Source organism: Aplidium turbinatum, chromosome 1, assembly GCF_918807975.1.
Source record: "Aplidium turbinatum chromosome 1, kaAplTurb1.1, whole genome shotgun sequence".
In the NCBI taxonomy this organism is placed as follows: domain Eukaryota; kingdom Metazoa; phylum Chordata; class Ascidiacea; order Aplousobranchia; family Polyclinidae; genus Aplidium; species Aplidium turbinatum.
The window spans coordinates 13236644-13380822 of NC_137472.1; the positions used below are offsets into that span (position 1 = coordinate 13236644).

Here is a 144179-nt window from a genome sequence, read left to right on the forward strand (position 1 = left end):
GAGTGAAGTTTTTCCGATTGTTTAAGTGTTGCTGCCGGGGAATTAATCCATTCACTAGGTGCCGCTGTATGGAGATCAGTCCTGAAATGCGCTGCTCAAGCACGCACCCCGAGAGTAAAACCAGCGTCGCATGATCTTGAGCCGGGCTCATAACCACTGAGCTAACGGGGCGGACACAACACAAACCTTGCATTGATATCTCAAGGTATCTCAATATATCTGATATCATTTACCATTTTGTCATTCCACAAAGATCTCAAAACAAAATGTGTTTGTTTCTTTTATGGAATCACACAGTGGCTAAAGGTCTCAAAGATATCAACTTCACTGTGACCAAAATTTGGAAGTTGATTCTAGTTGGAGGAAAATTACTCTTCGCATTAACTCCAATTTTGCTTTATGTTACTGTAAAAAACAACAAGAGATTATGAGGCAAAGTAATATAGCGGCAAAGCTAGCAAACATTGTTGGTGAAAAAGTCTTGTTTATTACTTTGTGGCAGCACACCAATTACAAAAGTCAGTTCATGTAAGTGCGCAAATAAAAAAACTAGAAGATATTTTATTGAAATTAAACTTTATTTGAAGATTAAAATTTATTAATTTTTTTTTAAACAGTAGGAGGTTGTTTCAAGATTACGAAGAAATCATGTGCTTAATGAACAAAACACAACAATTAAAATAGATGCTGCTTGGATACAGTTTTTCAACAATGCTTATGATCAAAGCTTCGATAGCTTAAAGTTACTGCAAGGAATGGAAATTAATTCGTTAGAATTTAGCCGAGATATTTTAGTTCTGACATGCGGTATGATATGCACGACAACAAACAATGTAGAATGTAGATCAAAGATGAGAGATAAAGCTTTGGTAGAGAGTTTGCTTTGCTGAACCATAGACAAACAAAACAAAGTAACCTTAGCGGGTTTAACATGATGTATTACACAAACACTACATTGTGTGCAATACAAAATGAGATTATCAAGAATTTGAAAAATCTACTATAGTCAACTGAAGAGTGGTGCATAAATGAAATTAAAAGTGTCTTGGTCTATATTTTAGGAAATTGTTTTAAACTTAGAGCGTATGAAGAATTATTAAAAAAAAGGGGCGATTACTTTAAACCCGTATCAACGTAAAATCAATCGGGGATCCGCGTAAAGCAGATACAAAAGAATCAAAAATTTAAGAAAAATGTGAACACTAGGCCTATAGGCTAATTATAAACGACGACGACATTATAGTGTTCACATTTTTCTTAAATTTTTGATGCTTTTGTATCTGCTTTACGCGGATACAAATTAAATGTATTAAGATTAAATGTATAAAGAATCGTTGTAATATAACAAGACAATGTTTATATAAAAAGTTTACAAAAAGTTTGTTTACAGTATACAACAATGCAATGGAAACGTATCTGACCATCTCAAAATCCCAAGCTTTTGGGATTCTCTTAATTTCCGAAAGGGAAAGACATAAAAAGCCTTGGATTGTTTTTAATCTGAGCTTGAATTCTGACAAGACTTAGATAATGCAAATAGCACAGAAAAGCTTTGACGTCTAAATGTACTTTATTGTTTTTTTTTTCACCAAAATGTAACACTTGTAAATTTATCATCATTGCTCTTGCAACATTGGAGCCAAATCGAAGGGTAGTTTTTCTTTAAGTAGGATAAACTTCCAAACTGTGGTCACAATGATGTTGATGACGTTTGGACGTTAGCTACTGTGTCATTCCACAAAGATCTCAAAACAAAATGAGTATGTTTCTTTTATGGAATAACACAGTGGCTAAAGGTCTCAAAGGTATAATTAACTTCACTGTGACCAAAATTTGGAAGTTGATTCTACTTGGAGGAAAATGACTCTTCGCATTAACTCCAATTTTGAAAGAGCAATGAAGATGAAATTACTAGTGTTACATTTTTGAATGATGTAACACACAGTATGACCAAACAAACATTCCAATACAGCATAAAAGGAACGTTTTGCAAACTGAAACAATTTCAAGTTAATCTAAAATTTTGAATTGTCTTCATTCAATTTTGTGTGATTGTTTTCAAGGATGGAGGAACCATTTTAAAAGTAGGTGGGCCCAGAGGCGTAGCAGTCAAAGTCAATCCAACTTCTGGGGGGCTTCTCCCCCCAGACCCCCCCATAACATTGATGCATTCCTAATATTTGAAATCGTTTATACCAGGAGTCGGGAACCTACGGCCCGCCAAGAAAAATCATCCAGCCCGCTGATCCCAAATTATAATATGTGGCCGGGCCAGTTGTTTATTACAGTACAATCGAATGGAGGAACAAGTACTTTTCATTAATCATTTTAGTAGGCCCACGTTTTTGATTTGCAGCGTTTCTGTTTGTATAAACAAAGAATTGAACATAAAGCGCTAATATGATACAAAACATATTATTTTTTTCCAAGTTAATGGGTCAAACAAGGAACGGCAAAGTTAATCTACTCAAAAATAGCTTTAACAGCAAATTTCTCTGTTACAAAGGAAAGCAAAACCAATGAATCAGAAAATTCTTTTGCTAGCTACAATTCTTTTGCTACCTAATTCTTTTGCAATAGATGAGAGCACAAACACGACAGGTAAGCCTATAGCTGAGCTGGCAGTATTTGTGCGTGCAGTAAAGAAAGATGTGGACGTTTAAGAATTTGTTCAGATGATTCCCGTCAAGGATATTACTAGCCGATATTTTGAAGGCATTAGGCTACGTCAACGCCTTGAAATCATGCCTCTGAATCTATCAAAACTGGAATTAATAGGCTACGGCCCGCCAAGACCATGTAAAGTTGGTGGCCGGTCGATTGGTCGAAAGACATTTGGTCGACAGTCAATTGGTCGACAGACATTTGGTCGACAGGACGTTTGGTCGACAGACAATTGGTCGACAGACATTTGGTCGACAGAACATTTGGTCGACAAGACATTTGGTCGACAGGACATTTGGTCGACAGACATTTGGTCGACAAGACATTTGGTCGGTCGACAAGACATTTGGTCGACAAGACATTTGATCGACAGGACATTTGGGTTAGAGTTAGGGTTAGGTTAGGGTTAAGGTTAGGGTTAGGGTTAGGATTAGGTTAGGGTTAGTTAACCCTAAAATGAATCGTTCTTTCGACCAAATGTCTTGTCGACCAAATGTCTTGTCGACCAAATGTCCTGTCGACCAAATGTCTGTCGACCAAACGTCCTGTCGACCAAATGTCTGTCGACCAAATGTCCTGTCGACCAAATGTCTGTCGACCAAATGTCCTGTCGACCAAATGTCTTGTCGACCAATTGTCTGTCGACCAAACGTCCTGTCGACCAAATGTCTGTCGACCAAATGACTGTCGACCAAATGTCTTTCGACCAATTGACCGGGTACCGTAAAGTTTGGCTTTGGCCCGCTGTTAGAAAAAGGTTGCCAACCCCTGGTTTACACATTGCGTTTTCATAATTGCCTTTCGTGCTAACAGGTAAAATTTTCCATTTTTGGGCCTAATTTGATCAAAAAAAATTTACAAAATTGTTGAATTGCTCTATGGCGCTGTACAAAATGTGGCGATGTACACACAAATAAAAAGGCAACAGTACACACACAGTTATAATACCACCTGAGAGTAGGGGAAGGTCTAGTTAGTTGAGCCAGAAATCAATTTTTCTGCAATAAAAATTTAACAAAAAACTTTACCAAAAATCCGAATCCATCATGATAAATTTCAGTCTTATGCGGTTCTTGTGAACATGTTTGTGTTTGCGACTGACCCCCGATTTATATCATTTATCGGCTTTTTAAAATTGAAATTTAGCCGGTTCAAGTGATACCCTAAATTTCACGGTTGAGCGACCCGTTGTTCACGGTTGATCCACCATTATTTCACTTCCAAAAGATATCCCAAAACAGAGCTCAATCTGCATCAAACACAATAAACTCTTCTCTTGAACATCTTGCAAATAAACAATCAAAAAAAGTTTAAACTGTGTATTGTGTCTAGTGTCTTAAAATGAAAGAACAGTGAACACAGAACGAACAGAAATTTATATTTCTGAAAACACTGAGAATCATTGAATAGGAAACTTTGCACGAAGGTGCTTTTACCTTTCTGAAACGATTTCGCGAGGTTTGTGAAGAAAACGAACATTAGCAACCAGTGGCGTTGCTATCGAGAAAAATATAAGGGGGGGAGTGCTAAAAAAATTACCCTCAAACTGGCGCATTACAGAAAAACTACTCTTATGGAAGTTTAAGGGGGGCAGTGGGCCGCCCCGGCTAGGACACCAGTTCTACGCATCAATTACAGTAGCCTACGGTACAACAAAATTAGGGCAGTACGTAAGGACCATCGGCTCATAAACTACAATCCTTATGATAAAGGCATGGCTCAACCGTGAACATTGCAAGTGGCTCAATTGTTAACATCGCCGCCATTTTCAAAATTCATGAAAAATTGCCAAGAACCAACTGGCTAATCAAGCAACGAGAACTACTAAAACAAAGAGTAAGTTACCCTCACCTATCCCAGTACTTCCACTAAGACAACGATGAAACATCGTAGGAAAAAATAACACATTTCTTACTTTTCTCAAAACTACTTTTACCTACCATTTTACATTTAACTGCTTCACAATTTTTCTGCTTGTAGAAAATCCCTAAAACTACATGTGCTGATGGACTTCAAGTTTTTCCATATTCTCGTTATGAAACGGTTGACTAATCATGCACGACGTTGCGATAAAACCGGATGGATCAACCGTTACCCGGCTCAACTAACCAAACCTTCCCCTAATAATATGCAGCATTATACAGTACATGCATATGTAATGATATCACTGTTCTAACCATAGAGAGCATAGAGAATAATTATATTGATTGATAGATTTCTCTACTAGTCACACGCAACCACACTCGTACGTGCTGCACATCAACAATGGACTCAACAGAAAGTTTGAAGATTGGATTTCATCATTGAGCTATGAAAGATAATCAAACTACTGTGTATCAAATGAGTGAAGACCTTTTTTTGGAACTTCCTCTCTGATTTGCCGTTTTCGCTACCTTTTCAGAGAAATTTGGCTTTCAAAAGTAGGTGGGCCAGGCCCACCCACAAAATAAAGTAGGTGGGCCCAGGCCCACGTGGTTCCTCCATACCTGATTGTTTTTCTTCATATATTCTTGCTTTTCAAATTTTCCATGTTGACACTTACGTCTCTAAATAGTTCGAGAGAAATGACGTATTCGAAAACAATGGACGTCGTGAATTCGTTGCATTTGACCGAATGTAACAAATTTGAAAGCTGTGAAAATATTTAATTATTCTCGGTTGATTGTAATGATTTTTAGAAGAAATTATGCCTTTGCTAAAGCCTTTGCAGTATGTTAAGCAACTTTTATGCATCCCATGTTGTTATATGTTATATTTGTTAAAATACTTAGCCTCAAACTTTTAGAGCTGAAACGTATCCAATGTTTCTTGTTGTATGCTTGTCTTCGTTTCCACCATCAGACATGCCTTTAAATGTTTTGATAGATTTATGCAAATGTTTTATCTATTTTAATAGCTTGAGTTCGTTTTCGAGAGAATTAGCATCAATATACCCATCTAGCCTGACTTAAGTGCCTTCTTTTAGAGACAAAGTTGCTGCATCCTCTACCCTTGCTGCAGCTAAAATTACTTTATATCACAAAAAACTGCAGGTGATCTTGGTCAGATCTTTCGCTGCCTTTTCAAAAATATTTGGCTTTCAAAAGTGGGTGAGCCAGGCCCACCCAGAAAATAAAGTAGGTGGGCCCACGTGGTTCCTCCATCCCTGCTCACAGGTCACAAGATCACTGATCTCGGTCAACTTCTTCCCGCAAATTGTGATGGCTGCAGGGATACCTAGACAAGCAAGACTCCGTAATATGCCTTGGATTCGCCCAGGAGAATGTCTAAAGCCTGGCAGATAGGCTTCATCACACGGAGATATTCGCCGAAGAAGTTGACGTCAGCTAGAAACGACCGAAACTTTGCAACCAAGCCGATTATATAGCTGCTTGACCACGCCAGTATTGCAAAAAAAACAAGCATTTTTTTCAATTTAAATTAAAAAGTAGCGGTAGCGGGAGTGCGACTGAAAAAAAGTAGCGCCTCTCCGCTACCGCTACTTTGGAAAAAAATAGCGCCGCTACTGAAGTCGCTACTCCAACTAAAAAGTAGCGCCGTTACCTCTACTTTTACCAAAAAAGTAGCGCCGCTAGTAGCGCCGCTAGTAGCGCCGCTACAAAAGTAGCGCGCTACTGCCCACCGCCCCACCTCTGAGGAGACTATAGCTATAGCATTATACTGCACAATACTATAAAAACCATTTTCGAAATTAAACTATTGAAATCCTTCTGCGTCATAAATAAAGGATCGAAACTTAATATCAGTTTGAAAACAATTTTTTGTAAGCTACCTCCCTCCATTGTTTATAGAAATCTAGTTTTAAGTGGATACATGTTGTTGTTGGTAAAAACCATAACGGGGTCACAAAAATGCACAAATACCGACAAAAACAAGGAAAAAGTTGTCAAAAAGTTCAAAATGTTACCTCAGCTGACAAACGAACCATGACCGCACAAGCGAAACAGTTCCTCTTTTGAGGTTTTTCAGCCAGGTGAGAACAATTAACGCTGCCAATATGCTTCCGTGGTGTCTAATCAAACGGAAACCGTGTTTAGAGGTTTAAGTTACAAAGCATATAGTACTTAACTGGGCTATTTTCAAAACAAGTAGTTTGGTCGTAAAAAAATGCTTTGGCCACTTTCTCAAATTTGTATCTATAGTTTTTAGCCAAACTCTAATGCTTCCTCTACAGTACATAACATTTTCGTGGATTTTTCTTTGTTTCTTTAACACAAAGCTTCTCTCGGCGACGCAGTTCAGTTTATTTTTTGTTTTGTTGGCGAAAATAAAAGACACAAAAAGTAAAAACACAATAAACACAAATAATTCGCACAACAAGGATGGCAGCGAAAGACCAAAAGGTCACCAAAGTCAGCTGCCACCCAAACATTTAAACAAAAGACCCAAAATTAAAAACATTAACAGTTAACACATACGGTATATAATATATAGCACAATACCAGCACTTTAATTTGTAAAAATAAACAATACATTAACAATGGAACAACACAGGGCAACATAAAAAGAAACATTGTGTAGAGAAATAAGCGGATGATACGTTTCAGGAGTGATCATCGTACAAATTCTTTAATAAATATTTATATTTAAATTTAAAAACATTGTAAGACTTTTCCTTTATTTCTTTTGGTACTTGATTCCATAGTTTCACTCCATTAAAACATAGCATCTTCTTACCAGAGTTTGACGTTGTAGAAGGCAAATATAAATCATTTTTTTGGTTCTGAAGAGAAGCTTTGTATACAACCGCTGTTGATTTTGATGTGACGTAACACACTTCTTGTTGGATCAAGACAACAGAAGCCTGTTGGCAGCATGAAAGGCGTTGAAATTATTTGCGTCTGGCTGAAACATTTCGAAAGAGGAACTGTTTTTCAGCTGAGGTCATGCGTCGCTCGTCAGCTGAGTTCGCTCTTCAGCGGCAGTTTTGATTGGTTGCTTGATACGTCACATTTGGCGGGTAATTCAGCATTTGAAAAAGAAAACAGGTTGAAGTGAAGGAGTTGATTGTCATGGAAGCTGGCACTTGTTCGATTGATTTTGTATCAAGTTCAGACAAGGTGTCATCTGTCATGCTTGCCGATTGCAGCATATCACAGCCAAAAAAAAATCAACACAAGTACCTATATGCTAACGTATAGTTTTAAAGCTGGCTTACCACAGTTTTTTTTGCCTTTTTCTGATCACTGTAGGTTTAGCTACCCCAAGACGTTTATAGTTTCTAGCTTCCTTTCCGTCATTTTGTCGGTTGACACGACTGAAGTCTACAAGAGATTATTGGCTAACAGGTATCAAGAAGGCTTTCAGGACTGGTTAGGCCTACCAGGCAAGGAGGTAGCAAAGATGCAATAAACTTGAGCTGCAAGGAGAGTTGATCAGTCGAAATTCAATGTTTGGGTCCCTCCATGTATAATATGTAACTTTATTGCCATTTTGATTCAATCAAATGTGTATTCATAATTCCTATAGCTTGATGAAGTAGAAAATTATGAAAATTAAAGCTAAAATTGATTGATGAGTCACAAGTATTACGTCTCACAGCCATTAAACTGTGGCAGGTAGTTTTTTTGTAATATGTATAATAAAACAATAAATGCTGTTAACATTACAAAAATTGCTCAATGCCAAGCAAAAAAGCTAAGCAGAGTGAATTACATCAATTTCAGTTACTACTTACAATAAACCTTAACAGCCTGTTCCACCTTATTAAAGATCATCAGAACAAACTGACTTCAAATAGAATTTAGCTGAGTTAAATATTAAATATGAGTTATTTTAATGATTTTAATATTAATTATTTTAATTCAACATTTAAATCCATTTGGATTAATTATTAATCATGAGATTTTTTTTGAATCAGTTTATTCTGATGATCCTAATTTGTTTTTTTTGGTTTGGTTTAAATCTTTATCTTCGGACTGACAAAGGTTGGTTGGTTATTCCTGGTAACAGTGGCGGCTCGTGAGGTGTGAAAGTGGTGGTGCTGCGGACGGGCGCAGCCCGGCCGCGTCTTCGCCGAAGGCGAATAAAGCGGGGAGGGGTCTGGGGGGCCTCCCCCAGAAAAATTTGAAAAATGACACTTAATTTGGTGCATTCTGTGCGCATCTTCAGCTCTAAATTGCAATGAAAAGTTAAGATAAAACTATTGCGGTTTTAACTTTTTCCTTTTGTTGGTTTCGTTGCTGTGTTTTATTTCTACTATATCGTTTCTTTTGTATTAAGACAAGGAAAAATAAATTGAATTGGTGTATTGGCTGCAGCCATTATTGTGACAGAAAGCGTTGCTGAACACTTTTGCAATGTATTGTTCTGCAAGTAAGTTAATATAGGTTGGGGAATCGCCAAACACAATTAATTAAACTAAATCGGTTCTAAAAAATAGCTAAAAAAGAACCAAATAACCAAACCCCAAATATGTAGACAAACACCTTTGAAAATGAGCAATTTTTTTGAATTTGGCGATAAAATCGCCAATATGGCAACCCTAGGCGCGCTGTTCCAGACAGCGCCAAAACGACGAACGTCAGCATTGCCAGACTGATAAACTACGTCATTGTCACGTGACTTCGATTTGGTTTGTTTGCTTTTATGATGCTTGTGCTTCGGTGCACGGAAAATCGCAGCGCCTCACAGAGCGAAATCATAGCGGTCAAGCTTGAGTGGAAGTCATGTGACAATGAGGTAGTTTCCCTCTATGAGAGAAACTTTTTTTCTTTCCCTCTCGCGTTTCCAGTCAACAAAGGGAAAGGTTGGAAAGGTCTGCAAACCTAAACAAATTTGATAAAAATAATGAAAAATCACGACGTGTTTTACGGGCAGAATGAGCCCAAAAAATTGGTGGAGCTGCAGCGCCACAGCACCATTACATGAGCACCATTACAGCACCATTACAGGCCCGGTCACCGAGATTGACAGAGTGAAGTTTTCCGATTGCTGAAGTCTTGTTGCTGGGAAATTATTTCATACATTAGGTGCCCCAAATGGATAGCACTTCGTAACATGGTTTGGTAAAGGTCCTTTGGTAAAGGTCCTTTTAGGTTGGCAAAGGCCAGATCTGGATTGGTTGTTGTTTTCCATCTTCCTGACAAAAAACTGTCTGGTTGTTTTGGGTTGAACATTAATTGGATACCAGTGACAGCTGCCCATGATTCAAGCGCTATGCCGTCTGCATTTGAATGGCGGTAGCCCCAGGTTGTGCTGTGGGAATTGAAGTCTCCGGCATATATGCATGGTGGAGCAAAGGCGGGAATGGAGTTAGCTTGCAGACGTGTATTTGGTGGGTTATACACGTTCATCACAGCTGTGCCTTCGATTTCAGTAGCTGTCCATTCAACTTTACAGTCAGGGTTGGATGAATACATATGTGGCTAATCCATAAATATTGCTATTGGTGCATGCTGCCAGGGTATATCCACTGATCTTTCACTTCGATACTTCGGTGGTGTGGGTTTCTTGCAGGAGTAATGCAGTCACGTTATGCTTTTGTGTGAGATGTTCCAACATGTCGCATTTGGCTTTGGTAAGGCCTTCAACGTTTAGCTGCAAGATTGTTACTCCGACAGGAGGATGAATTTCTCTCATTGGACACCGGGGCCGAGGGTTTATCCTTTTACCACCCCAGGTGCCCTGTGAGTTGCGGTCTCTGATTGTTGCCATTCGCTTCATTAATTTGAATTACCAGGACTCACCACGAGGAGGTTGGCAACATGAGTCCCAATTTATATTGCACTAATATTAACATACTGTACAGTATATATAACTAGCATTGCACGAAAACGTCTAACCACCTGAGACAAAATGCTTATTGTGAAGGACAGGAAGGTAGAAAAATGACCAGCGTCGGTTTAGAAAATTCGCCAAAAATAAAATCTAAAACTCAAGAAACTTTACATTTCTATCATATTTTATACTGTGAAATATTTCACTACTAGAGCGGGGCGTCCTTATAAAACCCTATGTCGCTACAGATAGGGTTAAGAAGCGAACTATCGTGGTTAGCGGCGCAAAAATTGAAACGGCATCAGTGGCGTAGCCAAGGGGGGGTTTTGGGGGTTACAACCCCCCCCCTTTGGCACGCGTGTGACGTCACGATATTGAGAATGATGCTTTCAGTCTAAAAAAAAATTGCCTAATTTTAAACAAAATTGCATTAAAAGAGCGAGTTTTGCCAATACCAAATATTCAAACATCTCAGCCAGGAATTAGCAACAAAAAAACACAGTGACTTAGCTTTTTTTCCAAAAAATGCCGAAGAAAACATGATCTTATCCTTTTGCTATGCTACCGGAAAACACCATTTTACAGGAATATTCGTACCCACATTTTTGTTGAAAATGCTCTCAGAATGCACCAAATTCAAAGTAATTTTTCAAAATTTTCTGGGGGAGGCCCCCTAGACCCCCCGCCGTTGAGTGGTCAAACCCCCCCCTTTCAAAATTCCTGGCTACGCTACTGAACGGCATTGTGATCGCTTTGGAATAGAGATTGATCCAATAGAAACTGCTCCAATCTTGAATGAAATGGGATTGTACTTTACAAGTATGTACCCGGATAAAATCAGAAGTGTTGCATTATTCAAATCAGCAAGAGTTAAACAAACAGAAAACGTTGAATTTCAAACAAAGTCAAATCTTGAATAGTGCATTTTGTAAATTATTATAAAAAGTAGATCCTCTAAGTTTTGTTTGTAATTAATATTTGCTTTGTTATTTGTTAAGCCATGGTAATTAAATTGGTTCGGCTTACTTGTAGTTTACCCTACGAGAAATCAGACTATTAGCATGGGTAAATACTAGAGTCACGTAACAGTATCGTGCATGGCTTGTTAGTAGGCTTACCACAAAAATAACTAACTTTGTATTATATTTTCAGGCAGATAATATGCAAACATGTGGATACATTAAATATAACTGTAGATAACTGCAGACAGTGGCACACCGTTTCAGCCTACTACTTGGATATATATAAAGTATACAACATTTGGATTATATCTATGCAAAATTTTATTTACTCAATGAAACGAAAATCCAATTCTTCTTTTGGACCAGCGAAAAAAATCGTGCGAAATGAGCAGCTGTCTGATTTAGCAAAAGAATTAAAGCTTTCTTGCAATGAAAAGGGAGAAGAAATCAAAAATATGAAAATTAAAACTGCTCCAATCTTAAATAAAATGGGATTGCATTTTCAAGCAAATTCATCTGACAAACTTAGCTTGATACGAAGCGCGGCTTTATTTAATTCTGCGATTGTGAGACAACCTAAAAAGCTGGAATTTAAAACAAACCTAAAACAACTTTGCAAAATGGTTTTAAAAATAGCACACGCACAAAATAAAGATGAAGATTTGGTTGCGTTTTCTCAAAAAGTCTCAAAAAAAGTGCAGAAAATGAGAAAAAATGTACAGAAGAAACTTCAAGCTTTAACTGGCATGAAAGAACAAACACGTTACAATGTTGCAAAACAACAAAAACAGAAAATCGTGAAAAAGATAAAAGAAGTTAACAATTTAGTTGCGAAGGAATACAGCAATATCATGAAAGAAATAGCACAAAAATGCGAATTTGTGTTAGGCCAACCGCCGTGTAAATATGCCCTTATTGGAATGGGATCTCTTGCTAGAATAGAGATCACTCCTTATTCGGATTTCGAAAGCGCCATTGTGTTGGAAGAAGGAGTGCAATGCAAAAAACATTATAAGTCAATTTTGGAATATTTCGGTTGGTTCTCAGTAGTTTTTGCTATTATTCTCGTTAACTTGCAAGAAACTGTTCTTAGGTGTTTAAATATTCCGCACTTGAATGATAAAGGCACTCCAGATGGAGATTGGTTCTATGATGGTTTTACAAAATGTGGAATTTGCCCTGATGGATTCGCTCCGCATGCATGTAAGAATCCTCTTGGAAGAACATTTAAAACTAAAATGAAGAACTTCATAACAGAGCTCATCAAGCCTGTAAGTAAAATGGTTTTATATTTGGACAGCGATGAGGACTTGAAAAATGGCTATCACCTTGCAGATGTTTTGAGTAAACCATGCTTTGTATCAGGAGATGAAGGTACTTATGCTGTATTGGTTAAGAAAATAAACTCAGTTGTATCAAAAAACTCCAAAAAAGAAGTGTACGTAAAACACCTAGTCGAAGAAATGGGAAGTTTCGATCCTCTTATGCATCTTCAAGTCATTCAAGAAATAAACCATTGCAACATAAAACAAGTTCTTTATCGAAGCATAACATTGTATGTTGTCGCTTTGGGAAAAATATATGATGTCAAAGCACCTTCGTGTTTTGAAATCATAGAAAGCCTTTACCGCCAAAAGATTTTGAACAAAATGTCTGCTGATAAGCTTTCTGTTGCTGTAGCCGTAGCATGTCGAATAAGGCTTCAAATTTATACCTTCTGGGATGAACAAAACGATATCATGAAGCAAGATAATATTGCTTTGATACTTGGGAATCTTGTTGGCGAAAGAAGCCTTGTTGAATGCTTTGTTACAATACAACAATTGCAAAGCTCAATAGAATTAGTCCATGATAGTGAAAATACGCTGGATCGTTTTTTTTATGAAGACGTCCGATTGAAGTTAGATGTTATGGAAAGGTTAGACTTTACAGATATATTTTTTAAAGAATGGAAACTTTATTCAAGCTCAAATCAAAAGAAATTCCAAGACGAAGAAAACGTAAGGATTGAACTTACTGTTGCTAGCGTTCACCGCAAACATGGAGAATATACAAAAGCTCTTAATATTCTACAATCTTTGCAAAAAATAATACATATTTCAGTAAAAACAAAGCTTTGTATTTTGGTCGATACCTGTTTTTGTTTACACGACATGAAACGATATAGAGCTGTTATTAAACTCATAGATAGAGAATATGGACGCTTGTGGTTTTCTATGAAAGATTGCTATGATATGAATGACACTTTTGCAGATTTGTTTTCTATTCGAGCTTCAAGTAATTTCCAACTTGGTATCTTTGAAGAGGCTTTGAAATGGTACGAAGCACAAAAATCCACTTGCTATCACTACCAAAGCGCACCAACTGGACATACGGTTCCTTCCAATATTTTAAATAGTAGTTATTACGCATCATGTCTTAACAACATTAGTCTTTGCTATATTCATCTTGACAATACCCAATTAGCAATAAAACATGCAAAGAAGGCTTCGTTATTATCAAAAAATGTTGGATTTCCTTTAGAACAAACTTGCGATTCATTCAAGTATTTAGGAATCTGCAATTTCCTGAGAGGAAAATACAAAGCAGCTTTAGAAAATTTTCAAGCAGGACTGAAAATACGACGTCAATGTCTCCCTCGCAAACAAATTAAAGAAGACGACAAGGATTCAATGACATCGAAACGGAACATTAAGTCTATAGAAAGGCTTATTAGTTTAAAACCATGTCCGTATCCAAAAAGGGGCATCAAGATTTTTGAATAGCTGATACAAATGAAGATGACAATCGTAAATTTACTCGTTTGGCTACAGTAAGATAGACTGACTTCTTGTTTTTCACCACAATCTCTTATAGAAAGAGGAAGGCTTGTATTGCCTAAAAGTTGAAAAAAATTACTGGGTTTGAATTTGAACTTTTTTTGCAATTTTCAATCATTTGCAGAGAATTTTTATTTTTTTGTGCAAAGTGAAGTTTATGCGCTTCTTTCTTCGCATAGCACATAAGCATTACTGTGACAAGGTTGCGTGGAAAGCTTGACACTTGCCTCACGTCTAGCGGTGACGTTTACCGCAGTTCGAAGTTGTTTTTTTTCAGATATCTAAACGGAAACTAAAAAAGTAAAAAAAAAACACAAAATGTTTGTAGTTGTCAGAAAGTTTAGTCATTTAAGGCATTTAAAAAAAATACACAAAACTTGTAAACATGTTACAAAAGACTATTGAAAATGCAACAACTTTCATGTTTTAATTTTTTTTCTGGCAGTTAGCCTACCGTTCTCAAAATAGCCTACAGCAGTTCAAAATCAAACCCTTGCCCAAGCTAAATTCTGAAAAATGAATAAAAAAAAAAGCGTGGCAGTTAAAGGGTTGTGCATTTGGTTTTCCTGTGTGGTGGTTTTCATATTTAATCTTGACTAAAAAGTTCATGGTTATGGCTACAACAACATGCGTTTAAGTTTTTCTTTGTTCCTTGCAGCTGACCTTTACAAATTGTTATGGAATTTACATTATTATTCTTGTTATTATTAGTATTGTTAACACACTTTTCAATCTTTCTAATGTCTGGTCATAAAAAACAAATAAACTTTTGCATTTTAGTTTCACAATGCAACGTACCGCATACAACAGGCCTATATGCTTCATTACATTTCCACCCAAGTGTTCATATGGAAATTTTAATACTATGTGTTGTCTGTTGTCGCTAAAGAAATGTTTATTACAAAAATAAATGGAAAATCAGCAGAGCTCTATTGGCATATGCATTTCGCTCTACAACTGTAGAGCATCATTAGTGTCTTATTCAAATAGAATCGAGGTAATTCGGGTAATCGAGGTAATCGAGATTCTATTTGAATAAGGCGCTAATGATGCTCTACAGTTGTAGAGCGAAATGCACATGTCAATAGGGCTCTGCTGATTTTCCATTTATTTTTGTAATAAACAATGATTAATTGATACTTGATGGAGAATCGCTTGCCTGCTGCTTCTTAGTCAGGAGATCCCCTATCCTTTATGGTAATCAATATATGTACTAAAGAAATGTTACTTGTCCTAAAGTTTATCTTAATTTTATAGAATTTCTCTTTCTTTTCTGTTTTTGCTTTTTATCCATTGTTATATACTTCTGATTGTAGCCTAGTTTTGTCTATTGATTTCACCGTTTTACATCATGTCATTAAAATCATAACGATAAAACAGAAAAACAGACAATTTAGAAAATAAATACAAACATAAAAACATCGTATAAAGTGTTGTGGTACAGCCATAAGGTGGACTAAATCTGTGCGTAGGCCAAACCATGAATTGACATGAAAAAATCTAAGACTAGATGCTTTAGAAATGTTTGCCTGACGTAAACTGTGACGGTGCGAAAAGATCAATCAGTGTGCACTGTGCAGTAGGTAAACAAATATAAATCAAAACCATTTTGATACATACAGGGCCGGATTTAGCTGATGGAGGGCCCAGGGCACTTTTAGATCGGGAGGCCCCCGTCCAAAAACCGCCTCTACGTCTACAGTAGCATTAATCCAGCACTGCACAGCATTTTGCAGAAGCTTCGAAGGCTGAAAAAAAAATAGCACAAAATCACATGTTTTCCACGTAGGGGGGCCCTTCAAATGTCAGGGGGCCCGGGCACCCTCTGCCTCCCCCCTAAATCCGGCCCTGGATACATAAATGGCGATTAAAGAGATGTAGTCTACAGTTTCGCATACACATTCACATGATACGGAATACATTTGAACAAAGGAAATGTTTTTGTAGGAAGATCAGTCGGCAGAAACGTTTTTCCAGTGAATAATATAAAAACTCAAACAAAGAAAAGCGCTTATCTGCTTAATACCAATCGAAAGTTGTATGTCAGGTACGTCAATGATTCACATAGAAAGTTTTCAAAAGTCAATTAGTGCGTAAGGAAGCTACACTGTGTCATGAAGATTAAGGAGTTTCAAACAATGCTAACAAAATGAAAAAAACTATAACAACCTGCACAATAACCTGATATCTGAAAATGCTGCTGTCAATGCAGTGTAAGGAATTTCATCTCTCTTAAATTTTGTACAAATTTATGTTGAACTCAGTAATTGAACAATTCGATACAAAATAGATAAAGTAATGCAAAAACGCTGTTTTATAACGTCATAGCTTTATTTTGTGCAAAAAAAAGTTATATTAAATTCAATTGAATTTTTCTGAAACCAAAAGTTTTCAAGTTCAAAGGTTAACCAAGTAGTTTCTGGAGAGAGTTTGCTTTTTTGCACCAAAGACAGGCAAGACACAAGAATACCACAGGGTTGAGCATTACAAGAGTATATTTTACATATTTACAAATATAGTTTAACAGTCAAACGTTGCTTAACTTAAGCTGGTATTGCACTTTATCAATCAAGCTGAACGGCTAAAACAAACATGTGATGAAAAACATCCTCTATATGGAAAAACTGCTGCACAAACCCGGTTGAAATCAAGAAAAAGCTTCCTAACACACGTTTAGCCACTAACCTCAACAAAAGAAGAAACAATACTTAAGCAATGGAAACAACAATTCGAAAATGACCCATCATACACTGAAATGAAGATCCCACCATCAGAGTCCCTCCCCCCAGGAGCAAACGCTCCTTGGGCAAAGTGGAAAACATTAAATCGACTCCGAACCGGTGTTGGACGCACTAAGTCTGCAATGGTGGAGTGGGGCTACGACACAGGCCCTGTTGCATGTATCTGTGGCACCGAGCCCCAAATAACGGACCACCTTCTTGTTTGCCCTCGGCTTGCCACCCGGTGCAGTAGGTGGGACCTGTCAGTGTATAACTCTGTTGCGGAAGAATGTGTCAATCTGTGGTGTATCAACGAACTTTAGAAGACTCGATAGAAGAAGAAGTCAAACGTTTTCGGCTTAACTTAAGCCCTCATCAGGAATCTGTTAATATTTAAATTGTAATATGTAATATGTAACTGCAAGCAGTGCACACCGTTTCGACCTTCCGGCCTCCTCAGTGCAGTAGGTACACTGGAATGGCCATGGAGATATATACCTCCGTCTTCCATGTGACATTTTCCCATTTGTGGTACCTAAACACCAAAAATGGTACTACTGCCAACCTTGCCAAAGTGCTCAAACTGCAAGCAGTGAGCTTTGCGCAATGCATAGCAAGGTGCCTCCAGTAAAGTGCTCAATCGGTGTGAGCCAAGAGCGTCCATAACTGCAGACAGTGCACACCGGTTCGACCTTCTGGTCTCCTCAGTTACGTAAAAGTGTTTCATGAAACATACTTGCTGACAACTAAATAAAAAATATAAGAACAAAAAACCAAAGAAATATAAAACGACTCAAACTAACCAGTAATTGGCATTCATTAAAGAATTGTAAACATTGTGAATGCAGACTGCCTTTTTTTGTAGCAATGGTTTGATGTGTGAGCTACTATCAATTTGATACCAACGGTTAAATTTCATCAATATCGATTAATAAGTTTATAAATTGGCTTGATTGCATTGTTTTTACAGATGTTAAAAATTGAAGTGGACGAAGGCTATCCAGATTTTGTTTATCTCACCTACAAGCAGGGCTGGATTTCAGCCGGAACGGTCCGGAACGCCGCTCCGGAAGCTCGATCAAAAAGTTGACTCGTCCGGAACGGCGTTCCGGAAGCTCAAATATTTTATGCCCTTATAATGCTTTGCCTTGTTCAGAGTAGCGTTAAGATGGTGTTTGTAATTTGTATTATTCATTTGATCCGTTATTGTGCAACCTTGAGGCAGCTTGACTGTCCTAGCGCCACACCTTGACGTTTACACTCCACTATTTTATTGAGCCACCTTATTACTTCCCAATTAGTTTTTCCTGTATTTTTCCATTTTTATTACTGATTGTTTCCCGCTGTTTAGCACCAGTCTTAGTATGTCTTGCTCTATTCAGAGTAGCCATGTATGTCTGTGCAGTCGTGGTACCAACTGGAAAGAGTAGCAATAAGAACAGTCCTATTCCGCGACCTATTGGTCAAGATCCCCACAGAAGTAACCTACACCGTGGAAGTTCAGTGCCGTCAAAGTACTGAACCTTTGAACAAAGTCTTTGAGCAATGTCCAGTGTCGAAAATTTTACGACTCGGCTTCGGCTTATAAAATTTTCAATGCTGGACGGCTAAGTGTTGTCTATAAAAAAGTAGCAGAGAATTGGGTGAATGTGCAGCGTCTGCTGAAGTGCAGTTGTTGAAAATCGGAAAGGTACTGGACACACGTTGGGTAGCCTAGAGTTTCCGCACAGTTAATGCCGTCTGGAATGATTTCCCAGCACTTGTCGAAAAGATAGTAGCGATAAAGAGAGCTAGTAGCGACACAAGATATTCTCGGGAACGTGCGAAATATCAAGGACTCTTGTCGAAGATAGCATCCACGGATTTCTTGTTGGACTTATAGCTTTGATGTACGATTCCTTGCAAGAGTTATCCGAAGTAGGCTAGGCCTCGAACTGCAAAACAGAGCATGTACTATTTGGGATGCAGATAACAAAATTAATAATCTTGCAAAATTATTTGACATACGTAAGAACAAACTCGGGCGACATTATCGCATTGGCAAGGATGCTGAAGAAAACTTAGAGTCTAAAGGTGTGAAATTGCATTTATGCAATTGCAGAAATAGCCCGCCAATCAATCCCCGCATCTCCTATCATCACCTAGGAAATTCCATCCAAGATCGCTTGTTGAATTCAACAGACTCGTCATTTATTAACACCTGCAAAATGCTTGATCCAACTACTTGGCTAAAGGACTCAGTAATGACACACGGAGAAAACGAAATCATTGAAGTGGCAAAGAGGTTGCGCTTTTAGATGAACGTGAAGCTGTGAGGGGACTTTGTGAATAATTATGTACAGTAACTACGAAAAAAAAGATCTCCGAGTTTTCCAAATTTGATAACGTCACTAAAATCCATTCCAATTTCATCGAGCAAGTGTGAGCGCGGATTTTCATAAATGAACCACATACTGACATCTGCACACTGTAGCCTAATTGTTTCAAGTTTACTCTTTGTACGAATGGTCGGTCCTCCAGTGAGAAAGTTTTCACCAGCGAAGTATGTTGGATCCTGGTTCCGCCAGGAACGTAATTCGGCAATTGAGACCCGAAGTCGCCAAAAGTCTTATGGTTTTGAATACGATGAATGTCTTGAAGTATTATGAAACTTGTTATAATTTTTTGGTTATTGTTTCAATAAAATACGAATATTTGCATAGAACTACGTTATATCATCTATATGTCGATTATGATACTTACTTTAGCAACGTTTTAAACACGTAGGCTACATTAAGTGTGTTGTTTCAAAGTCTTATAAAGGCATATTTCTGAATCTCTTCTACGGCACCTAGCGCATTTGGAAAGTAAAAAATTAACGTTCCCGAAGCTAATCTTCTGGAAATCCACCACTGCCTACAAGAACCAAGATTTTTCAACAAGGCAACTTAGGCCCATGTTTAGATTAAGTGAGGGTCAAGGGCCTTAGCAACATTCATTTTGAGAGCCCCCAATTTCCACCCCATCAGCAATAGAGATGGATATATCGAAAAAACAAACACCCACTGATATCATAGGAAATTAATGATGGAGAAATATACATAGGCTACAAGTGTTGAAATAGCCAGAGATAACCATAGCTTGTAATTTAATTGTAAAAATTTTGTGAAATATTAATACAGGAAATGATGCTAGCCAAATCAAACAATTGTACTTCATTGTTGATGATACATTTTTTTTAAAAGAAATATTGAACTTACATATTTTGCATTGTCTGTATCTTAACATGGCATTTCTGTGTTTCACCGGATTTTATTGTGTCGGGATAAGACAACGGTTATGCTAGTCATTAAAGCCTTTAAAAGTTAAGGCTAAAGCAATAAGTGCAATCTCTGGAAAGAGTTTGCCGACAAAGCCATAAATCCGTCCTTTTGATGGCAAGTACGCCAGCTACTCTCGGCAGGCCCTTTCACCATTTGCTTTGTGGCATAAAAAAGCGCTTTATTTTAAAATATGGAATGATTTTCGTGCACTCGCATTGAATTTAAAAATAGTTCATAATATTTCTAAACTTTAGAAGAGCCCCTCTTTACCCAATAAGATACATCTTCGGGTGACAATTCTGTCCATTAACCAACGCCTGTTATAAACCTTTGTTCAACACAGTATGTTTCTTTGTCTGTGGTAGCTTGGATCTGGGCTGCATCAAGTAATACCAAAACCAAACCAACAAAAGCTTCTTTAAAAATAGTTATCGGATGGTGTTTATTAAAGAAGAGTAATTTATTTGATATTTTTGTGTATATTTTAAAAAGTGTACATCCTTTCTTCCAGTTTGCTTCTGCTTAATTTTAAATATATACACCACAGACTATTTTTATATTATAATATATAGGCTATGTTTGTATCATAGCCGACGTGGCCTTTGATAAACTAGAATAGATGTTCAGTTCGTGAATTTTTCCAGCCTTTCATATGCCTTGCCGTGTACCAAAGTGTTTGTTCTTAGTTAACTGATTTGCTTTGTTTGAAATTAGATAGACGTGTTATTCGCTGTCTGTCACGAACACGTCTCCCGAGAAGACGACCGCTTAGAGATCTTCGAATTTTTTTCTTCTGATGACGTGACCGGGAAATTGGAGTTGCCTTTGAGTTATGCTGTTAGATATTTTTTTATTTTGATGTACACTGTTTAAAACTTTTGAATAAATCAATATAGGTTCTGCGCAGTGGCGGATCAAGGGAAGGGATCCATTGGGGCAATCGGCGTCCCCCGTAAAACAGAGAAAAGTAGCTGTATTTACGATATTTTTGCAACGAGAAATTTATTTAGACCTACATCTCATTGCGTTTTGTTGAAATCGCCATCCTAAAGTTACTTACTGGATCCACCCCTGGTTTTGGGACTTAAAACACGCGACTGATTATAATTGCTTTTTAATGCGGTAGCTTAGGATTTTATGAAATGCGAATACCTTACAATTGCTTGGCTTAAGTTAGATGAGGATAAGATTCGGGTTTTGAAGATTGAATCTATATCTTTTGTTCTGGTTTACACTTGTATACCATCATAAAATAATTGCGCAATCTAGTTGAAAATGATGCTAATCCTTGGTAGTAAGTTTTTAAGCTGTTTCAGTAAAACATTTTTGCAGCCTATCCATTACAAATAGCAACGAGCAGCCACTGTGCAACAATAAATAAAGCCACATTCTTCAAAATCTTGAAGGCTAAAAAACTGTTATGTAAGTTATGAAAATTTACGGGAAGGGAACTATCTGTAACTTGGGCTCAACCTTTTGTAGCTGGAGGTTTTGAAGGTTATTGACGCGTGAAAAACAAAACACAACTCTCTCTTGTACTTCACTTTTTGTGGTAGTGGAATATTTACTTGTGGTTCCTGTTTTTGTTACATTCAATCATGAAACAAATCCACATTCATCATTCATCCAGTTGGATTCCACTTTAATACAGGCTAGCAAATCAAAAAGATATTTGATTTACTATAAATTGTAGTTGGAAAAAGGGAAGCTTATCCAATTTCATGCAAAGCTTGTAAAGGGTAGATTACATTGAAATAATGAAAAGACATAAAACTGTTTTCACATTTTATAGCTTAACATCATTCAGATTTTTAATGTAAAATAGTTTCAGCCTTGAACGGGCAATAGGAAGTTTGTTTTGTGAAGTTATCACCTTTGAAAGGATAAACAGTGCCGTGATGTGAACTAAGAAGAAAACACTGTTTTGTTTGTTTTATTATCTTTATCCTGCATTGCGGGAAAGCGGACTTGAGCGCTATGCATCGGTGTACGCCTTCCGACGTACACCTGACCCACGCTGCAGCCGACTGCAATGAGTGCAATGTCTGTTTCCGGTTGTCTATTCTACTTATGACTTAAATTTGGTACTACCCATTACTCGAAATCGATCACTGGGTAGAGGCAATTATCGTAAAGTTTCTTGCCCAGAGAAACAATCACCTAACGGATCATCAGAAGGCCTTATTCAAATAGAATATTCTTCTATAATAAAAATTTCAAATAGAAATCTTCTATAAGACCTTCTGATGATCCGTTAGGTGAAACAATTTGTAAAGGCTTCAGATAGTAATAACTATATTTGATTTAATTCGCTCTGCTTTGCCTTTTTGCTTGGCATTGAGCACTTTTTGTAGTATTAATAGTTTTCATTGTTTTAAAAATGCTATATATGTTCAGCTCTTTTATGATCTGGACAGGCGTGTAGTCAGAGACATAGCTCGACAATCGAAAAGGCTCTAGTTCAACTCCGCTCAAGAGCATATGGCTGTGTCTTTGGCAAGAAACTGAAAGGCATGCTTAATTATAGACACGAAGATAGGCTTCCTTGCCTATCTTCTGTAGTCAATATAAATAATTAATTTCGCCCTGTAAGCTTGGAGACAACAAAACAAAAACAAACTTTTATACAATTCTGAAACTTGGACAATGTCACAAAAGCACGGAGAAACGGATCGAAGCCTTCGATCTCTACACATTGGCATACAGGCAAATGTTAAAGATTTCCTGGAAACAATAGATGACCGACGATGAAATATTATCCACAATTCAAACAAGTCTGTTAGAAATAGCCAAAAGAAGAAAATTGTAATAATAGAGCTTCGGTAGAGAGTTTGTCTTGTTGAACCATAGGCAATAGGCATACGAAGCCGAGCAACGTGATCGTGAAGATGTTAAACTTGATCACGTTGCCCGGCTTCGTATGCCTATGGTTCAAATTGTAATAACTTGGACACACGATAGGCCTACATCAACAATTCCTAACAAAGACCATCAATACAAGGAAAAATAGACGGTAAAAGGAACCAAGGTAGACTGAGAATGATTTGGACAACAAACATCTGTGAATGGACGAAATTAAGTTACGATAGTGCGGTACAAAAAGCTCATGATCGTGAACAATGGCACATTGCCTCCAACCCTCAACACGAAGAAGGAACATGGTAGACTATTTTTATTAAATGGTTTGGGCAATAAGCATTGTAGCTTGTTGCATAGGTTACAAAATTTAGTTTGGTGAAAGTGGGCAGCGTTTGTTTTTAAATTCCCCGGCCGGTTCGGTTTCCTAATCCGCCCATGAATGTATAAAACACTGAAATTTTGTACAAAAGAAGCAGTTAGCTCAGATAGCTCAGTGGGTGCCCGACTCAAGATCAAGCCGCGCTGGTTTGACTCACGGGATAAGCAAGGCATTCAAAAGCTGCTCTCCATTCAGGGTATGGAATGACTTACACAGACAAAAACATTTCAACAACAATCAGAAGCTTTACTCTGCCAATCTCCTTAACCGCCCATGCCGTCAGTGTCTCAAAGCCTCTACAAGTATGCGAAACTGCCAGGAATAATCTATCAGAAGCTTTGTCAGTCCGAGGATACATATTCAAAACAAAACTAGCAGTAGTAGTGGCACAGTCGTACGATGGCAAATGTGTGTTTAGGAGGGCGTTGTGCCGACAAGGCGCCGATTTTGAACTTGGTAGTTGTGTGGCAGAAATGTAGGCTATAGATTTTAAAATCCAAATTCACATCCAGATTCCAAACTAAAATCCAAATCCAAGTTCAAACCGATTAAATCCGACAACAAACTAACATTATAAGTCTAAAATTAAGAAATTCACAGTACCTTGAAGACAGAGGCTTGTTCGAAAACAATCTATGCAATTAAAATGAAGAACAATCATTTTCTGATAGTTTTTAAAAAGAATTTGAAGTCTTATCCTAATAAGGAGAAGTCCATGCTTAAATCCAAATCCGGTCGCTGAAGTTACATCTTGCAGCATTTAAATCCAAGTCCGTATATCTCTGTTGTGTGGGACCAGGCACCACCACACAACGGACCTAGCACCACGACAAAATGCCAAGCTATAATATTACAAGGCTGCGCTTGCAAAGTTGTAAGTAAATCAAAAAGTTAGTGAACTGTTAGTATTAAAGTATTTAGTTATTAAAGTATCAAAGAGCATAAACAAATTTCAAACTTTCTAGATAGCAAATCAATATTTTTTTACGTTGATTTTACGTCTGCTGACGTTGAATCAATCTAAATAACAGTTGACTTATTGGGTTAGTTTAAACAGCTTTTCTTTGCTTTCGCACTTTGTTAGTAATCACACAGTTTTCATTTCACTGTCGTCATGCATTAATTATTATTTCTGATGTTTTAGTCAAGACAGGTGTGACCATCACTCAGTAGCGGATCTAGAAATATAAATTGGGGGTACCGAGCAAAAACTACAAATAAACTACACAAACAATTAACAAAAATTATTACAAAAAAATTGTATAAGCCTTGTTACTCAACGCAACAAACAGTTTACCGGCCTCATTTTTTTAACCATAGATCGATTTCGCTATCCCAGCATCCTCAGTATGATCATGTCAAGAGCAAAAATAATAATAAAACTCTTCAAAGGTGTCAAGTTTAGGTATTATGGAGTTTCATGTTGCGCCACTATGGAAAGAATAGAACAAAGCTTTAGCCTACAATAGAAAAAAAAAGGCATGGAAACAATAGAACAATAAAACAAAGCATGAAACAAGATACGATACGCTTATAGTGATGATACGAGACAATCAACTGCCTCAGGTGGACAGTTTGCTGGGTTGGTTCACAAAAGCAAAAAAAAAGTTTTATTAGTCAAAAAAAATTGTAATAACGAATGAATAGTATAAAAGTTTAGGTGTGAAGAAATATAAAAATAGGCTGAAATATGAAAAAGTGTTGAACTGTTTTATTCGCATCTTGTACAAACAAACATAGCCAGGTCGAAGACTTTCAGAAACCGGCCTGCCACACCCCGCGGCGGCGGGGAGCGGCGTGATTTATGGGGTGACGATGCTAGTTGCATCATAAATGCCAGTCCGAGCATGTATGTTCTAACTTGCTTGTCTCAAAATGCATAATGCAATGTTTAGTATTTTAGATTTTTGAATCTTTGATAGCCTAAATCCACATCTGTTAGATTTATGAAATAACAAGTGACGCACCAACTTCAAGTCCAAGGACTCTGCCAGAGAACGACGCCGTACAGTTGCGTTTCAAAGAGGAATTCTAACAACCTAACAATGACTGAAAATCAACAACCGTGCTGAAAGGTAGGAATTGCCTATTTAGTTCTGTCGAGTTTTCGCTACCGAACATGTATCCTAAATCACAAAACTATTTAGATTGAACAAGATTTCTGTACGAAAGTGATACAAAAGCAGAACTTTAAAGTCGTTCTTTTGAAAAACGTGAAAAACTTTCATGACACACCATGATTTTCAATACATATCTTAGGGATGAAAAGAAGCTTTTTTGAACAAGTAACATCACGTATTTACGAAAGTCTTCTTACTGTTTAGTAGGGTGGCTCGTTTTTGAACTTTTTTTAAAATTCTCTCGGTGATAGTGGGGAAATGGTGTCAATGAGTGAGAAAAAACTCATCACAAAATTTGAGATTCGTAACAAATTGTCTTCAGCCTCCTCATGGGGCTCAAAAATCAAAAAATGGGGTCAAAAACGCAATTTTTTCCAAAAATATTTTTAGTTTGGATAGATACAATATTGTTTAGATATATCTAATTAACTCAAGAAAAAAAATTGGAGTCATTTAAACTATTTCTTCAGCTTCCTCACAGCTTTTGAAAATTTTCATTTTGCTGAAAATTTTGCATTTTTGTGGGTGATTACATAATACATAATTGCGTTAGACATTTTGCCAACTATAAAGCGTCATTGTATTTCTCTTTATAGACCTGCCCTGAGCTGTTGCGTCATTTTTTAATGAAATTGGGTTTATTTGGTAGGAAAAAGTGACGTCTTTTACTTGAATTTACGTCACTGACGAAGTTTGTAGTTGTGTAACTACCTACAAAACTACGAAATTTTCAGCAAAACATAAATTTTCAGAAGCTGTGAGGAAGCTGAAGGAATAGTTCAAATGACTTCAATTCTTTTTTTTTATGTTAATTAGATATATCTAAACAATATTGTATCTACCCAAACTAAAAATATTTTTGGAAAAATTGCGTTTTTGACCCCATTTTTCGATTTTTGAGCCCCATGAAGAGGCTGAAGACAGTTTGTTACGAATCTCAAATTTTGTCATGAGCGTTTTCTCACTCATTGACACCATTTTCCCAATACCCCGAGAGAATTTTAAAAAAAGTTCAAAAACGAGCTACCCTACTGTTTAGTCAATGAACTTTCAAGTTCTATTTTTGAATCAAAGAAAAAAAAAAGGATAATTATTGTATCTTGGATCATTCCACCTGTAACAGAGAATAGATCAAAAAGGGTATTTTGGTAACAGAATCTGCCGAGCATACCACCATGGAGAGCACAGATCAGGCTAATGAAGGTGTCAAGGCATCTAAATCGAGCAAGAACAGACCACATAGCTGGTCGAGGAACTTTATCAAATGCCTTCTTCCGGTCCCAGAAGATAAATGAAAGAGGTTGTTGTTGTTCTTGACACTTTTCTTGGAATTGTCGAGCACAAAAGATCGACAGTGTCGCGAGAAGGTCTAAAGCCACATTGAGACTTTGAGAATACATCATCAGTTAGCGTGATAAGACGACCAAGAAGAATTCGAGCAAATATCTTGCTGGCGATTCTGAGGAGTGAGATACCACGGTAGTTGTTGCAATCTTTTCTATTACCACAGCAAACCAAGCAGAATTAGGATAAAATAGATCGTTTTCATCTGCACTTGTGAAATAGGTTTGGTTTAGTTGGTTTTAAATGTTTATTCTTGAGCTGACAAAGCTTTGATAGGCTATTTGACATACTTGTAGAGGCTTTGGACCACTGATGCAGGGCCAGTTACCGAGATCGACAGAGTGAAATTTCCGATGGTTGTTGAAGTGTTGTTCAGGAAATTACTCCACCCACTAGTAAACTCTGAACGGAGAGCAATCCTTAAATGCGTTATTTAAGCGCACACTTCGAGAGTCAAGTCGCTTATTGTTGAGTCCGACGTTTAACTACCAAGCCAACGGGGCGGAAATGAATTTACGAAAAACGTAGCACAAATAACTATACAACCAAAAAATAATTGTGCTTGAGAGAATGAAGTCCTAAAATTACGTAACTTTTGTGGAAATGTTGTAAGATGTAGCCTGGAATTTAGATTTTGTAAGCACGAAATGAGTCAAGCATTGTAAAGGAATCTTAATCTTACAAAAACGAATGCAGAGTTGCTGCAGTCTAGATTGAAACAATGAAACTTGCTGGATTCGCTCGTTCGAGTGATTTTACAACGTAAAGGCTATACATTTTCCGGTTTTTTTGTTGTTGTCAGAATGGACTTTACTTCTATCATAATGTTAATGGTCTTTTGAGCCTATTGGAATTTCCTGTATTTTAACCCATTCACGGCCGGTGTCCTTTTAAAAGGGCATCATTTTGAATGACTCAGTATTGCATCATCCTATTTTGATTGAATCATTTTGGACTTGCTAGTAGTTGTTTAAGGTCTGTTTTGGAAGGTGCTGGTAAATATTTGAGAACAGCGTACTTTTTCTGGATTTTGTAAAAGTTTAAAGATTGTTGAAAAATGAGAAGAGCCGGAAGAGGTGAAGTGAGGAGGAACGAACAAGTTTTATTGCCTATTAGTAATAGATATGAATTATGTCTCTTCATAGTTTGACACTTTATAATATTGTGCTTCCTACTACACTCTAATTTGTGTAAGGTTTTTCTTCTTTTGTTTGTTTCTTTTGCTTTATATTTATGGTTGCCTTTTAAAAGGACACTGGCCACATAGCCAAATTTTTTTGGCTGTTTGTTACACTGTCAAAGGATATTGAACATCGTATCAAAGTAGCACATTGTGCTTATGGAAAACTTAACCATCGTGTTTTCAACAAGCACGCTATATCTATCCGCACAAAAATTATGGTCTTCCGGGCATTCGTTCTATCCACCCTTCTCTATGCTTGTGAAACCTGGACATTAGCCTATACCGCCGTGACATCAAACGTCTTGAAAATTTCCAGCAGAGGAAACTAAGGCAAATGCTAGGCACTCGTTGGGAAGACTGTCTCACCAACGATGCAATCCTTGATCGCGCTAGGTTATTCAGTTCAGAAGCCATCATATTGCAACACCGCCTTCGCTAGACAAGACCTGCATCCCCTTCAAGATCCTCGAGAGACTCATCTACGCCCGTGTCGAACCAATAATAGATCCGCAGCTCCCCCGTGAACAAGCTGGTTGCCGACACAGACGATCAACCGTAGATCAGGTCACACTTATGACCCAAGACATTGAAGACAGCTTCTCGGCTAAGAAGAAGGCTGGCGCCGTGTTTGTTGATCTCACGGCTGCCTATGATACCGTATGGCATAGCGGCCTTACCTGCAAGTTACTCCGTCTGCTCCCTGACAGACACATGGTCCATATGATGATGGAACTTGTGCAAAACCGCAGTTTTACCCTCACAACCGGTAGCGGTCGTCAAAGCAGACTACGTCGACTTAAAAACGGCGTCCCACAGGGCTCAGTCTTGGCTCCTCTCCTGTTCAACATATACACCTACGACTTGCTCCCCACCATCTCCAGGAAATATGCTTACGCAGACGACCTGGCACTCCTGCACTCAGCAGGAAACTGGCAGTCAGTGGAGAGGAACCTCAGCCAAGACATGCAAACACTATCAGCATACCTCCAGAAGTGGAAGCTACAGCTCAGCAAGTCAAAGACAGTGTCGGCGGCCTTCCACCTTAACAATCGGGAGGCACAGCGTGAGATAAACATCAACATTGATGGGGAACGCCTGCCCTACTGTGCCGAACCTACATACCTCGGCATAACCCTGGACAGGTCACTCACGTACCGCCGGCACTTGAAGTCACTGCGCAAAAAAACTATCTACACGCGTCGCACTTTTGAGGCGATTGGCGGGTTCCGGCTGGGGAGCTAGTGCTAAAACTCTTCGTACAGCTACCCTAGCCCTTGTTCATTCCACCGCTGAGTACTGCGCGCCGGTCTGGTGTCGTAGTTCTCACACCCACCAGATTGATACCGCCATCAACGACGCACTGCGTACTGTGACTGGATGCCTGCGTCCCACTCCAACGGACTGCCTACCCATCCTAGAAGGCATCCAACCCGCTGAGCTACGCCGTAAAGGAGCCACGATTTCTCTCGCTCGCCGCGCTTTGGACCCCGACCATCTCCTCCATGCAGCATTCAAGAGACCACCACCTATAAAGCAGCGGCTGAAATCAAGATACCCCTTTGTGCCTGCCGCACAACAACTACTTAAGCACGCAGAAGAACTTGGTTGAAGTGCGGCACACTGGACGAACCATATGTGGAACACGGAGTGGCAAAATCACACCTCCACGCTCCGTGACTTCATACCCGACGCCGATCCCCGTCCACCAGGGATGTCCCTCGCAAGGCTTGCGTGGGTCAGGCTTAACCGCCTGCGAACTGGCGTTGGCCGCTTTCGTTCGGACATGCACAAGTGGGGCCTGGCTCCTTCATCAGAATGCGAGTGTGGTGCCACTGAACAGATCGCAGACCATGTCATCCACCTCTGCCTAATCCACCGGCCTCCACACGGTGCGCATGGTCTGAGGGTCCTGGACGACGAGACTGCTGAGTGGCTGAAGATTTCCTGCCCTCCAATCTAGCCTGGAAAGATCGCTCATACGCCATCATCATCATCAGAGCCTTACTGTTTCATAATGAAAACTTGTATTCCTTTAGCACAGGGGTGGGGAACCTTTTTAGTATTGCGGGCCACATAAAATGAGAAATAACACAGGCGGGCCACCAAAAATTTCGAAATTTTATTTCCAGATAAAAAATGCAGCGAAGTAGACAATGATTTATTTCACTTTCACAGCTAGTGGGATGGCTGAAAGTTTTTATTTTTGGTGAGTCGTGTGATGTCTGCTGACACGGAAGATGTTGCAACTCTTAACTGCATCTCCACGTTTTTATCAGTCAGTCTGGAGCGAAGCCGACTTTTTGTTAGATTCAATTTGGAAAAAAAACTGCTCGCAACGGTAGGTGCTTCCAAACAGAGACACATATTTCAAACCATGTTTCCGCATGACTGGAAAATCATCAGCATTTATGTAGCGTTGATAAAAGTTGAGCAGTGGAATGTTTTGGTACATCGCTTTCAACGAACTGTACCGTCACTCTGGAGCTCTACTATTTCATGTTGGAAGTTACTAGGAACATCAGTTGCAACCACATTGAAAGGAGAGGCAAAAATATCTAACTCCATTTCTTTACTCTTTATGTCCAAAAATCTTGCATTAAATGTCTCCATAAGATTGACACATACATGGGCATATTTGGCTTAATTTTGACGCGGGCCACATGGAACAGTCACGCGGGCTGCATTCGGCCCGCGGGCCGCAGGTTCCCCACCCCTTCTTTAGCACATTCAGCATATTTTAAGAAAACTATGCAAATGTTAAAACTGTTTAATTGCTTCGAAGTATGATCAATTTAACTGGCCAAATAAGTAAAGATTTCAAAAAACTGGCATTCTTAATGGGTCTCCAGAGTGGATTATCCAAATTTTATGTTTTCTATCCCATTGGGATAGTAAAAATACTTCGGCGCAGTGCAATGGATAAAATGGCCAAAACGGGTCGAGTTCACTATTGGGAAAAGTGACGTCAAATGAAATCTTTTGATTAACTTAAGTAAAATATTGATCCCAACGTTGCACGTAAAATTGGACCTTATCAAACAGTTTGTAAAACATTAGACAAAGATTTGGATGCATTCAAACACCTAGGCATATAATTTTCTAAGGTTTTTAAAGCAAAGATAAAAGCTGGTGTTTTTACAGGACCCCAGATAAGAAAGATTCAGGAATGAAAAGAATTTTTTTAAATTTAGGGAAGCTTCAAAGAACTTCCGTGTTGTGGTTTACCAATATTTTAGTTCTCTCATTTAACAAAAACAAAGTTTAAGACATATCTCGTAAACTTGCTTTCACTTGTAGATCAAACCAACCAGAAATGACACATAGATAATAATAATATTCAGTGATTACATAATCAATCGTTTGCTGTAGTGTTTTGTTTTTAAATCGTCAACTCGCCACGTATGTTTACGTGTTTTTAATGGTATTTTTTACCATAGAATCTAGCAAGCAGGTCAATGAAAACTATTTACCTTAAAACAAGGATTTATCTTTATGTTTTGTTACACAAAGGCGCTAAACCGGATTGCATTTTGAGGCTACTGTAAAGCAAAATCAAAATAATAAATTTTTGCAGTTTATAAGAATTGCAGAAAATGATTTTAATTTAGGTTATGAGTTGAAATTAGTTTAACAGGGTTGAGTTGCAAACTTTCTACTTAAAAACAAATTTTCTTTCATTGAATTCTACATTATGTTTCATTTACCTCAAGTAGGTTAAATCGACAATCTCATGCATCGTAAATGACAATTCAATTTCTAGATAAAAAAAAGCTGTGTTGTATTTCAGGTATGCCAGATGGTTTGCAATGTAGATTATTTCACTTTGATCTGAAGACCTAAACAATTCATGTGAAGACCAGTTTTCCTTGACTATGAAACGAAAAGCTCTTCCTTCTTCTGAACAACCAAAAAAAAAATTGCGAATTAAAATAGAGCCCTTAGCACAGAAATTAAAACAACTTTGCAATGAACATGGAAAAGAGATTGACCCAATCCACACTGCACCTATCTTGAATGAAATGGGATTGCACTTTAAAGCAAAATCTCCTGATAAATTCAGCTTGATACAAAGCGCAGCTTTATTTAATTCTGCAATGGTCAGGGACCCGGACAATGTAGCATTTCAAAAAAATCTTCAATGTCTCTGTAAAATAGTTTTGCAAGAAGCAAATGCACAAAATAAAAATGAAGATTTAGTTGCATTTTCCAATGATATCTCAAACGAGATAAGATCAATGAGAAATCAGACATCAGATAAGCTGCGAGTACTAAGAGACATTGCCAAACTAACCAATGGAATTGCAGAAAACCAACATAAGAAGAAAATCGTCACTAAAGTAAAAGAAATTAACAACATGATTTCAAATCATTACAAAAGCATCATGTGCTCCATAGCACAAAAATGCGAATTCGTTCTTGGAAAATTACCTTGTAAATATGCTCTTATCGGAATGGGATCTCTGGCTAGGTATGAGATCACTCCTTATTCGGATTTCGAAAGCGCAATTGTGTTGGAAGAAGGAGTGCAATACAAAAAACGTTATAAGTCAATATTGGAATATTTCGGTTGGTTCTCAGTAGTTTTTGCTATTATTCTCGTTAACTTGCAAGAAACTGTTCTCAGATTTTTGAATATTCCTTACTTAAATGATAAAGACACCCCAGAAGGAGACTGGTTTTATGATAATTTCACAAAATGTGGAATTTGCCCAGATGGATTCGCTCCGCATGCATGTAAGAATCCTCTTGGAAGAACATTTAAAACTAAAATGAAGAACTTCACAACAGAGCTCATCAAGCCTGTAAGTGGAATGGTTTCATATTTGGACAGCGACGAGGACTTGAAAAATGGCTATCACCTTGCAGATGTTTTGAGTAACCCATGCTTTGTATCAGGCGATGAAACAATTTATAAAGCACTCGTCGAAAAAACTATATCAGTTGTGAAACATAAATTTCAAATAGAGAATTACTTGGACAAAGTTCGAAATGAAATGGGAAATTTTGATCCTTTTTTGCATATTGAACTTATACAAGAAACAAATCTTTGCAACATCAAACAAGGGCTTTATCGTAGTGCAACATTGTGTATAGGTGCTTTGGGAAAAATCCATTCTATTGATGCATCTTCTTGTTTTGAAATCATAGAAAGCCTTTATCGTAAGAAAATTTTAAAACGAACATATGCCGATAAGCTCTCTTACGCTGTAGCCCTGGCATGCCAAATCCGATTGGAAAGATACACAACTTCTGGGGAACAAAACGACGTTATCAGAGAAGATGATATTGCGTTAATATTGGCAAATATTGTTGGCAAAGAAGGTCTTGTTGATTACTTTGTGACAGCAAAGCAACTTCAAAGCTCAATAGACCTTGATCACAATAGTAAAACGTTAAACAAATATTTTTACCCAGACATTAAATTAAAGTTAGAGGTTATAAAAAGTTTAAACTTTATGGACATACTTTCAATTGAATCGCAACGAATTTCAAGATTGCGTCAAAGCAACCTTGATGGTGAAGAGAGGGTATGGATTGAACGCATTGTTGCTGATATACACAAGGACAAAAAAGAATATGATAAATGTCTAAACATATTAGAATCGTTGCTAAAACTTAAAGACATTAGTTTTCAAACAATGTTGACCATTTTATTAGATAAATGCTCCTGTTTATTCTATATGAAACAATACCAATCTGCGATTAAAGTCGTTGAAGATTTAGAAAATAAATTCCAGAGCGAGTTCTCGACTGTAGAAGATTCTTCTGAGATTTATCAAATTCTTGTAGATTTGTTTTCCATTGAGGCTCAAAGTAATTTTAATCTTGGCTTGTATAAGGAAGCCTTGTCTTGGCAAAAGACAGAACTAGACATGTATGTTTACGATCATGACTTACTAGGTGGACCAAAACATCCTTCTAATATCTTAAGCGATATTAATTACGCATCATGTCTCAACTGTGTTGCTTTTTGCTGCATTCAGCTTGCCAAAACAAAAAATGCTATAAAGTATTCACAGAAAGTATTGCTTTTATCAAAAAGCATGGAGCTTCCCATGGATGTAATTGGTGATTCGCACAAAGTTTTGGGATGTTGTTATGTACAACAACAAAAACGTCACAAAGCTTTGATTGCATTCAAAAATGAACTTCAAATTCAAAATCAGTGTATTTTTTTCGATCAAGCTGAGGATGAAGACAACGATTTAGATATAGTAAAACACAACATAAAATGTTTAGAAGCGAAGGGAACTGCTAGGCCTAACATTAAAATTTCGAAAGACGTCCCATTGAATCTTGTAAAACCGAGGTAACGGTTTCGAAACTTTACTGTTGTTTGCCAATGGATGCCACAAAGCATATCTTTGTTTTAAAATCTCATCGCACATGTTAGTGTGAAAAAATCAAGATGTTTATGTTAATTTTATAATCGCCTTGAATATCATGTCAAGTGTCAGCCTACCAAGCGATTCTTGTTGTTTCTAGAAAACCTCTAAAACGCCAACTGTGTCTTTGTGATAGATTATTACGTTACTTTTACATACATAAAGCTTGCGTTGACGCAGAATTCATATCTTTCTTTCCACGGAGTCGGTGGTCCATCTGATGGTACAAAATAATTACATTTTAGCAATCTCTTATTCTTTCCAAAAAACAAGTTTAAATAATGGATTGCTTTCAGTTTTTAGACAAGAAACTGGTTTTCCAAAGGAATGACTTTTCAAAGGGCGCCAGAATTGTATTTTTGTTGTTTCAGCAACGCTATTTTTAACTTTTACTCCTGTAAAAAACAATTTATGTCATACTGCGGCCGAAGAATTGATTGGCGTCCTTCATCACCCATTTAAACGTTGGCATAGCATGGCCAACGTTAATTCAACGTCTAAATGACATATGTCAGTCAGTGACTGGCGTAGCGCTTTATCTTTTTAAAGCCTTTGCCGCATCTTGGAAGATGCAATATCAACGTTAGCGAACGATTTTTCAAACAAGGCTTACTATTTAAAGTTATTTATTCTTCACTTTGTCTTTAAATGACAAGGCTTCTTTGTGTTTTTCTACATCAGCGCAATAATTCAGCGAAGTAAACTTTTATTTTATGAAAGTATAGACAAAATTCTCTTGAGTTTTTATTACTGCATTTTGTAAAGCGAGTTGTTCAATGTCAATCCTTAAGCATAAATTAAGAAAGGTTATGGTTAATATTTCTTGACCATTTGCTAATTGTAAAGTTTGTATTCTATTCTATTTGAATAAGATGCACTAGTAGAATTATTTGTTGTATGACTGTTACGACTTTTTTCATTTGGATTATTGTTTGTACGCATTTATCACTTCAAGCCTTGCTGACTCGGTGAGTCGACTAAACTATCTACACCAGCTCTACTTATGATTGAAGTATATCTACGCACTAAATTTGTTAAACAAACTTGTGACCTTATGACCTTCTGACCTTGTGATCTTGCAACATTTTTGCCACAATAAACTAACAGAACGCAAAATCGTATTCAGTTTAATCTACTTGGCTTGTGTCTCTGTCTTAATTGTTTGAGGTCTCAAAACCGTATAACCAAGCGACGCATCACAATAACCCAATCCACTGTTTGGCGCCAGTGAGAAAGATATTCTCTAACGTAGAATTTGCGCCAAAATTCTACATTATGTTCAATCAAGATGTTTATGTTATGTTGAATCAAGATGTTTATGTTATGACTGCTTCGAATGACGTACAAGAAAAACCTTGAAGAATAAAATTAAAACTGAGAGTACTATTCGAGAGATAGCACAAGTAAAAAAAGATCCGTGAGTTTCTTAGAAGCCACCGTTTGCGATGGTATGGGCGTGTGAAACATATGTCTGATGACAAGGATCCAAATAGCAAAAAAGATTTCTGTCTAAGGGAAAAGAATTGGGAGACCCAACATTAGATGGCTAGAGTTGGTGAAAGACATCAATGCAAGAAGTTTAAATAAGATTAACTTCAGTAACCAAAAAGCACTGCCAAAGGTTTTCAAAAACTGGCGGACCCCTGCTAGCTAGGAAAAAAGTAGATTCGATGCATTATAGAGACAAATAGATGATGCTGGTGATGATACGACATAGGCTAACTCTAAGCTGACCCTTGCATTCCATGTACTGCATGGTGTGCTGACGAATTCTGTACAGTTGATTGATCTTGACAGGCCTGCATTCAAGTTTATGTTATAAGCCTATAAACGTTTTCATTCGCAAAATACTACCCAGAAGTATATTTAAGCAGAGTGTTGCACAAGTGACAACAATTGGGCTACATATGAAAGTTTAAAGAAATGTTGTAAGGTTATTTTCCAACTAGCCTATCGTTAAAGCATTTCAGTGACAAAAAGAAAACACTTTTAGAATTGGAGATCTATAACCTAAACATATGCTTAGACAACATGGGCACTGAAAACACACTGCAACACACTGAAGCATGCACACTTTCAGCTTAATATGTGTGAAAAATTTGTGCATTCACTGCAGCTTAATACTTTAATTTGGCAATTGTTTTGATCATGTAAGAGCGTAGCTCAATAGAAGTTCAAACTTTTGTGCCCAAATTGTTAGCAAATCTATCCAAAATCTCAACAATTCAAAAGATTATTTGTAAAATGTCATAAATTAAACTTTTACATTCTCTGTCGAGCATGTTCATTTTGTAACATATGCGTTTAAAGCGTCACTTTCAACATCAGAGCCCATTTCGAATAGGATTACTTTTTATAGAGCTTGTAAGCATGTAAAACTTTTTAGGCAAATTTTATACAAATTGAACATCTCACAGCTTCAAATCATGTACATTTTAAGTTGATTTTGCTAATTAAAGGATAATTTTGGTTATTTAAACAAAAAATCAAACAAATGAATTTTTGTAAAACATGCAAGTACGGTAGCTTTTGCACAAATTTTTATCGAATTTGCCTAAAGTTTCATCAAAAAAAGCATGTGGCACGATTGCGCTCCCTACACTCCTATTGCCCCTAGTCCTTGAAAGTTGTTCAGCATGTGGGTGGAAAATGATCTTTATCCGTCCAACCAACGGGTCTCTAATGGTGTTCGCTTCATCCACTTTTAAAACTTTTTTGACAAAGTATGTCTTTTTTGTCCAATGATATTGCTTCGGTCAGCTGTTTCTCAAACCTTTTTGAGTAGGCAACTGTATTTTGAGTAGCCTATCCACTTTGCTGAGTGCCGACCAAGCAAAAAGCTAGTTATTTTCAGGTCAACACAAGTTAGCTACTGGTCCAAACGTAGCCTACTTGGTCTTTTGAAAAGCAGTTTGATATTGCTTTTGATTAGCACACACTTCAGGCTCTTTGTAAAGCTATCTACCAAATAAAAATTCTCCAATCTTCTGGACCATAGCCCAATACTTACGTTGTAATAAAAAGTCCACATATGTCATTGCAAAACATCAGGACTTCCTTTGACTAGTAAAAAAGAAGTTCTTCTACGATTCAGTAAACTGAAATTTTAGCTTCTTGATCAAGAAAACATTTTCTTATTAAGTTTCGATGCTCACAAATTTTATCTTTTAAACTAATAGGTCTCTTAGCAAGTTTAATTTGGAAATTTCGTATACTTTTCGAGGCTTTGGACTAGTAATGCAAGCGCGGTCGCCGAGATTAACAGAATAAACTTCCTGTGTGTTGTTAAAGTTTTGTTTTTGTAAATTCTTTCATCCAATGGCTGCCGCTGAATGCACAGCTCTGTTTGAGTGAGTTGCTGAATTGAACACCGCAAAAGCCGTACAAGAGCTTTGCTTGATTCTGCGACTTTTCCACAAAGTTCCCGGCTATCCAATTAGGCCATCGTGGCGGAAAAAGAAAACTTGTTGCAAAAATTTGCATTTTTGTTGGTTAAATTGAAGAAACTGAAAATTTTCTGAAATCATTAGGAATGAAAATTTCAATTTGGTATTGTTTTTCACTTTAATAAACGATCTGTTAAAAACTGTTTCGAAAAAACTTTCTTTTACAAAATTGCTTGTGCAGTATAGATGTAAACTTGAACGCACGTAAAGTGATTGGGATACGCTCCAAAAACGTTGGTTGAATCAAATGACTCATTTGCCGCTATCTACATTTATTGCTGATATAATTGGTTTCTTATTGTTAAGGGACTAAACTCTTTTACCAAACGTATTTCATGCTTGAGTTTTGCGCGATATCTTTTTCATTACTGTACTCAAGATTTGAAACAATTCAAATGGCCACCAACAATATTTGCACAGATGGTAGACAACCGGCATGAGTGGGTTCATTATTTGAACTTATTGTTTACGAAATTATTGCCAAGCTTAGGTTTGTAACATAGATTGTAACGTAATCGTGACGTCATCATATCGATGTCATCATTATTCGAACTTAGGGGACCTGTATAGTGTATAATAATCGACACGTAAGCACATCTCGACTTCTTCAAGTATTCGAATCTCAGTCTGAGAACTAGTTAGGTACTGAAAACTATGTCCTCTCTAGACTTGCCTCATCAAGACGTAACCGTTTGTTCACTGGTGTTGGTGGATATGGTCATTGCGTTTGGCTTGGCAGAGAGTGCTGCTTGTGTGTGGTAAAATGCAGACGACAGGTCATAATCAAGGATTGCACGCTGTACAGATCACCTCATTGTATGGAAGGACTAGTTTCCATTCACGATGACACCAGGTAGTGGCTAACCGAAGGATGCCCTGATATATAGCGACAACACGAGAGAAGAAGTAAACAACTGTTCGACAACATACACGCAACAATTATATAGTAGACATCTCAAATTGGTATAAGAGGCTAAGAAATAGTTTCATAAGGTCAACGGTCAGGTTTCACATCAAGTCCGGAAGCCAAACGCATTACTGCTGTTCCATTCTCCAAAGGATGCTGATCGAAACGTCCACTTTCAGATTGAAAACTAGCCATCTTTAAACTTACAAAACCCCTTAACTCAGCTGCTTGTAGTTGAAGTGTTTATGACAAAGAGCTTTACGTATATTGTCATGTCAACCATCGAATGTTTTACTTAGCAGACAAAGGTCACAATTTTTCATCAGTTTGTTTTGCACTTGAATAGATCAAACACCGAGTTGTTCGTCAACGCATGGAACGTCTGTGGAAAGTAAGTCATTATGGTAGCCTACCCAGGCTGGATGAAATAAAATTATTTCTTTTTTTTTTCAAACTCGAGTTAAACGTGCAAGGTTGAAAATTGAAAAGTTATAATTTTTGTTCCATATTTGGTGGGTTTAATTAAAATCCAAGACCTACGCATTCATCGGCTGCGTGGCCGCGGGGTGAGAACGTTTGTGAAAACTTGCAAAATAAAAGAACTTCTTCTTCTCTCTAAAGGTACAACGTAGGTTGGATGCCACTCTTTAGTACGAAGAGTGTCAAGACAGCCAATTACATTCAAAAATATTGGTAGCAGCTGGCTCAAAGACTTTATTTCCTTTCACTAATAGTAATTTTTTTCTCACTTTCCACGTGTACAAATTAGATAATTATTGCTGAAAAATGGAGATTATGAAAGTAGACAGGCATAAGCCACCACCCATCACTCACTCGGCAAACATTCGGTCATATTTGAAATAATCGTTGATAATTGCGCTGCAGCAAAGGAACTCAAGCCTGCTCTAAATCCTTCATGAAACGAAAACCATTGAGCCAAGTTGTTCACATCCGTCTGACGTATTTGGCAAAAATAAATTTAAGCTTGAAAATACAGTGGGAAAAAATACAATTCCTGTTGTGTGGCATCTGTAATCGCAGTGTACTGTATGTTGTCGCAATAAGCGTAAAGTAAAACCTTGTTACTACTTTTCTTTTACTCATCGGAATATAGCCTTTTTAACCATGACCAGCCATAACTCAGCAACAATACGACATTTAGCATTGTAACAAACTCTAAAATAAAGCGAACGTCTTCGGCTATACATGTAGCTTTTTTAAAGCCTTTAAAAGAAAAATAATTATACGTTGCATAAGAAAATACTAGAGAAACACAGTATAACATCAAAAATGTTGTCTAATCGCAGCATAGAAAAACTGCCTGATCTGCACACATACGAAATGACTACACAAAACAACGGGTCAAGTATTTGATAAAGAAAAATAATGTTCAGAGGAGAAGTATCTAAGCAGATTGTGCAAGATGGACTAAAGCACAAAACGAGATAATTGCACAAAGCAAAGCAAGAATAAGTGAAACACACAAATAACAATTTAATTAAAGACGTTATAGCTCTGTTTATGATTAAAAAAATAACCTCTCTACCCAAGTTATAAAATAGAGCTTAGTGAACAATACCAATTAGACATACAGTTGATTGAGGTGACTCGAATCTAAATGCTATTAAATAAGCACTATTAGTCTTTCAGGCGGCTTCATAGACCATTTTTTTATCGATAATATTTCCACTAAATTAATTAAAAAATGCGACTTGTAACCTAGTTTTTGCATTGTCAAAAAACTACAGATTATTTTCAATTTTCCACAGCGTTTATTTGCATTCATCCATCAAGCATGCAGAGTCATGATCAACTCATAAATCAGTTGTGAAATAATTTTACAGATCTTATAAATCAGTCACAACAGTCACTAACGTAACGCTTTCTCAAAAACAAACAAAACTGTGTGCCACCAACACTCGTGAGAAGCTATTTTAGGAGAGCAATACAACTGCAGGCGTTTGTAGAAATGCTACCGTCAGTCATGCTGAGTATGTGGAATTTTCATCTTGGAGGAAAAATTGCAGAAACTTAACTTTTGTGTTTTGACGTGAATTTGAAGGGTATCTTTTTTGATTTCTATTTTAAAAGTATATTTCAAACAATTATATGTTGAAAAGTGTAAAATAATATAATTTTGGTGAACAAAATGTTCAATACACCTAATGACAGCGAAATAACAGTGTCGAAACAATGCATGTTGAGGTGATGCAATACAGTGGAGTATGTACCCAGGAGTGAAAATCAACTTGGCGTTAATATTAAGCGTTTTACATAATTATTTTTTTATGATTTTTATTTGATCAATGCGAGAAAAAGGTTATTTTTACAACGATAAAATCAAAAGTTGTTCATAATATAACACAGTCGACTTTAACCATTGAAGCAAGGGTTTTTAACCGAATTGATCTATCAAGAGATCTTCTTCTTCGTTTGAACCTTCTTCGCCACTCCAGGGGTCGAGGGGCTCTGCCTTTTACCACCCTTGAGAAGTGGCGGCGGCGCGGTCTAGATGTTTGGGCAGGTGTCGAGCAGCCATTTAATTGATTTGTCATCCAGTTCACGCAGACCACGCACACCATTTGGCGCATGGTAGATGGCGCAGTTACAGATGGTGTGGTTTATGGTTTGTTCCTCTTTGCCACACTCACAAATCGCGGATGGAGCCATCCTCCATTTGTGCATGTTGGAGCGAAATAGTCCGACGCCAGTACGCAGGCGGTTGAGCCGCACCCAGGCCTTCCTTGGCAAATGCATTCCGGTTGGGTGATTGCTAGTGTCGGAGATGAAACTTTGGAGCCTTGAGGAGATCTTCTTCCACTCCGATCTCCATTGGTGGTCTGCCCAGGTAGCCGCACTGGTGGATTGGTCTTATCAAGAGATTAAACTCATAAACAACGAAAAAACAAACCACATGACAAATGTCCAAAATCGGATCTGAAAAAGTTATAATAATGAAGAAGATTTATTCATAGACAGTTGGCAAAAGGTAGAACCGAGTAAAATAGTTGGTTCTCTACGCTGAGATCTTTCAGCAGTAGAGGATCTAGAAGGAACTTGGGATGCTCTACCTCGGTTATATTGCTTTTATACAACTCTTTCAAGAAAGAACAAAGTAGGCAAAGCAGCCATTCTGAAAAAGGCGGTTTCGGAAAATATTTGACACTATAGCTCTATTCCGTCACATATGTATTGCTACCCGTTAATCGAAATCTACAACTCTACAAATCTACTTCAGATAAAACTAAACAAAGTAAGCAACGAACAGTCCGCTGTATAGATAGACTGATGTTTTGCCTTTCCATTTTGAAGGGATCGACAGGACGGTTGCATCAGATGGTTGTTGATGGTATGGTGCAAAGAAAGAGGTGTAGGGAAGACGCAAACGAACTTTGGGAGATGATGCAGAACAGTGGGATGACTTTTCAAGCATCGGAGAAGCAAAAAAAGTAGCAGAGGAACGTGACCTGTGGAAGCAAATTACAGCCAACTTTCGATTTGGAGACGGCACATGATGATGACTACCGAAACTCTATAAATGTAATTTAAGGGAACTCATGACCTGACTGGTGACTGCGTGTCAATATCAGGATTTATTCTATAAACAGGGTCGCAAACGATAAGATTTGAGTTTAAAAATATCATTACACCCTTCATTTGCAACTGGAAACTTTGCAGATATTCCGACATTTTCAACATTGCTATTGTACTTTCGTACAGTAATGAAAACTCAAGCAAATTCGAAAAAACACGCAGTTTTTCTAACAAATAGAAAATGTGGCTGCAATGTTATTTTTAATTTACAAGGAAACTTTGGTTTAAAAAGTAACTTGCTATGGTTGTACTTCACCGTTGTGCACCAATCGTTTGGCATAGTTGTTACTACGTCTGCTTACAAACACTTTGCCGTCGTTTTGTGGACCCAGACGAGTGGGCACACCCACAGTAAAATGATTTTATCTAAATCAAACATACCGTTAATTTATAACCGCAATTGAAACTAACTTACTTATGTTGGAATTTAGGACTGAAAGCTTTGACAATTCAAGTGCTAATTCAACACTGGCGTAGGACAGTGATTTGTACAAATGAATCGATGCAAATTACAAGGTTAAACAAACACAATGTATTTTCATAAGAAATTGGAGCTACTGACAGCAAATAACACTCAACTTATTGAGGACAATGAGAGATGGATTTCTGAGATATAGGCTTTGACACAATGCAACTTAATATGGCAATATAAATTTTTTGCGATTATTTTTGTAGAGTTTTCGAAAACGTTGTAAAAACATTTTGTAGCTGATTATAAAAGTAGTTTAGAAAAGTTTGCAACGTTAAAAAAATTTAATCAGAAGTATGCGAATTAATGAAAAACTACACTGCAGAAAAAGCAATATAAAGGTCTTCACTTCGATTTCTGATGACAAATTGTGTAATCCATTCATAAAAGGAGATCGTTTTTGTGCAGACAGAGTTGCAACTGTGTAGGCTACTGCCAGTTTTGTAATAATATTTTTTAAAGGAAGTTGAAAGTTTAGCCTACTATTTTTATAGCTTAGTATACATATTATATTTTTTTTCATGTGGAGGCATTATGCAAATAAAAGCATGCATGTGAAGATAGCCTACAAGACCTTAAAACTTTAAACCTAAAATTGAATCGATGCGGCCTAATTATCATCAGTGCATTAATCAAATATTTTCGACAGCTGGGGTTTTTCCTAATGCACTACACTTATTTCGATATTCTAAAATTGCTGCAATCATACTAACGATGAAGGCCTCCTTTTGACATTGACTCTGCTGCTCACAACTGAAATTTTCAATATTTTTTTTAAATTTGCCTTTTAAATTGACCTTAATTATGCTTACCGATACATCTTGAACTGCCTTAGGTATTCTTTATTTGTGAATTATTGTTTAGCATATAGCACTTGTATCTAGGCAAATTGTAAAAGGTCTTAAAAGATGCAAGTAGAAATGCAACCTCGTCCAAGTATACTAACTTGGGGAGCACTAACAGTGGAAGAATTAAAGCCTTTGTAAGTTAAGCTTATCTTATTCGTTCAATTTGCTTTGAATAAATCTTTCTTACCAGTACAATGGTTGAAGGACTCCGACTTTTACCATAGGCTACTTAAAACAGTGGCTCAAACTAAATTTAAGGGTAAGGCCGCGCAGCCATTGTGATGGTTCGTCGTTTAAGTAGGCCTAAACTTAAATACAAAAACTAGCCGTATTTAGTGTACGGTAGCCTACTGTCCAGTTATCTCATTCAGTGAGGAAAATATTTTTTTGTTCTTGCGTTAATGTGCGTCACTGTCCAGAGTGTTGGAAAATTCCCCAACCTACAAGCAAAAAGCTGTTGTTTAATTTTACTTTGCAGTTGTATAGCTTCATTTTGATTTGAAGAGTTGATTGATGGTACCGAACTTAAACATTGTCAGTAGAAGGTTGCACATAGCTCGAAGCTGCAGGTTTTCATGTCAGAATAATAACAATGATAATGGTAGCCTATGGTTTTATTTATTGTCACTTTATAACAGCTAAGGTCTTTTAGCGACATGGCTCATGTTTAATTTATATTGGGTTTACGATGTCATTACAATACACTATTACCCGACTTATTCTCACTGTGTTATGCAAGAAAGAACACAATTGGTACCGTTTTTAAAGTCTCCGGTTTGACCCGCCCTGGAATCGATCTCAGATATAAGTAAATCTGGCCAAAGCCAAAAGCGAAACCACTCGGCCACTGAGCTGGTAATGTGAGAATGAAATAAAACTAAATGTGGTGACTGGTGACATATTAATAGAAGAAAATCAAAATGTGAATTTGGCTAGTCAGAAGAATTCAAATTAACGAAGGCGCTTTAAGGCCTGATCAAACTCCTTTTGGTGGCATAAGACTGGATAGAGAGTTTTAATAAAAATTGTTAAAGGTAGTTATTGGTTTCACCTTGATGGGACGAAAAAGTTCTTCTTGCCGCCTTCTCTGATGATTGCTCAGATTCTTTTTTATTTTTATTTTTCGAGCAACGCTCAGAGTTCAAGGTAGATTGGTAATTCAGAACATTTCAGTGGATGATGTGCTTCCGTCAAAAACGAATGCCTAGATCAGTGTGGTTGCTGGCTTAGGATCGTTTATTGCAGTGGTATAAAGAATCTTGTGCATTTAGCTAAGCTTTGGCAGACATGGTTTTGAGTAAGAACTCCCAATAGTGTTGGTAAGTAAGTAACTCAACTCAAATTACAACTAAATTGCTCGGTTTGCGATACTATGATACCGTGTTTTGGCTGGTTTTGAGTGACGGTGTTGAATTAAAATGGAGTTTACAGATCTTTGAAATGGAGTTTACTTAAAACAAAGTTACCAGCACCCGTGGCTCAGTGGTTATCGTCTTCGGCTCTGGTGCTGGTAGCCCTGGGTTCGATTCCAAAGACTTTAAAAAGGTTACCGATTGTGTTCTTTCTTGCATAATGCAGTGAGGATAAATCGGGTAATAATCTGGTGACATATCACCCTCTTCTAATCTGCCTTGAGCGAGAATGGAAGCAGTACGGCTCATAAAATCACATGGAAGTTGGAACCCTGTCAAGTAACCCATGTTGATGCGCAATCTGCTGCAAGCGGAGATAGCGAATGATTATTATTATTACAGATCTTGTGGCGATCTTTTTCAAGTCGTATTTTATATACCCAATCTCGTGGCGTGAGTAGTTGCTATGCCATAAACCAGCTGGAGCGGCAAATGAAGCCCTTTTCGATGCCACCTCGATGCATTCGTTTATAACAGACATATTTTGTTAAACCTTTATTAGCACAGGATTTAGGTAACTCAGTCGACACAGATGTTGATAAATTGTCAACATGGCATTTACTTGTATTTTTCGATACAAATGCGCTGCTCTCAAAGAAGTTATCTTTTAAGATGGTTTGATGTCGATAAAACTTTATCAAAACAATCATAAACTCCAATCGGCTGGTCTACTTCCTACTCAGGGCTGTTTTAACTTACTCGCTTTCAAATAAACCACACAAAGTTTTTGTTTTTGTGATTCAAAGCACAAAAATATCGCATACACATCTCGCACAACAAGAAATAATTGTTCAGCATTCCAAGCAATATTGATTCTTTTGAAATTTTCTATGTTTTGTGCAAACCCATCAGCTGCAAGTGACGTATGCAGATCGAGTATGATTTGCACATCTGTAGCATCTTCTTAGTTTGATATCTTGAACTGTGTGATTCAAAGTGTTTGAAGTAGCAGCATCGATGAAACTCAACTTTTCGGCAATTGTAATAATCTATGATAACTGAAGGTTTCTTGTGACAGTTAGTTATCGAAACAGATGAGTGTGAAGAAGACATCATGAGGACATTCCTGTTTCGATTTTGTACATATGACAACCATAGAATGTTGTTCGAATGTTGATACAATGCTTCAGTACTTTTCACCTGCCTTTCCCTTGCTCATTTGAGCTGCGGTGGAACTTCACGTCGATTAGACTACCGTATCTCCTGTTGTTTCTGATTGTAGACGTATTGTCAACAGATGTGCAGATTAACGTAAAACGCAAATAACTGATTGTGAAAACAATTTAACGTTTTGAATTCGCTACAGTCGTAAGAGACTAAGAAGCTCGCTTTCACCAAATGTTACTGAGCTAGTGCATACGGGGAAGAGCAATCTCACACAAAATCGATGTTGACAAAATGTCAACGCATGTGCTGTTAAGGGTTAAGTGAATGTCTTTTATTTGTACAAAATATTTAACTGATCTTTATATTGCAGAGTGGGTGATTCTGACAAACCTGCTTGGGATGAAAAGTATACTTCGGAACCAAGAAAAGATAAACCTCGAAAGACAAGCGGATTTTTAAAATTTCTTCTCAAACTTTTTAAGCTTGTATCGTATGTTGTCTTTGGGGGAATGGTGTTAGGTTCAGCAATAATAAGCAAGGTAAAAGCAACTTTGAAGCTTCAAGTATGCAAATGATGTTGTATTTACGTTTCAACTTTTGCCTGGAAAACGCTATAATTGGAAGACATATCCATAAAAAATAGTGAGTTATGTGTAAATATTTACATACATTTTTTATTCAACTAAAATGCAATCTCTAAATAGACCAAAATAGATTATACAGTAAAAGTTCAGACAACAAAATCAAGATTGTGAGCAATAGCGCATGGTATTCAACCCGAAGACGAAAGAACATGAGGATGATGATAATGACATATAGGTTAATATTTAGTTTTTCTTTTACAGAGTTCATTGATGATACTGGTAAACAGTGCCAAGCCTTTTGTTTCATCGACAAGCAATAAGGGGAGTCAGAACATTATTCCACTTGACAATGACATAACGAGAGCTTGGTCTTACATAATTCTACTTGTAGCACTTTTGACTCCTGAGTTTTTGACTATCGCATACAGCTTATACAGAATTGTTATGAAACCAGAAAAACGCATCGATAAGATATCTCTATTATGGGTAAGCCGATTGATGCGATGTTTGTTTTGAGTTATCAAATGTAAAAAACCTGATAACTTACTAATATTCTTCAATAACACGAGACGCTCTGCTGGTGTAAAGTAAGTTAAACTATCACAAGGTGTTTCATGTGATAATCTGCGTTTATTTCGACGTTTCGTCAATCATACACGACCGACTTCTTCATGTTGCTGTAAATCAACCAAACATGCAAAATGAGAGCATAAAAAGTGTTTACCCTTGCCACTTCTACCTCGGAACAAGGTGCTGCAGGTGGTAATCTGCATTGTTTACACTTACACCTGGAGTGAGTTTCATATTATTGAACTAAATTCCTGGCAAACAACCTCATTACATTTCTTACTAATACTCTTTGTTAATTTTTTTTAGTAGTTTTGCATGTAGCATTTTCAATGTATTATCAGTATACTGCACAGTTTCTGATAGACGCTTAGTTTTTAAGTAATGTAGATTTTGAAGATTTATGGTGTAATAACAACAATAATAATGAAAGTGCTGATGAAATATTTAATATGAAAATTAGTGTTTTAATTTCTTAATCATATTAAAATAAACTCATTTTCAGGGAGGTGTTTGGGAAGTAATGCATGCAGTTGGAGAAGCCATACTGGTTTTCAAAGTTTTTCCGTATTTGGATGCAACAGTCGCTTTGATGGCCATGCCCCTCATTGGGATAATACCAACATGCTTACACATTTTCGCGTTAGCTTCAAATAAGGAAAACAAGTCAGATCCAAATGAAATCCAAACACTACACATGACAAACATGACGGAAAACAAAAATAAATCGAAACGTTACAAACAGTTGAAGCTGGTGTTTGGAATCCTTGCTCTAGTAATTTCTTTTCAATCCTTGTTATTATTTAGCTAGTATACCCATCTACACTCGACAGCAGTAGTTTTTAGGTTACGAGTCTTTATGGACAACCCAGCCCAAATTTTTTAAACCCTAAGAAGTTACAAAGCTGTCATTATTTATGTACAGAAAAAAAATTAAATTTTTTTTTTATCAATTTGAAAAGCGATATAGGCTGTAAATTTAATAGCTTATTTGTAGTTTAGTTCTAAAAAACGTAGTCTCTCGCAATGATTAAATGTTTTTTGCTTTTAGTTAACCTGTAAAAGTAGGTTAATAAATAGCAATAGGATTGTTACATCTATAAGCTAGTCAGATCATAAGCCTAATAATTTACATTGTTTATATGTTTACAGATCAATAACAATCGCTCTTTATGACGTAAAGACGGACACGTTTCTAATCTAAAATATAGACCAGAATAAACAAAATCAAGTTTACTTGAAAAAAAAAACATACAGTATGAGTATACTGTACTGAACGAAAAAAAATATAGATTTATACAAACTGCTTAAAAAAGTATTTTGATTTAGAGTTTATGTTTTGTTTTTAGATGTTGCAGCTGTGCGGATTTTCTACATTTTTTCTATGTTTCACACCAAATGATTTCTTTCAGTTTTTGAAGTCCGAGGCGACATACATTTGGGCTGTTTTTGGTGAGCTGCTTTTCTTAACAAAAATGGTTGCTTTTTTTCTTGCAAATTAATTTTGTGGCTTTTACAATTCGATGTGCAATTTGTTGGTAAATACAAATCTTACCGTTGTTAAGTGGCCAAGAGGTTTCCTTGTTTGCTAAATGGCGAGATTTCATTGGAAAAAGGAATGGTTTGTGGTTTTATAAGCAAAGTAATAACAGACTGACCTCCACTTGAAATTAGATTGAAAAATGTCCATAGTGTTTATAGACAAAGTTCTCTCATGATTATAAAACAAAAATGCTTTCGAATCAATACCTAAAGAAAAGTTTACAATATAAAATAATCTTTATAAAAATCACTTGCTTTGGCAAAAAGTAGGCTACTCTGGTATTGCGTATCTTGCTGCAACGTATGAGAACTAATGCAGCAATCAACATTAGTACAACAACGTACGGTTACAGCTAAGTTCGAATCCCATGCGTTCCATTATACAAATCATATTTTTATTTCCAGGGTTTGTTTTTACCTCTGTTCGCTATTGGGAAAACTTTGTGTCTGACGACTTCAACTTTAAATACTTCAAAGTCAAGGCTAAGAAACTGCAAACGAACTTTGATGCTGAGAGATTTACGTCATCGCTTATTTATTCCTCTGTGAAATGCATTGTTTTGGTTGGAATGGCTTTCATGGTATTTGTAGTATTCGAATGCGATACATATACAAGCAACTACGTTATTGGTGGTACCAATGCTTTCACACCTGAAAGATATAACAAGGTTATTGGTCTTCTTTATCATGAAGGAGTGCAAGACTCTACAAGGTAGGTTTTGCTTGGTTTCGTTTGTTTATAGACACAGCATTTTGTTTTAGGAATTTCTTTTTCTACCTTTTGTTTTATAAAAAGATAAAAACAGTTTTATTTGTTAAAACCATAATTGGTTCAATTCAATTCAGCTCAGTTTGTTTTTATTTCTGACAATCATAACGAAAATCAACATAATTATGCCACACATAGCAAACGTCTAAAAAAGGTAGAAGCGACAAAAGGCGAACGTTATAAAATAAGAATAATGCAATAGGGTATCGCTAGAATGTAAGATTTTTTATAATTATTTTTTATGTTGGTAAAAAATTTTCGTCAGAGACATTCTTCAAATTCTGTGGTATGTTTGTGCATTGCAAATTTGTGGGTCATTTGGAGCTTTCTACTTTGGGCGTGTTGCCTGCATGACGATGGTTCAACTCCAGTCTTTCACTATCCCGCTGGTACTGGTCACTCCTGTAGTCACTGCTTGCTCTGGGGCACTTAGTGTATATAAGCTAACTGGAGGCCTGAATGGATTACTTGGATTCCTTGGTGAGTTTTAGTTTCCAGACAATCAAGACAGTTATCTTGAGTCTTGACAATGTACAGTAGTTTTAGGAAATGTATGAAAACTTAAATTATCTTCAAATATTGAGTAATTATTTCATACAAGGAGTATCTGCTTTGCTTATGTGATGACGTAATACAGGAGAGCGCTTATTGATCTAACAAACTTTTCAAACAAACTATGTTTTTTGAGTTGTTTGTATACTAAGCGCTACTTGCTATTTTAGGTCTTGCCAAACAATACCAGCATATCAAGATCTTTGCTTACTACATTGACTGGAACAACCTGCTATTTTACACCGGTTCAACTGCTGAAGGGGCACACACAAAGCAATCAGTTGCAGAAACTACTGTTGCGCTTACAATCCTTGTTGGATTATGCCTTGGATGGTTGTCTTTGGTACTTATCAGCCTTTACGTTTGGAAAAATCCAACTCACCGGCTAGAAAAGTACGCTAATAATAGAGATGCTTTAGTATTGCTTTGCATTTTATGCATAGGCCTACTGTTGGCTGCGTAGTCAAGTGGTGTGAGGGCCGCCAGTCTAGTTGACAGTTGCCAGTCTAGTTGTAGATATGGCGCTGTGTCTTAATGAGACACTTAATAGCGTTCCAAAATAATGGGAGCAGCAAACTTGAAGACTATGTGTCAAGTAATTGCTTTCAACTTTGATGTGATGTTACATTTGTGATCTGCAATGTGCAAGGCAAAAGATGATCAATAATTTTTTTACCATTTGACTTACAAAATTCTATGTTATCGCAATAAATGTTAAATAAAAAAACAATGATGATGATTATATATAAGTTTTTTGTATCGTTAATTGTTCTACAATTTTTTAGAATGGAAGTTTTATTTGTGAAGCCGTTGTATGGAGGTCCACTGATTGATCAGGTCTTACTCTTGAATCGACGTCAGAATCCACGTCACTATTTCAACATTAAAAGGAACCAATTGAAAACAAACGAAAGCAAAAGGTTAGAGGGCAAAAGGTTAAAGGTTAAAGGTTAGGTTTAAAGGCAAAAGGTTAGAAAGCAAAAGGTTAGTATAAGGACCAGGTTCAAGGCCTGTTTTGGAAAAGTCAATTCAACCAAGGAATTTATGAAATTGAATTCTAAAGCTTTATCAATATTCGAAGCAATTAAATCATCCATACTCTTGTCTAGAAGTTTACTTTTTAAAATATTCCTTTGGTTAGTTTTAGTATTTTAACTTTACAATGACCATGTTTTCATAATTATTTAAATGAAAACGTTTTTGTAAAACGTTTCATCAAAATTTTCTTATGATTTCACTGATGATCCAATAGCATGCGCTAGCCTACTTTAGTTAACAGTTAATTAAAATTTTGTTGTTTAGTTAACAGTTAGTTGATTTGATTGCATTCTAAAACACATAAAATGTTCAACGTTTGGTCTTTGTCGGTTTTACTGTCTCTCATTTTTTAGCTTGCTTATTTTCATGTGCAAGCGTAACAATTATATGTGAGCTTTAAAAAGCGTGTGTTAGCTAAGCTCAATTCAAATGAATGTTACTCCATGTGAGCTGGCAATGTGAAGAATGACATGTAATCTTCTAATAATTTTACAACATCACAAAATGTGTTCAGCAAACACAGAATCTATAGCTTTTATCCTATTTCTATCTAAGCAGTAAAGCCACTTTGATAAGACATTCTTCGTTTTCAAAGTTGCTAATGTGAGACAATCCATTTTTCAACAGTCTTTATTTGTGTTCAACAACGCTATTATGTGTAGCCCATCATGTAGCCATCATAGTTACAAAGAAAATCAAACTCTCTTTCTTTGACAGATCGCATCACACGAAGCGCTCAACAAAACCGGAGCTCTTCTTATGCGCCACTATGTGGCATGAAACAGAAAAGGAAATGACCCAGATTTTAACTTCTTTTATGAGGTAACTTTAAAAACCATCTGGTTAGAAACATGGCTGTGTACGGCTAGTTATTAATTAATTATGAGAACATCGATTAAAGTCCAGACTAGTTGAAATACATCTAATGAAACTAAATCATGGTAGTTTTTCATGTTTAAACACAATACCCTCACATTTGCATATTAGTTTTTACCAGTTGGACTTTATTCCTTAGTATTGATGCATAAAGTTTGTGTCAAAACTGACAGCGGTGCAATTATTGTTCATATTATTATACGTCGTTCCTTCGTTTTCAAAGTCAGCTATTGTAACCGAAAAACGTTACAATTATATTATCAATATTCTCCAGCAAAAAGTTATTGATGTAAATTTTAGTTGCTCGTAAAACTGAATAGGAAGCGTTTTATTAAACGTAGACCCATAAACACGGATAAGTTATACCACTACACCAAATTCAACTCGACCATACCAATTTTCTATCATTTATATTTTTGTCTTTTTAAAAAATAAATGGGAAGTTTTAAAATTTACACTGAACAAAGTATGTACTTGCTCATCCAATGTTGTGCTCTACTAGATTATGGCGATGCACAATTACAAATAAACCTTTTGCAGAATAGTATCATGAACCTTTGTCAACAATTCGCATAGGAAAATCTTTATTCTTTATCGTCAGACCGGGAAAGCTTCTTTCAGAGCTTAATCCCGACAGTTTCCATTACTTGAGGAGGCTTTGAATTACTGAAGCAGGCCCGGTTAATGAGTTTCATTAAGTAAAGTTGCTGATTGTTGAAGTGCTGTTGTCTGTGAATTATTCCAGCCATTAGGTGCTGCTAAATAGAAAGCTGTCCTTGAAGGCTAAATGTAGAGCAGCCCTGAACGTGCGTTGTGCAATCACACATATCGATAAATAATCCAACCAGCGACCCGTGATCTTGCAATTTCTTTGTTCGTAGTGTCAGGCGCGTGATCAACTGATCGGAATATATTAGTAAAAAAATTGTTGATAGCCTACTTGATGCTGCAAATTCGCTATTATCACAGCGAACTCGCAGCATCAGGCTAAAACAGGTCGTTAGTATCTACATAGTGAAGTAAAATGATTTTGTTGGTACATTGCAGGCTTGATCAGCATCGCCCATCTAATTTCACAAAGAATGAATTTAAATCTTTATATGATGAAGTTTATTACAAGTTTCAAATCCATGTGTTTTTTGATGACGCTATGACAAATGTAGACGGAAAAAAGACGATTAATAAATATGTTGAACAACTTTTAAAGCTGATCCCAGTTGCAGCAGGGTAAGTGCAAATATATCGCAAAGGATGATTCGATAACTGGTAAAAAAACAAGGTTCCAGACAACAAACAGTCGCTTTTGCATTGATTTAACGTCTGCATATGTTAAATCAATCTAAGAAACGACAGATTTGCTATCTGGGTGGTTTCTAAAGTCGATATGGCATTTCGTTGAAGGCTAGTTCTGCAAAAATTATTCATATTAAATCTACAAGTTCGACAAAATTAATCATAAGATTAACAACTAAGTTACTGATGTAACTATAAATATTTTCAAGTTTTGTTATTCAGAAAAGTTGACTCAAACCCAATGAAGAAAAATCTTAAGTGCAAATGCAAATATACAACTCCTTACGGCGGAAGGATAAAGTATATTTTGCCATGTGGGAATGTTTTGGTAATCCATTTGAAAGACAAAGATAAAATTAGGTATCAAACCACTGTAGTAATCATGTTGGTAATTTTTTGAAAAGTATGTGTATCGGTAGGTTGTGCTCACAACCTAAAATTATATAACCATCGAGGTTCCTTTCTGGTTTCAACTTATTTGCTTTACTTTTTATGTAAGACACTTAAAGGCATGCCTGAAGGAGGTCACGAAGATTAGCTTCCTTGTCTTCCGCCCACTTAATCTAAAATCTTCAATCACTGGGCGTAAGCCTGGATATGACAAACAAAAATAGGCGTTTGCAAATGATATCAACATCACTTTCTTTTAATCACCTACAAACACTGACTAATCTTTTATAGATAGCCTATTGCAACTAGAATGCATCAAAACTTCATAATCTAATTGGTTAAGGTAGCATACCTTTGCTTACAGCGCCTAACGTTTACACCCCTATTGATACAGCAGAAGTCTATTCATAAACAACGTTCATATACCACTAGTGGACTGTACTTGATTGCTTTGTGCTTGAGCGCAATGGACTAATCATTGCTTGAATGGATCAATAGACTTAATTCATAATTATCTAGCATTTTAATGATATCAGTGTATACATTTGTAGTGATTTGCTTCGTCCGTTACTACTATACGTTAGCATAGCTTTTTGTTTTTCCAAATGTTTAATAAACTCGCATATGTTTACAGACACAAAAAACGTTGGTCTCAGTGTATGTACATGTATTATATCTTGGCATACATACAAGAATTGAAAAGGAAAAACTGCAAAGATCCCCTGAAGCCGGAAGATGTGTTCTTGCTGGCTCTTGATGGAGATGTTGATTTCCAACCAGAAGCAATTTCCTATCTGATGGACAGAATGAACAAAAATCCCCAAGTTGGAGCAGCATGCGGAAGAATTCATCCTATTGGTAGATTAATACTAACAATGAGCATATAACATTTCTTTTTGGTGATAACTATTGGTATGGCCATCGTTATTGCCTTAGAATACATTGGACGAGTTTTGAGCTTTGAAAATCATAAATTGTACCTAGATCTGGTCACATATAAAACCGACAAAATGATCAAAATTAAGAAAGTTTGCTATACAATAATGGAATTTTTAGATTACTCATGTTTGTTAAGATCTGCCATTTAATCCTCATACCGCAAGTAATCTCTACTTCTACATTATAGGCTACAATTATATTTCTTTTGTTTCAGGATCTGGTCCAGTTGTATGGTTCCAAAAATTCGAATACGCCGTTGGTCATTGGCTTCAAAAGACAGCAGAGCACGTTCTCGGATGTGTTTTTTGCAGTCCTGGATCTTTCAGTCTCTTCAGAGGAGAAGCTTTAGGAGAAGTCATGAAACAATACACAAAACGATCAACGAAAGCAAAAAACTATGTTCAATGGGATCAAGGTATAATTGTGTCTCTTGCTTTTCGTAATCACCATGGCAATGACATTTTTATGATGATTTTATTCCTTTGCTGGGTGCAAGAATAAGATTAACACCATTCATAAAAAATCTTTGTTCAGGGATGCAAACATTCTAACTGCTAAGCTACCAAGTCGGGTCAATTTATCAGAACAATTTTAATTAAGATACAGTTGTTGTTTATTACTGCTTATTAGCTACAAATGTGCACATCACTTTACAATTACTCTATGATCGACTTGTTCGTCTCTTTTTTATTCTAGTTAGTTAATAAAATCTATTGCTAGCATAGTGCTAACTAGTTCCTCAATGCATAGCAAGCAACAATTCCAGTATTAAAGTTTAAAAACATTTCAAGGTAAAGATTCGTATATTCATATGCCATGTTAGCCATTACTCATTAGGTCATTGTTAATAATTCTACTGATGCTTAATGAAAAAGTCTAGATCAATTTGCAAGTTGTGAACAGGTGAGGATAGGTGGCTGTGCACTCTATTGCTCAAAAGAGGTTCGAGGATAGAATACAGCGCAGCTTCGGACTCATACACATTCGCCCCTGAGACATTCAAAGAGTTTTACAACCAAAGACGAAGGTTAGATCACAATGACTGATTTTCACAAAATAAACCCATTTGTTGTTGGCCTACATGCGAGTTTTGCCTTGTTTTCAAGTCTAAAACGTTTATTTTCCCTTTTAAATTGGTACTTTTTGATTGCTTCAATAAATCCTTTTATGATTTGTATTAACTCCAACGTCTATCATCCTGTATTAGTTTGAATGCGCTTTGATCTTAATTTGTATTGTGCAAAAAATCTTCAAAACCTGATCTTGTACTTACAGCAAACAAACTACTGTAGCCTACCTCCTTGTTATAGGCTACTGTATAAGACTGCATTGATGTGTGATTTTCTGAGTTACTCATTACAATAAAATGTTTTGTAAATACAATGCATTTTGAATATAAATTGCATTAACCATATGTCCTCTTACAAGACTCTTTTCATTCATTGCAGCCAATGGTCAGACTTTAGATTAAAAACACTTAAATTTAACAAATTGTTAAAATTTTAGGATTAGATTTGTATGTTTTCATGATTATATTGTGCATTTCAGGTGGGGTCCATCTACAATGGCAAATGTTTTTGACATTTTGATTGATGCAAAATACGCTGTGAAACACAACACTTCTTTATCCTGGGGATATATAATGTATCAGGTAATTGCCAAGCCACTTTATTCAAAAAGTAACTACTGTATATGCACTATTGCACATGTATATTGTAAAACATTAAATGCTATTAATGCTACAAAAATTGCTTAATGCCTAGCAAAAAAACCCAAGAAGAGTAATTAAATTACATCAAATACAGTTTTTACTTTTTAAAATTTTTACAGCCTGTTTCACCCTAAAAGGGGTATCATCAGAATGTCCTGAAAAATATGCAAAACCATATAAAAACCATAAAAACCATAAAATGTCATTGTCCATCTTCAACTATGCTCGGCCTTACCATGGAGGTGGCTGCTATAATTGTGGCCATTGTCTTGCTGAAAAGCTGGCCATTCTAAAGGCCGATTGTAACCACTTTCTGAACAAGCATTCTGAACTTGTAGGTAAATGTCATCGCAACAAATTTAAACGCGAATACTTCAAAATAACATAAATTTAATTTAATTTCTACAGGTTACCTTTACGATTTTATCGCATTTTGCTTTTATTTGACATCACAAATGCTATTATTACATCTGGTTGGTTCCCGTTTGGACGTCTCAATTGAGGCTTTTGTGGCATCCCTGGTGTTGACCCTTTGTAATTCTGAGTTTTTTTGATGATTGAATTAAGGTTATAATGTTTAATATCTTATCAGGTATTACCGATTTATTGTTTTTGCATATTTTTTAGGACTTTCTGATCATTTCTCTATTTAGGATGAAACAGGCTGTAGAGGTTTTAGAAAATAATAATTATATTTCATGTATATTGTAAAACATACAGTATTGGACAAACCACTTAATATAAAACCACAAACCAACTTTATAAACAAAAAACAAACCACTTTATAAAATAATCTTTCTTTGAATTAAAAAAAAAACGTGTTTAAGCAACCACAACCTGTGTTATCTTAAAAGAAATAAACTATCTTCAAAAAGCTAACTGCTCTTGGCTGATGCTGAGCTTCGTCGGAGTCTGCCTCGTTTTCTGACCTAGTCTTATTCTGAAACGATCCCTGTTCCATATCTAGAAAGCTAAAACCTCAATTGCTAAGGTAACAGGGATCAGTTGTCAGTAGATGTTACAGAAAATATATTTCGCACTTATTCAGTGCATCGTCAGTTCTGATAAAGGGCAGTTAAAACCTACAAGTAATGTTTTAAACAACATTACAGTGACGCAATAATGCCAAAACATGAGCGTAAAAAATTGAAAAAGCAAAAGCGTAAATATTGAAAAAATGCTGAATGAAAACCAAACCAAGCCGGCAGTAAAGTAAATTACGTATCAAATATAAATTATAAACTAGAAATGATGAAAGAGCGATGAGCAAAGCCTGCAAATGTAGCGTTGTGACAAATTACGGCAAAGAAAATAAATTATATGCGGAACACGGCAGTCAAAGGCAGTGATAAACAAACTAAGTACAGCGATAAATAATTAAATGGAGCGTCTTGGAAAACACAAAATGTAGCGTTGTGGAAAAAAGAGTAGGCAAAGACGGCAGTGAATAATAAGGCAGTAAAATATTGAAAAAATACCAAAAATGTAGTGGTGCGTCAAAAAATTAAACTTGTGGCAGAATTAATTTTTGGATATTTATTTTGGCATGTATCCTATGTATCCACTTATCTTCACAAGCATCTAGATTATCAATATTGGGTTGTTCAACAAATGTGACATTGTAGCATTGGGAAAGTTGCGGTTCAGTACTTAGATCATGAAATACAGCAAAATGTTTTAATAACGCAGCCCTGTCATTATTAGAGGAAAAATCGAAAGTGTTCCAAGTTGCACGATGGCCTGACCAGCGAACCGAAAATTTATTAACCGTCTGTCCAACATATTGTTCATGGCAAAGTAAACATGTTGCTACATAAATCCCATAATTGCTGCAATTGAGTTCCTGTTTTAACTTAAAAAGTCTTTGCGGAGTGCTCAATGTCGTTTTACGTGAAACCATTGACAAACGATGATGACCATGGTTACCACACAACGCACAGCGACCACAAGGGGCAGAATAACCTCTTTGTAGAACAGAAGATTGGATTTTTTTTGATAGATCTTTGTAGTTTGTAACATAATTTCCAATTGTTTTTGGCCTTGTGTATGTGATCATGACATCAGGTTTAAGTTCCTTTTCTTTTTCACTCATTTTTAATAAAGCTGGGAAAGCAGTAGCCCACACAGTCTTGCTGTTTTTCTTTTGAGGTTTTGGTGGCCTAAGTCTGTCAGTCCAAGTTGAAGCAATTCCAATCATGTCATTTGTCATCGCGATAGGGAAATCTGACCTAGTAGCTTTTTCTTTGAGTCAAAGAATAAGTGCGAATAATATGCTTTGAGTCAAAGAATAAGTGCTGAATAAGTGCGAACTCCGCAAAGACTTTTTAAGTTAAAACAGGAACTCAATTGCAGCAATTATGGGATTTATGTAGCAACATGTTTACTTTGCCATGAACAATATGTTGGACAGACGGTTAATAAATTTTCGGTTCGCTGGTCAGGCCATCGTGCAACTTGGAACACTTTCGATTTTTCCTCTAATAATGACAGGGCTGCGTTATTAAAACATTTTGCTGTATTTCATGATCTAAGTACTGAACCGCAACTTTCCCAATGCTACAATGTCACATTTGTTGAACAACCCAATATTGATAATCTAGATGCTTGTGAAGATAAGTGGATACATAGGATACATGCCAAAATAAATATCCAAAAATTAATTCTGCCACAAGTTTAATTTTTTGACGCACCACTACATTTTTGGTATTTTTTCAATATTTTACTGCCTTATTATTCACTGCCGTCTTTGCCTACTCTTTTTTCCACAACGCAACATTTTGTGTTTTCCAAGACGCTCCATTTAATTATTTATCGCTGTACTTAGTTTGTTTATCACTGCCTTTGACTGCCGTGTTCCGCATATAATTTATTTTCTTTGCCGTAATTTGTCACAACGCTACATTTGCAGGCTTTGCTCATCGCTCTTTCATCATTTCTAGTTTATAATTTATATTTGATACGTAATTTACTTTACTGCCGGCTTGGTTTGGTTTTCATTCAGCATTTTTTCAATATTTACGCTTTTGCTTTTTCAATTTTTTACGCTCATGTTTTGGCATTATTGCGTCACTGTAATGTTGTTTAAAACATTACTTGTAGGTTTTAACTGCCCTTTATCAGAACTGACGATGCACTGAATAAGTGCGAAATATATTTTCTGTAACATCTACTGACAACTGATCCCTGTTACCTTAGCAATTGAGGTTTTAGCTATCTTCAAAAAGCAAAGAAAAGAAGTGTTTTCAGTATTGTTAACACAACTTAACTTTGTCTTACGTTTCTAACATACTAAAAACGTAAAATGGCTTTGCATTTTATAACATAGAAATATGTTATTTTGTTCAGTTTGTGATATATTTCAGATCGGTCTCATGACATCTTCTCTGTTGGGCCCAGCGACTGTAATCATGGTGATTCAAGGGGCATATCAATACGTTTTTAAATGGAGTTCAACAGCTTCCCTGATTGCTGCGTTGGCTCCTGTTATCATCTTTATCATCTTTTGTTTCACCACATCTGCGGATACCCAAGTATGGAACGATTCATGATAATATATGAGTTATGCTGAGTTCAAGCTTAATCCAATCGGTCACTTTGTTTTATTTTATTTTTATTTTGTTGAAATTTTAACTGACTGGAGTGCAATGAAAAAAAAAAATTGTGTGCTACAAATCGTGCGTTACGTAAACACGTCCTGTATCATATATGGCACATCGTGACTATATGAGTGCGAAAATGGCAACATCGAAAAAAGCTGTAAACTTTGAAAACTCTATGATATATAATTTAAGGTAAATGAAAGAGTTTAGCACCTACTGTACATTGCAATTAGTATGCAACTGGAGCCATAAGTCTTTGGTCATAATGACCTTTTTTCTTGGTCTATTTGGGCATAGCCAAGTTCATAAGTTTAGCCTACTACACATCAGTGAGAAACTTGTCAAGATAGTTATAAGATAAACATTCATATGTTTTCTAAAGATTGTGGCCGCTGGTGTTTTGACGTTTATCTACGCAATAGTCATGATGGCGGTGATTGTGGGAGTTGTTGGATCTTTAGCTTCAAACGGTAAACTTTGTTTCCCACTGGAAATTTTAGACAAGTGTTTCAAGAACTTGTCGATTGACTGTAGCACTCTTTCGTAAAACTGTTGTTCTTAAATAGAAAATCGTCTTTAAAAACTAATGTTAACCTTTTTACTGACACAAAACACTTAACTAAAGTAATATCACATTCACTCAAATTCGTTCATCACAGCATATAGAACAAAAAATACCATAAAAAAATTATACATAAATCAAACCAATGAATTTCTTGACAGACAGTTCTATTTTATTTGTAGTTTTGTTTATACAGTATAAATGTCTATTTGCAGATTGCAAAGTAGATCAGGAACAAATTTGTCCAATTGGACAACAAAAGGTTAATCACTCAAATAATAATCTGTCTTTATTTCTTTTAATTTCCAGCCATTGTCGATCCCAACAACTTATTCATGATCCTACTTGTTGGACTGTATGTATTCACTGGTGTAGTGCACCCTCAGGAAGTTACGTGTTTGGTTCATGGCTTACTCTACTACCTTTGCGTTCCTTCGGCATTTATTCTCTTAATGATTTATAGGTACATGAAGATAGCCGGTGTTTTGATAGATTAATTTCAAAACGTTTTTATTTCTGAGTACAATAATTCTGTAGCGATCCATTATTACCTCAAATAAGTTTCCCGTTCTTTAACTAGTGAACGAGTTTAATTTATATGTCATTTCCTAAAGCTTCCATCAATTTCCATGTAACCTGCTCCTGCAATAAATACAAAGAAGGAGCAGAAAATAAAAGATCTTATTCAGCTTTTAGAGGAGAAAAATGAACCTTAAATAAATCTTGTACTTTGTGTATTAATAATTGGACTTCTACTACCACAATACTATGAAACAAGTCCTACCTTAAACAAGTCATTTCAAAAACAGTAAAAGCAACAAGATGTAATAAGTACGTTAAACCAAATAAAGAAACAAAGTAAAAATGATTCAGAGCAATCAATACGAAAAGTGGTAGACCATAACTTTAAGAACGTGTCACATTATTCGGCTTAGACGCCCTTCAGATGGTGCTTTGAAATATCTTTCAACAAATGTTTTTTTATTTGTTCAATAGCTTAGCCAACATGAACAACGTGTCCTGGGGTACCAGAGACTCTTCTGCTGCATCTGATAAAACAGAAACTACTTCTGCAAAACACAAGGTGAGCAATTATCCACAGTGTTGTTGCCACTTTGAACAGAGATTCGAGTAACTTTCTGTTTTAATCTTTTATGTATTTCTTTTGGAAAACAAGCCAAGGTGGATTTTAGGATGATTTATGTTTTCCAATATACAGATTTTCATTTTGTCACTTTTACGCTCTTCATTTTTTTCTTGTTTATCTGCATATTTCGTCATGTCTTTTGACTTTTCTGATTTTTATCTATTAAATTAGCGCAAATCGAGCAATTTTTGTAAAAAGCATCACTACATGTTAGTGTCCCTTGTAGGAATATCAATTTCATGTTGGATCTAAAAATGTGAGCGATGTGCCTTCTTCTCTTGATGGATCTTATAGCTCCAGTCTCGGCACGTTGTGTCAGTGTGCACTCTGTGTGAAACCAAAGCGAACTGTTACAATGGTGGATCAAGAAACTCAAACAGGTTAATATCAATTAAAGTTCTACAGCAACACGTGACTTTGTAGTAAAAACAATGCTTTGCCATATGCAAGCACATTAGCGCAAACAGCAGTGGACTAATATTTTCACTTTTTAGGAAAACTCTACTGTAGCTCATGTGCAGTACAGTTTTCATGTACATTGTACAGTGTACATTTACATTCACAGTACTTTTACCTTTCAACGGAGCAAAGACATCCAATCGGTATACTGTCGTATGCTTCAATGTGTAGGCCTATGGTGTATTTGTTGTACACAAATTTCCTTGTTTTTGAAATCACAGCTTACCCCATTTCAACAAGCCATTGACATTAAAATATTGATTATTATTTGCAGCATCTCCTCTTGTTTCTCAACCAACAGCTCTCATTAGCACGAGCCGTAAGTACTGTAACTCTTTTCATAAGTTTTAAGAGGTTATCTAATGGTTTGATTCAAAAACAAAAATCCACCAACTTTTCTTCAACATGGAACTATGATTTACTGGCCTAAAAATATACGTTTTTAAGGAAATATATGTTTATTAATCAAACATAGCCCACTGCGTATCTCATTTCCAAGTGTACCATACATTGTTGAGATTACATACATATACATTTTCATTTATAGTACCATACATTTTTGAGAAATACTGCAATAAATAATGATAGTAATTTCTTTAGCTGGGCATACAGTAGTATCTACAGTAGGTAGCTGTAACACGTGAAATCACTTAAAGAATAACACCGCACTGCATTGCACATAGTTTACAATGATTGTCTTATGTTTTACAGCGGATAATTTGTATGAAATCAAAGACGAGGAAAAAGAAATATCTTGGGTTGAACAATTAACCGATCTAGAAGGAAAAACGTAAGATGAGACAAAAAAATGTTAATTTTTTTGTATTTTAAATGCATAATTCCAACGTAAATGATAAATTTTAAGGTTAGTTTGTTTGCTTAGGACAAACTAAACTTGCCATTTTTAAATTATCTTAAATTAGAAGTATAATTTATTTGCAACAATTTTGCACCTACCACTGATTTAACTGTAAGTATGTTAACAACTGCTTTCATTTCCCACACTACACATTTTTTATGGTCATTTGCTGGCATTTCTGAACTCATTTAAGTACAAAAAAATGAAAGAACAGTTTTTCTCAATTTTTTGTGTTAGTAATAAATTTAAGAAAAATTATATTTGCTTAGTTACTTTTTAAAATACAGTTATTGTCTATTTGTCTCTAAACAGACTGGTGCAAATTCAAGATTAAAAAACCTTGCTGACTCGTACATTCTTATTTTCCTGACATATAGGAAGAAGTTGAATGAAATGGAAGTTGATTTCTGGGACTATATGATAAAAAAGTATTTGATGCCATTGGAAGAAGACAAACACAAACGACTACAAACAAAAAGTAACAAAAACACCCTTCCATTATCGAATCATAATAGCTTACTTGTTGTATTGCAAGCTTATGCAAAACCACTCTTACTACTATAAAAAGCTACATTCACGTAAAAAAAACAACATGTTAGACGTTAGAGATATAATTTTTGCAATAGATTGAGTTTTGCTTTTAGGCCTAGCATCATGATCGCTGTTAACTTCACAAATGTAGATACAAAATTCGTCATAGCACATGACCACGGAACTGTGTTCCGAAAGCTAATGCAAACGACATTACTCCTACAGCAAACACGTTGCATCAGGCTAAAACAGGTCATTTGTATCTAAGATGATAATTGTTGTTTTGCAGAAGATCTTGCGGATCTTCGGAACCAAGTAATCGGAGCTTTTTTCCTCCTCAACGCTTTGTGGCTCATCCTCAATTTTGCACTTCAACTCACTATCACCGATGTTGCTATTACATTCTGGCTTGCTGGGTCTAAAGTTTCGGTGAGGGAAATTAATTGAAAGTTGAATGATTAAGAAAACTTAATTAAGGAAATCAATAAAGTTTTGATAAACTCACGTGCAATTGAAATAGTTTGCAAATTTGTCTTGGATATGGTTATTGTTTGCTGGAAAGTATCAGAGATTGTATAAATAATTTAACACAGAATGCAAAATCTACGCATTTTTTATTGCTCAATCAAACTCTAATTTAAAACCATTTGTGCATTTGCTTTCGATCTTTATTGGCCATTACAATGATTTACTTGTTTTCAGTTGTTTAGCAGTTCAATCTACGATCATTATATACTGTAGTCTACTAGATAACTAGACCTGCAACTTACAAGTACATTTTATGCCGCTTTTTTCAGATTCTTTTCTAAAACAGCAAATGTTTAGTGATTGATGTATAGCGCAAATAATTGCAAATTTCCAACAAACATTGAGGCATGATCAGACACGAGACAAGTGTACTTTAACCAGAGCACGCACAGTAGACACACTTTAGCTAGAAGTAAATACTCACTCAAAACTGTAACTTAATTAAGTACTCACCATACAATTATTGCACATTAAAAACGCATTTTTAAAGCAAAGTTACATCAGAATAAGACCATGTGAATTTGAAAGAAGAAATTAATCACAGTGGTAAACGGATGTTTATACCGTTAATATACTTTAGTAAGTCTAATATGCCAACTGTTGACTATAATTTATGAATGAAACGTTTCTCTATTATAATCACAGTCATGATGCAGGTTTTTATATAACACTGTATTCATAGCAGAATGCGTTGCTCCTCAGCGCTTTATAAACCAGACAGTGTCAATATGTAGCCATATAGAGGCGCAACTGCGTACATTATTCCTCAAATCTATTCCACTGCTTAGTGCTAAGCAGGAATAAGATTCAATAATAATAATAATTTATTTCACTATAATATTTTTATACTTTATTTATAGCATTTTATACATATTAAAATTTATTTATATTATTATATTTTATTTATTTCTCAAATATTTTGAAAAAGATTCAGTGCCACTTTTAACAGGGTATCGAAACTTATGCCTATCAATTCTGAGGCAGACGCACTAACCACTAAGCCACCAAGCCGCCAGTTTTATGAAGTAACATATTCATCTACCGTTGGGCGTCGTTTCATGTTAGAATTTATGTTTTACAGGTCAACCCCGTGTCGTTTGCTTTTCTCATCTTCTTCATCATTATCTTAATAATTCAATTTTTTTGTATGTTGAAACACAGGTAAAAGTAGGTCAATATTGAATTTCATTGAAAATAATGACTTTTACGTCTAAATAATATTTTTTCTATTTATCCTAAAATGCTATAGTTCAACTTTTTTTCTCAATACAGGAACTACTCGAATACATAAACAAGTGTTTTACATACTAAAAACAAGTGTTTTAAAATAAACCTATAAGATTTTGTCCCAAAACTGTCTCTGATTTCATTAATTCTTTCATTTTTTTTAAATGTTTAATTCTTTTATTTTGCTATCTTATCAGACACAACCACCTTTGAATTGTACAATGTACAATACACTTAAACGTTTTCTCTGCAGTCATGAACATACCTATTTTTATTTAACACTATTTTTTAACCTCAGGTGGTCCACAGCTTTACATTTTCTTGCAAAACAATCTCTGTTTGAATCAAAGAGGAAAATTGAGATAAAGGTAAACCGCAACAATAACGCAAATATATTCCATTGAAATTTAAATTCTGCTATGTTCGGTAGTGTAGTCATGCAAAAAGTTGATTAAATTGCCTCATTTTGTGCTAGTTTGTATATGGTTAAGCTCAAAAGAATAAATAATATAAAAAAGAGCATTCTATTTCCTTTGTGCTGGATATTGTTTGCTTCATATGAATTCAGTATTTTTTTCTAATCATTTAATTCCAATATCTTAGGCTTACTTTTTAGACTGATTTTACAAATCAATGGAATAAGTATGGTTTTAAAGTACAGCAGAGTAGCTTGCTATATGCAATCGTGTGATTGGTGGGTTTGCAACAGTTTCAACTGCAAACTTTGCAAGAAAATAATAAGCTATGCATTTTACAGTAAATGCTATGTTTTGTTTAGTAATGTTTCAAATCCGTTTTTTTTGTTTCATCTTCAGAAAGACGAGGAACAGTTTCAAAAAGGATACTTTCACAGGAGAAGAAATCGAATTGCCAGCATGTGGACAGCGTAAGGGGTTTAAACTTTTCTAAAGTTTTCACTTCAGTCAGCCTTCTTACAGCAAGTTTCGCGTTTTTACGTTTCATGGTTGCATGTAACATTTCTTGCAGTAGAAAATATAACAACATATCAAATAATGTGTTATTATTATTAACATTACCACTAACAATATTGTCAGTATTGTTATGAATACTAATATAATTGTTATTGTTGATTATTATTATTATTATCAGTGCTCATGTCATCATTGTTATTTTATTGCTCAGCGTGTATATTACGCTTGAGTGATTGTAAGGTTCTTATAATAGGTCCATATATTAGGACAGGGGTTCTTAAACTTTTTTTAACGCGGACCCCTTAGAAACAATTTTGGTTTGCGTGGACCCCCTTTGTGGTCTTGTCCGAAACTTTTTTGATCAGCATATGCGAGCCATGGCTCTCTTTACCAAAAGAGGATATTTGCTTGTGTCAACGAACTCCAATAATCGCCAATACTTTTCGAATTGAAGGACATTATTAACGATTCCATTGCCCTTAGTTCAATGAACTCATCTTTTGTAAGGTCCCCATCACTGATAGATTCCAGTTCTACGAGGAAAGGGTAACATATCCATGCTGTATATTTAATATCCTTTGCGTCTAAGCAGTAACCTCTGAAAGAGTTTTACAATGCTTCCAAATGTCTGCACATGTCTGTGTGCAGAGAAGATGGTAGAGCATTATAAACTGCAATTCCATTTTAAAGCATCAATTCTTACAACGTTGAGATATTAGAATAGTTATTAGTCTCCAATCTCCTTTTCCACAGAGATAACTTGTCCTGAAAAGCTTTAAGTTTTTCAGAAGCGTCCTTACTTGCAACAGCAGGGCCTTGAATAGAACCATCAACGATGTACCGGTACCTCATTCATATGAGTAAAAACATCAGCCAAGTAAGCTAACCCTCGAATAAACTCTTCAGTGTTAAACTGCTTTGAGAGTTCAATATTTTTGTCTCTTAGAAAAAAAGAAAAAGCGCTTCGCTCCAATTTCTTGACATAACCTCTTGAATATTCGATGGTTCAAAGCACAAGCTCTGATAAAATAAACGATTTTCACATTACCAGACAAAATTTGTTGGGAGAGTTTTCGATGCTATGCATGGCGATGCAAAAAGCAATGAGTAACGATGACCTAAGGAAAATCATCAGCGTTGTTTGAACTTAATCTCTTTTCTTTTGAAAGATTTATTCTATTTTTGGAATTATACACTAAGATTTCCATTGGTCCTTTATGGACCCCCTAAAACTAGTCCGTGGACCCCTTAGGGGTCCACGGACCCCAGTTTAAGAACCCCTGTATTAGGAGCAATGTAATCCTTAGGACTTGCGAAATCTTAGCGTTACTTTTATAGCGGAAGTTTTTTTTAGCGAATCTTAACATACTTGTTGCACAGTTTCAAACTCCTGTCCACTTAACGAATATCAAACGGCTCTAAAGTGAAAGTAAAATCTTATGCTATTTCCATGGGTGACATCATGTTACTTAAAATTGAATGTCGTGATATATTTTATGGAAACGTATAAACTAAGTATCTACTTTCAATTCAGCCAATCAACTACAAGCTTTGAAAATAAATCATGCAAAATGGAGGATATCGAAGAAGGAAGTGAAGAAGACAATAATTATACTTCCAGGTAGAATTTGTTTTCAAAGAAAAACCTAAGCAGATTTTAAATAGAGTATTGCAAACATCGCTATGTGCAGAAATTTCTAAATCGTGCGGAAGAAAGCTTGCCTCGTATGTTAATTACACATGACATAGTAGCATATAAAAATAATTAATTGGTGGTCTTAAAGCAAGATGTTTAGTCTCTGTTGACTGTAATATTATTCAACTAAGATCATCAAAATTTCTATTTGAATGAAACCAAGATACTATTTATGCCGCAAAATTGCGTTGTAGCCTACTTTGTCACGCTGTTATGTTAGATTTTTGTTTTAATGCCATTATCTACAACTGAAACTTTGCATGCAACGTAAGTATGAACATTGAACTGCCTCATTCGAGTTTGCAACACAGCTAATTTAACAATAATATATATTTCCTTTGCAGCATACCACACACTCCTCAAAGCACTTCATCTCTTTCATTCAAAACCAGCAATGAAATTGAGTTGCAAAGTGTCAGAACGGATGTACATATGAATGGAAACTCTTATTCAGACGTAGTGAATGATGCTCTTACTTTTTGAAACAAGTGATATTCAATTAAATTGTTGTTAGAAAATGATTTCAGAAAACAATAAAAAAATTTCAGGGTAATATTTTATTTAAAGTAAACAATATCACACCAAATCAGAAAAATCGGTTTATTTAATTTATTATAATAATTTAATATTTAATTTAATATTTTATTGTTGAAAAATCTTTGAAAGTAACTTACACATGGCGTACAGTAGAGTAGCCAATTGTTTAACTAAGTAGCACTATACCCATAGCATGTTGTAGTATTCTCTGCATTCCGTTAATTGGTGTCATCCTTGTGAAGAACCATGACCTCGTTTTGCCACATCCTTTTATTTTGTATCAATCTTTCATTCACTAAGAATAAAAAATATCTTTTTCGAGGTATAGGCTAGTTAATCTTTTATAAAAGATTTTTGTGATTATATTCGCCTATTTTGTTCATTTCGTCAGAAGCTGTAGTTTTGACATTTTTTAAAGTATGCAGTGGTCTCCATCTTTATAACTGTAGATTTTTTTCAGTAAGATGTAAGCTTCACTTGTTTTGTAGCCTGATGTAAAAAGTTAAGTTTAAGGTGTTAATGTAGCCTACATAGCAGGTGTTAAATGCTTTCGACATGCTTTCAAGTGCGCTGATGTACATCAATTGGCAAAATTCATTATTGTTTTACTGTTACATGTTTATTTCATGAATTACTTTGTTTGTTCTGTTGAGAATTTCTATTATTTTGCTATAACTTTTATAATTTTATGTCAAGGGCACTTACTTGAAAGTGCGCAATAATTATTTCTTTGTTTGGCACTTTTCTTCTGCGTAGTCGTAGAGTTTGCGTTCTTACTCATGCATTATTACTATTACATAGCTCTGTGATCGTGAGTACAGGCGTTAAATCACGAAAGCTGTAAGTTACTGTTATTGCTGTTGCTCAAAAAATATTTTTGGATAAATTCGCTGCATTCAAGCAAGCTTTGCATTTTGCTGAAAGATTTACTACGGTTATGATACACTTATACAGTGGCTTATAACAAATCTATTTTATTTTCTTTGCTCTAGTAGCTCAGTTGGTCAAGCACCCAACTTTGTGCTTGAAGAAACTGCAAGATCAAGCAGCGCTAGTTCGACTCTCAGTGTGTGCGCTTGAGCAACGCAGTTTCAGGGCTGTGGTGCAATCAGCGGCATATAGTGGATGCAATAATTCACAGACAGCAACACTTTGACAATCAGAAACTTTTCTCATTACTGTTACTTTCGGTAAACGTAAATATTTTCTGTTTTTGCAAACTTGAAAAAAAGTGACATCGGCTAATTCAGTTGGGTGGTGTACCAGTCACGTTAATTGCATTCACCTCATGTTGCCTTTGCTTTCGGTGAGATTTTTTATCGAGTTTTGTATGAACCATTGAGCACTCTGAGATTTCCATGTAGTAACCCAGCATGCTGTAACGCACTGTGGATGCGAACACTGTCACGCTTCTGGCAATATTTTAGAACCAGTGAACTTTATATTTTCTTTTAGCAGCTATTGCAGAGTAAGTATGGGATATTCCATCTAAGTCCAATCAACTGACAGCTAAAAGCGCTTTGCAAGATCAAGCAGCGCTAGTTCGACTCTTAGTGTTTGCGCTTGAGCAACGCACTTTCAGGGCTGTGGTGCAATCAGCGGCATCTAGTGGATGCAATAATTCACAGACAGCAACACTTTGACAAACAGAAACTTTTCGCATTCCTGTTACTTTCGGTAAACGTAGATATGTCAGTGGTTCAAATTCTCTACAAGTATGCGAAGTATTCTCTACTGTACAAGTATCCGCGTATAAAAACCAACAAACCAAATTCTTTAGTAGCCTACAATAGAAGCTAAAAGCAATGTAATCCATGCGACTATGAAGCTGGTATTAAAGCTATGCGTCTTAAATCTTACAATAGCTACAAGAAAAAATGTACATCTATTTTCTTTTAACTCCCACGAGGAAAAAAGTCAACGCCATAAAACAGGCTTATAAAAACTGTAAATCTATGTTATGAAATTTTCTGTTTCTCTTCTGTAAGTATTTTATGTTTTCCATGAAATATCACGATCTATTTTATTTGTATTTTCGTTCCTTCCGAGTATAATTTCAAAGCATAAAACTATTAGAAACAATTAATAATTTTTAATCGAGGTCCGATCTTTCGTACTGTAGCATTAGCACTCAGAAAAGTTTAAGAAATCTTCTCAAAAAAGTAGATCAGTGCTCTGAGCATCATTCAAACAATTCAAAGAGCAGGATTTATTCTACGCAAAAAATTATAACCAAAAAAAAGAACGTATAACATATCTTTGCATTTTTATACTGTCGGTTACATTTTATTGTAACGCATTTATAAACGTTTTATTCAGCCTACTCGTGAAATAGAACATGGGTATGGAGTTATTGAATGATTTTATAGTGCTTTATTACGTAATAACATAAATTCTACAATTACATGTATACAATACATATGATATGAACATAATTAAATAAAGGCTACAAAAAACGTGCTTAATAACATATAAAAATCGTTTTTGTTTGTCGCGTCAAAATATGCTACTTTAGCAGTTGCTGTGTTTTCTGATACGTTTTACGAAACAAATTAACAGTATTAATTTAGAGATAATTCAAAGGAATGAAAGTACAGTAGAAAAAAAATGAAGGCCAATTGTACTGCATATTCTCTAAAACGTGTGGTTCTAAAATTAGAATTGTATTTCAAAAAAATAAAATAAAACATGATAAAGTTTGATATACATGAACAACATAAAACATCTTTTCAATATTTGAAATTAATTTTTATTTTAATATTTATCACAAAAAACAGAGACAGATCTGATAATTAAAGTAACTTGCGTTCTTCTGGTGACAATTTACTAGGTTACCTCCTGATGTTAAAGATGATAACTAGTTTTTTGTATTTCCGACGTTTCGTCAGTCAGCTCCCTTGATAAAGTTAGTCGTGCTGACTGACGAAACGTCGGAAATACAAAAAACTAGTTATCATCTTTAACATCAGGAGGTAACCTAGTAAATAGTCACCAGAAGAACGCAAGTTACTTTAATTATTTATCACAAAACTTGGTAAAAACAAATTAATCAATATTTTCTCTTGTAAGAGTTGGCATGCACGTATCCACTTTAGCTGAAGAGTTCAACAGTAAACATTTTACAACCCAAACTTTATTTCTCCCATGACATTGCTTTTTGCGGCTTATCTTATGAGATTCAGTTTTTCAATCACTAGATATCATCCATTGCTGTAACTTGTGTTTTTAAAAACTTATTTTCGTTAAAGTGCTCCAAAGAGTGAACAAATTTCACATAGGTAGTTTGTTTTAAATATTACTTTATCCTTGGGAGGATAATATATTTAGCAAATGATAACATATTTGTTTACAGAAACAATTTGACGAGGATTTATACTACAATCTAACACAAAAATATTAGCAAGCGAAATATAATACTAAATCAGCAAACTTTGACGTCACGACAGTGTCATCAGCACTCTTCCACGTCACAATGACGTACTTCCTTCGCCTTGCTCATCAGGCACAGCAAAATGTACACCACCTCCATGGGATTTATGTTTACCTTCCGCATCATTCTGATGGTGGACGATGGCCTGGATCTGTTTTTCCATTAAATCATCCACATCAGGACTACTGAAAACCGACCTCTTGCCTGTTTTCTGCGGAAGAAGATCTTCTTTAGGAGATTCTACGCCTACTTGATCCATCTCGTATGAGTTGCTGGAAGATTGAGCAGACGATATGTCATCCAGAGCCCCGTATCTACAACATTTGTAATAATATTGATGATGAATAGAGTTTGTTACTTATTCATTGGGTATCGTAGCACTTTGCAATGCAGACACTACTTATCAAAGTGTCGTGAAACAATATACAATGAAAATAAAATATCTTCTGATTTGTTTGATTGTTTATGATTAAACCGACTAGTGTGAAAATAAATTCGTTTGTAAACAAAATGTACATTCATTGAAAGTAATGGAAACTATTTTGACATTGAATGTAACATTTAATGTTTCATTCACCGCTGGGTTGAAATGAACCAGGCTAACTATCTCTTCAAATCGCTCTAAATTTGAAGAAAACCAACAAATTGACGACCAACAAACCAACACATTGTTTTTCAAATAAGATCACCTGGGGGTGTCAACACAACCCAAAAAGCTATGTTTTACTGAACATGATGTAGGCACTTTTATCTAAAGACCACTGTAAAGTACTGTAAATCTGAGTATGAAATACTTTTGTCTGAAATACGGTAAATGAAAGTCTAATACCACAAGGCTGGTGTGACAATAAATGGAGAAAATTAAATTATGAAAGTGCAGTACGCACAGCTCATGGTCGAGAACAATGGCGCATTGTATCCAACCCTCAATACGAGGAAGGAATATAATGATGATGATGGTGTGACAAAACGTGATTTTTAAAGGGATATAAAATGATATTTTTAGAGTAGCTTTTACTGAGGTTTTCAAGTGAAAAAAAAAAAATCAGAATTTTAAGGGTTCATTTAAAGTAGCGACACAAACACGCTTACTTGCCTTCCCGTCCAATTAATCTAATTCTTCAACCACTTGGTGTAATATATGGATACGAGATGCGAGAAAAAAACAAACACGTGTTATTTCTGATAAACTGTTGTAATGAAATAAATGTGTTTTTTTATTGGAGTTGTTAAACCTAAGTGGAACAGACTAAAAAAAATCTTACTTTTTGGAAGGATATCCAGAGAAGCTAAGCTTGCCTGCCGCTTTACTGAATCCACTTGGAGATATTTGCTCGTAAGGATTCTCTCTTTCTTCAATATCGTCCGAGGATTCATTCTCTTCAAACTGAGATTCGACCACATCATACGCAGGGTTGGTGTGCCCTCCAGAACTGCAGACATATAAATAAACTGATGAAAGAACGTTGTTGCCTTGAACAAAGACACAAAAAAAATTTGCAAACCTGAGCTAGGATGCTATTTTAGCGAGTTTACAGACTTTTGTGGTTTAACAAGAAAGTATGGCGCCGGTAGCGTATTAAAGATGCAGTCGGAATGTGAGTGGACTTTTGTAAAATGTGCAAGTTTTCAGGTAAAAAAGGATTAAACCTTGAAGACAGTTTTAATAATTTTTAATCTAATATTTGTTTTAACAATAAAGAATTTTTATGTACTGTACCATAAAATCAAAATATTTCATTAAGAACCTATTGGAACACTTTTGAGCTAAAACTACAAATTAAGCTATGATTGAGAAATGGTTGCAAAAAATGGGCTACAAATTTTAGGTCGTAATTTAATTATATAGTTTACTGTGAACTCTTTCATTAATTTATACGTTTAAAGTTGCAGTTATAATTGACAAAAATAACTCACTGTTCAAATTTATCTCGACCCTTCATGGAAAAATTCGACACCGGAGGAACATCTTTATCCAACGGATCTTCTACGCTCTTTGCAACGACTCCGTTTTGCTTTGCTTTTTTCTTCTGTACTATATATTTTTGCTTTTCAAGAGCTTGTTCCAACTGAAAACAGTTGTAACATATTTGAAAAAAGAGTGAGATACATAATGATCTGCAGTTGTTCAAAAATAAACCAACGTCCAGAAAGAAGAGGACTAAAAATAAATATAACAATGATATAATAAGATTATTAAGCATTCGGTATTAATAACAATACTTTATTAATATTAGAAAATGCTACCATTAAGTAAGAATTTACGAGCTGTGTCAAAACTTTGAGTATTGAACAATCTAAAGCATATTATAAAAAGCGATGGATGCCTCAACTTGAGCGTCTTTTCTAATTTTCTATCACTTATTAGCATATTACTTTGACTTAGTATTTTTCTATTTGATAGATAAAAAGATATCATCAAATATAATTAAAATAATAATCTTATTAAGGCAACTAATTCTAAGCTTACATCTTTGTTTTTGACGTTCTTGATGCCTTCACGTCCATCTACCCATTTCAGTGATGTCACAGAAAGCAAATGCAATGCTGTTGACCATCTGTACGATAATAATGTGATGATATAGATTATTCTATTTGAATAAGAACCTTCTGATGATCTTCTTTTTGGAGTAAAACAGGCTGTAGAGGTGTTTAGAGAGTAATAACTATATTAGATGTAACTCGCTGCTTGGCATTGAGCACTTTTTGTAGTATTAATAATATTTATTGTTTAGATTATGCTTAATGTAATTCTAGATGTAGACCTCATTTGCAAATGGTTACTCACCTCCATTAAAATACTTTATTTACGAACACACGTAGCGTCTCACTAACTATCATTTCACATTGTATAGTCTGTATAAGTCGGCAGTTAAATATTTAAATATAGATATTCTTGCACATACATTAGAATGAACATTACAAACCTGTGCATCATCATGCATGTGAATTGTATGACCAGGATGACAAGGAAAAATATGAGGAAGGCAAACGATACAGGGTTGACCTAGAAGAATCAGGCAAATATGTATCATGAAATAATTGACTCAAGTTTCACTGCCTACAGATTTATACAACATTCTTTTGTATAATCAATACACCAATTGTCGTAATGTAAACTCAAAACAATTTGCTTTTGAAGTCAAAATTTTTCATCAATGTCCCTTGCTGAAGGTAGGCTATGCTTGAGTAATTCAATTTGATTTTTTTCTCATTTGATGGTGATTTAAACCTCTATCAATTTTTAAAGATACTGTAGATGCAGTAGTTAGACTAAAATTTCTGACTACAGTAACGATATTATAAAGACTAAATTTTGATTGCTGTAAGGAAGTTAAAGCTAATTGATCTCAAGTTTTACTCTTTCTAACGCTTCCCCACTAGAAAACAGCATGGATTGATAATTATTTTCATGCTACATAAACAAAACAAAAAATACCTTTACATTATTATATTTGAAGGTTTTTCATTGGTGCTAGCCTGTTTTCCACTAGTTGGGTTTTTGCAAGATTTAGGCTACCACTCCATAAACCTGCTACGTTTTTGCGAACTCTTACTAACATATTATTGTTAAAATGTATTTTATTCGTAACAAAAAGCAAACATTTTTTGCTATCTATCTCAGATGATTCTTTAAGTTGAATAGTAAAAAGCAGATGATTTTTTTATCAAAAAGCAAAGTTATTTTCCTACGGTAAACGTACCGTCACTTTTACTCCAGCAACCCAAAAGGAGATGGAGATATCGGTGATGGTAAGCTGGAGCGCAAAATTGAGGATCAGCCACAGAGCATTGAGGAGAAAATATGCTCCAGTCACTTGGTTTCTGAGGTCGATCAAATTACCTGCAAAGACGTAATCGTAAAGTAGTCATTGCAGTCAGTCAGTCATTGTGATGTAATTGACGTGATTGTGATGCAAATGTGACATAATTATAAGCAAACGAGGATTGCTTTGTTTAGTTAGCTATAAATATTGGCAGTTTTGCATGCTGTACTTGTAAAGACTTTGAACTGTTCACGCATGCCGAGTAGCCTACCCGAGATTAAAGAAGACACATTTCGGTTCGAGTATGTTATTGCCAATGAATTATTACATCTACAAAGTTTTGAGGTGAAAACTGTCACCGAAGTGCTTTCCAGAAGAACATACCTCAAGAATCGAACCAAAGTTATTCGAAAAGGTAGAGTTCAGCTCATTAATTTTCTTTTAAAAATAACGAATCCGACATGTGACAATCAAACAAATGTTTTTTACTATTTATGGGACATGCTCATTGTAGCATATAAACTAGAAACGTGAGTGGTTTTTTAATCATCAGTGGATAAGTTCAAAGATTTTTACTTTTGATTCGATCTTTTTCTTTCTTGTCTTCGTCGAGGGGATAGAGATATTTATCGATCAGGTATTTCCAAAAGTCGCGTTCTTCATTGTCCAAATATCTAAAGCATACGACATCATTGATATGAGAATACGCTGTCAATAAATATACAACAGGACCTTTAGCTTCCAAAAAAAAACCTAACTGTAAAAAAACTTTTAAGACCCTTAATCTCTAGGCCAGGGCTACTCAACTAGCGGACCGCAGTCCGCATCCGGACCTTCTGGATGTTGATGTGGAACCTAGGGCTTCTGGAATAATAACTTCATTGCAACGTTTCAAGGCCTCTTTAAATAAATTTCTACTGGGAGAAAGCAATTTTTTCTGTGTTATCCTAGTAGCTGGGGACCCCTCAAAGCTTTGTCAAAACTCCAAGTCGAGTTACATTTTACCTAAGAAAGTGGTTTGGTACAGATAGTTTAACTTTCGTGGTTGCGTGTGAAATAACTTGTTCACCGGACCGCTAAAAATATACAACTTGTCAAACTGGACCTTTGTTAACATTACTTGAGTAGCCGTGCTCTAGGCGTTTAATTAAGTGCATATTGTATCGTTCAGAAACGATACAATAAAGTAGTAATGGCAGAATGTTAAAATTATGTTAAATTTCATACTTGTAAACAGATTAGACAAAGAAAACATACTTGAATATAAAATTTCCAGACAGGCCTTTCAAATCTTTAAAAAAAATTATTTACTCAATTAAGCCGTCTTCCAAAGATCCATCAATCAACCAGTACAACATCTCTTCTTCTTCTTCCTGCATCCGTTCAACTCCAACAACATCATCATAATCATCTTCATCTAATTCTTGGTCAAACTGGAAGCATATGATATTTGAAATATACATTAAAAAAAACGCTCAGCAGCATGTTTAAGATTGTTGAGGCTGCAATGTGTTGTACAATGTTTAATCTTTTACACAAAATCGTGACTATCGTGCACGTCCGAAGATGGAAAAGTCATGTGTTCTTATCAAAATTTAAAAATAATCTCACCAAACGATAAAAAAGTAATTATCAGAGAACGGTTGTGATACCTGGGTGTAACAATAAACACTTCTATAAATAATGACCTCTCAAAAGTCCTGTGCTTATTACAAAGTGATGATTTGTACACTAAAGAGATAGAGAAGAGAAAATACATTTTATTCTACGGTAATTTAAATTTAAAGCAGTTGTGAGTAAGTTTCATGAATCATTTTACGTGTGTTCCATGCTAAAGAAATATGCAGCCTTCACTCATCTAACCTGACTATAAGTTGACTACGGAACATTATCATATTAAAACAATATTGATTATTTTAACCTTTATAAAATTGGTTTAATTTAAATATTTGTTATTGTCACAACGCACTTCATCATCTTCTAACAATTCGTGGGAAAGCATTTCGGCATCTTCAGACATTCTTGCATTATCTTCGCCAAGGTGGTGTTGGGCGCTGCGTTTGGACATACGGCGTTGGCGCCTGAAAACCAAATGAAAATCTACATCAAGTGAATAATTTTTCTTCTATTCTTCAATGCACATATTAAGAGCAGATCGAGAAAAAAGTGAAGCGGCAGATGTTGCTGTTGCCTCATCAGTACCGTGGTCTCATCAAATCATCAGATTTATCAGTGAAGTAGTCTCATCAGTAATACATAGGCCTCATCAGTACCTCATCAGTACAGTTGTATCATTTGTACCACAGTCTCACTAATATCGTGGACTCATCAGTATCACTGTTTCATCAGAACCACAGCCTCATCAGTACTTCATCAATTAAGTACTGAAACCTCATCAGTACCGCACTTTTTCCAAACGCGTGGTTTTTGATCACTTGTCCACTAGCGCTTATTTGTGCAAGCAATCACGCTTATTTGCTGCATTGCTTTGAAAATCTCGTTAATTTGATGACATTGCTGTTTTTTATTCTCAAATTCAGGCAATCCAAATCCCTCAAATAAGATTTTTAAAACATAAATTGCTTTCAAACAGAGGTTTTTGTTGTAAAATCTGCTACAAGCATAAGTCCCTTCTTAGGTGAGACGTATGCTTGTGGCACGTTTTACACGCAAGCATACGTAAATGAGATAACGTAATACAGACATTTTAATATATAAGGTCTTTTATTTTCTTTATTATGAAGTGTTGATACAGGAAAAATATTTAAAAAAATGTTTCTTAATCCAAAGATGAAAAGAACCAAAACTTTCATTCAACATTTTCAAATATACTTTCAAAGACTCACGTGGACATTTTTCTGACGCTTGAAGTAGTGATTGGCTCACTTCCCAACAAGTTACGCGTGCTCATACGCCGGAGCTGAGCTACAGACATTCGCTTTTGGAGACTTTGTTCAATTCTTTCGGGTTCCAAACCTGTTTTAGCAAAGGTCATTCGGAACCATCACATGATGTTGGCGCAATTAATGCAACCACAGTAATTACCACAAGTAGTACCAACATTAGTATTGCAAGCTTATTATGTGTAGATCTGTTTGTACCATCATTAGCTGTACCATGGCAGATATGCTTGAGTTGTATGATGAAGACAAATACTGTATTGATTGCTATGTGGCTGCCTTTAAAAAATGTTTTAGTCTGGACTACAAACTTTTCTTAGGAGTGGTAAAGATATTAATCTTTGTCTTGAGAACACAGTACATAAAGTTCAGATAAAATGAAACAATGACTTGTAATATGAGACAACAACAGGACTCTATTCTACATAAAACAGTTCTATTTTCACCTGTTATTTGTCTGGCTTTTGCTTGGCTGAATTTCTTGTAGTGCGATTGCCTGTGGGCCAAGGTCGGACGACGTTGCGCTTGAGTCATCCTTCGAGTTGGTTGAGTGTGTTTAACTTCAGTTGTTGGCACTGGGTGGTAGGTTGGCGGTTTAGGCGTGATGCACAAAGCACACTGACACAAGTTTCCGAGACCACAGCTGTAGTATCCATCAGAGGATGTAGGGCCGTCGTAAATAGATCCTTCAGGACCAAGTTGTAAACTCTTTCCTTTTGATTGAGAAGCAACTTCCTAAAATGAAAAATACATTAAAAGTTTTTCAATGCCTCAGTCATTCTTGTAGAAATGTGGAAGCTGCTTATCACGATAAAGAAGCAAACTACTCCAATTTTACCAGAGCAAAGTTTTTCAATAGTATTTCATAGCCTTGTGAAAGCATCGTTATTTTTCATTGCTTATGACGATTAGTCATCCATAGCTAAACATCTTCGACATTTAAGTCAACCACACAGTGTAAATTATCCGCTACTAAGTGATAACAATAATAATGAAAAAAATCAGAATAAATAAATGATAATGTATTAAGTTATTCACATCTTTTTATCTCTTTTGTAGCTACGTACTTGTAAGGATTTGTGATATGATGATAGCAATAATAATATGTATAATATAACAATCACTGGCCAACAAAAAAAAAAAAATTTCCGAGTGCCGAAGATATTTTAACGGTTTCTAGGCAATTTTTGGCCACTGAATTCGAAAATAACATCGGTTTCTTTGATGTGGCTCTAATTTTTGAGATATTTTATGGTTTTGCTCTAAAGTTAAAAAGTGGGTCATTTCATATCAAAACAGCCAATATGAAGATATCTTGTATATGGTACCTCTCAGATGCTGCTGAAAAGTTGTCATACTATGCCTTAGGCTACCAAACGCAAGAATCCTAAGTTTTAGATCAATATTACGGCTTTTCCATGGTAACCATTTGAATTTCGGGCGCTACCCTTGTTTTTGACTTGGGGGGGGGGGGGGTAGCGAATAGCAATTTCAGCCACTTTCAGAGCCTCATATAACTTCTATTGTAATTGTGGTAGAAGACTAAAAATTGCTGTGCTAGTTCATTACAAACTATACTACACAATTCAATAGTAAAAAACAACATTTCTTGATGCATAAGTGTTAGGTGGGTCATCAAAATCTTGTTTTTTTGGCCCGTATAAGTGTTTTTTTTTTCAATTTTCAAATGTTTCTACCACTCAAATCAATCAAAATATTTCTCTAAAACCTACGGATTCAGTGCTTGAAAATACAAGCTTAACCAAAAAGATTATGAAAATGTTCTGACACTACTTCCACTGTTTCTTAGTCAATAGATGATAGATAAGCTGAGTTGAGCTATGCGTTTTGCATAATGCAGAATTATAGTGCAAACTGAAAACAGTTTAATTTTTGAAAACTACTTGATCATTTTCCTACAATTTTATCTCCACTCTCATTGATTCGAGGTGGGTACTTTTTCATGGGTGAGTTCAGTTCAGTTTATTGTTTTGCTGGCGATAAACAAACAAAAAGTACATACAAATTCAATATCTATCAGCACAACAGGATGGCAACGAAAGACCTGTAAAGTCATCTGAGGTGAAAGCGTCATTTTGAAGATAAATTAACGGTCAACAGTGTCAGCATTCCAACGTTTATGATCACTAAGCATAGTACCTACTTATTTTCGCTGTTTTCATGATAAATCATTGTTGAATTTTCTCTGACCTACATTGCAGACTTGCGATTCTTTGCTAAAGATTACCAAAATCTTACATTTTAAAGACATTGAATTTAAAGGGAAGGAGTTTGATTTATAAAGATTTTATTTTATGAAATGAAAGAATAAACGTAGCCTATGTGTTTGTCTGGTATAAATTTCAGTATGACCATAAAATTCCCACGCTGTCATTTGGGGCTCTAAACATAGGAGTAAAAATGGGCCATTTCTGCCTGATATGGTTTTCAGACCCCCATAAGATCTCTGTTAATGTCAGCACAACTCCCAAATTCAAGTTGGCAGAAGAAAAGTTTCCAAATATTACAAATAATTCGGTATTAGAAAAATATTTTGATTGGTTTGGGTGGTGGAAGCATTTAAAAATTGAAAAAAACACTTATACGGCCAAAAAACAAGATTTTGATGACCCACCTAACACCTATGCATTACGAGATGTTGTTTTTTACTATTGAATTGTGTAGTATAGTTTATAATGAACTACCACAGCAATTTTTAGTCTTCTACCACAATTACAATAAAAGTTATGAGGCTCTGAAAATGGCTGAAATTGCTATTCGCTACCCCCCCAAGTCAAAAACGAGGGTAGCGCCCGAAATTCAAATGGCCACCATGAAAAAGCCGTTTAAGATATTGATCTAAAACTTAGGATTCTTTCGTTTGGTAGCCTAAGGCATAGTATGACAACTTTTCAGCAGCATCTGAGAGGTAGGCTACCATATTAGGCTATATTTGCTGCTTTGACATGAAATACCCCACTTTTTGGAGCAAAACAATGAAATATCTCAAAAATTAGAGCCAATTCGTAAAAACCAAGGTCATTTTCGGATTCAGCGGCATCAAAATATCCCAAAACCGTTAAAACTTTCTTGGCACCAAAATGTGTGTTGACCAGTGTAATGTATTAATTTATTGTAATTATGTACTTGTAAAGCTTGCTGATTGGCGTGTTCTACAGCGGGTGCTTCTGTTTTCACCTCTCTTGTTCCCCAGGACACGTTGTTCATGTTGACCAAGCTATAGTAATTCTTTGTTAGAAGAGATTTATGTCTTTATCTGGTTTATATCACATCTAAAAGGCTTGAAAATTAGACTGGTTAGAATAAAAAATGAGTGCATAGTTTACGTGACAACAGTCATACAAGTTTTGTATTGCATATTATAAATCAATAGTTTTTTTAAGTACCCTAAGCCTACCAAGTTTATGCCTACTTTTTTATTGTGTTATATGCACCTGTAAACCATCAAGAAAATGAAGGCAGAGGGTACGCAAAGATAATAAAGCAGTCCATGAGCCAAGCACATCAGTTCTTGTGGATGCACTATGCCAGTAAATGCGTACAGCCCGACCAACATTATCATGAATAGGTTGTTCGGATCGAAGATTGCTGAAAACAAGGGAAAAAGGCTCGTAATAACATTGAAGTTTACGTAATTTAAGATCTTCATTTGGCCGTTGAAAATTACTGAAGAAACAAAACAAATGCAATTTACCTGGTGTTGTATTTTTTGGTTTGTCGTATTGTGCTGCGAAACAAGACTTCCCAAACTATTGGCCAAGACCCCAAACGTGGTCACAAACCGTAATTTTAGGGTTGCCAAACAAATTAAAAGTAAACCTACAGCTTTACACTGCAAACTGCCCACTAAGAGGTTGTTAAGAAAATTATTTTCTGAAACGAGAGTTGCACGATAAAATGTCCTGCTTTAAAACATCCATGGCTTAGCAAATAGGCTATAGTCTACATTTGAAAGCCGCAATAATCTGAATTGATTATAACCCATATCATGCTCTATATCTCATGCATATAATTAATTACAAAAGATTTACACCTTTAGTCAGAAAGCAGATTTTCAAATACGTGCATTGTAGCTTTATCCGTTGGCCTTTATCTGTTGTTCGCTTATACCGTTTCGCTACTGTCAAATCTCCTGCCAGGTAGACAATGATGATGAAGCATTTGTTTCGTCATTGTTGCCTACGTGTTGTTTTCGCATTATATATACTGGTTCATTGTAGTGTTTATTCATTCGCTATTCAAGCTGTACTGAAGAGAGTTTAATACTCGAAATCTAGATATACAGCAATTCATATTGCGTATAGAATGGAATTAAAAGCGGATTTGGTGTTAGAAGTCTTGTCTCAGATTTCATAGAATTTAGACATACGAAGGCGCGAGTGCCAAATCCAGAAAGGGAGGCCATTGGCAGAAAAGCAACTTTATAGTTAACTTTAGTAACTTTTTAGTTAACTTTATTAACTTTTTAGTTAACTTTATTAACTTTTTAGTTAACTTTTTAGTTAACTTTATTAACTTTTTAGTTAACTTTATTAACTTTTTAGTTAACTTTATTCAGGGTGTTTTTGTTGGAAATCATGTATAGGCTACCATTCTGTCCAAAACCATAGTTTTTATTTCCTTAATATACACCCAACACGGGGAGGAAGACAAGCACCTTCACGTGGTCCCCCCCCGTCAGTAACATACGAAATTATACAAAGTACATATGCGAAACGAAGCTTGTCAAGCAAGAGAGCTAAAACGTCATTTACAAATACATTTGCAAACAAGACTTACAGTTTGTGGCTAACGATCCTATAACTCCAACAACCACTGCAGTCATCACCAAAGCATACAATATTGTCAGTATAGCCGCTACAGCAACCTGTAAATAATACGCAAAATTTCAAGCAATTATGTCATGAAGAAGCTTACCAGATAATACCCTGTGAGAACAGGATTAATTAACATGAAACCTGTTAACGAACAATATAAAAAACTGTTTTGATTGAGGGAACGTTTATCCTCGGACTAGGAAAACTTCTTTGAGAGCCTAATCCTGTCAGTTTCACATACGTGTAAAGGCTTTGAATCACTGACGCTGATGCAAGGCCGGTCACCAAGCTTGACAACAAAAACTTCCGATTGTGTTGAAGTGTTTTATGTGATTTATTTCATCCACCAGGTGCCGCTGACGAAGCTAAGTAAGTTGAACCTTCTTTTTTGTTGCGAATTAGTACTCCTTTAGTGGGCTACCAGTTCATGTTGATTACTACTAATTTACTGTAGTGCAATATTTATTTTATGATTTGAACATTTAAAAGTGCAGCCATTTGCAGCATAACCAACAAAAGCCTTATCAAAAATAAAAATGCTTCAGTTGTAATGTTTTCAAAAACCTTGAGTTTGCAGTAATTTAACGATCAACAGAAACCGATCTTATCATCAATAAGATCATACATCTCTTCAAACGTTATCTGGTCAGAAGTAGTACGCCAAAGCGAGGTTAGTTAATGTTGAATTTACGTCACGTTTGCAGTTACAAAATATTTTAACCAATTGAAGTTACTTTCGTTCAGTTGGACGATGTTTAGTTACACCTTAGTAAACATGCACTGCTTCTTTGTGAGATAATAAACCTCAGTTTGTGACCAACACACGTGATCTTGCAAAATTAATTATCAGTTTGGTCATTCTCTTTAAATTTATTGTTTCATCAATAAAATTTACAACTCCTATTTGAATGGAGCATGGCCATGAATGGAGACTATAACCTATTTGAAGCTTTTATGTCCACTACCAGTTTGCCAAGAACCACAGAACTGTTTTCGTATACTCGGTAGTTCGACTCCATCGGACCAGAGATGGTAAAAATTAACTTGTTTGATTGGTTGTAGGCCTACGACAATATAAGCTTTGCATCTGTTAATCAAATCTTTGCCATACTGTAAAGGTACGAAACCGACAATAGGCGTACAGGAAAGATAACAAATTGGTTTCAACATGACACTTTCATTTTACTGCGATTCAAATATTCTACACAACGCACAATTCAAGAAAATATCTCAAATCATTCTCGTTACAAGATTTTTTAACTATGGAGGCTTGTTTTTTTTTTTTTTGTTCTACTGTACAAAATAGCTCACAAGCGAAGAGCATCAAAGAGGTTTAGCATGGGGTAATTTTGCATTAACCAAGTTTAGCGTTTTAATTTTTAACAAGAAAGTTATGATGTTGACATGGTAGTCAATGGTGAAACAAAACAGATCAAAACTTCATTATAACCCATCGCTTTGTTTGTCTGGGATCCAAAATGTAGCCTACTTTCTGCAAAATGCATTGCAGCGATAGCAACTGGCAAAATAACTTCAATCTTAAAGTCGTTGTCGTGTTCAACTTTTCGCTCAGTGGTTAAAAATTTAGAAGTGGACGGGAAGGCAAGGAAGCCAATCTTTGTGTTCACTTTTGGGTATGCCTTTAAGTGTCTGCCATAAACACAGCTACATGCTTTTGAGCGGTGTCGAACCGGTACCCTTTCGAGTGTCGTTCCAAAACTCTCATCAGTCATCACTCTAAAGTACTGTATATGTCTCATGAAATCTCGGTCGCACAATCCGTCATTTGTCTGGGTAAGAGCTAAAAACCATTTGCAAGCCACAACATTGCAACTGTGAATAAATTTAGTAACAAAAGTTTAACTAAAAATTATATGAGACTGTTCACCAGGCATTTAGTTTAATAACATAACTTTTTAAAAGTATAACTTATCATGGGTAGGCTACTTTCCTTTTTCTGTATTCCCTAGCTAATGTTTGCATTACTCACAAAAGTAAATGTTCAGCAGTGCCGCCAGCAAAAACAACATGACTGTGTGACTTCGTGGAAAATCCAATAGCAGAATACAAAAAAGTTTAAGATTTAACAAAGCTTCCATACTAAAATCAGCAGTGCGTTACAATCGCCTATCCTTTAACCAAAACATTCTTAGCAAATTGAAGACTATTCTAAATTATTTTTCAAGTCAACTTAGTTAAATTAATTCCTTATCAATGAAATTAAACTTGAAAGCAGACTTGTGGTATCTGGTAGTAATTTATCTCTATTCTGTCAGCGGGATATAAAACCAATGTTTGCCTACAAGGACGTGTCGTTCTGACTAATGTTACATTAATTTAGATTCAGCAAAGTTCACAAAGGAAGTCTTGTTGTGCTCGGTCTTGTATGATAAATCATCATACGTTACGTTTAACGGGAATTTCTTTTGACGCATTTGAAAAGAAACTTAAATCTTTATTCTTGAGCAGTAATGATTTATATCACGACATTAGTTTATCAAAGAACTGAATCTTTCTCTTTTAATTAAATTGTTATGTCAAATTTAATGAGCTTTGTAGTTCAAGGCGGTAACTAATACCCATCTGCAGTTGCGTAAGGCAATTCCGCGTTCCCGACGGTTGCGACTTACGATAGGTCTCACCTAAATCAACAATAGCTAAAAATGTCTGTCTACAAGGTCAGAAAACAGATTTCCAACAACAAAAAAGAAGTTTTGAATGTTGTACAACTAAGCGTTTCGTGGCAATATGAGGCTGAAAATTTTGCAAAACGGTCGAAAGAAAGCGATTTAAAAATTGAAACGAAATGAGAACAACTTTGCATTAAATCTAAATCACAAGTTTATCTGAAAGAGTTTTACATCTTCAAGTTTGTATCACACTTCCCAGTTTCACCTGAGTGTCTGCGGATGTTGTGTAACATAAGATGATGAATATGATGACAGGAATCAAAGACACAAGAAGAGCAACCGGAGCGCTCCATCGGAAGACGTATTGATAAGCTCCTTGTACAATCATGATCACAGTTGCTGGTCCGAGTAAGGAGGATATCATAAGGCCGAGCTTAAAAAGAAGAACAAATGTATCTGTTTATCATTACTATACTATTTAAAAGCATAAAAATGCATCTTGGCAACAAATAACCCATGCTATCTTGTTAGTGCAGAACATTGTAAACATATCAATTGAAAACAAGGGTTTTTGAGAGAGTTTTGAGAGTTTTTCATCTTTTATAGAACCTAAATATGATATGGGTATAGTATCATTTAAAAAAAAATTATAATAAAAAAAACTTTAAAAAATACAAACAAAAACAAACTGTTTTCATTCAACCACCTCAGCAAAGAATTTCTTCGTGAGAACAAATGTACTGTCCATAGTAGAATATAGCTCAGTGGTATTGTAAAGAAAAGCATTTGTTTCAGTAAACGTAGGCTATCTTTGATACTAAGTTGAGTCATCTCTCAACAACTTACAAATTTTGCGTATCCCCTATGGTCTCTTTTACTGCTCAGAAGAAAGCACTTATGTTGGAGCTAACAAATAAATAGTGTTACCAGAATGGCAGTTCCTCGAACATATAATACATAGCGCTTGGAGCAGATAAGTGGCTAGCTGTCTAAACAACGTGACTAAAGGCACAATTAACCTGGTTAACCAGACAAAGGACCACTATTACGTTTTACGGCACAACCAAAACCACATTTGAGACATAACAATGCAAACAATAAGCAAAACGTGATATGGGAAGTAATTTCCTTGGGCTGCTAGTAACATAGATATATCCCGGGGTTCAGAGAGGTGTTGATTTTTGGTACAGATGACTACGTGGGGTTATGCAGGCTACAAAGTCTTGATAAAACCATAACCGGTATTATTCACAATACGTTGAACCATATAACTTTGACGTTAAGGCTAAAACATCATTATTTACCTGATAGGCAATGTATCCCCATGAAATGTACATGTTGTTTTTCACAGCCATTTTTGCATCCAATAAAATGTCAAAAATATTGGCCATCGTCGAAGGACCCCATCTGGAAGATAAAACATCATGAACATTCAATAGAGAAAATGTTTTAATATAATTGGCAAAAGTTTGACTGGAGTGATTTAAAACAAACAACCGCATGGACTAATGGTTCATTCCAAATAACTCTCAACAAGTTATAATTAGCTTGAGTTTGCATAATCATGCTAGAAAGCAAACATTTACATGTCAATACTATGAACTGAATAAGAAAAGTTTACGCAATAGCTTGTTATTAGCTTGAATTCAAGAACAGTTTGATGATAATGTCGAAATGTTTGCTTTCAACCGCCTATAAAATATTTAATTAAACTCTGTAAACCCAAAGTAAGAAAAAAAAGGAAAGAAATTGAAACTACCAACGTTTAATAAGAGCCCCAAAATTAAACTTTATCACTGAACCTTTCGTTTTAATTCTTCACTTACGCAATAAAAAGCTTAAAAGCTAAAGTCTTTTTACTTTTAGGGTGAATATAAATATTGTTTATCTTTCAAAAGTGCTATCTTTACAAAAAGCTAACTGAAAACGGCCATTTGGTACTAAGACACACGATCTACCTAACTATCAGAATCAACCTCAATAGTTTTTTTCTAAAGTTTAATCCTAGTCATTTTTTCCGGCTATCACTCACCCCAGTGATTCAACAAAACTTACATTTTAAAACCAGTTTTTATCCTCTAGGACTCATCAGTACAACTAGATCAAAACGAACAAATTTTTGTTTGTTCGATGAAATGATTTTAAGGTTTAGACTTTAGAAAAAAACAAATTAATTCGTTTTTTATGTTTATATTTTCATTTCGCATATTTTATTACTTTTGTCTTTCAAGTAGCTGCTATTTCAAAATCTAATGATAAGCGTGTATAGCGTATCGTGTAGTAAACCAATGTAAAGTTTACCGTCGTCGTTGATTGTAGAACTCCTTGAATTCTTCCGGTGCAAAGGTGAAGGAGTCCGATGCAGCACTGTACTCAATCCTCCAACCTCGTTTCAACAACAATGTACACAACCATCTGTCTTCGCCTGAAGAAAACAGATAGCAAAGAATTTTAAAAGCTTTAAGTGCGATACAAAACTAACTTTTTTAGCTCGGAATATTTGTGAAAATTGAGATGGTATGCAACACTGACAAAAAACAGGCTTCAACTTATTGTGAACAAGCATTTTTATTGAACTAAGTCGACAGTCAAACTGGACAAACACAGCCTTACCCATTCATCATTTTCAAGGTTTTGCAAGGCAATTTACAGTATTGCTACTTGTCTGCTGTTGTAACAATCGGTTTTGCTAAACCGACAGTACCGTATTTAAAGCTTTACCTAGTTTGCATTTTCCACCCAGCCTTATACAGTTTACAAATCATGTTCGTATTTTCTTCCACACATTACCCAAATTTCGTTCAAATTTCTGGAGCAGAAAGATGTATTGGTACCAGTTCTTTACAAAACAACGTCACAACAAGTTGTACCTTGATCCCATTGGACGTAGTGTCTGGCTTCAGTTGCTTTGGCTGTGTATTGATTCATAACATTGACATCCACCAGAGCTGCCCCTCTGAAGAGACTAAAACATCCGGGACTGCACAACACACATCCTAGAACGTGCTCAGCTGTCTTTTGGAGCCAATGACCGACTGCGTATTCGAATTTTTGAAACCATACAACTGGACCAGAACCTTAATTGAAAACGACCAACTTGTGTACATATAATAATTATATGCATTACATGTATAAGTGAAACATTCCATCGTTTATATTAAGTGTTAGGCTACTAAGAACGTTGAACAGTACGAATTTTTTTATTTAAGTTTCATGAGCATGCAGACTGCATGCTTAGAAACAGCATCGATCCGTTTCTTGTGTTGGCTAGCTTAAATAGGAAAATAATTTGTTTGGTATTACTGTATGTAAGACCATTTTTGGACCGGAAATCATTAGAAAACACATAAAATTGATCCAACTGTGTACACCACAATTGCTATTTCTTTGGTTCATACTATCAGTTTTCAACATGTATTTAAGACTGAAATAATATGAAAATAAACATAAACCCGTATTTGCAATTGCCTACCAGTTGGATGAATTCTTCCACAAGCAGCCCCAACATCCGGATTTCTTTTCATTCTGTCCAATAGGAGCAAAACAGCTGCGGGTTGAAAATCTACGTCACCGTCAAGAGCAAGCAGAAAGACATCTTCCAGCTTGTAGGCTTTTTTGGTGGCTTGAAGGTAGCCAAGAATATAGTACATGTACATGCACTGTGACCATCTCTTGCGATGTCTAAATACAACATAAAAATTAAGATACTTAATAATTTTAAGTAAATGTTAAAATTTTAAACCAGCTCATTCAAAAGGTAACTACAAAAATAGAACTTTGCATGCCTCAATACAGAAACTTGCATTATGAACAATTGTAAAGGTTATGTTTTAGTGATGTATCTTATGCTGGTTACTTTTTTCACGGTGTTGAGCTTACATAAGTCTAGCTTACATACAATTTCGCATATGCACATGAAAATATGCGATCTGAAAGCTACAATTTTTCTCGGTAGTCACGTTTTATTTAGTTTGTCATATAAAGGTGTTGTGACTGTGCCATTTTTTAAATTGATTATCCTAATTTGGTACCATGCACGTTTAACGTCCGCGTTTTGTCACTTTTATCTTTTTCTAGACTTCTGCTATGTTTGGCATATATTGTTTTTTGTTGTGACGGTCAAAAATAAAAACAAACTGAACTGAACTGATATATCTAATGAACTCAACAAGCTGTAACTAGTGGTCGAACGATAAAGGAAAATAGTCGTTTTAAATATAACATTTCAACCCGAATATTCCTCATTAAGCTCGTGCTGTTGGCTCTTTTTTGTGTCTGTTCAATTTTCATGGAAATAGCGATGCATCAGAATAATAGAAACGTTTTGTAGTACGCTTTTCGACAACAAATATTGTGCAATTACGTAACTTAATCGCAAAATAAACTGTTCAATTATGACTGTTCATCGCAATGTTTGTGTTTGAAAAGATGAAAGCAGAAAATACATAAACTTTGTCCTAACGAGAGGTTAAAAGCATGCCGCTTGCTTACACAAACTTTTAGGGTGCTTTTTTAGAAACATCTGATTAAATATCATCATAATAATTTCTATCACTTACTTCAGTCACAAAATCAATTGTCTTGTAAAAGTGTTTTTGTGTAGAACACGCAATTGAAATTCTCTTGGATATAAATCATGACATTATGAAATATTCTATGAACTATGTGTTTTATCATCCAAACGTAGGCTAACCTACATTTTGTAATTTTGTAACTGAAAGTGAAGTATAAAACAACGTTTGCAAGGTGAGTTTATAATTTTTATGAGCTCAAACGTGTTTGTAAACACGCTGTGAAAAAGTTGTAAATACCTTTCAAACTATTTGGAATAACAATACCGCGGGTTGTAGCAGAAGAAATAAATTTTTTATGAATTCTCGTGCGTACATAAAATATGCGCTGATTTGGTTTGCACAAGGCAGACCGTCGTATTTTATCAATAAGTACACCACAAGGTCAGCACAAGTTTTGTTGACTTTTGATCACAACACAAACATGACTGATGACGTCACATACCTGAGGTCATATGTGCAACAAAAAAGTTAGAAAATTGGTCATTGCAAAACAACAAACTTTTTATCTTACGAATATACACGCAAGGATTAGTTATATACAGTATCTAAAAGAAAATTTAAACTACAACATAGGCTACATAACCATTCATCAAGATAATATTCTAAGCAATTACAGGTCTTCAGAGCAAAAACACTGAGGTAGTGTAGTCTTAATACCACCAGTGTGATTTAGGCTGTGGGGATATTCAAAGTATTTTTTCCAAATATATCAAAAGTACGTAATGAATTTATTTAATTTGATTATAGATAAAAGAGTAGTGAAACAATTTAACTGAAAGTATTGCAGTTTACAGGTTTATGAGTTCCGAAGACACTAATTAGGTCATGTAGGTTACTGATGTACTGTTTTTATATGAATCAAAGAATATACTGATATGGGCATTATCACGTTTCACACAATGCAGCAGCTAAAGCTCTAATTAAAATACAAAATGTTTTCGTAACATTCAAACATTGATGATCAAAAAAATCTCTTGCCTAATCTTTTGCTTGTCTTTCAAGTGCACCACCAGCAGGTTTCCGTGAGGCATAATGAATTCCAGTCTTCCTCCATACGGTGTGGGATATATGACAGGGGGCGGCAAATCATAACCTTTTCCTAGTTCTACTTTGCTGCAATACAGATCATTGTTAAGAACTCGAATTAAAAATGTTCCGCTATTTTAAACAATTTTAAGCAGTTTAGTTTTCCAAACATTTGCTGAACTCGAATTTACTATCTCTATTTTTTTATTTTTTATGTTTTGATTAGATTGACCAAGGATTTTAACCAACTTGCTCTTTAGATTTATCTTTTGCTGGCTCCAGTGAATCAGTTATACATACTTAGCTGACAATGGGATCAGCTCAACCAGCTGATGAACCCATTTGTTGGTTTTGATTTCTTTTCCGTCGCTTGTTTTTTCCATTGCGTCATCAAAGAGAACGTGAACTTGGAAGTTGTAATAGTCTTCGTCGGTCTGGGAATTTTCTCTTCTTCCCCCCTGATCTCTGTCAAGCCTGGAAAACAATTTATCAAAGTGTTGTTTACTATCCAAACAGCAAATCAGGCATTGAATCAATGTAAAAGACGGAGAAAAGCTATCAAAGAACGTTTCAATTTAAAGAAACGCAACGCGGGATCTAAAATCTCTCAAAGACCAACTACTACATGTCATCTTGAGCACTTTTCAACTATCAAAAATATTTTACACTAGTGACACATGAAACCATGCTGTGTTTCCTTTTAGAAAACTTTGGAATTGGATAGATTGCCCATAATATTTAAAATTAATTGGATTAGATGAAGTTAAACAACTTATGTATCTTTGACCTAATTGATTCAATTAATTTTGAATACTTGCTTTATGACAAAGAATATGTTTAAATGACTTTGTACCTCATCAGTGACGTCAATATCTGCGTCATCTCATCTTTAGTTTCGTGCCACATGGTAGCGCAGAGGAACAACTGAGGAACAAATTTGTGATCCCTGGAGACTGTGATCCGTCGTGAGTTCCTCCGTCGCAGAGAACCTCGTGTAGAACTGTTGGAAAATGAAAACGATAATTGACAGTTCGGTAATACCTCAGTGAGTGTAGTATTTAATTTCAAAGGAGTATATGAGAGAGACAATGGCATCTTTAGTTGTTAAACTAGTATGTGTTGCTGAATCTAAAGCCAATAAACAAATGTAAACAAATAGTCAAAACTAGCTAGCTTTGTTTTTTACAGGCTCTTTTATAAATCATATTTTTAGTTGTTTTCGTACTTTATAGTATAGCTTCTTGAATGATTACGCACATGACTGCGATGTACAGTATAATAAACACTTGTTTGAAAAAAGATACTTGTTTGGGTCTTCTGACGATATGTAACTATACCCATATACAGAAAATTCGAATGTAATTTGGCTTGATAAACTAAAAATAATGATAGCCTACATTTAAATTAAATTTTATAACATAGATTTTAATGCATTCTATTCATACAACAAAATGTATGTATATATAGCTTATTTGTTGGCAATTTAATAGTTTTCCAATTTATTTTAAAGCATTAGATAAAACTATGTTTTGTATTGTTTAGATCAATCAATAGTTAAAAAGTATTTTAGTCTTAAAAATTTTCCTGAAAAGTTGATCTGAAAGTTTTTTTCAACAAATATTCTACCATATGAAGCGTTTAGAACGAAAAGTGACTAAGTCACAAAATACTAGTAAGGAGATATTGACATGTACAGCTTTCAATTGCATTGTAAAATCAAGATTTAAAAGATTTTTTTGTTTTTACCATATGTCAGTGTCTACAACCCCAACCTAGTTCTGATTGCACTATTAATTGATTTTTTAGTTGAACTTATTAAAAAATATTGATAATATTCTTTTTTGGACTTATGCACTTTTCTTCAAAATTGGTGGACTTAGGCACTTTTAGACACAAATGATGGACTTAAGCACTTTTAAGTGTTCTATAGGCCTAACAGAATTTGCCATCTCTTACTCCAGATACTACTGTAAAGTAAGCTATTTAAGTATATTTCTTCAAACCTCGTACTAATATGACATTGGAATAATCTGCAAAGAATTATTTTGAGTTGGAAATATCTTGAAAAAATTAGGCTGGTAGCACATAATAACTGTTACTGGTAATTAATGGGGTGAAAAACAGGTAAAGTACAGAGACTTCCCCACCTTCATTGGCAATGTAGGCTACAGTAGAATAATAATTGGGTTAGGCCTACTAGACTACATAATAATAATTGGGTACACTCTCAAAACCTTCTTCTCTTCATTAGTAGTGTAGTATAGAAGTAAAGAAGACTGGTAGATAGGCTAGGACCTTTACAGAATAAGTTATAAAAATAATAGTCCAATCTAATAGGCTACTTAATCTTAGGTTAAGTGTAGGCTACTTCATTTCGTTATCTGCTGGCACCAACACTCCATCGAATAGCCTAATCATGTCCAATGAATATTGAAGTCTGCACTGCTAAACTTCTTGCAAACTGGACCTGTGGACTGCTGAATTTGATTTGAAAGCAGTAGGCCTATAAATACTACTGGTATTTGATCTTTACTTGCAAAATATCTACAATTAAAAGCTGATAAAAACACTGCCGTTTTTAACACTACCAATGATCCTAATCCTTCACCTACCCTACCTAAACCAGAGGCAGTGTCCCAGTCTAAATAACCGGTAACCAGCTAATGACTTTATATCCTCTAAAATGGAACCCGATCAAAAAGCAAAATAAAACTCATGTCACGTGGTTAAATGACTCGACGCTATTGGTCAGAACGGACTTAGCTACTTTTAGAAAAAAAAATTACCTTTCCGCTCAAAACCTGTATTCGAAAATGATGGCTTAGCAACCTTTATACCAAAATATTTTTGTGTCTGGTGACAAAGGACAATGAAAGCAATACGTTTTTGTACTTAACTCAATTCGAGTGAAAATGTGACTTAGTCACTTTTCGTTCTAAACGCTTCATATAGTCTACCTGTTTCTTTCTTTTTCGCTTTTTCTTTTCTCAGCTTCCTCTACTTTCTTCTGCCTATTCTTTGAATAAGCCGTTTCGAATTGCCTACGATTGAGAAGTAAAACCTGGTCAACAAGTGGGCCACCATACAATGGTTTCACGAACAAGACTTCCATCCTAAAAATAAAATGTATATTTTAACATACATAGATTCCAATTTATTGCCACGCGAAATACAGGTTTTGAGGATTTGAGGCATCACAGTACAATTTGAATAGTGACAGATAATTTATACCACAAGGTCCTACAAAAGCATGAAGTAATTTTTATTCAAAATTGAAATTTTAACTTTCTAATAGTAATGACTTAAGACTTTATCAAGCGAACATTAAATACAAGCTGTTTCAAGTTGTAAATTGCAAGGAACAAACATTGCAGAGAGGGATGCAAAAGATTTATGTCACATTAATTCAAATTGAACTACGTCATTGATTTACGTCACATTAATTCAAGTCACTTCTATATAATTATAAATAATTCTTCACTTGCTACAATATAATAGGTTATCTTTCTTTAACAATTTTGATGTTGTTTAGAACAAACATACTTTTCTGTACCACGAATTTTATCCGTCAAAACTATTAAAAGCTTTTTAAAAGAAGCAGCATAATATTCTACATCATTTCCAAGATCACAACGATAAAATCCGCATCACACCAAAAATCACATCAATGAAGTCCACATCACACTAGTTTTATTGAATGTTTGTTTCTCATCGTAGTTACTTTACCTTTCCAGTCGATTTCCGGGGTTTCTCCATGTAAACGTAGTGATTAACAAAAATGCCACCCAGCCCAAGGTTAAGCCAACAATCACCAACACGGCTGCAGATATCTGGGCATCGGCTAAGACCTTCCACGTGGGGACGACGCTACTCACACTTGTGAAAAATTCTTTGTTGTTCCAATCTACATAGTCCGTTAAGGTTTTGATTCCTCTGTAATACTTGTAGAACCCTGATAGAAAGAATACAAAACTATGAAAATAAAATGTTGATTGAAATATTGAAGGAATGCAAAAATATGAAAATAAAACGTTCATTGAAATATTGAAGGAATGCAAACATGTGAAAATAAAATGTTGATTAAAATATTAAAGGAATGCAAAAATATGAAAATAAAACGTTCATTGAAATATCGAAGGAATGCAAAAATATGAAAATAAAATGTTGATTGAAATATTGAAGGAATGCAAAAATGTGAAAATAAAATGCTGATTGAAATATAAAAGGAATACAAAAATATGAAACAAAAATGTTGATTGAAATTTTGTCATAAGTGTAAAGTGTAACTTCTCAGTTCTGATAAAATTAGAATCACTTGAACTTTTCAAATTGTTGCTGCTGTAACTTTTCCTTTCAGTAATAAATCGTCCTAATCCTGATATTTTCATATGTATGGCCAAGGGTGGTAAGACGCTTGCAAGACACACCAAAGAACATCGTTTCGTTTCAACGCCTATCGAATGTCGCTTGTGTATGTTAGCAAGTCTTAGGTAGCTATTGCAGTTGATCTAATGACGTGACTGAAGTCAGGCATGAAGTTTTTTGTATTTCCTTCTATTTAACTCAAACTATTGCACACTAGACTTTAGGTATCAAATTTGTAGATGAAAATTTAACCCTCGCAATAACTCTTCAAATTTAATATTTTTTGCGCTTTAATATTATCTATACCAATAAAATAAAAATAAAGAAACCATTAACTTTTCATGACGCGTAACCTAATGGAATTAATCCTATAAGTGATTGTAGGTGCAACTTTATGTTTCCACCACTTATACTCAAACACCTTGATAAGATAGGCTACGTCTTACCGAAGAATCCGAGGAGTCCATGTTTCCCTCCGGTTTCTTTGTAGACTGCAACTGCTGCAGAGCATGCACTGAGGACTGGAGTAACAAGAACAAGAGGAAGAGTAAACGATATAGGTTGTATCTTGGTCATGCAGGCCACTCTTCCGAAGAAGAACGCAGCAAATGATCCGCACGTTTGGACGGCAAAAACGTACCATAGCTGCTGAATAACTTCCCCTCTAAAAGAAGTAGAAAATGACCACTATACTATGTATTTTCAGCACCAGAAGAAATCACAGTGTCTATCAATGATCACAAAATTAACCTTCAAGATCATAAAAGTTTACCACACGGCCAATTATGAGCATTGCTTCGTCCTTCTAGAGAACTGCTATTCATTTTTATAAAAGTTAGAAAATATACTTATATGCAATAAATTGAGTTTGGCTTTTAGCAGCATGATTGTCAGTTGTTTACAGATGTAGATTAAACGTTCTTTTTTAATCTAAAATTGCTTTGCTTTTTTAGCTAGCATTCTGTTAAAAAACATCGTCAAATCTACACTTGTGAAATATATTTTTATGTTGCAAATGATGTGGAAGGTAGAATATTAGTACAGAATATGAAAAATTACAGCAGGCTATGGTATGACAATTTATGTTGAAAAAAAATCTAAGATTCTATTGCTCATGTATTCATAATAATAATTTGCTATTGCAACTATCAGTATTTTCAGTCTTATTATTATATTATTATTGCAAATGTTAATACTACATGGCTAAGCTGAATAAAACATTTTTCTAATACGGGTATAAAATGCAAAGATACATAATTATAAATAATATCGCCTAATGCATACAACTTTGGTGTATTTACCTGACAGCTTCCTGGCCTCCCTTGTAGGTGTATAAGCTGAGAATTTGCTGGTACCGTACGATAGTGTAGGGCTTATTGATTGCACCTTTTGTCGTTGTATAGGTCTTGACGTAATCGCTTGCGTACGATTCGTTTTCCAAAACCACGGATATTAGGAATGTCATTCCCGTCACAACCAAGCATTTCACAAAGGAATGCACAAATGAAGCTGAAAATCTTCCATTGTCCAAACTATCGTGAAGAGTTCTGGCTTTGATTGTGAAAAGCTTTCCAAATTCAAACTCACTGGTAACAAAATTCTCCCAATATCGTAAAGATGTCAATACCACTCCTGCAATAGTTACAAGTTTGTCTGAAGCTTAAACAAAGCAAAAGTAAACAAGAACTGTGTACTTTTTAAAATTAGGGAAAGGTCCCTTACTCAGTTGTTGAGCTTTGAAAAATGAGAAGAAAAGGTTCTCTTTGTGCTTAGACTTCGGCACTAACGAAAGTAAGGTGCCAGTTCCTTTCTCTCAGCCGACTTTCCTTCTCAAACAATGCCCACCCAATTTATTACACCCTGGGTAGAAATGAATGGTATTTTTCAACAACTAGCTTGAGCCGGGAGTCGAAACAGGTTTGCATAATTGGAAAGCCAACGCCTTATCTTTTGCGCCACCTCACAACTATACCCTACACACTTTAAAAATTAGGAAATTTACTGGAATTTATACAGGCTTTACCAGTTGACTTTCACTTGAACGCACAAGACACAAATATATGATTTTAAAGCTTTCTAAATGTCATTTGAACCTGTTCATCAATTCTTACCCACAAGGCACCAAATATACGTGCTGTTATCTTTGAAGAAGTCGAACCAATTATCAGAGAAGAAGCACAGAAAGAACGTTAACAATCCAAGAACTTGCAGCACCTAAAGAGCAGTCATACTTTTGGGTACAATGCATAACAGCAGCCTAGCTTTTTAAGCTCGTAGTTACAAAATATAGTTATAGAAAAAAATTATTCTTGTACAGTATCAATCACATCGAACAGAGAGGTTTGATGTTGAAATAACACTTAATGTAATCAAAAAATAAAGTGCTTAAAATGTAGGTACCAAACTTACATTCAGCAAACAAACGTTTCGAAAACTATACTGTCTTCATCTTCAGTGGTATAAAAACACTTTTTATACCACTGAAGATGAAGACACACTGTAAATGAAAAAGGTTCGTTTAAGGTTCTTTTAGGGTTCTTTTTTCGAGAAAAACCCTAGGCTTAGGGTTCTTTTAACAAAAAAGGTTCTTTATTGCAAAAAGAACCCTTTGCTTGTCAAAAGAACCCTAAGCCTAGGGTTCTTTTTCGGAACTTGTTTCGAAAAGAACCCTGCAGAAAGGTTCTTTTCGAAAAGGTTTTTTTTGGAACCTTTCTGTGAGATTATTTTAACAACAACGCAACTACCCTGTAAACGAAAAAAACCTCGAAAAATAACCAATAAGGGAGCTACTGCGATTGGGGTTCTTTTTAAGAAAAAAACCCTTTGGGGTTCTTGAAAGAACCAATACAGGGTTCTTTCAATAACCCCCAAAGGGTTTTTTTCTTAAAAAGAACCTTTTTGAGGTACTATAAGGAACCTTCTGAAGGTTCGATAAAATACCTTTTAAATTTTTTTTTAATTAGTACCTTTTTGAGTTACTATTACGAACCTTCGATAAAACACCTTTCAGGGTTTTTTTTCTTATTTAGTACCTTTTTGAGGTACTATTACGAACCTTCGATAAAACACCTTTCAGGGTTTTTTTCTTATTTAGTACCTTTTTGAGGTACTATTATGAACCTTCGATAAAATACCTTTCAGGTTTTTTTTCTTATTTAGTACCTTTTTGAGTTACTATTACGAACGTTCGATAGAATACCTTTCAGGTTTTTTTTCTTATTTAGTACCTTTTTGAGGTACTATTATGAACCTTCGATAAAACACCTTTTAGGGTTTTTTTCTATTAGTACCTTTTTGAGGTACTATAAGGAACCTTCTGAAGGTTCGATAAAATACCTTTCAGGGTTTTTTTCTTATTTAGTACCTTTTTGAGTTACTATTATGAACCTTCGATAAAATACCTTTCAGGTTTTTTTTCTTATTTAGTACCTTTTTGAGGTACTATTATGAACCTTCGATAAAACACCTTTTAGGGTTTTTTTCTATTAGTACCTTTTTGAGGTACTATAAGGAACCTTCTGAAGGTTCGATAAAATACCTTTTAAATTTTTTTTAATTAGTACCTTTTTGAGGTACTATAAGGAACTTTCTGAACCTTCGATAAAATACCTTTCAGGTTTTTTTTTCTTATTTAGTACCTTTTTGAGGAACTATTGTGAACCTTCGATAAAATACCTTTCAGGTTTTTTTTCTTATTTAGTACCTTTTTGAGGAACTATTATGAACCTTCGATAAAACACCTTTCAGGGTTTTTTTCTTATTTAGTACCTTTTTGAGGTACTATTACGAACGTTCGATAGAATACCTTTTAGGTTTTTTTTCTATTAGTACCTTTTTGAGGTACTATAAGGAACCTTCTGAAGGTTCGATAAAATACCTTTTAAATTTTTTTTAATTAGTACCTTTTTGAGGTACTATAAGGAACCTTCTGAACCTTCGATAAAATACCTTTCAGAGTTTTTTTCTTATTTAGTACCTTTTTGAGGTACTATTGTGAACCTTCTGAAAGTTCGATAAATTACTTTTCAGGGTTTTTTCGTATTTAGTACCTTTTTGGGGTACCAACCTTCGTATGGTTCCAATAGACACCTTTAGATAAACTTACAGTACTATAACTGCTTAAGGTTTTATTGAAAAAGACGGTACAAAGCAAATACCTTCACAAAACACGATTATCAAGTAATAGTGTTTTGTAGAAATGAACAAGTGTAAAGAAAACGAAAAACGATAAAGCATCTTTATTCTTTACATAATACAGAAAAGTATAACTTATACAACTTGCACTTGATTTTCTTTGCAAAAAATGTGCCCATTTTGTAGAAAAAAGCTTAGTGGTGGGGGTGAGGATCCCGGGGATGAAAGGTGAGATATGCCTTAGTCTACCTTATTTAGGTCGCCAATCGTCCCATTATACCCAGTAAACATCACATTATTGGGCCGATACTGTTTTTGTATCGGCGCGTATGGGGTTGGGTAACGTTTGCACCGTATCGGGCCGATACCGGACAGTACGTAGGCTACCGTATTGTATCAAGAAATGGTACAGTTTGTCCGATACAAACCCAGTATCGGCCCAATACAATGTTGTAAAGTTTGTAGGCTACTGTACAGTGTGTGTAAGGTCACACCGATATCGGCACAGTAGAGTTTTGTAAAGGCAAAACTATATAGTTTGTGTGAGGGCAATCCGGTATTGGCACAGTAGGCTACAGTTTAGTAAAGGCAAAACTGTACCGTTTGTGTATGGGCAATCCGATATTGGCACAGTAGGCTACAGTTTAGTAAAGGCAAAACTGTACAGTTTGTGTAAGGGCCATGTGTGGGCCACAGTAGCCTATGTAAGGCCATGTAAGGGCCACAGTAGCCTACAGTCTACAGATGGTGAGGCACTCACTTTTTCAAGTCACGTTTACAATAATTTTTCTTTAACAACAACAAAAACGATATCATACTAATCAAAAAAACAACAATTAGCAGCATAATTTCACATTTATTTAAAAATAAAATTCATGCGCGATATATCCTTTTGAACAAAAACATCTGTTTCCTTTATTTATGACTTCAACTTTAGATTGGAAGTTTAGTTTTGAAAAATCTCTCAGCTTAGATACTAAGTCTTCGGTGATTTTAGTTAAATTTTGTATGAAACAGTCCTTTACATTTACACTGCAAGAAATCACATAGGCTACACGTACTTTGCGGGCGTTCCAGCTTGACGAAAAAGGTTTCATACTAGCTGTGACGTCACATTTTAGACATGCCTCAAATCATAGCTAAATCGCTCATCATGATTTCTGGGCGACTTTGCGAAAGAAAAAGGCACGCATAATGCAGTCTATGGAAGTTTTCTGATCTGAAGTGAGGCACAGCTTGGAGCTGCCTTTCCTCGCGTATTTCAACAATTTTGACCACGTGAACGCTCGATATGAATATCGCCACGGAAACAGAAAAAATTAAAGCACAGTTTGGGTGTAGAAACGTAAAATTTGCGGGAAAGGGGGCACGACTACAGCAATTCACACAAATTAAAGCACCTAAAAACGTGCAATACTTACTACTTTTTAACAAATAATATTAATTCTGTGATAACTAATTCTTTGATATAACTTTTGCTTGACCAGGGACGTGTAGTCAGATGAGGCACTGCCTCACCTGCCTCCCCTGACTACACGTCCCTGGTCTACACTCTACAACATTTGTAAAATGAGATGAAACGACACACGAATTTTGATTTGGTTTTTGTTTGTGCTTTTAATATGCTTGATGTGCATTAATTTATGCTACTTTAATGTGCGTATTAGACAATTTCACTTGCGCTGTAACTTTTGAGCTTTCGATTTGTGGACTGTCGTTGAAAAATTGAAATGAGCAATTTTAGAATGAATACAAATCGACTTATCAGTTACGAATCCTTTTTTTCTTTTGGCCATCAGTGCAAGAGAGTGCAAAACAATAAAGAACGCATGACGAAATATAGGAACACAAGTAGGCTAAACAAAAAACTAACGTAAATTTATCAAAACAACTTGTTGCTGGTTTAAATTATGCCGTTCACATTACACAAGACGTGCGGAACGAGGCCAAGACTTAGAAAAACAAATGGCGTGGCTGGGACTATAGGCCTACTGGACAACAACAACAAAAATTCCGAGTTAATTTCAGTTTGAATATGGTCTAGGGGTAATTTGAATGCGCTGAATCAAAAAATGAAATTATTTTTTCTCTGTCACATCAAGTTTTCTTGCAATTTTGGAATTTATTTTTCCGTAAGCTTTTTTACGCTTATGACAACATCATGTTACTTGCAATTAACCTTCCAGAAACAAAGTGAAATTTCAATCTGTCACTGCATATATTTTTTTTTTGTAACTGATCAGAAAACTGCTTAATTGTGCTACTGTAGAATGATAGATTGATATGCGACAGAATTCCACTTTAGGTTTTATTTAACCGGTTACAGAAGGCAGCTGTTACTTCTTACACCCTTAACTAAAAAGTAGTTAACTTGATCGCTGATGAAATGACAGCGCAGAACACTGTATCTGTGCTGTTCATCTTATATTATCACCAGAGCTGTCATAAAGAGCCTATACTTGGTCAGTTGCAGACTTTGATTCCCGTACAAAGCAATTGTTGGGCTACCCAAGTCTGGATTCTGCTACATAGACCTGTGGCTCATTGCAGTGCAATTCCTAAGCCAGTATATGTACCAAATTCCCTGATCTTGGAGACAATGATTTGGTCTATAGTTGAAATCATCAGACCAGGAACATATGTCGATTTTTAGCGATGAGTTTACCCATCCTAATGGAGTCTCCTACAAGTCAGCAGTTGTGAAATGAGCAATCAGTGACAACTGAGCTAGCAACATTTCAGCAAGTGCCTGAAGTTGGTAAAGGATGAAACTGAGCAAGCAACAACTGAGCAAGCCGAAAATTGGAATGTCACAATTATGTCACCAAAATAAGTTTGACAAGCGATGACCAAGCAAGTTCGACGTGAGCACGTAAATCTCATTTGTGGACTTGACAGTAGCTAAAATGTTCTTGCTGAGGTGAAGCACTTGCTGAAATGTCGCATGCCGAGTGGTCCGACGATCTTCTAATGTGTCATTGAAGCCTTCGTTATTTAACAGAACAGATTCAAAATGATTACACATTTTATACCGATTTTTAGGGGGCACATGACCTAGTGCTCCCCTGAATCCGTTCCTGTCTACTAGGGTCAAGTCAACTGCATCATCTGTGTTACTTTATTGCAAAAACTTGTTATGTTGGCAGTTATCTGGATCTATAACTGTATTTCATTTTGAGGTATCTGTGATTACGTGTTCTTCTTCATGTCAAAATCGAAAATATTTTGTCCATCTTGTTTCATTTTACACGTGTGCATTTCGAAAAATTCGTATAATTTCGTATACGGTCCCTTTCCAAAATTTGTCCTTGTTTCAAAGGGCAGCGTTTTATAGCAACTCCATTGTGTTTACTTCTAAAAAAATGTAGGCCTACTTATTTTGGACACACGTCTTTATTTTCTCTCCATGCGCTGAAACAGGAGCGACTGATGTAAAGTGTGACACCTTCGGAGCTGGAGCGACTGATGTAAAGTCTGACACCTCCGGAGCTGGAGTCACTGGAGTAAAGCCTGACAGCGCAGGATCTATAGAGCCATGTACCGGTACCTCTTTTATAGCGGCACTGCAGCCCTGAGTCAAGTTGCAAATTAAATTTCAATAAAGCTTAAGCTCCTTGCAAAATAGCAGCACCAAGTGATAGAAGAGAGAGTACATAATAATAGGCTTAAGCTTGTTCTGCTACAAATTCCAAACAGAGAAGACAGAAATTACCGCACAAACGAAACACTCAAAAGCAGTGGCGCAGCCAGAAAAAAAATTGGGGGGGGGGGGCAAATATTTGATCAATTAAAGAGAACGACAAAGTGTTTGATTTAAGACATCGCCACCTGATGTGCAATGGCGTATCCTGGTGGGTTAAGCAAAGGAAGCAATAAAGCTGGCGGGGGGTTAGAGCGTGCCGAAGGCACGCGTATTCTAGGGGGGTCCGGGGGCATGCTTCCACGGAAAATGTTTGCAAAATTACACTCAAATAATGGATTATAGCGCTTTCTGGAAACACTTTTAGGGTAATATTTGTATGAAATTTATAGGCAGATAAACAGCTAGGCTATTAACTTATTAAAGATAGCTGTTACACACAAACGGGCAAAAACTGCGGCTAAAATTAGAGAACACAAAAAACTCAGCTACACAAAAACCCAACAGAGTAAGCGATTCTGAAATTGCTTCCACAGATTAGTTAAAAGAAGCGTAAATCGCGTAAACTTTGCGCGATTTACGATTTGCAAAATTTATTGGTGTCTTTCTGTGTGTCTAAAACAAGTTCTTATGGGGGGTGTTAATAGCCAGATGTCTTGGAAAACGATATAAATCTATACAAATTATATTATATTTTCAACAAATGGTTCAACTTCGGAATCCAAACTTTGAAAAACTGGGGGGGGGGGGGGGGCATGGCCCCTTTCGCCCCCCCTGGCTACGCCTATGCTCAAAAGCAGCCGCTCCCACGCTCCATCAACCCACAAAAACTTGTTGATGATACACGGGAGGCAGTGGGTGCATCGAAAAAAAAACAGCCATTTACGTAAGTTAGATGCCCCTGTAATGTTTCACATGAATTGACCGAAAACGCAAAAATTAGTCACCAACGCATTTTTATTGATTTCGTTGCGCTCCCTATGCGATTGTTGAAATTGCACCGAAACAAGACCACAGACATATAGCCTAGATCTATGAATCCCTGATATAGGTCTTCTAGTTTTTATTAAGCAACAGACGGTACGTAATGCAGGTGCATCATTGATCTGTGATCTTGCATCTTCAATATCTGTCATAGTAGGATTCCTTTAGACTGATGAGAGAGGAGCTTCATCGTATCTCTCTACAAAGATAAAGGGGGTGCATTCAAGAAGATCGTAGATCTCTAAAAGCTTTTTGATCGTGTTCCCTGTAAAGTTATCTGGTGGACACTGAGAAATATTTAATGGAAATGGTGGATTGTGCGACTTATACAAGGTTATGTACACTAATGCCAGGAGCTGGTGTTCATGTTGGTGACCACTTGACGTAGGAGTAGGAGTACAGTAGGAGTACACACTAAAGTTTAGTATTAAGCTCTCTACTCTTCATTGTCGTTCTCAGAGGCTTTGTCAAGAGAGTTTCGAGCCGGTGTTCCTTGGGAAGATCTTTATGCAGATGACTTAATTATTTTAGCCGACGGCCTGGAACAATGAGTGTGTACAGAGAGGCTCCTGCCTTGGAAAGAAGCATTGGAAAAGAATGGCTTGAGAATAAACACTGATAAAACCAAGGTCGATCTGTGGTATAGGCCTTGAAGAACTACACGATTCAAGCAGATTTCCTTGTGCTGTCTATCGCAAAGGTGTAGGTCGCAACAGCATTCACTGCAACGGATGCCACAGTACTGGGTATAAAGAGATGCAGTCGATCTGATCACTTTGTCCGAAGACTCTGACTTTAGATGCTCTCGATACCTAGGCACAGCCCATTCGATCGACGGAAGAACGCAAACAGATGTTCAAGTGGTCGGGAAAACTGCAAGTTGTAAGCTCTTTTCGTTTTCTTAGAGACTTACTTTCCGCAGCAGGAGGATGCGATTACACAATAACGCCGCGTGGAAAAGCAGCTTAAAAAGCATTCAGAGAACTGTTGCCAGTCTTAAGATCACTCCACCTGTCTTACAAAACGTGTGGGAGAGTGTATAATAGGCTACTTGTGTGCGACATCGACAAATATGTTATGTGAAGTCCAACAATGCAACAACAAAAATGGTCTGACCACAAATGCGGTCATCCGTGTTGCAAGATCGACTGCTGGTTCTTGCTGACAAGGCTCCGCTGGTATGCACATGTAGAAAGATCTAACAGTGCATTGAATTTGGCCCGCAATTTCCAAATTCCAAGAAGACGTGGGGTTGGTATAGGCCAGTTAAATTGGGAAGCGATAATAATAAAAGATCTTCGAGAGTGGAGTTTATTGAGATCTGACCCCTGTGACCCTGAGAAGTGGAGTGAGATGTGCAATTTGCCACGTGTGCAGCTAGCCAGTTATCTGGAGTGGGGACTACAAAAGAACTGCCTCTCAAAACCTAAACGTTAAAAAACAAAACTCGGCTACAATGAATGGAAGATGGAATGGAAGATTTCTATGGTGGAATGGAAATGGGATGGAAGAAAACTTCAGGATGGAAGATGAAAAAAACGTCCAATAAGAAAATTTTGACAGCCTTTTTAAAGGAACAATGGTTTGGACGAGTCTCTCCACACGATGATGGTTGAAGTGGAATCAAAATATAATAAACTCCAAACCTATCGTTCCGATACCGGTAACTTTTGACCCTCGCGATAATGAACCTCTAACACCAAATAATCTTCTACTGATGGTATGCCCTTTACCAAATTTCCCCCTAGGTTGTTTGAAAAGAAGGACTGATTTGACGTTCGACGTCGGTGGGAGCAAATCCAATAAATAACACATCAATTTTGGCAAAATTAGAACAGGCAATATTTGCCTCAAATTATCCAGCCACAAAAATGTTACCAGAAGAAAATAAATCTTCTTGTTCATTGATCGACCATTCTCAGCGGCGCTCTAAACGATCTATGGGTAAGGTTGTAGAAACCTATCCTAACAAGTGCGGAACTGTTCGAACTGTACTTGTAGACCCAACATAATGCGGTAAAATGGCCGATATCCAGATTATTCGTCATCTAGATGGTATTGGTTAATAAGTGAACCTTTAAACAGGTCAAAAAACTGTGCACTCGATGTAGCCTAACTTATATTGAAGTTTTAAAGTAAATTCATACATTTGTAGGGGTAGGCTATGTTACAATTCGTTTATATTATACTACGTCTTGTATATCCATTATGCAACCATGTGTTTTTATCATTTTGTGTCGCTGTTCAGTCAAGCTTGAAATCATTGTTCAGAAAACTTTTTTTTCTTCTTGTCGTCCTAAGCTAAGGAATCGTTTGTGCGAATGTGCGTCTCTTGACGTAATTTCTACTAGTTATCGTAATTTTGCGGGTCAGACCAGTTTACGGGTCAAACTAGTCCATTCTCTGTGTCTCTGTGTGAATCTAAATATGTCCATCAAAACAAAACAGATATTGAGTGGTGGCTACAACGCATTTCACAGTTTACGATAATTAGATTAGTGTATCATAGAGTCAAGACATCTGCTGCTGCATAAGATAGTATCATTTTATGCCAACTATCGAAGTGCAGAAATGAACTCGTGAAGATCTGTATGCTACAACTATTTGGTCCAAAAATACGGCAAGCAGAAAGGTCAGTCGACTTCTGCTATTGATGATGGTGATGATAGTATTGATATGGATATGAGGTGCAAAATATCAAGAATCAGTGAAAATCTGCAGGTATTAATTTACTAGTTGATTAGTCTGAAATGTAATAGCCTATATATCGGTTTTATTTGACTTTTCATAGGCATATTGGCCCATTTTAACAAGAAACAGTACAGAAACCGACTACTATACACTTTTCTGACTGCTGGCTCTGACTCAATCTGTCAGGAGCTTGTACTCCACACTGCACATGCTTTGAAGTCGTGGTTGAGAGCTTTACTATCTTCCTGTTAGGCGTAGAAGATCAAGTGTAGAGCAAGTTCAGTCGTATGATCAAGGACTGCCTTTTGGCTAAAAAGAAGGCCGATGCTGTCTTTGTTGATATTGAATGGTTGTGTACGCGCTAATTGTTGTGTTTTACAGTTGGTTGGCGAGGTAGAAGATGCTTTCAGCATTGAGCGTCATTTGAAGCAATTGAAAGGGGAGATGGCGAAGGGGGAAAGCCGTCGCAACAACCGGTCGGTTCGCGACCGAATGTTGCGCACTCGATCCACGCGTTTGCACGATGTGAACGAAATGTCGGTTGCGGATCTGCAAGCGAAATATCCGCCGTTAGGAACCGCTATTTGGGTATGTTGAACATTACGTTCATTTTTATATACATATGGCACTGTTTCAAGACTAAAGCCAGTATAACGTACTGGTTAGTAAGGTGACTAGGATCTAGCTGACATCAGATATATCAGGCGATAACTATCAGGCGATCGCTGCTGGAACTTGCTAGCTTAGTGTAGTAAACTCACAGTATAAACACAGAAGCATGATTAATTGACAAATAGATTTCGCTTTTAAGGATTATTATCCGACTGACCCTGTGTTTATACTATATGAGTTTTAATATATCCTATATAATGATAGAAATAGTGGATGTATGTGAGGGTTAATTTGAGGTTTTTGTCTGTGCAGATGATCGAAGAAATGAACAGTTTGGTGCAAAAGGATTGTGTTGAACTGCTCTCAGAAACTAGCTACCACCGTTTTTATCAGAACGTTAAAAAGCAGAAATTGCCGGCGGACATCCTGAACTTAACAGGTAGCATGACTAAACGTGCATTTTCATTATATCAAGTTAAGTTTAAACTATTTTTTCTTGCTTGAAGAGAAGGATTCACAATTGACGTCACCCAGTTTTTTACCCCCTCCTCCAATATCAACTTTTAGGTACCCTCCCCAGTTACCGGTTGACGTTGAACGCCCCCTTATTTGTAGTTCGTACAGTATGCATAGTAACTATTAATTAATAGATAATAGTTCATTTTTTAGACAAGGACGAGTTTACTCCAAGCTGGCTACTCACGGTACCGTCACTCTTTCATGATAGTTATAATGGCTACATCACAACCAATGCAGTAAGCATCAATTTTCAATGCATGCTTTGTTACAGCAATTGGTGATTATAATTAAGCTAATTAAGAATGTAAAAGTTGATTAAGAACATTACTGATGTCCTGCATAGCGAGCCATCGCACTTGATTGATAATCGCTAAATGTGATACCAAGAAAAAGGCCCTTGATGGTTGTGTGTCTCCCTCCCATTATATTGTTTAGTGAAGCGAATGTTGCTCAATGCCCGCACTTGTGCTGGCCATCGAGTTGATCTATATGCTTATTGTTTGTTGTAGAATCCAGAATCAACATATCCGGTTGTACGGTTTAAAGAAGATGGCTTCACTGTCATGGTCGCCGGATGTCAAGTAATTGGCATGGATAATTTAGTGGATGCAGTCGCCGTGCTGTTGAGTACTTACTGGGTGTTTAACATCCAGTAGCCTACCCCAAATCCACTAAGCATACCTTGTCTTTTTTGTCTACCCACATTTTACATTTAGATGTGGAGGTAACAAGCAAGGTATTGCGTTTTGTGAATAAATTGTAATGGGCAGTGATTATGCAGGATGCTCGGAAGGTTTTTAGGAGATCAGAAAACGTGCACCGGTATCTCGTTGTTGCAAGCATGTTTTCTTAGCTCTTTAAAAGCTATCCATCATCCTATGTAATTTTTGTAGTTGTTGTGGTCTGTATTTTTTATCGTCCTATATGTAAAGAATGAAGATGCTTCATCGTTTTTCGTTTTCTTTCCACTTGTTCATTTCTACAAAACACGATTTCTTGATAATCTTGATTTGTGAAGGTAAATTTGCTGTGTATACTGTCTTTTTCAATAAAACCTTAAGCAGTTATTGCACTGTAAGTTTATCTAAAAGTTTCTATTGGAACCATAGGAAGGTTAATTGGTACCTCAAAAAATTTCTAAATAAGAAAAAAAATTGAAAGGTATTTTATCGAACCTTCAGAAGGTTCATAATAGTACCTCAAAAAATTTCTAAATAAGAAAAAAACCCTGAAAGGTATTTTATCGAACCTTCAGAAGGTTCATAATAGTACCTCAAAAAGGTACTAAATAAGAAAACAAACCTGAAAGGTATTTTATCGAACGTTCAGAAGGCTTATAATAGTACCTCAAAAAGGTACTAAATAAGAAAAAAACCCTGAAAGGTATTTTATCAAAGGTTCATAATAGTACCTCAAAAAGGTACTAAATAAGAAAAAAACCTGAAAGGTATTTTATCGAACGTTCAGAAGGTTCATGATAGTACCTCAAAAAGGTTCTTTTTAAGAAAAAAAAACCTTTGGGGGTTATTGAAACAACCCTGTATTGGTTCTTTCAAGAACCCCCTAAAGGGTTCTTTTCTTAAAAAGAACCCCATTCGCAGTAGCTCCCTTATAGGTTCTTTCAAGAACCCCCTAAAGGGTTCTTTTCTTAAAAAGAACCCCATTCGCAGTAGCTCCCTTATAGGTTCTTTCAAGAACCTCCTAAAGGGTTCTTTTCTTAAAAAGAACCCCATTCGCAGTAGCTCCCTTATAGGTTCTTTCAAGAACCCCCTAAAGGGTTCTTTTCTTAAAAAGAACCCCATTCGCAGTAGCTCCCTTATAGGTTCTTTCAAGAACCCCATAAAGGGTTCTTTTCTTAAAAAGAACCCCATTCGCAGTAGCTCCCTTATAGGTTCTTTCAAGAACCTCCTAAAGGGTTCTTTTCTTAAAAAGAACCCCATTCGCAGTACCTCCCTTATAGGTTCTTTCAAGAACCCCCTAAAGGGTTCTTTTCTTAAAAAGAACCCCATTCGCAGTAGCTCCCTTATAGGTTCTTTCAAGAACCCCATAAACGGTTCTTTTTTTAAAAAGAACCCCATTCGCAGTAGCTCCCTTATAGGTTCTTTTTCGAGCCTTTTTCGTTTACAGTGCAGTATAGTGTCTCAAAACGTTTGTTTGCTGAACATGAGTTTGGTATCTACATTTTGGGCTCTTTATTTTTTGATTAGATTAATCAGGCGTTTCAATCATTTTGCTCCTAACACTTAAAGTGTTGTTTAATTTCTGAAAACACCAACTTTCAAAACACAAGTTACACACAGGCGCGTTTTTTACTTTTGCTGAAAAAAAAATCGACATCATTGAACTCTGTTTATTTGCAACTGCCAAATTTTCTTTCATTGATAGATCATAAAACTTTTGTTTCACACACCTATACAGTATTATTCTATTTGAGTAAAAGATTTCTGATGCTCCGAACAAAGGTTACACAGCCCATCTTTAGTGAATAATAACTGTATTTGATTTATACATTATACACTTATTGATATATTAGACCAAACAATAAACAACTACTTACAAACGCCACGATTGTGAGAATCAAATTCTTAATTCGTTCATATTGTAGCGACTGTTGGTATCGGCTCCTGTTGTGAGTGACTGAAAGAACCCGGGCATGAATGTGCAAACAGATAGGAATAATCGCGATCAGAGGCATAACCAATATTGCCATTGTCGCATCCAAATATGGCAGCACTTTTAGAAACAATATTGATTCGCCAATTGCATGTAATGCCTCCCACAATCCTCCCTGTAATAGACAATGCAAAATTGACAGTTTAGTTAGTTTTTAATTCAGACATTCACAACGAAAAACAATTATGCCAAACATAACAGAGGTGTAGAAAAAGGTAGAAGCGACAAAACGTGGACGTTATATGCTACCTATAGATCTTACTGCAATTAATATACTGCGGCATGCCATGACCTGCGATTAAAAGCTAAGTTACTTTTGAAATCACATCTTTTTAAACTTTGAGTTAATAGTAGTTAATTTTTTTCTTAAACGGTTTGATTTTATTAACGTGTAATATCGTTCGATACTTGGTTTGACATCCCTTTACAAACCAAAAACTTACGTTTTTTTAAAAGCTTTGTTCAGTGACGTAAGTATTGTTAGCCTAACTTTTCAAAGGTAAAGTTTTTATCGTTACACATTGAATTTAAACGTGTTGGTGCAACGTTTGTAAGCAAGAAGATATTTTTAATGGCTGATGAATCTTGAGTTCTTGAGTCTTTTTTTTATTGACAAATTCTTGTTCTTTAACTTTTATGCCGGCTACAGTGGAGCATTAATTAAAAAGAACTTTAGTGTAACACTTTGCATCTAAATTAGGCTTAAGCATTTAAAACTTAAAAGTCCAACGATAACCCCTTAACTTAAACAGAAAAGATTTCTTGTCATAAATATCATCAGGGCCGTTGAAAGGATAATTTGGGCCCAGTACCAATGCGATTTTCGATTGCCAAGTATCGCTATTGAGTATCATTGCATCACCATTAGAAGTTGGAAATGTCTCTGGTTAAAAGGAGTAACTAAAAATTTCATATATCAAACATTTCCATACCCAAAGCAGTGCATCTATGCTGATCCAGTCTTCTGGCTTCATGATAATTCTGTACAAGCTGTACATCATGGTCAGCACTTCTGGTACAAGCAGCATCACAAGTAATATGATGTAACTCCATGACCGAACAACATCGTGCTCCAAAAGGATAAGTTGCTGACTCCCAGCGCTTGTTGCTACAGGCTCATAAGGCTTTGCACTGTTAACAAGCACCATCAATGCAGCCTGTAAGATAACTAAATAGTTATGAACTTTCCAGAAAATTAGGCATTCAAGCTGAAATAGTGATGCAAATACGCGAGTGCATAAAGCAGAAATAGTAAGATTGTCCGTCAGAAAATTTAAAATAAAACGATCCGTTTAAAATCTTATCCGATGATTGTCAAAAATGTAAAATTTGTTCGTTTATTACTGTATGTTTAAATGCAAATTGTTATTTAGTTCTTTAATGTTTTATCTCACTACAATATTTTAAACTGCAAGAAAATGTCACTGAAAAAGAAACACACTTTAATAAGCAGGAAAATGTCACTAAAAAACAAACAATATTGCAAAATGATTTTTAGACCAATTGGTCAACATTGAGTTTTTACGTTAGTATGACTTAAATAATGATATAAAAGTGAGACATATCATTTGGAACCAAACTAGTCATGACATGCTTATGAGCTCAGACGGGCGTGTCATGCGCAGGTGTTATGCGTCACAAGTCTAAGTCAGAATGTGGATATGGTGACACCACGTTGACATTTCTTGGAATAAAACCGTCGCAGATTATTGTGGATGTTTATTGCACGAAAAAGCAAGAAAAAAACAAATTTTAACAGCTGTTAAATACCTAGTTCTTCCAATTCACGCAGTTGTGACTTAATCATAAAACTTTTTAAAAATCAACAGTCTGTTGATTGTAGTAGCCTAATATTAGAAAAATCTAAAAATGATCTTAAATATCGACACCAGGGCCGGATAACATTCTGGAACTGCCGTAAAAAGCTTGAGACCACGTTGCCACTAGATGTACACCCCGTTGGCCTATATATGAAAACAAAACATGAAAAAATAACATTTTTGTAAGTGGTACCCTCCCTTTCGTGCCCCAAGAACGTGCTTACAAGTGTTTAATTTGTTTTTTGATCGCAAACACAGTGAAATATAGCAAACGTTTAACTATAACCTTGCTGAAAAGAGCCGCTACGAAGACAGCCCCTCCAAACAAGATGAAGGAGATGAGCTTGAAGAGCTTGGTGAAAAATTTGATGGCATTGGTAGTTGTTCTCGAATCATCTTCCGCCGGCTCACAGATAAATTGATCAAACGGAGGAACCTCAACTCTATGCAAAAAGAAAAAGGTAGTTTACATAGTTAGCTAACCGATTTGTGCTTTGCTTGCAATGCACTCCAAACGTAACTGTGAATGTTGAAGAGCTGAAAAACTGTAGGCTTACATGTATGCTAGATTGTACGCTGTGACCATTCCACACACGCAATATGCTCAACAATAATCATAAAGCATTTTTGCTGAGATGGCAAGGAACATATAGCCTACTGTCTTCGTCCTCTTTGAAACGTTGCTTGTGGATTGATATTGTGTAGGTTTATACAGCAGTTATTATTGAATGCTAATTCGGTATTGGGTTTAAAGCAACAATTTTTTCTTTGTGCTAAATGTTCCAAACAAAAAATTAAAATTCGATAATTTGGTGACAGAAAACTATAAGGCGTAAAAAGATTTCCAATAGTAAAATAATTAATGACATGTTTAGGGCTTCTAAACCATTTTCGAAAAAGATGACTAATTTTTTTTAATTTACAAGTTCGAATTGTGATTGACAACTAATAAAGAGAAGGTTGTAACTACAGCTGCTGTGTGCTTGTTCCTACGTCTCTCATTGTTTGAGTAATTGACAAGTAAATAGAATTTGAAATGATTAATTTTGTTGAAAGTTCAATTAATTTGAAAGTTTCAAATATATTGTAGCAAGTGTTATCATGAAAAAAAATTCTATTTGAATAAGAACCTTCTGATGATCCCCTTTTAGGGTGAAACAGGCTGTAGAGGTGTAGAGAATAGTAACCATATTTGATATAACACAATGCATATGACAGAATTATAATTTGATCAGCATTATCTAACTGTGACAAATATAGGTTTACTTAAAAAACATGGCCTGAAAACAAAATCAGTACTTTTACATTAGATAGCGTTGAATAACCATCTTTTGAACGATGGATCTATTGACAGCATCCACGCCAAATCTAATAAACATAAAGAAGCTTTCCAAAAACCCCAAAAATATTCTTAAAGAACGTAAAGGTTCTTTCTGTACTTTTGAAAGCGAAGATTTACCTTTTTCACCAACAAATGACATGGCAGACATAGATTTGAATTCGACTACAACATTTTGTTTTGTGCTCCATTAACTTCAATTTGTTCATGTTTTGTTTAGCTATAGTCTTGAAAAAACTTATTAATTATTTCAAAATTATGAGACGTTTTTAATTTGTTTCAATAAAAAGTTGGAAATCTTTGAGTGGGTTGCAACGTGTATGACGTTAGTAAGATGTTTGCAACGTTGCTTGAAGTTAAAAAAATATATTTCGAACCAATCAAAAACATTAGGTTTAGAAAATGTAGGTTCAAGCTTATTTAAGCGTTTAAATGATAATTTAAAATGCAATTCCTAGTACAGGTAGATTCAGGAAAATCAAGTTAAACTTTAATGCTTGTTGAAACTCTATTTGCAAACACTTGAACTAGAAACAGGGTTAGGTTCTTCAAACCTGATAAACACGTCATGATTTCAAGTGCTTTATGACGCGGTACATGAGGTCGAAAGATTCTATATTAATCTCGCGATATTTTTACTTTATCTTTGAATAGACTGATACAATGTAGTAGTTTTCAATCCATAAGCATTAGGTCATTAATTGATATTTTTTGCTTTGAGTATTTGTCAAAATTTTGATTGAGCTTCATTGAACATGTACAGAAAACAAAATCTCTCATTTTTGCATTGATTTAACGTTTGCAGCTATTGAATCAATGTAAAAATGACAGGTTTTGCTGTCTGGGTAATTAAGCCTACAGCAGTTTCGATTCTAAAATATGAAAGTTATTGGTTTTTCATTTTCCGTTGGATTGTGTTTCATTGTGATGCAACACAAATATTGCAAATAGCAAATGTAAATTTCTTTTCTTTTTGTTCTTCTAAGGTTTACTGAGCAAATAAAATAAGCAAAGCAAATAACCAAAACGTTAACAAATGAATTTTGTGCCAAAACCATTTTTTAAGTTTTTTTTTTATAGAAGTGGTGCACTTCTGAAAATCTTAAGCTATTTGAAAGAATTTTGGGAATGCAAATTATCTTCGATCTTTGCCACGAATTATGAAATCGTGAAAATCAGATAGCTGTGCTTTCATGGACACTGAATAAATTTTGTAATATTTACCAAAAGCGGGTAAACTGAGATAACTTGCAAGGTATGGACCCCATATGCCTGTGATCCAGATTTAGATAAAACATAGATAAACCAGATAAACCAAATTATATTATTTCCGTTTATCGTAAAAAGATTTTCGGGAAAAAAATCACGTTTATTTCCTTTGTGATACAACCTAACTAAACTCTTATGAACGGCAAAAATCGGAAAATTAAAAAATATTGAATGTTTCTATATGGTTGTTAGGCACTGTCTGCAACTAGCCAGGTCAAGAAAATAAAACAAAGAATCGCAACAAATGTAATAGAAAATCTTGTGATTTGAAACCAAGCGAAAAGCATGCTTGGGATGTATTTGCTCTAGTTTTGACGTAACAAAAGAAAAAAGCAATTTACTTGAGATTTTTGCTCAATTTAAACCAGCAAATATTTTTGCTCTACTCGATTGTTTGAAAATTGCTATTAAATTTTAAATGCTATATAAATGCTTCTCTGTTTTATGTCAGCTTTGAAAATTTTTCAAATTGCGATCTCCCATTCCTATGAAAGCTTTACTGTTGCTTTATGACATCGTATTAAACACATTCCCATTTTGTAATTAGGCTACATAGTTTTGAATACATTGAACCCAATTGCTTTTGTAACTCAATTCACGTCATAATAGCTTCCACAAGGACCGCATATAGTTTTGTTTGTTTTTTTTAATATCAAAAAGGGCTCAATAAATTTTTATTCTGCAGTGTAGCAATATTATCACAAGCGTGTACATCTCGTTTGAAGAAGACTTTACTCGAAAAAGCAAAAGGAAATTTTGTATGGATGTTATGATTTTAATGATGTCATGATTTGGAGTAAGATATTTAACACTTTTATTTACTTACAACAATCTAACTGCGATTATAGTTTTCTCAATTCCCTTTCTCTTTGGGAATTTCATAACATGCTTGGTTACAAAGAACTATTCTTTGCCGTTGGTCCTTGAAGACCTACTTTCATAGTGTTGAGGTAGAATAGACATTGGAAAGGTGCAATAAAAAATAAAACACTCTAAAATTTCAAATTATTCTTGTTTGGTGTTTGAATGACTGGTGAACTTTTTAGTTTCGTTTCAAATTTACAAAAAAAAAAAAAAAAATACTTTTCTTTCAAAGCGAAACAAAACAAATTCAATAATTCCACTTCGAAAGGACATGAAAAATTGAAAAGTCCTTAACCTCAAACCATGGCCCTCTGGAGATGCGGCCTGATTTGTCACATTTTGCAGATTTTGATTACAGCTACTGCTAGTGCTTGACTGACACTTTTTTAGATGTTTTTACTTTTTGCGATTTCCTAATGACAAAAAACTTGTTTGTTGCCTTGGGGAAGCAATAGCTAATGAGAAAAAGTAAGTTGAAAAACGCTAAATCAGACTGTTATTTGAAAATTAACAGTCTGACTAAAATCTTCGAAATCAAATTTTGTTTATTTTTCAACATGTGAGGATGATAAAACCTATTGTGTCATCTGGGAAAAAGAGTAAAGCGTAAAAATTTAATTTTTAGAAAAAATTATTTAAACGTTCGCCCAAAGTTAGAAAAACCTGGAAATTTCTGCAAAATGTGACAAATCAGGCCGTATCTTTAGGTGGCCATGCTCAAACTCAAATCGTGTCATTGGTGAAATAGTGAAAAATTATGAGGGAACTGCAGTACTTCTAAAAAATAAAAAAAATTTAGATGCAAGAAATTAAGAAAATTAATCGAAATATTTAGATTTTGCATGATGCTTCTTGTTTTGTTTTTCTTTTTTTAGTTACCAAAGCACCAGTGGTGAGACCGACAAAACGTTAACCTGTGTTTGCTTTAAGCCCACTATTTTTCCTTAAATTTTAGTTAGTTCCTTCTTATTATATCAAATCTAGCTGTATATAGACTATGGCTTATGAAACTGTGTTTCTGATTTATTTTTAGCCAAGTCAAAAGTTAATATAATATTTTAACATAATGCACTTGTAGCAGCTCAACAAAACTAAAACGAAAACCCGTGGATCAGTTTACAAAACTGTGTTCAGAAAATTGTATTTTTCTAAAAAAAAATTTTACTTACAGTGGTTCTTCTTCCCCAAACAAGGCGTCATCATCATCATCATAAAGGTTTTGACTTGGTTGCATGTTTGACGCGCTTTTCACTGACCACTGCTCGTTACCTGCATGCAGAAGAATTTAATCAAATCTATTCAGTAGTTGAAAATGAACTGTTAAAAACTTAGTACTGTTTTCCTCAACTCCAAACGAACAAATAAATTTTCCAGGCAAGTAAAAGGTACACGGCATCTAGTAGATTATTAACAATCTTTGAAATAAATGTATATCTAATCATAAAACTTCTTTTCTCACCAATTTTGTTGGATGACGTCGACGCGTATGGAACGGTATGCTTTCCAGCGGCAGCTTCGGATGGCTTTGTTTGCTTAAGGATTCCAAATTTTGTAGGTATAATGTGATCACGAAGAGTGAAAAGGGTTGGCAGTTCTCGGTTAGCGTTGTCCAGTGCGCCTTCAATGCTGACATAATTCGTTTCACCAACTCTGGCAATCGTGATTTCCCCCATTTGCTTCGACATGGGTTCTACCTTCCAAGACTGGGTAATCGTGATGACATTGATGACGTAGCCAAGAGTCGCGGCAGCCGCTTGCAGCATGACGTCATCAGCGTATTCGCCATCGGTAGAATGACGTTGCAAGTACTCTTCTTTGGTTTCTTCTGTGTCTATGGTTTTCATCCATGACACGTCTCCGATTTTATCATGATGCTTCAGATAGGTCACACACCTTTGTCGCAGCTTTTCTGGTGTAATTGTCTTGCCAATAAGAGCCAGCTGATGACATACTGCCGTATAGAAGCAGTTGCCATCTGTTAACACGGAATGCCTCTTCAAATGCTGATCTTCCAAGATCTGGTCAAGGTTAATGATGTCACCGTAACTGGGCCGGTGCGCGGATGCGTAAGCCATTTTTGGCAAACACAAATTTAAGTTTTTGTAGAAAGTTTAAATTACCGGTATAGTTAAGAAAATTTTACATAATATGTTTTTTTTTTTTGGCAAAATTGGGCTAAATCTGTAGAAATAGTAAGTTTGTTTTATTTTTAAAGTGTTTTACAAAATTAGTAAACATACTGTACATATAATATTTTTTTGCATCGACCATATTTGAATCTTATTGGGTTATAAATTCATGCTAAAAATAATTTGTTATCTATTCCATAAAAAATACAATTCCTGACTTGTAGATTATATACATAAATTTTATGGACTGCTTATAGTTTCTGTAACAGCATTTCTGTAAAATAGTTGGTGCAGCACAATACCATAATAGGCCTAAAAAGAGGGATAGTTGTACCGGGATAATTTAATAATATTCTAATTGTTCAAGTTTGCGATAAATTTTTTGATACTTTTGTTCTGTCTGCTATGAGAGTTTTGCTTTTTATCACTGATCGAGTGTACAACCGAAAATTTAGGCTTCCTTATATGTTTATCAAGAAACTAAATCAACCACACGGTTTTTAAGTATGGTGTGCTTGTACAAATCCATATAAGTATGAAGTGCCTGCTGAGTGTTTGGGTGTATGGACGGCTCCCGGAGCGGACGCACTAATGATGAGACAGGGAACAAATCCATTTCATACGGAAAATTGTAAACCTGCAAGGTGTAGTTCTATGTTGTAGAAAATTTGTAGATTCTATTTGAGTAAGGACCTTTTGATGATCCTCCTTTCAGTTGAAACAGGCTGTCAAGGATTTAGAGAGTAATAACTACATTTGATTTAATTTGCTCTGCTTGGCTTTTTGCTTGGCATTGAGCACTTTTTGTAGTATTAATAGCTTTCATTGTTCTATCTTGTAGATGTGTACATTTGGTGTGGACTTTATTTGGTGTGGACTTTATTTGGTGTGGACTTTATTAATTCGCTTATGAAAAGTTTTATAGTTTCAGTTCTTTGCAAAATTACGTCAAACCCAGAAATAGTAAATAAATTACGTTATTATATCTTTTAAACTTTTAAATATATCATTGAGGTCCGGATCCAAGGAAAATGGAAGACTCCATACTTGAGTTTCATCCTTGTTTGGAATCATCAGTGGCGCATACCCATGTGTCTTGGGCGGGAATCAAACATTCAACTTGATTGGAGTTATGGACGTCTCGGACTTGAGATATGTACCAGTGATGATCCAAACAAGGGTGAAATTCAAGTATGGAGTCTTTCATTTTCGTTCGATTGGGATCTTAATGACTTTACAAATCTCCACATTTCCTTAATTTTAGATATTAGCATAATATCGTAACACATTGTTGAAAAAATTTCAACTATGGCAAAATATATTTAGCCTACTGTTACGCAATAACTTTAAAATAGTTTCAATATAAACGTCTGCGTGGTAAATATTCGACTTAATTTGTTCAGGCTATCACTTAACTAGGCAAGGCACCCCAACATAATTTTTTAAACTTCATCTTTATCGCCACCTAGCGGTTTAATCTAGCCCTGTGTAGAAACTCTTGCATTATGCTTTTCTAGATCACTTGTTACTTTTTTGGGAGTCATAGGCCTATAGCAGTGGTTCTCAACCTTTTTGTTTTGGCGGACCCCTTTTGGTACCTTCGAAGCGGTCGCGGACCCCCAAAAAAATTTTATCTGAAATTTTGGTATATCGCTTTTCCTATACTTGTAATGGAATCAAATGTTTTATGAGTTTCGAAACGACACACTTAAAAGAATTTGGTGAACTCGCGACACACTTATGACTATTGATGACATTAGAGAAATTATGTTATGAGCTTTATGTTGGCACATCAAAAATCAGTAGGCTATATAATCTATAATTATGTTGATTTGATGTTTTTCTATAAATTTTATCAAAAACCAATAGAATTTTGCGACCGTTACAAAAAATTTCTTCCTTTTTTCGTTTCTAATCAATATTAATTCGTTATAATCTTTGTCATCTCAAAACTGTGAGTGGTGATAGACTGCTGACCAACGTTTGTATTTCTAAGTTAAGCATTGACCAATAGACTACTGTCTCAAAAAAATTAAGTTGAACATAGCCTTATTAAAAAATTAATTCATTTATATGATATTTTTTTAGTTAGAAACCAAACCTTTGAACTTTCAAAGGACATCGCACCGGTTCGTTGGGAAGTACAGTTTGAAAATCACGGTAGCCTAATACACAAATAAAGCACAACCAACCAATTTTTACATTTCGTAATTTATCAATCATGCTGCAAACTCGCAAGCTTTTACGGACCCCCTGAAATCGCTTCGCGGACCCCAAGGGGTCCGCGGACCCCCAGTTGAGAAGCACTGGCCTATAGCCTACTGTACACCAGAAAAAAGGCGAACGATTGCAACATTGTTCATAACTTTCCGTAACGTTAAGTTCTCGTGACTTTTTGCGCGACAGAAATGTTAGATACTCAGCTCAGCTCAACAAACGAATTCAGTTTTCTTTTTTTTTCACAGTTCTATCACATTATCACTAAATGCTATTCAATTGTAGCCTGCATGTGTTTTTATTTGTAAAGTTTTCATTTGTAAATTGAGGAAATTGAACACCAGCCAAGGTCATTTAGCTTCATTACCACATATTCAGGAATGATGTGCCGGCATTTTACCCACATTGGAGAAATGTTTAACGACAACTTTAACTTTAAGATTTACTTGTGACCATATAATGCATGACAATTCACAGAAAAATTTTTCTATCTAAAATCTGCAAACCAAATAAAAATTAGGCTTTTCTGCTTCTAATATATGTTTATTAAAATTACCTCAAAAGCAGTTAACGTTTGTTTGAAGCACAAACAAACAGTATTCTCAAGTAACTGCTGTTGCGCAAGTGACATGAGAACTTTTGGTATATCGCGCTACTTGACACGTGACAAAAACGCAAATCACAACAAAACATTAAATTTGAAAATCAGGTTTCAATGCGCTTAAACTGCTTGAAACGCATACTGTAAATTTCTTACTTTCAATTCACAACAAGTATACCCTTTCCAAATTCAGCTTGCAACAAACATTGCAAGAGTCAGCAAACTCCAAATTCTCCCAAAGAAGCTTTCTCAGTCCGAGGATAAAGATTCCTAAAATCTATCAAACCTGAAAGTCGGTAGCATTGCTACTTCTCAATTTTCCTCCAACGAAATGTTGTAGGATTCATTGATTAACCAAGTTTCTACGGCTTACTTCGACTGGTTTGGCATAGCATCAACACAATCGTTCTGAAACTGAAAAGACTCTCTAATCACCGACTCAGATGATCACTTACATTTAACTGCAGCTACACTCAACTAGCGTACTAGGGAACATGTTTAACTAGCAGCAATGTTTACCATTTTTATATTGTTTTTTCGCGCTTGGCTGCTGATAGGTACCCATTAGCACAATTTATAAAAAGTCTTTTCAAAATCAAGTAAGTGAGAAAAGCGGTTGGCGTTTATCATCCTAAACTAAAGATTACATAACGTGTAGAAACGTCAAATAAATGCAAACTTATTGTTTTGTTGGTGCTTGCACGGAAGCGTCAAAGTTACGTGCAGCACAAAACTTTTGAAACAATCTAATTTGTTTTTTAAACTTTGTTTGAAGATGCCAACTTACGATATTCGTATGTAGGTTTGATTTCAAAGTTGCTTCCACGTTGGGTCATACCGAGAGGTTATTTTATTGTATCATACGTAGTCTTAAAAGTAATCAAAGAAATAGATGCTGATCTCTCAACCTCAATTCTGGTTCCTCGATGTTAATGATGAAAACTTATACAAGCATCCTTTATTTTGGATGAAACCGAACGAAGTAATGATAGCCTATTATTTCGGGTGCTACGATAATTGCAGTAAATTGGAAACGCATTCTTATTTAAAGTGCTTAGTTACAGATTGAAAAAAATTGAATTCGAAACTCAGAAGAGCTAAATACATTTCGATGTACTTAGGAATTCTAAATACTGTCCTCTTACGGCAGACTATGCAGTACAACCAAGAGACTGATATGCAAGGAAAGGAGTAACTAAATGGCACAGTAAGTAGCAAAAATAAAAATAAGTGTTATACTGTGTTATAAAATATTAATGTTGAAAATTTATTTTTATTCAACCAGCGATTTCTTTTTTTAGTTCAGACAATGCTTTTAGATTATATCAGTCTCAAATGCCTTCCCCTCCTGGTCAGTGCCAAATAAATTCACTCTGCTTTGTTAATAAATGCAAAGCAATGCGTAATTTATAGTTTCCCGGTTTTGTTTTGATTTTGTGTGTTGTCTTGTTTCGCTTTCGATTGCAACTTTTAAGTGGTCAGAAAAATTGTTTGCTTATAGTTGACTAATGCTCGAGTCAACAAGTACGAGAATGTGATGAGCATTTGTCTAGCGAAATGGAAATTGAATGACGTGTTTTATTGATCGATGTTTCAAAAGTAAGACTTGACCTTTGGACAATGGAAGTTATTGCTTAAATATAAATTTAAAATCAACTTTTTTATTTGCATAAAGGTTGAGGTCATATCCACTTAACATACGCTTTGGACTATTAACCTCTTGGCACAATGTACTGCTTCCCAATCAGAAATGACGAAACTATAGCAAAAGAAATTGAAATTTTTATACCCAAAATTTTTTAAAACGTAATATTTTCGATCTTTTCAGCATTGTGTTGAGTTTTGAAATGACATGTAAGTGAATCCCAAATAGCCACTTAAGAAAGAGGTAGCGGCTTAGTTGGCAAAAATTTCTAAATCAATTTTAACCTTGTTTTTCGGATATAACAGGATATTCTAAGACCTCCTCTAGCATTTTTTTATTATTTTTGATTTGTGCGCAATTAATACGCGCAAGCGTGACAACGTTACTTAAATTGAAACATGTTGTATGAAGTCAGCTCTGTTACACTGCCATAAATTGAAATTTACCAAAACCTCTCTCCACCTCAAAATAACTTTGAATCAAGACTTTGGTTCGTTTTGGTAAGAAGGCGATGGAATTCACTAAACGGCTTTGGCTTCTGTTTACGATAATTAACTTTTCACTTTGTATTCAGGTCCTAAATTCAGAGATTCTCAAGCCCGTTTCATGTATCTTCTGTGATAATTTTTATCTTTGCGATTTGAGCTTAACATAATGTCTAACCAAGTCTAATAAATTGTCTACTTTCTCTGCTGGCTTTAGTCCAATCATCTTGGTATCACCTTTTCTAAGTTTTGCTACAAAAACTAATCGAAAAGTTCCACAAACCGACGGCTTTAACTATAATAATCCAAAGTGCTTCTCAGAAGCAATATTGACCGCGTGGTTGTTGTACAGATACAGATGACTGTGATCGTGGTGATTGATAAGTAAAGCTCCATCAAATGGACACCGGACAATGTACCAATTTTCAGGTAAGCTTTCAAAAGCTCCATCAATTTTACACTCAGAATGCACTTACATCAGAGACGTAGCCATGGGAGGAGGGCTTGGGAGAGCAATCCCATTCCTCAAAAAAATTATCATGTCTCCCAAAAATATGTTTTAATACTATTAAAACGTCTTAATACCATTGTAATTTATAATGAATGACGTTTGCTCCCCAACACTTGCTTTACCCCTCCCAAAATATTCTTTCTATTTATGTCACTCAATTACATGCTAGACAAGAAAACTCAAGGCCACATCAATGGATGAGTTGTTTCCTCTTTAACCCTTTTACGACTCCACTTATGACCTTATGGAAAACTATGAGCATTGATTCTACCACTTAGGACTTTTTTGGTAATTAACTTCTCGGAACAGTTACTTAGACAGCAAAAAATACGTTTTGCACAATGTTGGAACTGCTTCTTCTCTGATGAAAACCAGCAAATCAAAATTTTATTCTTTCTTTTGACAGCGTTAATTCAAAATTTTAAAGTTTAATGAATGACACGAATAAATTTCAGTTTTACAACTTCATAAACGTACGATCAAAAGTGCAAAATCGTTGTGAAACTCATACAACAATGGAAACAAAGAAAAGCGGATTTATATCTCTCGTATATTATTGAAAATTTGTGCACTTCCCTGTCAGCAGAAGTTAGTCTGACTAGATAACGCAGACCATTACAGAAGAGTTGCCAGTTTTATTATCATTTACTTAACTCTACCAAAAAGGTGGCCATCTATGTAAACTATGTAATCATCTATGAAACTGCTGTAAAATCACAAGAACGACTATCTAAACAATATACTGTGCACAGAACCGTGTTAATCGCTTTCCCTGCTCCCTGGGCGAGGTTAGCCCAATCATTATAGTCTGTTGATTTCTTTTTAACTGTATAAAAAAGAAAAAAGCTACATCAGAAGCTCGACAATCAATACCTTAAATCATACAAGGCCATATTTACTGTATCCCAAACCCCCGACTTGAGCCTCACCAACGTCTAGGGGCCCACGTATATTTAGTTCGTGAAGCGTTTTTTTGGTTATAATTTTACATGTAACATGTATTTTGTCCATTGTTCCAAATTTTCTCGCTCGCTTTGCTCGCTCAACACTATTGTATTCACCTAACCAGCAATGGTAGACATGCATAAAGTTTCAAAAAGTAAATTAAAGAAGTAAAAAGTTTTTGTGTCCTGCGAAAACAACAAAATAATGTAATATTCCGAAGTAAACATTGCTCATTCAAACTACCTTTTTAATTAACGATTAAATTGATAAATTCAAGTGTTAATGGAGACAGGTAATAAAGTGAAATGTGCGCAAAAATGCCCTTGGTGAAGCGAAGGTGAGAACATCTCAGATAGATGTTCGAAGTTCTAGCCTGCTGAAAGGCCATGCTCACCATACAAACTTCCAGGAAGTAGATGATTGAATTCCTTCTGTGGTTGTGAATGAAGCCTTTTTGAAATGGTAGGCTAACATTTTAAACCAAACCTTCTGCCCGCATCCAATTTTAATTTGATGAAGTTATGTACGAAGTGACCTATCGATACATAGGCTACAAAGTCTGCATTTTGATAAAAAAATATTATTGCGCCAAAAAATGCCTAAAAAGTCATCAAAACAAGATTATATTTGTCAAAATTGTCCGGGGGGCGAGCCTCTTACACCCTTTATCCCACTTTACATTTTCGGAAATTACGTTTTTCATTGTCCATTTATCTAATAATTTTGCTTTGTTAAAATTCTGGTCCTATTTCAATTTTTTACCATATCTACACCTGCATTTCCCTAGAATGAAAGAGTTTGCGGCCAAAACCTAATGCCCTTTTCTTCTATTTGTGTCATCACTTAACACAGGGATACGCTAAGGATGGTATTACCTTCACCCACTCAACAGAAGTATGAACTACTGTAGTTTACGAATCTTAAACCGAGCAATGCCTTAGTTGGCCTAGTTAAAAAAATGAGCTATGTAACTAATTTTAGGGTAGGGTACTTAGAAGTCTACATTACAACATTTAATTGCCTTTACAGTATTTTGTATTAGAACTTCAAAAATATATTTTTCAAGCCAATACGCGATGCTTTGTTGGACTTGATTGTGATACAAAAATTGGACTCTCGTACGTGGCTCTAACACTTTGTTAAGCAATAACTTAAAAAGTATAAAAATTTCAAACTCAATTTCTGAGTTTATCCCAAATTAAAAAGTGTGGTAACGTGTACAAGTTTAAGTATTTTCTAATTCTAAGACAACATGCTGATTGCTATTAACTTTATCGCTTAAAGCACAATCAAACCATTTCTTTTTCTTTCTGTAAGGTGAATTTACATTGTGCAAGCACTACATGACAAACAAAAGTACTAGAAGATCAGCAAAACAATTTTCAAACATTAAAAATACATTGCCATCAATTAAAGTTTAGTTAATTTCAAATTTAGTAGCATCATGTGACTTCACATAAATTATGATAAAAATGCTCTTAGAAATTAATACTGAGGCTTACAGGTAGAAAGGAAATTCGAAAAATACATCAAGAAGCTTACAATGATAAATTACTGCTCTAACTGTCATTCTAAGAACTTATTCCTCTGTTAGACTTGTAGTTCTGATCCACTGCCACGCGATAAAAGCCATATTTCTTAGATAATTCTTGATATTTCTTGCTAAGTTTGAAGAAAACCTTTACCAAGCCATTTTCACCAGGTAAATATAGTGCAATGATGACAGTTTGAGTATTGTTCATATTGATACAATTACCAAAAAGGCTTTTGACCTGTCACTTCATCAGTAACTGATCTGTTTGACAAATAAGTTCTGTGGTGTCACATTATAATTAACAGTTATGCGAAAGGTCGTAAATAATTAACAATATGTTTGGTTAAGATAAGATATGGTATTCCGTAACCTACGCCTACTGAGTTGACTAGGCTTTCGCAAGCTTGTATGTTGAAAATATATATTTTTGCGGCGCAGAGACGGTTAAAATAGGATGTTTGCTGACTGTCATACTTAAAACTATCATTGAGAGTTGATAAAATTATTTTTAATCACATTGCGTCAAAACATCACTATATTCGTACACATGATTTGCAGCCGATGAATATTTCTTCGGCAACAAAGTTGTACCTTTCATATATCACCAAAGTACTTTCGCTTCTTTCTTTTCTAGTTTGATATATTTGAACAGCAGATAAAAAGCATATTCAAGGGGCTGGTGGAGTGGGTAAAACTAAATGTCACAACTTGACGTAACTGAACTATGAAAACAATTTGATTTGACGGTTTAAATCTTGTTTTCTGGTGAAGATATTCATATTCATAGTGCAATTGCATTTCCGTTTGCTTTTTGCGTATTTTTTTGACCCAATTAATGTTTTTTTTGTGAAGATTTGCATAGTTATTCTATTGTGCTGCATAGTTTTTCGTAAATTTTAAAAAACTTATCCGTGTTGCCATATGATATTAGTAGTAGGATGTTTTTCATTTAAGCATGTTTTGAATCATTCTTTTATATGTTTAGATTGAAATAAATAAATTTAATTGTTAACTAGAGGAGTTAGCAATACGGTCACTTAGAGATATTGCAATATGCTCTCACGCTTTGAAGAATAGTTTACATGAAAAAAAAATGTTTATATTAACTGTTGAAAATATTTGTGCTTTATGCAATCAATATAAAGTTAGTCATCTGTTACTAAACGAGCAAAGCTAGTGCAAAATAATTTACAAAACTGATAAAAATTATATATTTTTGTAGACATTTTGAGAAAACGTGTCCAAGTGCTCTCCCTTGGATCCGCGACTGATGGGGAAGACAAAATTTCTGTATGGATCGAACTCAATCTGACGACAGTACAGTAAATGAAAACACATAAAATCTGTATTTACGAAAGCAGTGCGGAGGTTTGTCATTGCTCGAAGCTGCAGTTTTTCTTCTGACTCTGTTTAGAAGCTTATCGCCAGAATAAAGTCACCCTAAATGACGTGAGGTATTATAGTTAGAAGGAAAGAAGAAAAACAGAATGAAAATTTTGGCTTATTAAAGTAGGCTTATTCAAATTAACGAATTAACTTTGAATTCCTTTTGGCGGCATAAGACTGGATCAAAAATTTTACTGAATATTGCTTCCAGTGCTTCTTCCCAGTCCAACATGCGTTTCGGACAGCTGTTTTCACCATCAGATTAAATTATCCTTGGTTTTAAAAAAGTCACATATGAGACCTAATCGGTTTCTTCTGTTTACACTGTCAGTGTCAATAAATGATTGTAAGTCATATTGTACACGAAAAGAAATGATTGTACAGAATATTATTGCGAATGTGTGGATGAGTAGAATGTTATACAACACATAAATTTCACTAAGCTATCGATTTACATATCTTATCAAGAACCTTTTCCAATGTAGCCTGTACCTAGACTCAAAGCAGTATTTTTTTGACATCAACTACTGGACGTTGAATCAATGCAAAAGCAGATTGATTTGCTGGCTGGGTACATTGCATTGCGATGACATTTACTGTCTTTGAACAGAAAACTTGTTTTTCTCCAATGTTGTTTTGGACGTTGAGTAAATAATCGTCCAAAAGAGGAATCGATGTCCTTCAGAGTCGGTCGCCATTTGCCAAGTGCCAACACATTTTCTTTTCCTTGTACAGTCTAATAATATTATTATTCTTTCATGCAAGCAGTGTTGCCAGCACACCAGTGAGTAATTCGCTTTAATAGTCTATAGTAGGTTCTATGCATTACACGGTTTTCACAATAACGGTTATTTAACGTTCTTTATTGCACACGGAAGCAACGTTAAGCATAGTTTACAAAAATAATGTTTGCTTTTATGAATTGAAGATCTTTTCACAACACACTTTTTTTCGATTAAAAATGATGAATCATTTTGCAATGAAAACTTAACACTACGAATTTCTAAAAAGAAAAATGCTACTAAACTTTATCACTCTATACGCCTTATGACTTCATAATAGTACTTTAAAACATTTAATGGGAAGGTCTAAATTTCATCTAGCTTAAAAAGTGTACCGCTTGAATTAACGTGTTTGTAGAATATGGCTCAGCCTCACCGTGTATCCAAAACCAGTGATGTTCTTTATTCTCTCGGAGTTCTATTTGTTGTGTTTATGTTTTACTACTACTCCTATGGCTGCTACTGCCCAGACAAACTCATAATCCTCAACGGAGATGAAGAGGAAGATGTTTGAAGTTACTTAGTTGGTTGTAGATGAAGCAGCTTTTGAAACAAAACCTTTGCAAGCTTAGGCTAGATTTGCAACAGTGAAAATGTATTTAAAATTAAGCAACCTTGCATTGCACGGTTGTAATAGAGTGCTGAACGAGTAGCACTCAAATCCTGCCTTATACGTTGTGAATGTTTAATAAATGATTTTGTAAATTTTCGTAGCTAAATTCAATATGAGAATTGCAAACAAACAATGCTGTGAACTACAGCATACTTTCTAGCATTTTTTCAATATGATCAATTTAGAAGAAGGTATCTCTATTTTTGTTTGGGTTATCAAAGAGCGAAATTTTTCTAATGAAATCTAACTTCTGCTAAATTTATTGTCAAAACTTTTAACAGAACTAAAGCAGCCTCTTGAAAGATTTCTTGGGGTAGTTTTGTATAATTGTAAAGGCTTCAAATCACTGAAACAGGCCCGGTCACCAAGCTAACAGAGCAAAGTTTCAGTTTGTGGTTGAAGTGGTGCTGCAACCAAATTTATCAACTTGCTAGGTGCCGCTAAATAGACAGCTGTCCATAAAGTGCGTTGCTCTAGCAAACACTTCAAGCGTACAGTTGATCCATCTTTGTTTGAGTTTATAGATTATTATTGATTTTTGTTCGATTTTATTAAATATCCTACTGATTTATCACAGTGGACCATGCATGTTTAAGACCCACGCAGAATACACAGTGACTTGGGCTACGCAGGATTTTCTTGGGAGAGTTGTTTCTAAACTTTTTTTGGTTTAAAAAACGCCAAGTTGCTTATAACAGGCAGTAGCCTAGCCCTATAGGATTACCATACTCAGGCCATTTGAAGCGTCAAAGCAACTTCGAATAGATTTTACATTGAAAACAAATGCTATGATAAGAAATAAAGCAGCAAAACTCGGCGAAGTATCTGATTTCGCCGAACTTATAGACCGGGTGCTAATTATCCTTTGTGCAAAGTAGGATAGTTTTAGAAATCAAATTTTGGTAGTTGGAACAATCATCTTTTTGGTACTAATCACTAATCAATATGTTTGTAACAATCACTAATCAGTCATTGAAAGAATGAAGTCTGGTAGGTAAAGTTATCGGTGCGATGTCAGCTGGTACTAACAGGTGTCTTGATTGTTGAAAAGGAGCGATCTTTCTGGCGTCAGCACTAATACCTGACAACTCACTATAGAACAGCAAGCATTGTGTTTCGCTAACCATACCGGTGTAGCCTCCACACTAGCCATCAAGACTTTTCCCAAAAACATGTGGTTCTCGGCAGTCGAGTGTAGCAAGAACTCAGCGATAGACACGTGTTTCGCCTATGAGGCTGGGCTCATCAGTACCGCACCACTAATTCCTGCCACATAGTTCTCCGAGAAACAGGTGTCTAGATGTCAGTTACGGAAATAGTCTTTCGGCCAAGCATAAACGTTTATACAGAAGAAGCCTACTTAGGCTCGACTCTAGTTTTGATCACCTACTTTTGCATTCAAATTAAAATTGGAATGCTCCCTTGTCCCTTGTCCCTTACATTATTAGTTTTTCTTGGGGAGATATTAACGCTAGATATTAAGTTAAATAAGTTGGCTCTGTCGCAAGTTAACTCAGCTTATTGCCTTCAAGCAATTTATCTACTGCACTTGAGGACAAATAAACCATTTATCTTCTACTACATTTGACTCTGAGAGCTTTGATGTGTACCATCTATAAGAACTGCAACTCCTGCTAGTTTGAGTAGACTACTGATCGTAAACTGATATCACACATAACAAAAACCCGTTGTTCAAAATTGCAATTTTATTTCTTTATTATTTTGTTTTCTGCAATTTATTCTTACTGCATTACGCTTCTTTCTCCACTTCTACTTCTTCAGGATAATAACAATCGTATATGTAGTAATAAAATGTTGCCATAATAAAAACTATGCCCATGGTGTAGTAAATATCAGTCCTTAAAGATAAAGGGAAATCCGCCATGGGCAATTGAACATGCCTTGTATCTGAGACTAAATCTGCATCCAGTTTCAACAAAGGTTTTAAGGAAGAATTATGACATCACAGTTTGCATCAAAATTCATGCAAGCAACCCACGTTTAAAATAATAGAATAGTTTTTTTCTTTGAGGTGGCGAGGAAATAAATTTGCTGCTGAACTTTGACAAACCTGCTATCTTAAATGTAATTTATTTAAATCAATTCCAATTCGCCTAACTTCAAAAGACTTCTAGGCTATTAAATGGGGCTTTATAAAGTGTAGCCAGGAGGCTTAGATTACCTTCCGCTGACAAATGTTTTAAAAATTAGTTTAGTTAATTTCAATAAACATAGGCATACCATATTTTTATCGCCTAAAAAGAGAACCTGTTTCTTGAGCAAGTAAAGTGCAAGTACATTTTTAACATATGAAGGCTTTTTTTCCAAACAGGCCTATGCAGCAAAAGTTACAACTAAAGAACAAAACAAATTTATTTGTCAGATTTAGTCAATGAACATTTTTCTGTTTGTGCAAAAAAGGACAAGCTTTAACGAGGTCCTAAACTTACTTGAACAAAATATGATTGAAATTGTAGGCAACCACAAAGGTTCAAAAACAGACAACAAAAGTAAAAAAATGCTGTCTTTTTTCTTGCGTCAGTGTGGCTGCATCACAAAAAATGCGCTTTACATTTGCATAATGAGCCATAGCCCAGACGTTAAATTAATGTAAAAAGCGATTGACTTGTTGTCTGGGAGCATATTGCAGATGAAGAATTGCGCGATTTTTAACAATCACTAAACAGCTCCACGGTTTTGCGATGTTTGAATTTTCTGTCCATATTTTTCAATTGCCATCCTTTAAAAAAAGCGGACGTATCAGCTTCAAGGTGCCTTAGCACAAATTTGTACCGGCTTTGGAAAAATCGAACAGTTTAGCATAATCAATGCCAACATTTTTCTCTGCCAGATACTTCACACACAGATGCAGCAATGCATTCAATTTAAAAGTCAAAGTCCTTTCATCATACGGTAGAAGGATACTTCAGCCAAGCCTTAATTTTTTTGTTTTGAGACATATTGCTTAGCCTTATTTAGCTTCATCTAAAAAGTCACTTGGAAATAAAATCCTATTGAAAATATAAACAACAAAATTAAAAATGCAAAAATGACGACATTTTTGACGATGACAAAAATGACGCGTTTTGTGTCTTCGGAGAACAATGCATTTTTCTTGAGAAAGAGGAAAAGTCCTCTTAAAAGAGGACATATGGTAGCCTTAAATAAACATAAAGTTGAACTTCATTTTTCATAATTAATTTTAGCAAAAAATTGCAACTTAAGAAAGCAAGTAATTGTAATGTGGCATATACTTAAATAAGTTAGTCTCCTAACCGACGCACTTGTCAAGTGTTGTCTATAGAGAACGCCAATTATAAATATTTTTTGAGCCATTAAAATAGCCTTCAATAACAATAAAGCCTGCAATAAGGTTACCAGTAACTCTGCTTTGACATCCTATAACGCTTCAGTAAGAAATTCTTTTTGAACCTTAACATATCAAAACAAGATAAACTCTGTGAAAGCAGTTTATTGTCACAGTCTTACACCATAATCGTGTTCCAGCGTCTTACTTTTCTTCATCAAGTTCAGTGTCTTCAGGATAAACACAACGATAGATGAAATAATAGAAGGTCAACATGACAAACATGACACCTATGGCATACCACGTGTCTGTACCACGGGAGGTATAGATATTATCAGCCATTTTTCAGTATCAAATATTTTTTTGTATTTTACATTTTTACAACATAACACTATAAAGACAAACTACTGTGAGACTAGAAATGTTCACATGGGCTGCAAATGCCCTATATTGTGTATTGTGATGTCATAGTACAGCCTAGAAATTTTATTATAACTGTTAACAAATGCGGATGATCAGCGTACAGTTGAACACGTTCTACTAACTACTGCTTAGAAGGCATAAGTTGGAAAAAGAACCTAGTTTCAAGTGCTGGCCCTCAGGGCCTCCGAGAGAAATCATGACTGGTCGGGAAACAATACTAAAAGTGGGCCCCAAAAATGTTTCAGCAAAAATACAAGTAACGAGTTTGTATCATGCTTTGCGTCATGTGTCTTTAGCCGAACTTGGCTACTTTCCTCATCGTGAAATTGAATTCCTTTAAAGTTTCGATTTTAAACAACGCATATATCTATATGAAAAAACTTCTTTCAATAATTATGAAAATCAACTAAAATCACTCGACTACACTTGCAGCAAAATTGCCACTGTTGCTCAATATTTTCTCTTGAAAGAATTGCAGTAAAGTTATATGATGTGCACATGCACACCTCATACATGGTGCCTTTGGCCACGGCCGTTGAGAGGAGAATTTAGGTTCCGTACCAAAAGGATCTTTCGGCCCCAAGTAAAGACACTTTCAAGAAAAATGCACCATATCCAAAGAATGCAGAATAGTGTGTTCAAACTCTCTAGTGGGCAGTGCGGGCGTGTTTGCTAATGAATTCTTGTCTGTTCGTTGTGTGGAATCCTGCAAGAGCCGCTTTTGGGTCGGTGATAACGTCTCCTCCCTTGACAAGTCTGCGTCACTGCGTCCGCGTTGGTTCCGGTCATGCTGTGAATCGAAATTGCTATAGGTGGTAATTTTAGTATAACCTACAGTAGATAAAGGAAAAATTGTAAACACACAATGCGGGCAATGAAAATAGCTCAACAAAGCATTCAAACCATTACGAACCTTTTGCCATGCAAAGTTACGGATCACAGCATCTAATAATAAAGATTTTGCAAGGCCTGATTTGATGCACAACATGCATAAACTGTTCACTCGGTTTTGAGTCGTGGTGGTGCGTATACAAATCTTACAAATTTCTGTCTGCCAAAACCACGTTTTCAACTCGCAACCGTTGGAGGTAGCCTACTGGTTTAGGTAACAAATTTTCAAAGCAACAAAAATATTTGGAAAAGTGTTTCGAAAGTTGCAATCAATGATTTCCTTGAATAAATATCATGGGGTGATGCGTTCCGGTTTGCAGCTCAAGTTTACTGGGTAGCTTTCTTTCAAAAGTAGCCTACCAACTCATCCAAAATGTCATTGTTGTGCAACTTGTTTAAATTTGTTCCACATGCTTACAACTACACACCAGACATACAATGATATTTCCATAGGACTTCAAACTTATCGCTATCTTTGAGTTTGTTGATACATTTGTGAATAAACCACCAACAGCTAGCGAATCCTTTGCAACAAAGCGTACAGTAAAATAAATTTCGTTTGTAAGATTGAGCTGGTGAAGCGGAGTTGTTGGAGCGTTCCATCCACAGAATTTTTTTTTTTTTTTAATTCATAGTTTCTATAACAACTTAAGCTTGCGAGTAGCCTACTTTCCAGTTTTCTGTAACTTTGATTACATCTTCCTTTAACTTCATTAAATACATCAGCTTATTGTCCATTCGTCGTTGTCGTGCGAGCCTCCTCAGGGGCCGAAAAACATTGAACAGTTCTTTATGTCTGCAGCTGCATAATAGGTTAATAGAGTGAATCTCGCTTAGGACTGTGATCTACATAATGCAAAAAAGCACAGGTTTGAAACTGCTCAAGTAGGCTGCTTGGAAATGGTATAGCTTTCTTTTGAATTTCCTATTTGGCTTGGCTGCAATTGAAAATGACATAAGCTTAGTCGATCAATTACACTAAGTTACTCAAAAATGGTAGGCTATATTGTATGATATTTGGACAACGCTGCTGCACACCATGAACTCCAATTCTAGTGCATTTAAGCACTAACATCCATAAGCAGAAAATAGGCAAGAAGGATTTACTTTCTTCAATCTTGCTTGGACACTTTTCCAAATATGTTGGATCTATTATCATATGCCTGGCAAACGCAGTTTTTCATGTCAAGATACAGTTGGTCAAGCAAACATAATATACACGCTTAGCCAAAGCAGCACTAGTTTTCAAGTTAGAACAACATAACAATGCTCGAAAAATACTTGTAAAGTTGTAACTACACATTTCTTTTAAAAATTTGTTTACTTTTAGGTTGATAAATTTTTATTTTAGTTGTAAAAATTGGCCCCCCTCAAAAGTGACAAAACGAAAAACTACTCGTTTTTCCTTTACAATGTTATGCTAGGGGGGAAAGTAGCCCGACTTCCCCCCCCCCTCGGAGCCACTGCTGGCCCTGCTGGGTGGACAATTTTTCAATTCTTTGTAATTTTTTTTTAAATAATAGTTTGGTTCTAAAAGTCATTTGAATAAACAATTTCAATTTAAATAAGATAATAATTGTTGGCTAGAGATGAATTAAACTGAGGCTACTAGAAAAATCTTAGTGCCAAAGTTTTCAAATTGCAATTCTAAAACTTTGACAGAGTAGTCTACAAAAAAATAACATCATCATCTTCCGAAAACTTCAATATTTCAGCTTTTACACCATTGCTTTTAACAAAACAATGAGAGCTGGAGAAAATTATCTACAACAAAATAATTTAGCAAGATCACAGTCTTATAGATTATAGAAAGAGTACAAACTTTTTGATAAATAGGTTTACAGCATGATTTTTGCAATTAAATCTCCAAAATTTCAGAACAACGGAATGATATAAACGCGTGCCTTGTGACACTTTGAGTGGCATCTGAAACAGATAACAAGAAGTATGATTGATTGATTGAATCTTAATCTTTGGAATAGGAAAGCTTCGTTGAGAGCTTAATCTTAGCAGTTTCACATACCCTGTAACCGAGATTGACAGAGCGAAGTTTTTAGTTGTCCAAGTGTTGTTGCCTGTGAGCTATTCCATCCACTAGGTGCCGCTAAATTTAGAGCAGTGCTTGAAATGCGTTTCTCAAGCGCACACCCTGAGAGTCGAACCAAGGCCGCTTGATTTTGAAGCTTCTTTGTTTGCACAGTCACGCGCTAACCAAGCAAACTATAACAAGTGAAACTTTGAAAGGAGTTCAAATATGCTGAAGAGAACCTAGACACCTTTATCAGCAACATCAACTGAAGGTTTCTTGGCAACATTCTAAATTGAAACACGAGAAGTAACATCTCATGGTTGGTTGGTTTTAAATCTTAATCCTCGGACCGACAAAACCTTGATAGGTTATTATTCGCATACTTGTAGACTGTTGAAGCTCTTGACGCAGGGCCGGTTACCGAGATTGGTAGAGTGAAATTTTCCGATTGCTGAAGTGTTGTTGCTGGGCAATTATTCCATTCACTAGGTGCCGCTGAATGGAGAGCAGTCCTGAAATGCGCTGCTCAAGCGCACACACCGAGAGTCGAACCAACGCCACATGATCTTGAGAGGCTGGAAAATGTTCATGTTTAAACATATTCATATTACAAAAACGCCGCCACGTTTTGAGCTGCCACGGAGAGGATACCTACCGATATTGCTTTGCGATATCCGAATTTAAGTTATCAGACTGGTGTCTTCCAAATAATCTCGCATGAAGAAAATAAAAAACATTACAGAAAAGTTCAAATCACAATTTAATATTTATGTTTCACATTAAAGAACCTTTTCTTATTTTTGGGCCTAGGTTTGATCATTTCTTTTATGTAATATTGTTTTACTTCTGTGCCTAACTTGAATAAAGCAATTTAATATTTTCAAAGCTGTTTAAAAAAATTGTATTTCTCAATGAATAAGTCAAAATGGGCCATACATGAGGACAATGTCTAATTCAAGCGCGTTACTTAAGAGAACAGCAAATAATATCAGTTTGTTTTCATGAAAAGAATAGAATAAAATTATTTAGCCTATCTATAAAATTTAGTTTGTACAAAAATTAAAATTAGTTAGACATGCTATTTTGTATTTCCATAATCCATAGACTATACTTTAAAAAAACGTTCAGATTTAGTTGCTTGGCCATTATCATATCTAACCATGTTTTTGACTCAGTCAGCCAAAAATCTGCATACAATAATGCCCAATGAACTGTCAGTTTATGAAAGTGAAAAATTACTTGCTTATGGTGTTTACGTCTCGTTTTCCACCCATTTAGTTAATGACAGTTAAATTAACTATTCATCTTGCAATAGATTTATAATTTTTATTATGAAAAACTTTCTTTGTGCTCTAAAATATTGAAATAAGTTTCAATTTGAACTCGTCTTCAACCCTAATACCAATGAATATAACACTAACATTAGTAAAATAATGATAATAATGTTATGGTTTATTTGTTGTGGCTCTACAACTCCTAAGCGGTATTTCAGCAAATGGGATCATTTTTAATTTTTGGGTCATATTTACAATAATATTTAACTCTTCCCTTAACTACATCTATAGGCCACGTGGTTATTTTAGATCCTGGTCCGAAATGATTTTAGGACCCCGAAATCTTTCCAGGAACTGTTAAACTTAAAACACCAATAGTGGTATTTTTAGAGATACTTTATTGTGCTGATGTGGGAGCCTTCAGATCTCATTGGTGCAGGGCTTAAAATGTCTTTTCAAAAGTTCTGTTTATGAATACGTAACATTTGATTTTGATTTATTTACAGTAACACTTTGAAAACCAAATCTGTTGCTGCAAACAACAAGATTCATTTTGTAATGTTATTTGAAGTGGATTGATGGTAAATTAATGACTAGAACGTCATAAAGCAGAAAGTGTGAGAACAACACCTGGCAGAAACTCAGCAGATTACCTAATTACTGAGTTTAGTTTGCAAATCAGATACCGTGTGTCCTTGATTTGCAAAGTTTCACCAATTATTTCCTTATTTAGAAAAATGACAATTTTAGGCATTACGACAGAATTTTAGCCTGTCGAATAAAACCTAGAAAAAAAAAGGTTTTGTTGTAGGCAAACGTCATCATCCAGCATTGGTAATCTAAAAGCTAGCACGATTTTCTCATTCCACTTAGTCTGTTGTAACCTATTGAAGAAAAGATGTCTTTCGCTGTCACGTTTTATTCACACGGCAGCAGGGATATTACCAAAATGCAATGCTGCATAAACAGTATGCGCACCATGTTTTCAATGCTGCTGGCCATGTTTTCGATTGCTGCAATGTCTTTTCCAAAACGTGATATTTAAGGTGGCCTAGAACTAGACTAGTACAGGCCAATTTAATTAACCTATTTTTAAAAAACAACAGCGTTACAGACTTTTTTTTTCAACGAAATTGAGATTTAGGTATTAGGCCTACTGTACAAAGGAATTCGTCTTTATTGTTGGACGGTGTAAAACTATACAACTTTATGTTGTATGATGGCCACTTTGACCTTAAGCTACAAAATAATTTAAGACTATACAATCATAGAACTATTAATTTTATCTGCAGTAATAAAACCAATTCGACTGCTCTTGTATAGCTAAGACGCAAGGTTGCTAAAAATCACTGTTTACAAAAACAGCAAATTCATGTTTAGCTACAGTGGGGTATATCATGGCATGCTAACCCTTACCAATATTATTGATTGGGCATAAACTTTATTTTTGACAGCATTTTCTACAAGTTTTCTAGCAGCCACTTGGCATCAAGTAATTCATCTTTTCTTTTGCAGTTACGTTTTATTCAACGAAGAAAAGCCAATGGAGCCTGGATTATAAAGAATGGACGTGGGTGGGCTACCCATGAATTTTGAACATTACATCAAAATAGGTATACTTTTTTGCGTATAAAAAAACATTGAACTTGATGTGTGATTCTTGGGATTCCATGCCTCATAAGTTGCCAAAAAAGAGTTAAACATCTTTTCTACGAGCAACAAGCGCATAATTATCCGCGGTTTGAAAAACGGTAAGTTTACAAAAATTGCAGATCCGCTTGCAGTAAATGTTTTTGGACCTTTTCATCTCCATTTTATTTCCAGATTGTAGTAGATATTGAAAAACTTTTTGCAGACGCTCATAACGAGTAAAGAAGAACTGGTAAAAACTGCTCGGAAGTTGTTAATGTATGTTAAAAACTATCTTACAATGGTCACATTTCTTTATTTTTAAGATGGTCTTGTGGTGTGGACACTATTTAAATGCATATTGTTTGTAAAACTGTACTAAAACTATGATTCCAACATTTCTGTAATCATAAACTTTTTTCATACAAACATCACGATTGCATCCCTCCAAATTTCAAACAAGTGCTCCCATGTAAAAAAATTATCAATATGACTTCTAAATGTATAAATCTTTACATTTTGGTAATTTTCCTGGAATAAAGGTCTTTATAGACCCTCTTAATGCTTTACACAGACCTCTAGGTGTATGTCAAGGGCTTTGGGTACAATGTATCAAGAACAATGTCTACTACAATCTGCAATGTCAATTGACAGGTTGCACTTATCAGCTGCACAGTTTTTGCAACTTGAACAAAAAAATGGAACTGGAAAAGAATTATTATCCTTTGAAATATAGTTTTGTTGCCAAACCTTTTTGGCAACTTTTCGCTTTAAAGTTTCTTTTTTTACATCAGACGTCAGTTCCCATCAATATCTGACCCCAAGCATGATTGACATGTTTTCAAGCTTTAGCAAACTGTCTTCTCTCGCCTACCAGTTGACCTCCTATGGCCCAACATATAACGACCCTCCCTTTGCCTCATCTTGTAAATTTAGGATATCACTAAAAAAAATTATGACGTCATAATAATATTAATGCTTGTTTCTATATAGCGCTGTATCCATCGCAGAATGCGTTGCTCCTCAACGCTTTACAAAGCAGACAGTGTCAATGCAGTCGTATAGAGGCGCAGCCGTGGCCGAGTGGTTAGCGCGTTGGGCTCGCAGTCGAGAGCCTGCATGTTCGACTCCAGCCACCCGCACTTGCTGTTGTTTCTCTGGGCAAGAAACTTAACGATAATTGCCTCTACCTAGTGATCGATTTCGAGTAATGGGTAGTACCAAATTTAAGTCATAAGTAGAGTAGACAACCGGAAACTGACATTGCCGTCGGCTGCAGCGTGGGTCAGGTGTATGTCGGAAGGCGTACACCGATGCATAGCGCTCAAGTCCGCTTTCCCGCAATGCAGGATAAAGATAAACAAACAAACAAACAAACTGAGTATAGTACGTGTGTGCGTTATACGTCATGTGCGTTGTAAATGACTGCATGGAAAATTAGACAGATTTGAAATTTCGTGTGGAGAGGGTGATATAACAAATACATACACTAACTATACAACAGCACTATAAAGATTTTGGAACGTTCTTACGTTTAAGAAGGTTGACAGTCTGCAGCTTTCCAATTACGGGTGAACTTACTCGACTGAATGAGTTTAAATTTTCCTTCAAATAGTTGTATAGTTCAGGGTGCTTAAGGTAAAAAAATGCGGCCGAAAATCAATTTTGTTGGCTTTATTTTGTTCTTGATACACTTCAACAACATTGTGTTGTCCCGACTCTGCAAAACCTTCAAATGCTATCTAAAGTTTGCTGTCATTTTTTATGTTATAATATTAAAATGTAGTGATTACGCCAGATGTCCTTATAATCCTCTTTACGATCGACGTACATCACAGACAAACCACCAAAAAAAAGAAATTAAACAAAAATTGTAATGAATATAAATAAACCAACCCAATTCACAGTCTTTCCCAATACCAACACTCCACCCGGAGCAGAAATATCTCGGAAGGAATGGGTAAAGCTCAATCGCTTGCGGACTTGGGTGGGCCGTTTTAACAGCAACATGTTCCAATGGGGACTAGCCATCTTGTGCGTCTGGCTCAGATTCTCAGACAGATTCTCAGACTGTATATCGACCCCAGGACATATATGTGGACCTCACAGCGCTCGATGAACACACAATCCATTGGCTGCTGCGCCTGGATGTAACAACCTGATCTGCGGTGGCCTCAAACGCAAGAAGAAGAAGAACTATTGCTAATAAGAGCTGCAAAACTTAACATAGAGTGGCAAAATATTTTGTTGTCAGTTGAAGTTTAAGATAGCAACAAGCAAATATCACAATTAAAGATTTTTCCAAAAGCGAAATTGTTTGAGTGATTTTCAAATTTGCTTAAACTCCTCTTTGGGAGACATTGATAATGATTTGTATGGCTGACAGAACCTTGATAGGTTATTTCTGGTAGTTTCGCACACCCTTAGAGGCTCTTGACGCAGGGCCGGTTACCGAGATTGGCAGAGTGAAGTTTTCCGATTCTTGAAGTGTTCTTGCCGAGGAATTATTCCATTCACTAGGTGCATGGAGAGCAGTTCCAAAATGCGTTGCTCAAGCGTACATCCCGAGATCCGAACCAGCGCAGCGTGATCTTGTAAGATGCAGCTTATAATAACGCGAAATTCAATTGTTGCCATATCATTATTTATTTGTCTGTGAAAGCACGAAAAATGCCAATCAAAATAGGAAAAACAATGCAATAAAATTGTTATAGTTCTTTCCGCTGGTTGTTCAGAAGCAACAAATGTCATGTTAATCAAGAATGTCATTAAGTGATTTGGCGAAACACGGTCCTGTGCTTTTGAAAGGTGCCCTAATAGCACAGAGATCGACTACTGCTTTTGAAAAACAACAATTAATGAGCATCCGGACACGAATTGCTAATGAATGGTGCAAAATAATTAGCAGATGTTGTTCGAACGAGAAGTTAACTAGTCGGCCACTAACTAAAATTTACAGTCAACAATTCTAATAAAATGCTAATTCCTTCATTATAAGTTGAGGTGTCAAAGAAATGAATGTTCAACTAATTCTGCAGTTTTCTAATTCACAAACTAATTAGCTCATGGCATTTAATTAGCAGCTAAGCAAACTGTCGTTTTTTACCTCGTGATTTCCTAATAGTTACTGCATGAGTGCTGGTTTTCCACGAGATGATGATCTCAATAACAAATAACTTTTAAGTATCTCCTCATTCAGTTCCTGACTTTACCAAACAAACAAAACGTGTTTGTGTATAGGAACTGCTAACCTTATGCACAGGAAAAATGCAGAATAAACTTAACGAGGTTCGAACGGTTAATAAGTCCAGACGCTTATGTCCGTTTCCATTTGTAAGCTACAATTGAAGACCTGAGTTACTGAACTACGTCTAAAATAAAAGTTTGAGATAAAGCAAGTTAAAGTTTTTCCAATGTATAATCTTATACTTGTATGGAAACTCCAGTGTGTATTTAAAGCAAAATTAAGCCGATTTTTAAATCAAACTTTGTGCGGGGACAGGCATTCGTCATCATAAAACATAATGTTGGTAATGACTCTATTTCCACAAAGTGCAACAAGTAGATCTACAACTCCGGTCTTTAATGGTAAGCTGCATAGCCGACTAATGAAAACTCTACTGGGAAGCTCCAAATGACGCCGGTTCGATACCTCCCAAGAGCATGTGGCTATGTTATTGGCAAGGCACATGATAACATTCTTGTAAATAGGCACGAAGATTGGATACTTTGTCTTTGTGTTTATTTAATTTAATTTTTTAACCACCGGATCTGACCCTGGAAAATAAACAGAATGAATTGTAGTTACAGCCCATTTAATCTTTTAATTGTAATGGTGCAAAGACGTCTTAAGACGTCTTAATTGAGGCTTTTGTGGTAACCGATGGAGGTAGGCCATTGTAATTCTGATGTTTTTTTTGCAGATTAAATTAAGGTTACATCTATTCAGGTATTACCGATTGATTGCTGTTGCATATTTTTCAGGACCTTTTGATGATCCTCCTTTTAGGGTGAAGCAAGCTGTAGTGTAGAGGTTTTAGAAAGTAGTAACTATATTTGATTGTAATTCGCTCTGCTTTGCTTTTTGTTTGGCATTGAACACTTTTTGTAGTTTTAATAGTATTTATTGTTGATTACAGTATTTATGTTCATCAATGATTTCTACAGTTTGATTTTATCAAAGACAGTGAAATTGCAGTTAATAAGGATGAGGTTGAAAAATTGTCTGTAACCAATAAGTTGCTTTTTGTGTATAAAAAAGTTTTTATAATTTTATAAATAACTTTTTTTTTTCTATTTCGCTTCTAGGTTTGGTGGCTTTGCAATTTTAAGATAGTGGAAACACTGTTTTATCGATGTATATTTTAAACTTTTGGGTTTTGCCATCTTTCCCTTTTGTTGGTGTCAAATTCGTATGTTTACTTTGCCGTTTTGTACATGTTTGCGCCAGCAGCAAAAAATAAATTGAATTGTTGTCGTATCCAGGCTCATACCCGGTGGTTGAAGATTTAGATTATGTGGACGGGAAGGCAAGGAAGCCAATCTTCGTGTCCACCTTCAGGCGTGCCTTTAAGTGTCCTGCCAAAGACACAGCCGCATGCTCTTGAGCGGTGTCGAACTGGCACCCTTTTGATTATCGTTCCAGCGCTCTCACCACTCAGCTATGCAGCCGACGTGAATCGAATTGAATTGAATTAAAAGTTACCAGACATTGAAAAAAGTCCTTTTGTGGAATCTGGTGTTGCAGTTATCCATAAATGTGACAGTACATTGCATAACTAATTACTTTGCAATTTGTGTTTAACGCGTGGGGAAATGAAATTTTTGATTTATTACTTCGATTGGAAATAACTAGAAGTTGTAGCATGCTACTTCGATGGTTGCAATTTAGGGTTCACATCACAATTACATTATATAAACGTTACAGCCACGTTAGCAAGCTGCACGCTAAAAATAGTTGTTTCCTGTTGCAACGCTTGTATAGTTTTAAGTTGTGCAGGCTTGCAAGCAAATGATGAACGTCGTTATTTTCATAAACTATTTAGGACGACTATGCAAGGTATCAGACCTTGATCTCTACAGACTCACGCTTGATACCAAAATTGCTAAATTTATGCGTACAATC

The 144179-nt window shown here is 35.6% G+C and overlaps 4 protein-coding genes across 4 annotated transcripts; 3 read left to right on the forward strand and 1 right to left on the reverse strand.

The window, feature by feature from the left end:
- The first annotated feature begins 11677 nt into the window (after positions 1 to 11677).
- Positions 11678 to 15083, forward strand: LOC145778875 (uncharacterized). Its single transcript, XM_082590497.1, has one exon. It carries the CDS (start codon positions 11678 to 11680, stop codon positions 14108 to 14110), a length of 2433 nt encoding a protein of 810 aa, XP_082446623.1. The 3' UTR covers positions 14111 to 15083.
- Positions 15084 to 31943: 16860 nt separating this feature from the next.
- LOC145778967 (chitin synthase chs-2-like) lies at positions 31944 to 68524 on the forward strand. The gene is made up of 30 exons (XM_082590580.1): positions 31944 to 34381; positions 46611 to 46779; positions 47086 to 47310; positions 47897 to 48166; positions 48741 to 48843; positions 49339 to 49645; positions 49968 to 50182; positions 50425 to 50647; positions 51040 to 51203; positions 51976 to 52114; positions 53216 to 53395; positions 53684 to 53821; positions 54486 to 54709; positions 55005 to 55205; positions 55694 to 55817; positions 56339 to 56441; positions 59864 to 60031; positions 60483 to 60570; positions 60972 to 61125; positions 61659 to 61746; positions 62036 to 62189; positions 62543 to 62587; positions 62980 to 63058; positions 63505 to 63605; positions 63948 to 64087; positions 65268 to 65347; positions 65712 to 65781; positions 66229 to 66299; positions 67880 to 67966; positions 68386 to 68524. Exons 1-30 carry the CDS (start codon positions 31944 to 31946, stop codon positions 68522 to 68524), a joined length of 6687 nt encoding a protein of 2228 aa, XP_082446706.1.
- Positions 68525 to 70582: 2058 nt separating this feature from the next.
- On the reverse strand, positions 70583 to 117901 carry LOC145768879 (chitin synthase chs-2-like). The gene is made up of 31 exons (XM_082580487.1): positions 117823 to 117901; positions 113468 to 113624; positions 112294 to 112518; positions 111246 to 111476; positions 98220 to 98322; positions 97410 to 97740; positions 96555 to 96772; positions 95470 to 95695; positions 94701 to 94856; positions 92597 to 92743; positions 92044 to 92217; positions 91696 to 91830; positions 89616 to 89824; positions 89014 to 89220; positions 88445 to 88568; positions 87448 to 87550; positions 86409 to 86576; positions 83476 to 83563; positions 82131 to 82284; positions 81823 to 81913; positions 79122 to 79410; positions 78622 to 78751; positions 77745 to 77856; positions 77087 to 77208; positions 76352 to 76449; positions 75713 to 75852; positions 74936 to 75015; positions 74479 to 74566; positions 73926 to 74077; positions 73274 to 73441; positions 70583 to 72322 (listed from the first exon to the last, which is right to left on the reverse strand). The coding sequence occupies exons 1-31, from the start codon at positions 117885 to 117887 to the stop codon at positions 72046 to 72048; spliced, it is 4968 nt and encodes a 1655-aa protein (XP_082436613.1). The 5' UTR covers positions 117888 to 117901; the 3' UTR covers positions 70583 to 72045.
- On the forward strand, positions 108487 to 109720 carry LOC145768886 (uncharacterized). Its single transcript, XM_082580495.1, has 3 exons — positions 108487 to 108608; positions 108839 to 108924; positions 109198 to 109720. The coding sequence occupies exons 1-3, from the start codon at positions 108494 to 108496 to the stop codon at positions 109342 to 109344; spliced, it is 348 nt and encodes a 115-aa protein (XP_082436621.1). The 5' UTR covers positions 108487 to 108493; the 3' UTR covers positions 109345 to 109720.
- Positions 117902 to 144179: the final 26278 nt, after the last annotated feature.

Coding starts and splice junctions, on each gene's coding strand:
- LOC145768879 (XM_082580487.1), bottom strand. CDS start 117,887: ATGCAACCAAGTCAAAACCTTTATGATGATGATGATGACGCCTTGTTT. Junction 92,744..94,700: donor AGCGAAAAAGAAAGAAACAG/GTAGACTATATG, acceptor ATTTTCCAACAG/TTCTACACGAGGTTCTCTGC. Junction 89,825..91,695: donor AAAGACAAGCAAAAGATTAG/GCAAGAGATTTT, acceptor TGTTGTATTTAG/ACATCGCAAGAGATGGTCAC.
- LOC145778967 (XM_082590580.1), top strand. CDS start 31,944: ATGAAACGAAAAGCTCTTCCTTCTTCTGAACAACCAAAAAAAAAATTG. Junction 49,646..49,967: donor GGAGTGCAAGACTCTACAAG/GTAGGTTTTGCT, acceptor AATTTTCGTCAG/AGACATTCTTCAAATTCTGT. Junction 66,300..67,879: donor ATTGCCAGCATGTGGACAGC/GTAAGGGGTTTA, acceptor CTTTCAATTCAG/CCAATCAACTACAAGCTTTG.
- LOC145768886 (XM_082580495.1), top strand. CDS start 108,494: ATGAACAGTTTGGTGCAAAAGGATTGTGTTGAACTGCTCTCAGAAACT. Junction 108,609..108,838: donor GGACATCCTGAACTTAACAG/GTAGCATGACTA, acceptor TTCATTTTTTAG/ACAAGGACGAGTTTACTCCA. Junction 108,925..109,197: donor GCTACATCACAACCAATGCA/GTAAGCATCAAT, acceptor TGTTTGTTGTAG/AATCCAGAATCAACATATCC.
- LOC145778875 (XM_082590497.1), top strand. CDS start 11,678: ATGAAACGAAAATCCAATTCTTCTTTTGGACCAGCGAAAAAAATCGTG.